Source organism: Bos javanicus, chromosome 8, assembly GCF_032452875.1.
Source record: "Bos javanicus breed banteng chromosome 8, ARS-OSU_banteng_1.0, whole genome shotgun sequence".
Classification (NCBI taxonomy): domain Eukaryota; kingdom Metazoa; phylum Chordata; class Mammalia; order Artiodactyla; family Bovidae; genus Bos; species Bos javanicus.
In genome coordinates, this window is record NC_083875.1 from 90,888,178 (window position 1) to 91,012,305 (window position 124,128).

The 124,128-nt window shown below is 40.2% G+C and overlaps 2 protein-coding genes and 1 pseudogene across 4 annotated transcripts; 2 read left to right on the top strand and 1 right to left on the bottom strand.

Annotated features, from left to right (window-relative positions):
• The first annotated feature begins 6,863 nt into the window (after nucleotides 1-6,863).
• On the top strand, nucleotides 6,864-103,797 carry TMEFF1 (transmembrane protein with EGF like and two follistatin like domains 1). Of its 3 annotated transcripts, none has more exons than XM_061426338.1 (10): nucleotides 6,864-7,058; nucleotides 35,994-36,103; nucleotides 45,074-45,203; nucleotides 49,851-49,877; nucleotides 52,110-52,209; nucleotides 72,254-72,402; nucleotides 74,195-74,260; nucleotides 88,540-88,663; nucleotides 98,585-98,743; nucleotides 102,684-103,797. In XM_061426338.1, the coding sequence occupies exons 1-10, from the start codon at nucleotides 6,869-6,871 to the stop codon at nucleotides 102,766-102,768; spliced, it is 1,140 nt and encodes a 379-aa protein (XP_061282322.1). In that variant the 5' UTR covers nucleotides 6,864-6,868; the 3' UTR covers nucleotides 102,769-103,797. The 3 variants fall into 3 exon arrangements, with proteins under 3 accessions (XP_061282322.1, XP_061282323.1, XP_061282324.1); XM_061426339.1 differs by having other exon boundaries at nucleotides 52,113-52,209; XM_061426340.1 differs by lacking the exon at nucleotides 98,585-98,743.
• On the bottom strand, nucleotides 50,335-50,440 carry LOC133253562 (U2 spliceosomal RNA; annotated as a pseudogene).
• Nucleotides 103,036-115,489, top strand: CAVIN4 (caveolae associated protein 4). The gene is made up of 3 exons (XM_061426341.1): nucleotides 103,036-103,123; nucleotides 104,266-104,715; nucleotides 113,908-115,489. The coding sequence occupies exons 2-3, from the start codon at nucleotides 104,308-104,310 to the stop codon at nucleotides 114,583-114,585; spliced, it is 1,086 nt and encodes a 361-aa protein (XP_061282325.1). The 5' UTR covers nucleotides 103,036-103,123; nucleotides 104,266-104,307; the 3' UTR covers nucleotides 114,586-115,489.
• Nucleotides 115,490-124,128: the final 8,639 nt, after the last annotated feature.

Sequence of the window (124,128 nt, forward strand, 5' to 3'; positions counted from 1 at the left end):
GTCCATCCTAAAGGAGATCAGTCCTGGGTGTTCATTGGAAAGACTGATGCTGAAGCTGAAACTCCAGTACTTTGGCCACCTCATGCGAAGAGTTGACTCATTGGAGAAGACCCTGATGCTGGGAGGGATTGTGGGCAGGAGGAGAAGGGGACGACAGAGGATGAGATGGCTGGATGGCATCACTGACTCAATTGACATGAGTCTGGGTAAACTCTCGGAGTTGGTGATGGACAGGGAGGCCTGGCATGCTGCGATTCATGGGGTCGCAAAGAGTCGAACACAACTGAGTGACTGAACTGAACTGAACTCTTACTACAATTTATGGGTGATTGTCCAAGAAGCTATTTTTTTGGTACAATCCTTTTATGAGTTAAACCTTTGGAGAAATTTTTGAATTGCAGCTGAACATTTCCATTTGCCGAAAGATGGAGAAAATCTGCATTCTGTATTTAGAGCAATCCTGAGCAACTGAATGACAAGAAGACCTTCAGGAAAAACCCAGAGGTGGCTCTTCAGTCTCTTTACCCACCCACAGGGACTGTTTGGGTGAGGAGCCTTTCAAATATACACAATTACAGTGGTGAAGCCTGTTCTCAAGGCAGAGTGATGCTATCTCTGTGGATTCCCACAGCACTTTTTGTTCAAATATCTGTAACCCTGGCCTCCTTGGCTTCTGCCCATCTACAGAATTGAGGGCCATTAAGGCCAAGCTCAACATTCAGAAAGATCATGGCATCTGGTCCCATCACTTCATGGGAAATAGATGGGGAAACAGTGGAAACAGTGTCAGACTTTATTTTTTTGGGCTCCAAAATCACTACAGATGGTGACTGCAGCCATGAAATTAAAAGATGCTTACTCCTTGGAAGAAAAGTTATGATCAATCTAGATAGCATTTTGAAAAGCAGGGACATTACTTTGCCAACAAAGGTCTGTCTAGTCAAGGCTATGGTTTTTCCAGTGGTCATGTAGGGATGTGAGAGTTGGACTGTGAAGAAAGCTGAGCTCTGAAGAATTGATGCTTTTGAACTGTGGTGTTGGAGAAGACTCTTGAGAGTCCCTTGGACTGCAAGGAGATCCAACCAGTCCATTCTGAAGGAGATCAGCCCTGGGATTTCTTTGGAAGGACTGATGCTAAAGCTGGAACTCCAGTACTTTGGCCACCTCATGTGAAGAGTTGACTCATTGGAAAAGACTCTGATGCTGGGAGGGATTGGGGGCAGGAGGAGAAGGGGACGACAGAGGATGAGATGGCTGGATGGCATCACTGACTCGATGGACGTGAGTCTGAGTGAACTCCGGGAGCTGCGATTCATGGTGTCGCAAAGAGTTGGACACGACTGAGCGACTGAACTGAACTGAACTGAAGGCCATGTGGGTAACAAGAATGGTACCTTCAACTGGAGTTGTAATTACGAGCAATGTAATCACAATAATCGCTGTTTATGATGACAAGAAGCCCCAACAAAAGTCTCCTGATGCCTGGCTGGGGGCCTAGGATGGCTTGTGCATACCTTTGTACACCCTGCAGTATTAGTGGTGCCAATCTTTGCACCATCTTTTTATCAGGTGATGGATGATGCTTCTCCACCTGTTCATGCTTGTGATGTGATGGGGCTTTGGAGTCAGAGGAGCCAGGTGACTCCAATGTCCTAGCTTTGTGGTTTAGGTAGGTTACTTAACCTCACGAGCCTCGGTTTCCTCATCTATAAAATGGAACTAATACCTACCAACAGGGTAGATGGGAAAATTAGTGACAAGTAATAGGAAGTGCCTGGCAGTACCTGGGATGTAGCAGGTCTTCAGAGAATTATAGTTACTATTGTTATGGCTCAACCCACCAATGATATTATGGGGTCTCTGCACTAGACTATAAGTTCCATGAGAAGCAGTGACTTCGTTTCGTTCACTACTATTTCTCAGCATCTAGAACAGTGTGTAGTTTTTAGTAGGTGGTCAGTAAATATTTGTTGAAGTTTACAACCAGTTGATCTTGTTCTCCGTCCCCACTATGCTGGCTGGCATTCAGACGAATTCACAGGCCCTTGCTCTGATTTTTCTTCTGCCTGGAACACTCCCCTCTTCACCTAGTTAACTCATCCTCCTGATCTAAGCACAAGTACAATTCTTTCAGAGAAACCTCTGACTTTCTCTTCCATAGCCTTTGTTAATACTGTTGCAATTTTACTTTTATTTGTATAACTGATTAATATTTGATTGTAAACTTCATAAGGAGAGGGACCTTATCGGTTGTACTCATCACTGTAAATTTTCAGGGACCAGGGGTAGACCTTCAGTATAAATTTGCTGAATGAATGAATGACTTCCATTATTGTTATTTTTGACTGTACCATTAAGCTTGTGGGTTTTCAGTTCCCCCAACAGAGATTGAACCTGGTCCACGGCAGTGATAGCCCGAAATTCTAACCACTAGGCCACTAGGGAACTCCCTACTCTTTTCATTTTTTAAAAAATATCCCTCTGTCCAGGAAGTGGTGTCCAATTTCTCGAGTTGGGTCAGAGGTCAATCCCAGGTTTGCATCGGTACTGAGCCATAAGTCATTCCAGTGTTTTTGAACTGAACTCAAGTACTATGATTCTCTCCTACCAAGGCCAATTTGTCAGTCCCGGAGTTTTCATTACCGCTTATCAGGGCTTTATTATGCTGCTAGACCCTCTAGCATGAGGTCTAGAAAAGTCCGAATTTTGGCTGGGTTGGGAGTGTGAAGTAGGATTTGCCATTTATTCCTCCTTCCCCCACCCCCCTCTATTTCTATCTAGTGTTTATCATACTGGGTTGTAATTATTAATTTTTTAGATGTATCACCCCCTCATCCCTTAGCATGGCAGGACTAGCTCTTGGTCCCAGAGGACTGAAAGAATGCAATGAGATTTGTTGAAGGAATGCAATGTTTTCCATGAATGAAGTTTTACTGAGGAAAAAAATCAGCTCAAAGGAGAGGGCACTACCTGTTTTTTTTTTTTTTTAAACCTGAGTCAGTAAGTCTCTTTTTGTTTAAGTTAATTTGGGTTCTGTTTTCTGTGACTTGGAACTGAAAACATTCTGATAGAGCATAATCCATGGTGTTCAGATATAGAATCTGACAGATCATTGTTAAAAAATGTTTATTCCATAGTAACTCCTTCTTACCTCTCTAAGAACAGACTTCTCTACCTCTGTCTCTGGGCTCAGCTATGAGACTTGCTTTAGCCAGTGGCATCATAGCAGACACGTACAAAGAGGGGTGTGAAAAGTGCTTACACAGTTGGTTATGCCCCTTGTACCTCTGCCACCTCCATAAAAACTGGTTCCCTCAGGTTCTGCCCCTTCAGCTGGGGCCCCAAAGTGCATACGCCTGAAGAAGATCAGAACTCAACCTGCACATAGGAGCCAAGCCCAGTTGAACCTGCGGTTTGGAGCCCAGCCACTCACCCAAGCCTACGGTCAACCCCCAGACCTATGAGAAATGAATGTTTACTGCTGGTTGCTGTAAACAAATGACAGGTTGCTGCCATGTTGTAGTTGTTATGGAGCAATCACTGATAGGCTAGGGGTTTCCAAACTGGCAGTGTATGTGAATTACTTAGACAACTTTAAAGTAAATAAGGGATACTTGAGCTTCCCCCAGAATTCCTGGAGTCGTATTCAGAAATCTATATTCTTTTAAAACTGACTGGGTGATTTAAAAAAAAATATATGCATCTTTGGCTGCTTTGGGTCTTAGTTGTGGCATGCAGTGAGCAGGCTGAGTTGCTCTGCAGCATATGGGATCCCAGTTCCAAGACCAGGGATTGAATCTGCACCCTCCTCCCGCACCTCCCCCGACCCCAACTTCTGCTGGAAGGTGGATTTCTAACCACTGAACCACCAGGGAAGTTTCCTCTGGATGGTTTTCATGTAGTGAGTTCCCCACTCTTTTGCTGGCTGAGTGGGTCACCAAAGTTAAGGCATGTGATGGGGATTCTATTAGATGACCACTAAGATTTTTTTTAACTTTAAAAATTTATTGGGGTATAGTTGATTTACGTGTTAGTTTCAAGTATATAACAGAGATTCAAAATTTTTATAGATTTCATTTAAAGTTATTATAAAATGTTGGCTATATTCCCTGTGCCGTTCAATATATCCTTGTAGCTTATTTATTTTATGCATGGAAGTTTGTACTTCTTAAGATCTTTTTTCCTCTCTGAGACCGAATGATTGAAGTCAGAGGACTCCTGTTTCTGAAGTACAATCCTTTTCAATTTGAAAACTTCTGAGAAATCTGTGTTAAATTTTTCTTACCTGATTTGGAGAAAGATGCAGAAATAAATGATCTGTGATTTATGGCCATAGGGTTTTTGGTTTTATTTAAGGATTGTCTCCTCAAAGTATTTCTTCCTGGACTATGGTTAGCAGTCAAATGAAAATTAAAAGCAGAAGACTGGGGTTTGGAGAGCCAAACACATGGCAGGAAAAAATCACTGGGGAGGTCATGTTTAATGGAGAAGCTGTTGAAGGAATGGTCTGAGAAGGAGCCTTTAGCTGTGGCTTGGCAGTCAGGAACTCGAGATCACACCTAATGCAGAAGCTAGCTGCATTTCAGCTGTAATAACTGCCATGCCACAGCCCAGTTTAGAGGTTTGAGGCAATCTTAATAAAATGTTTCAAATGTGAATTTATATAAAAAGCATGATGAACATATACTTTAAATTTTCATTGAAAAAAATTCAAAAAACACAGACAAGTATAAAGGACAGGAGTCTTATTCATCAGCTCACTTTTTAGAGATAACCACTGCTAATATATCACTATATTCTTCTGAACTTTTTTTCCCTATATACACACATGTCTATTTAATAAAAATAAGATTTTCTTACACATACTCACTGGTATCCTTTTTTCCTTGTCAGTAAACACTGATCTAATCTACTCCATTGCAAAAAGAGGTACCATACTTTAGTTCCCACAGATGGACATTTAGTTGATATTTACTATTATAAAAAGGCTGTGATGGATATTCATATAGACATTTTGTGCTCTTGTCCAATTATTTCTTTAGGATAAATTCCAATTCTTGGAATTGCTAGATTAAAGGATAAATGTTTTAAAGGTTTCTGATACATAGTTGAATTGCTCACCTCAAACATAAATTAATAAAGCAAGGTTTTGTCATTTCTTTTGGGCTTCCCCTGTGGGTCAGCTGGGTAAAGAATCCGCCTGCAATTCTTGAGACCAGAATTCGATCCCTGGGTTGGGAAGATCCCCTAGAGAAGGGACGGGTGATCCACTCCAGTATTCTGGCCTGGAGAATTCCATGGACTGTATGGTCCATGGGGTAGCAAAGAGACACGACTGAGCGGCTTTAACTTTGTCATTTATCTCTTTTAGTCATCATCAGGACAAGAAAGCTTGTCGGCTTAATCTGCCTTTTACTACTACTGGGTTTAAATATCTTTTTATATATTTATCGTCTGTATTTAATCTGAATAAGACATTAGCGCCCCATTTGTTTTTTTTACCTCTATCAACCTTTTATTCCTGATTCATATTGTTGTCTCCTATTTACAGTGAAGATATTATCCCTAGTGTGGTTTTGCCTGTGGCAGCTTTCCACACATTAAAAAATTTTATGAGTCAAATTCATCAGTTTTTCAACGAGATTTATAAATTCCTTTTTAGGTGAGAGGCAGCATAAAAGAATGAAAAAAGTAGAGGAATTTCAAACAGTTCAGTCCATCATCTTATTGCTGTGGCTGGGTCTCACTCATTTCGCACAATGTGGTAGGAAGAGCACTGGGTTGGGAGTCGGATCACCTTTCTCTGGCTCTCAACTTCCTCCTCTGTAGAAGAGGGATGAGAGTGAAAACTCCTTTGTAGGGCCGTAAGAAAGAACTGGAGGGAATGTGAGTCCTATCTAAATATTAGCTATTCTTAGTGGGAGAGGGCAATACAGAATTTTAAAAACTATTTTAAATTCAGTTGGTGTTTGTGGGAATAGGGTAAGGGTGAGGAACCCAGTAATTCAGCCATTTACCCCCATCTCTAAGAACGACAAAGCTGGAGTCAGAACGTGAGTTCTAATTCTGGGGTCCTGCCCGTTTTCCTCGTAGGTGACCTTGGACAAGTCACCTTCACTTCTCCCCGGCTCAGTTTCTTCACCTAGGGAATAGCTATATAATAGCCCACCTGCCCTTTTCCCCGCCAAACTGCTGGGCCAAGGAAACGCTTCAAAAACGCTCACAAAAGGGCGGCAAAAACGTCTGTCAGGGTAACGCCTTCGGAGCCTGCTCGGCGCCCGCCGGCCCCGGGTGGCTGGACCGAAGGGCGGCCGCGCCCCCCAACCCCCGCCAGTGCTCCCGCCCCGCCGCAGGAACAATAGCTCCCCCGGAGGCGGCGCCGGCCGCGGGCGGGGGCGGAGCTGCGGGCGCGGGCGCTAGGGGTGTGCGCGGGGCGGGGTCGCAGCCACCCCTCCCGCCGGCGGCTCTGTCACGCGCCCCGCACCGGGCGGGCCGGGGTCTTTGTGACGCGGCGGCGACAGCCGCGGACACAAAGGGAAGGCGAGGAGTCGAGCGAGGGGCTGGGCCTGACCCTGCCCCGCGACCCCCGCCCGCCGCGCGCGCGCGCCCGCTCGTTCCCCGGCATCGGTCTCCCCGCGCGGGCTCGCACGCTCGTGCGCACTCGCCCCGACCCTCCGACTCCGTCCCGAGCGCGGCTGGCCCGGGCCTGGCGGGCGCTGCGGGTGGGGCGGGGATGCTGAGGGGCAGCTCCTCGGCGCAGCGGCGCGGCTGCTAGGAGGCGCCGAGGCAGCGCCGGGGCTCCCGGCGCGCGGCTGGATGCCCCGGGCCTGCGGCTCCCTGCGCTTCCCGCCGTCCAGGGGCGCCAGCCATGGGCGCCGTGGCCGCTGAGGCGCCGCTCCGGCTGCCGGCCGCGCCCCCGCTCGCCTTCTGCTGCTACACGTCGGTGCTTGTGCTCTTCGCCTTCTCTCTGCCCGGGAGCCGCGCGTCCAACCAGCCCCCGGGTGGCGGCGGCGGCGGGGACTGTCCGGGCGGCAAAGGCAAGAGCATCAACTGCTCAGGTAGGACCGGCCGGAGCGCGCCTCTGCGGCCCCTCCTTCCTTCCGCCCCCGCGCCTCCTCCCGCCAGGTCCCCGCGACGCGGCCCGGCCAGGCCGGGGCGTGGGGGTCCCGGGAGCCAGGCCGAGGGCGAGCGAGGGCGCCGGGCGGGGCGCGAGCGCGCGATGCGGGCTTGGGGACCCGCGTGGGGCCGGGGAGTGGCCGTGCGTGCGTCCGTGTGTGCCAAGTGGCTGGGCGCGGGCGGCCGGGCTTGTGGGGAGGGGATGAGGCCGGGTCGGCAAGTGGGAGGCAGGAGGCTGGGGCTCCGGTGTGGTCGTGGGTGTGCACGCGGGAGCGCATGTTTGTGTTGTGAAGGCTCAGGGGAGGGAGGGGGGCGGCCCCAGGCAGGGCTTTTCTGTGTGCTTGTATGACGATGAGGGGCCAGGGGAGTGACCGTGCGCTGGGGAGGTTCTTTCTTGGGGGGCCCTGGGTTCTCTAAGGGGTCGTGTGGGAAAGGGGAGCGGCTGGTCCAGAGGTCGCAGATCGGCCATGGAGCGTGACTGTGTGTGTCTTTTGGGTTGAGAGGTGGGCGCTCCGGGCTCGGAGTGATCCCGGGTCTGTGGATATGAGCAGGGAAAGTCCTGGGGCCATGGAAGTGACCCTCTGTTGTATGCGTTGTGCTGGGTGAAGCCAGGGGCTCAGGGATGTGCCGGGGTACACATTGAGGAGGAAGGAAGGGGGTCCTGGAGTAAACCCCGTGTGTGTGGATTCAGAGGGACGTTAGCTAGGGAATCATCATGCTGTGTAGGATGTGGGTAACAGAAGGAGGTAATTAGGTCTCCGGGAGTGCCTCTGTGTAGAAAGGTGTGCCCCGGGTTAAGCCGGTGTGTGAAGAGGGAACCGGTTCCGAGGGAATGGTCCTGTGCGTGCGTTGGGCTGTTGTAGGAGGGCTTGGAGATTGGCAGCCACGGGAGCAAGGGAGTGACCTCTCCCCTCTCTCCAAGGCCGTCTGCCCCCCCACAGCTGGTGCAAACAAAGAGCTTGCTGGGGCTGTAATGGACGAGACTGGGGAGGAGGGGATCCTGGCAGTAAAGTTCCCTCTTCCTTTCACGACGGGTCCCAGAGGAGCCCTGGGGCAAGGAGAGGCTTCCAGGTCTCATTTAGGGGTGCGTAGGTCCTCCTGGAGCTGGCCTGGCAGATGCTGGTGATCATAAGCCACAGCCTGGCTAACTTGCCTTCTATCAGTTCTCATTTTCCAGTAGTGTTCTTTAAATCAAGTGTGGGAGCAGAGGCTTGGAGGTCGGGGGTGGGGCTGAAGAGAGATTGGACTTCGGGTCACAGAGAATCCTTTGGTTAGCCTGCCAGACAACCTTTGTACCCAGAGGGCTCTTGAAAGGGGCATTGTTTCTAGGGGAGTGAGGGAGCAAGTGGGGCTCAGCACAGATGTTTTTGCTACCCTAAATCAAGAAAACCTTTGGCCTGCTGTTTAGGTTTGAAGGTCTGAAATCTTTTAGTAATTTTCATAATGGCATATTTTATGATGGGGGAGGGGTTATGAGCACACTAAACAATAGCATGTCCATTAAAAGCTTTTCCATCCATGTAATAACTTTTACTTTATTTTTCTAATGTTAAGTGGAATAGGGGATAATGCTTTAATATATAATCACACTTTAATGGTTAAGAATAAAAGTCATTAGTATGTTAGCATGCACTTTTGCAACAAATATTGGCTACCAAACTTCTAAGTGATCACACCATGTCAAAATATTTTATGGGATAATGTGCTGTGGTTATTTGTTCTTGCTGAGCTAATTTGTCCTTAGCAAAATAAAGTGTGTATTGATGGATGTATTTGGGTATGCTTGCTAACTCTGGTGGATAATACAAATTTTTAAAAAAGACATAGAGGGCTGAAAACCCACATGGTGTGGAAAAAAGGAAAGATTTGGGGATTGTGGCCCTTGCTAGGCAACTGTATGATTTGGAGCAAGTTACCTAATTTTCTTAATTTACTCTTTTGTTAAAGGGATTTGGATTTAATAATATCTGAGCATTATTTAAAGGGTATATTGATATTTTGATATGTATACCAATAAATTAAGCTTATTACATAAAATGTTTCTAATGCTAAGATATACTTGAATAACTCTGGGTCTAAAACTAAGGGCTCTAACTAAATGGTATTTGTAGATTCTTGTAGTAATTGTTCCTAGGATGAAGATCTGGGAGTAATTCATATGGAAAATAAATTTTTTTAGAGTTGATTAATTAGAGAGCTGTAGTACTGCAGTTTGGACATTTGTTGTTGTTGCCATTTAGTTGCTAAGTCTTGTCTGACTCTTTTGTGACCCCATGGACTATAGCCTGCCAGGCTCCTCAGTCCATGGGATTTCCCAGGCAAGAATACTGGAGTGGGTTGCTATTTCCTTCTCTATGGGATCTTCCTGACCCAGGGATCAAACCCGTGTCTCCTTCATTGGCAGGCGGGTTTTTTTTACCACTGAACCACCAGAGAAGTCCAGTTTAGACATACAGTTCAGTTCAGTCGCTCAGTCGTGTCTGACTCTTTGCAACTCTGGACTGCAGCACACCAGATGTCCCTGTCCATCACTAACTCCCAGAGTTTACTCAAACTCATTTCCATTGAGTTGGTGATGCCATAAAACCATCTCATCCTCTGTCGTCCTCTTCTCCTCCAGTCTTCAATCTTTCCCAGCATCAGAGTCTTTTCAAATGAGTCAGTTCCTTGCATCAGGTGGCCAAAGTATTGGAGTTTCAGCTTCAGCATCAGTCCTTCCGATATTTAGGACCAATTTCCTTTAGGATGGACTGGTTGGATCTCCTTGCAGTCCAAGGGACTCTCAAGACTCTTCTCCAACACCACAATTCAAAAGCGTCAATTCTTTGGCACTCAGCTTTCTTTATAATCCAACTTTCACATCCATACATGACTACTGACAAAACCATAGCTTTGACTAGATGGACCTTTGTTGGCAAAGTAATGTCTGCTTTTTAGAATGCTGTCTAGATTGATCATAACTTTTCTTCCAAGGAGCAAGTATCTTTTAATTTCATGGCTCCAGTCACCTCTGCAGTGATTTTGGAGCCCCCAAAATAAAGTCTGTCACTGTTTCCACTCAAACTATGCACAGTTGCACTCATCTCACACACTAGTAAAGTAATGCTCAAAATTCTCCAAGCCAGGCATCAATAGTATGTGAACCCTGAACTTCAGATGTTCAAGCTGGATTTAGAAAAGGCAGAGGAATCAGAGACCAAATTGCCAATATTGGTTGGATCATCGAAAAAGCAAGAGAGTTCCAGAAAAACATCTACATCTGCTTTATTGACTATGCCAAAGCCTTCCACTGTGTGGATCACAACAAACTGTGGAAAATTCTGAAAGAGATGGGAATACCAGACCACCTGACCTGCCTCCTGAGAAATCTGTACGCAGGTCAAGAAACAACAGTTAGAACTGGACATGGAGCAACAGACTGGTTCCAAATGGGGAAAGGAGTACGTCAAGGCTGTATATTGTCACCCTGCTTCTTTAACTTACATGCAGAGTACATCATGAGAAATGCTGGACTGGATGAAGCACAAGCTGGAATCAAGATTGCCGGGAAAAATATCAATAACCTCAGGTATCAGATGACACCACCCTTATAGCAAAAAGTGAAGAAGAACTAAAGAGCCTCTTGATGAAAGTGAAAGAGGAGAGTGGAAAAGTTGGCTTAAAGCTCAACATTCAGAAAACTAAGATCATGGCATCTGGTCCCATCACTTCATGGCAAATAGATGGGGAAACAGTGAAAACAGACTTTATTCTTTGGGGGGGCTCCAAAATCACTGCAGATGGTGACTGCAATCATGAAATTAACAGACGCTTGCTCCTTGGAAGAAAAGTTATGACCAACTTTGACAGCATGCTAAAAACTGGAGACGTTACTTTGCCAACAAAGGTTTGTCTAGTCAAAGCTATGGTTTTTCCAGTAATCATGTATGATGTGAGAGTTGGACTATAAAGAAAGCTGAGTGCTGAAAGATTGAAGCTTTTGAATTGTGGTGTTGGAGAAGACTCTTGAGAGTCCCTTGGACAACAAGGAGATCCAACCAGTCCATTCTAGAGAAAATCAGTCCTGAATATTCATTGAAGGCCTGATGCTGAAGCTGAAACTCCAATACTTTGGCCACCTGATGCGAAGAAGGGACTCATTTGAAAAGACCCTGATGCTGGGAAAGATTGAAGGTGGGAGAAGAAGGGGACAACAGAGGATGAGATGGTTTTATGGCATCACTGACTCAATGGACATGAGTTTGAGTAAACTCCGGGAGTTGGTGATGGACAGGGAGGCCTCTCATGCTGCAGTCCATGGGGTTGCAAAGAGCTGGACACGACTGAGCGACTGAACTGTTTCCACTGTTTCCACATGAGTGCAGCATTTCTCATGATGTATGCATCTATTAATGCAGCTTGAGATTGTGCCTTGTTTTTTTTTTTTTTTTTAAGTAGCTTTATTACCCAGGCATTTCCCACATAAACTGGTTTACTTCTCTACATGTTTGAATTTTAAAATCTAAATACTGGCCTTGACTACCTGTTAATTTTCATTTGGGGTTTTTGACCATTGTTTTAACCTATTCTGACCTTTCTGAAAACTGATTCTGTCAGGCTGTGTGAGTTGGCTCACAGCCCTGTGGCCCTTGTAAATGTGAGGAGAAAGTCTGCGGCTTCATTAAATTAATAGAAGTTGTTTAGATCATGGAAAAGTATGATATTTTACTGTAGACTTCTTTCCAAATTGGTTGATGTTGATACATTAATCAGCCGGATGTTCAACCAGCTATGTATCTTCCTAGTTGTATATAACAGATTTTTTAGCTTCTGCTGTTAACATTTTCCCAATTTGCTCACCAGTCTATCATTTAGAAGATTCTGTCAGATTGTCTTGTAGAATGAGTATATATATATATATATATATATCTGTATCATCCCTTTTCCATTCTTAGTAGTCATATCAAAAAGCAAATGTCTATAGTCTGCCTTAGTTGAGAGCCCATGGTGGCTTTTTCTTTTCATTGTGTTAAAAAACTTACTGACCCATTCTAGAGTTTTTCAGTGGATATGTGGCAGCTTTACCTATGGATGTTTTTTCTGGGTTTGTTTTTTCTTTTTTGAAAATTGAGAGTGCATTCTTTCCTTTCTGGTCTTCTGGCATCTTGTCAAGATAGCTTAGATAATCAGTAGTCAGATCTTAAAAGTTTTTTTCAGCATTATGGAATGTGATTTGTTTGGATCAGAAGCAGATTCCTTTGAACTAGCTCTGTATTCCATTAATGTCCGCTTTCCATGTCGCTTCCCTTAGATGGTAGCTCCCTTTTTTCAGGGTCTGCCTTCCCAGTTTTTGAAGGTCCTATTCTTTGGTGAAGATTACTAAAGCAGAGAAGAAACTGAAAGGGTCTGCATGTCCCTGTCGAATCTTGATGTTACAATATCTTTGCTAAGCAATGAGCCTTTTGTTTATCTCTTCTTGTTCAAAACAAGCCCTTTAAAAAAAAAAAAAAGTTGTTCTCTTGTCTAAGTTTTCTACTCGTTCTAGACTTTATACTTATTGATCATTATCTTGTTGTTTGTGCTTGCTATTTTTTAATAATTTTATGGATTGTTTTGTTTTTGGCAGCACTGTGTCTTGGTTGCTGCGCAGGCTTTCCTCTAGGTGCGGTGAGCTGTGGCTCCTCTCCATTTGTGTGCACGGGCTTCTTGTGGCGCCTTCTCTTGTTGCAGAGCACAGGCTCTAAGGTGCAGCTCCCTGGCTCCAGCACAGATTTCAGTAGTTGTGGTGCACGGCTTACTTGCTCCTCAGCGTTTGGGATCTTCCTGGATCAGGGATTGAACCTGTGTTTCCTGTGTTAGCAGGCAGATTCTTTACCACTGAGCCTCCAGGGAAGCCCTGTACTTAATATTTTAAAAAATCTACCTTACCAGAGAGGTTTCATGTTCATCCAAAGAGAAAACTGTTTGGAAATACATGATTTATGTGAAGAACAATTAACCTTGAGCCCAGGAGACCAGGTGACCTTAGCCATGCTGCTTTTTTTTTTCATTTGTAATGTGAAGATAATGATAACAGTCCTTTTTGGCTCTAGGGTGTTAGAGAAGAACAAATGAGCTAAACATATGAGACAATGCTATTTTAGGGATTGGGGTTAAAGAGAAAGAAAAACGTTTTAAGAGACCAGCAAGCTGCATTGGTGAGAGTTGTAAGGTGGAGAATTTGAAGTAGGTTTTTAAAGTGTCACAGAAATCCAGATCCTCTGATTGTGGTGTGGTTAAGAATGATATAAATGGTTGATATAAACTTCGTATTAAGAGAAGTTTCTCATTGAGAAATTAAGGAAACAATCCCATTTACCGTCACATCAAAAAGAATAAAAATACCTAGGAATAAATCTACCTAAGGAGACAAAAGATCTGTATTCTAAAAACTCTAAGATGCTAATGAAAGAAATTGAAGACGGCACAAACAGAGGGAAAGATAGACGGTGTTCTTGGATTGGAAGAATCAATATTGTTAAAATGACCATACTACCCAAGGCAATCTGCTGTCAAATTACCAATGCTATTTTTCACAGAAATGGAACAAAAATTTTAAAAATCTGTATGGAAGGACTTCCCTCGTGGTCCAGTGGTTGGGAATCTGCCTGCCAATGAATGCGACACATGTTTGATCCCTGGTCTGTGAACTAAAATCCCACATGTCTCAGGGCAGCTGAGCCCCTTACACCTTAGACCCCGTCCGCCACAACAGGACAAGCGACTGCAGTGAGCAGCTTGTGCTCGCCCCAACTAGAGCAAGCCTGTGCACAGCAGTTGAGAGCCTGGGTGTTACAAGGACGACCCGGCCCAGCCAAAAGTAAGTAAATAAATAAATGTTTAGAAGAATCTGTATGGAAACAAAAAACTCCCAATAGCCAAAACGACGTTGAGAAACAACGGGATGGGGGGACGGGGAGAGAAAACCAGCTCCCTGACTTCAGACTGTACTACAAAGCTACAGTAATCAAAAGTGTATGCTACTGGCACAAAAACAGACATATTAGATCCGTGGAATAGGATAGAAAGCCCAGAAATAAACCCACACACTCACGGTCAAATAATCTAGGACAAAGGAGGCGAGAATATACAGTGGAGAAAAGACAGTCATCTTCACTAAGTGGTGCTGGGAAAACTGGACAGCCACACGTAAAAGAATGAAGTTAGAGGGAATTTCCTGGTTTGTCTAGTGGTTAGGACTTGGCGCTTTAACTGCCAGGTCCTGGGTTTGATCCCAAGTCAGGGAACTAAGATCCTGCAAGCTGCACAGCGCTGCAAAAAAATAAAGAATGAAATGAGAACATTCTCTAATAACCGTATACAAAAATAAAAGTGGATTAAAGACCTAAATATAAGAGCAGATACTTTGATGTTTATAGAGGAAAACATTGGCAGAACACTCTTTGAGATAAATTGCAGCAGTATTTTTTTGGATCCATCTCCTAGAGTAATGGAAATAAAAGCAAAAATAAACAAATAGGAAGTAAGTGCCTTGTTAGTGGCAATTCAGGATTTTGGGGGATAAAAAGTGAATTTTTTGTAATTGGTACAATATTTTGATCAGGACATCTCTAAATCCCTGGTGTGTAATATGTGAGTGTTGAACCTTGATTGAGTACCTGCAGTTCAGTCAGTTCAGTTCAGTTGTTCAGTTGTGTCCGACTCTTTGCGACCCCATGAATTGCAGCATGCCAGGCCTCCCTGTCCATCACCAACTCCCGGAGTTCACCCAAACTCACATGCATCGAGTCGGTGATGCCATCCAGCCATCTCATCCTCTGTTGTCCCCTTCTCCTCCTGCCCCCAATCCCTCCCAGCATCAGGGTCTTTTCCAGTGAGTCAACTCTTCACATGAGGTGGCCAAAGTATTGGAGTTTCAGCTTTAGCATCAGTCCTTCCAATGAACACCCAGGACTGATCTCCTTTAGGATGGACTGGTTGGATCTCCTTGCAGTCCAAGGGACTCTCAAGGGTTTTCTCCAACACCACAGTTCAAAAGCATCAATTCTTCGGCGCTCAGTGTTCTTCACAGTCCAATTCTCACATCCATACATGACCACTGATAAAACCATAGCCTTGACTAGACGAACCTTTGTTGGCAAAGTAATGTCTCTGCTTTTGAATATGCTGTCTAGGTTGGTCATAACTTTCCTTCCAAGGAGTAAGTGTCTTTTAATTTCATGGCTGCAGTCACCATCTGCAGTGATTTTGGAGCCCAGAAAAATAAAATCAGCCATTGTTTCCACTGTTTCCCCATCTATTTGCCATGAAGTGATGGGAGTGGATGCCATGATCTTAGTTTTCTGAATGTTGAGCTTTAAGCCAACTTTTTCACTCTCCTCTTTCACTTTCATCAAAAGGCTTTTTAGTTCTTCTTCACTTTCTGCCATAAGGGTGGTGTCATCTGCATATCTGAGGTTACTGATATTTCTCCTGGCAATCCTGATTCCATCTTGTGCTTCTTCCAGTCCAGTGTTTCTCATGATGTACTCTACATATAAGTTAAATAAGCAGGGTGACAATATACAGCCTTGATGTACTCCTTTTCCTATTTGGAACCAGTCTGTTCCATGTCCAGTTCTAACTGTTGCTTCCTGACCTGCCTACAGATTTCTCAAGAGGCAGATCAGGTGGTCTGGTATTCCCTTCTTTCAGAATTTTCCACAGTTTGTTGTGATCCACACAGTGGAAGGCTTTGTCATAGTCAGTAAAGCAGAAGTAGATGTTTTTCTGGAACTCTCTCACTTTTTCCATGATCCAGCGGATGTTGGCAATTTGATCTCTGGTTCTTCTGCCTTTTCTAAAACCAGCTTGAACATCAGGAAGTTCACGGTTCACGTATTGCTGAAGCCTGGCTTGGAGAATTTTGAGCATTACTTTACTAGTATGTGAGATGAGTGCAATTGTGCGGTAGTTTGAACATTCTTTGGCATTGCCTTTCTATGTTCTAATATACTAGATAGTAAGGGAAATATATTAGAGGTCATCCCTGCCTTCAGAGGCCTTATATTCCAACAGAAGTGGTTGGTTAACCTCTTAAAAATACATGCAGGAAATTTGTTTAGTACATCTGGGCTTTCTCCCCTTTTCCCCCACTCCCTCAATAATAAGCATTTATTGACCACTGACAGCAGCAGCAGCAGCAATGGAGTTTTTAAACGGTGTACAGTTAAAGTGATTTTAGTATAATTATAAAGTCATACAACCATCACCACTATCTTAATTCCAGAACATTTCACTCCCCCCAAATCCTGTACTTACTAACAGCGATTCCATATTCCTCTTCACCCTGCCCCTCCCCCCTTCCCCCAAGCCCTTAACAACTACTAATCTTTTTCCTGACCTTATGGATCTGCCTATTTTGAACATTGAATATAAAGGGCATCATGTAGTATGTGGCCTTTTGTGATTGACTTCTTTCACATTTTTTCAGGGGTCATCATCCATGTTATAGCATGTATCAGAACTTTATTCCTTTTTATGGCTGAGTAATACTCTGTAGTATGGATATACGTGGCACCTTTTTGCTTTTCCATCAGCTAATGGACAGTGGGCTGTTTTCACATTTTGGCTGTTATGAATAATGCTGCTATGAACATATATGTACAAGTTTTTTTGTGGACCTGTGTTTTCAATTCTCGTTTAACGTTTTGAGAAACTGGCAAACTGGTTCCCAAAGCAGCTGCAACCATTTTAGATTTTTGTCAACAATGTACAAGGGTTCCAATTTCTCCACATCCTCTCCAACACTTGTTACTACCTTTTTGATTATAGTTGTTCTAGTTGGAGTCCTAATTGAAGTTGTGGATCAGTGAGGTTTTGATTTGTGTTTCTGTAATGACATTGAGCACATTGTGCTTAAAGGCTATTTATATATTTTGTTTGGAGGAATTTCTCTTCAGATCCTTTGCTGAGCTTGATTTTAACCTTCTGTATTAAACATTCCCTTAGTGAACCATATTATCCAAATCCTACAGCTTACAGATGCTCCAGTGGTAGGTTTGCTCTGGTTTGTCTGTGTGTTGTTTGATTTCTCTGCTTACCAAGAATCAGTTGTGTTTGTTCTCAAGTTTATTTATACCAGTGGTATAATAAATATTACTCAATTAATAGGCACAGATGAACAGCAGTGAAGAAAACAAATAAGTATTAATAAATATTACTCAAATAGATGAAATGTGAATGCAAAAAGCAGCTGTTTTTCTGAATTGCTTTGGAAAGACTTGATAAAGGCATGAAGCTGCGAGAATTGCCTTTCAGTGAATTAAACTGTGGTCAGTTCAACCAAAACAGATTGGGGAAACCTTACAAATCTGGGAGGATTCTAATCCTAGAAAACTTCGCAGATAGTTAAAAGTCTTGTTCTACTGTGAAAGGGAGGAAAATGGACATTGTAGATTATGGATTATGATTGTGGTTTATCCAAGGAAGTAGAGAGCTGCGTTTGGCAGACCCATACTCAAAGAAGAGGTCTTGATGCTATAATATATGGGGAAGTGAATGTCCATTTGTACGTTTGAAGTTTAAAATGGTTGTAATATGTATGTGTCATTTAAAAAATGATTCCTTGCTCTACCTGACTTTTATGATTAATTGATCAGTGACGGTTTCCACTATATGAGGTGTGCCCTAAGGAAGATCCTGATACAGTGTTAAGGGAATTAATAATTCCTATTTCTGGGAATCAAAAAATAATTCCTATTTTCCTGAATAAGTGGCTGTCGAACTGGGCTTTATGGGCAGAGTAGAATGTCAGCCCAAAACACCAGCCATGCTTTTGCCTGAGGCCTTTGTTGTTGACCTTCCTTTTGCTTGGAACCTTCTTGTCCCAGTTATTTATCCCTTAGCTCTTTCTCATCTTCAACTTCACTTTCAAAATGATGCCTTAAAATTGCAACCTTTTCTGCCTCCCACCCCTTCTTCCCTTCTCATACCCGAATCCTCCTTTGTGTTTTTTTTTTCTGTCTCCAAAGCACCTTTTTCTCTGTGACCTAATATGAAAAGTTGTGTTGGTCGCTCAGTTGTGTCCCACTCATTGTGCGACCCCGTGGATTGTAGCCCACCAGGCTCCTCTTCATGGAATTCTCCAGGCAAGAATACTGGAATGGGTAGCCATTCCCTTCTCCAGGGGATCTTCCCAACCCAGGGATAGAAGCCAGGTCTCCTGCATTGCAGGCAGATTCTTTACACTCTGAGCCATGAGGGAAGCCTGTGACCTATTACACATGTTATTCTCTGACGACTCTGTGTAGATCCATGAGGGCAGGGATTTTTGTCTTTTTTTTGTTCACTGCTGTATCATCTGTGCCTAGAACTGTATCTGACACAAAATTAGGTGCCCATCCTATATTTATTTGTGGAGTTAATGACTGAAAGAACGTAGAAACTGAGGAGAGTTGGAAAGAGTGTTCTCTAGGCTGTTGGAACGGCGCTGGAATCCAGCTACAAAGATGGGGAAGCGAGGGGACTATTTGGGGATACTGGGCTGTGGGGATGAAGGCAGGAGATGAGTCTAACACAATTGCCACTGTATTAGAGGAAGGCCTTGAAGGCTGAACTGAAGGTTTGACACTTGCTCTGAAGAGAAAGGAAAGCTTTTAAAGCTTTGAGTGACATTGTGGTTTTAGAAAACCTGGAATTGAAAGGGAGAGGAGATGAGACTGGGGGCATGGTGAAAGATGACAGTGGAAATGAGAACTCAGAGGATTTGTTTGGCTGCACTTTATGTTTAGAAATTGAATTGGTTGTTAACCATTTGAAAATCTTGAGGTGTCACTTGAAAATCTTGAGGTGTCACTTAAAAATCTGCATTTTGGTCTGCCTTTTCTAAACTTCCCTAGTGGCTCAGTTGGTAAAGAATCAACCTGGAATGCAGGAGATCCTGGTTTGATTCCTGGGTTGGCAAGCTCCGCTGGAGAGGGATAGGCTACCCACTCCAGTATTCTTGGGCTTCCCTTGTGGCTCAACTGGTAAAGAATCTGTGTGCAATGCAGGAGACCTGGGTTTGATCCCTGGATTGGGACGATCCCCCGGAGAAGGGAAAGGCTACCCACTCCAGTGTTCTGGCCTGGAGAGTTCCATGAACTGTGTATAGTCCATGGGGTTGCAATGATTCTCCCTACACAACTGAGCGGCTTTCACTTTCACTTTTTGAATTTGCAGGTATTGATAGCTTTAGGCTCTTTCCACATGACAGAAATTCTCCAGAGCTGTCTAATGGGGCATCAGCTCTTCAGCTTGTTAGGCCCTACCCAGCCATCCTTTCACTGACCGTTTTCTCCCTTAGCTTCTGGATCACCTCCTATAGGTGGCAGGATGAATTATGATGTTCTTGATATGGGGTGGAGAACCTGTTTGGAGGAGAGTCAAATTGGTGTGTAATCCTTCCTTCATTGCTGTTACTCACAACCACCAAGTTGAATGTAAATCCTTTTTTCTGCAGTTTCCGGCCCTTCCCATCTGAGCACCTCTCCTGCCCGTACTCCTTGCAACTTCTGCTTTATTCTGTCCTTTCCCTTCTCAAATCTTGCCTTGAACTCTCCTCCTACCTCTTCCTATTTGAAAGCTATCCTGCTATCATCTCTGACTGTATACCAATTTCCTTGAAATGTTTTCTGATGATATTTTTATCATATTTAGTTTTCCTTCATCAGTTTTATATTTTAGTTTTAGTACTTCCCCTTTTTTCAGATCAGATCAGATCAGTCGCTCAGTCGTGTCCGACTCTTTGCGACCCCATGAATTGCAGCACGCCAGGCCTCCCTGTCCATCACCAACTCCCGGAGTTCACTGAGACTCACGTCCATCGAGTCAGTGATGCCATCCAGCCATCTCATCCTCTGTCGTCCCCTTCTCCTCCTGCCCCCAATCCCTCCCAGCATCAGAGTCTTTTCCAGTGAGTCAACTCTTCACATGAGGTGGCCAAAGTATTGGAGTTTCAGCTTTAGCATCAGTCCTTCCAAAGAAATCCCAGGGCTGATCTCCTTCAGAATGGACTGGTTGGATCTCCTTGCAGTCCAAGAGACTCTCAAGAGTCTTCTCCAACACCACAGTTCAAAAGCATCAATTCTTCAGCACTCAGCCTTCTTCACAGTCCAACTCTCACATCCATACATGACCACTGGAAAAACCATAGCCTTGACTAGACAGACCTTTGTTGGCAAAGTAATGTCTCTGCTTTTGAATATGCTATCTAGGTTGGTCATAACTTTCCTTCCAAGGAGTAAGTGTCTTTTAATTTCATGGCTGCAGTCACCATCTGCAGTGATTTTGGAGCCCAGAAAAATAAAGTCTGACACTGTTTCCACTGTTTTCCCATCTATTTGCCATGAAGTGATGGGACTGGATGCCATGATCTTCGTTTTCTGAATGTTGAGCTTTAAGCCAACTTTTTCACTCTCCACTTTCACTTTCATCAAGAGGTTTTTGAGATCCTCTTCACTTTCTGCCATAAGGGTTGTGTCATCTGCATATCTGAGATTATTGATATTTCTCCTGGCAATCTTGATTCCAGTTTGTGTTTCTTCCAGTCCAGCGTTTCTCATGATGTACTCTGCATATAAGTTAAATAAACAGGGTGACAATATACAGCCTTGACAAACTCCTTTTCCTATTTGGAACCAGTCTGTTGTTCCATGTCCAGTTCGAACTGTTGCTTCCTGACCTGCATACAGATTTCTCAAGAGGCAGATCAGGTGGTCTCGTATTCCCATCTGTTTCAGAATTTTCCACAGTTTATTGTGATCCACACAGTCAAAGGCTTTGGCATAGTCAATAAAGCAGAAATAGATGTTTTTCTGGAACTCTCTTGCTTTTTCCATGATCCAGCGGATGTTGGCAATTTGATCTCTGGTTCCTCTGCCTTTTCTAAAACCAGCTTGAACATCAGGAAGTTCACGGTTCACATATTGCTGAAGCCTGGCTTGGAGAATTTTGAGCATTTCTTTACTAGCGTGTGAGATGAGTGCAATTGTGCGGTAGTTTGAGCATTCTTTGGCATTGCCTTTCTTTGGGATTGGAATGAAAACTGACCTTTTCCAGTCCTGTGGCCACTGCTGAGTTTTCCAAATTTGCTGGCATATTGAGTGCAGCACTTTCACAGCATCATCTTTCAGGATTTGGAATAGCTCAACTGGAATTTCATCACCTCCACTAGCTTTGTTTGTAGTGATGCTTTCTAAGGCCCACCTGACTTCACATTCCAGGATGTCTGGCTCTAGGTCAGTGATCACACCATTGTGATTATCTGGGTCGTGAAGATCTTTTTTATACAGTTCTTCTGTGTATTCTTGCCATCTCTTCTTAATATCTTCTGCTTCTGTTAGGTCCATACCATTTCTGTCCTTTATCGAGCTCATCTTTGCATGAAATGTTCCTTTGGTATCTCTGATTTTCTTGAAAAGATCCCTAGTCTTTCCCATTCTCTTGTTTTCCTCTGTTTCTTTGCATTGATCACTGAAGAAGGCTTTCTTATCTCTTCTTGCTATTCTTTGGAACTCTGCATTCAGATGTTTATATCTTTCCTTTTCTCCTTTGCTTTTTGCTTCTCTTCTTTTCACAGCTATTTGTAAGGCCTCCCCAGACAGCCATTTTGCTTTTTTGCATTTCTTTTCTATGGGAATGGTCTTGATTCCTGTCTCCTGTACAATGTCACGAACCTCATTCCATAGTTCATCAGGCACTCTATCTATCAGATCTAGGCCCTTAAATCTATTTCTCACTTCCACTGTCTTTCCCTTTTTTTCTCTTTCTAAAGTCTTGAGGAAGAAACAGAACTTTGTTTCTATTTCCTTAAGACCACAGGCATTTATGATAAATTTCCTCTCCTTGTTGTATAGCTTAGGAATTTAGATGTTACTGATAGATTGTTTTATGGTTTTGCATTATGGTCTAAGAGTGTGTTTATATAATTCTAGGTTTTCATATAAGAACTAGGTGGGGAATTCCCTGGTGGTCCAGTGGTTAGGAGTCCATGCTTTCAGTGCTGAGAGCATGGTGTCAGTCCCTGAGAGCAAGGTCAGAGAGCAAGGTCTCACAAGCAGCACAGCGAGGCCAAAAAAACCAACCAACCAAACAAACTAGAAATTAGGTGTGTCTCTGCATTCTAGTATGAGAGCACGTTTTGTGAAAGATACTTATACCTCAGAAAAGAAAGTGTTATTTCCTTAGCTTCTTAGTCCCCTATTATGTAACTATTAATTTTACTTAAAGTTTAAAACATTTTCTGAATTTCAAACTTAGAAATAAATTGTAGTAGTATACCCAGATTTTCCAATTAAGGTTTCACCCCATTTGCGGTATCATAGTCTCTTTATATATATAAATCTGTCTATATCTATATATTTCTACCTACTTACATCTGTATCTATATTTTATCTGTGCTGTGTGTGTTGTGCTTAGACGCTCAGTCATGTCCAACTCTTTGCACCCCATGGACTGTGGCCCGCCAGGCTCCTCTGTCCAAGGGGGTGCTTCAGACAAGAATACTGAAGTGGGTTGTCATGTCCTCTTCCAGGGGATCTTCTCAACCCAGGGATCGAACCCAGGTCTCCCTCATTGTAGGCGGATTCTTTGCCATCTGAGCCACAAAGGAAGCCTGATATTTTATCTGCTGCTACTGCTGCTAAGTCACTTCAGTCGTGTCCGACTCTGTGCCACCCCATAGACGGCAGCCCACCAGGCTTCCCCGTCCCTGGGATTCTCCAGGCAAGAACACTGGAGTGGGTTTGCCATTTCCTTCTCCCATGCATGAAAGTGAAAAGTGAAAGTGAAGTTTTATCTATATCTATCTAAATCTTTCTTTTCTGAACCTGACTCTGCCAAGTTGGCCCCTACCAAAGGAAATGGTTTAATTTATGCTTTATATCAGTTTTATTCTTTTAATACTTTGTGTTGTCATCTATTGTGAATGAAACATTGAAGCCTTCAATTATAATAGAAGTTTATTTTTGTATCATTTTTATATATTTTTGTTCTATTTGGGACACATACATTGAATAGTTTTTGTTTCATTTTTTTGTTGTAATTTTTATTTTTGTGTAAGGTAGATCTAAAGAATCTCCTGAAGTCATAATATTGCCTATTCGGTTTTGGATTTGTGTGTGTCTTTTAAGTGTTGGGATTCGTTTCACAGTGTAGATACAGACCATTCTGCTTTCATAGCCCATTTACATTAAGTGAAGTAATTATGGTATTTCTGATAACCCTCTATTAACATGATTATCTTTTAAGATGTAAAATCCAGTTGTTTTTAGTATAGCTGCAAAGTTGTACAACTGTCGCCATGATCAATTTTGGAACATTTTTGTCCTTTCTAAAGAAACCTCATATTCTGTAGCAATCACTCCCCAAACCCCACTCCCACAGCCCTAGGAAACCACTAATCTATCTTTTGCTGTAGATTTAACAGTTTGGGACATTGCATATAAGTGGAATCATACAATATGTGGTGTTTGTGATTGGCTTCTTTCACTTAGCATACTGTTTTCAAGATTCATCCATGTTGTAGCATGGGTCAGAATGTCATTGTTTTTTATGAGCAAATACTGTTCCATTGTATGGATAATACCATGTTTTGTTTATCCATTCATCAGCTGATGGACATTTGACTTGTTTCCACTTTCTAGCTATTATGAATAATGCTGCTGTAAACATTCATGTACAAGTTTTCCTGTGGACATATGTTTTCAGTTTTCTTGGGAATATACCTAGGAGTATTAATAGCATTACTGGGTCACATGGTAAGTCTGTGTTTAATATTTTGAGGAACTGCCAAGCTGTTTTCCAAAGTGCTGCATCATTTTACATTTTCAGCAGCAATGTCTGAGGATTCAAATTTCTCCACATTCTGGCCAACACTTGTTTTTGTCTTTATTATAACCAACCATTTTAAAGTTCGTATATATTATCCCTCATTTCCTTATGCATGTGATTTCTTTCAGTTCAGTTCAGTCCCTGAGTTGTGTCCAGCTCTCTGTGACCCCATGGACTGCAGTACGCCAGGCCTCCCCATCCATTGCCAATTCCTGGAGTTTACTCAAACTTATGTCCGTTGAGTTGGTGATGCCATCCAACCATCTCATCCTCTATCGTCCCCTTCTCCTCCTGCCTTCAATCTTTCTCAGCATCAGGGTCTTTTCAAATGAGTCAGTTCTTTGCATCAGGTGGCCAAAGTATTGGAGTTTCAGCCTCAGCATCAGTCCTTCCAAAGAATATTCAGGACTTATTTCCTTCAGGATAGACTGATTGGATCTCTTTGCAGTCCAGGGGACTCTAAAGAGTCTTTTCCAACACCACAGTTCAAAAGCATCAATTCTTCGGCACTCAGCTGTCTTTATAGTCCAACTCTCGCATCCATACATGACTACTGGAAAAACCATAGCTTTGACTAGACGGACCTTTGTTGGCAAAGTAATGTCTCTGCTTTTTACTATGCTGTCTAGGTTGGTCATAACTTTTCTTCCAAGGAGCAAGCGTCTGTTAATTTCATGGCTGCAGTCACCATCTGCTGTGATTTTGGACCCGACCCCCCCCCCCCCCCCCACAAAATAAAGTCTGGCACTGTTTCCACTGTTTCCCTATCTATTTGCCATGAAATGATGGGACCAGATGCCATGATCTTAGTTTTCTGAATGTTGAGTTTTAAGCCAACTTTTTCACTCTTCTCTTTCACTTTCAAGAGGCTCTTTAGTTCCTCTTCACTTTTTGCCATAAGGGTGGTATCATCTGCATATCTGAGGTGATTGATATTTCTCCCAGCAGTCTTGATTCCAGCTTGTGCTTCATCCAGCCCAGCATTTCTCATGATGTACTCTGCATATAAATTAAATAAGCAGGGTGACAATATACAGCCTTGACGTACTCCTTTTCCTATTTGGAACCAGTCAGTTGTTCCATGTCCAGTTCTAACTGTTGCTTCTTGACCTGCATACAGATTTCTCAGGAGGCAGGTCAGGTGGTCTGGTATTCCCATCTCTTTCAGAATTTTCCACAGTTTATTGTGATTCACACAGTCAAAGGCTTTGGCATAGTCAGTAAAGCAGAAGTAGATGTTTTTCTGGAATTCTCTTGCTTTTTTATGATCCAACGGATGCTGGCAGATATCTGGTTCTTCTGCCTTTTCTAAAACCAGCTTGAACATCTGGAAGTTCATGGTTCACATACTGTTGAAGCCTGGCTTGGAGAATTTTAAGCGTTACTTTGCTAGCGTGTGAGGTGAATGCAATTGTGCAGTAGTTTGAACATTCTTTGGCATTGTCTTTCTTTGGGATTGGAATGAAAACTGACCTTTTCCAGTCCTGTGACTACTGCTGAGTTTTCCAAATTTGCTGGCGTATTGAGTGCAGCACTTTCACAGCATCATCTTTAAGATTTGAAATAGCTTATCTGGAATTCCATCACGTCTACTAGCTTTGTTCGTAGTGATGCTTCCTAAGGCCCACTTGACTTCACATTCCAGGATGTCTGGCTCTAGGTCAGTGATCACACCACTGTGATTATCTGGGTGTGAAGATCTTTTTGTACAGTTCTTCTGTGTATTCTTGCCACCTCTTCTTAATATCTTCTGCTTCTGTTAGGTCCATACCATTTCTGTCCTTTATCAAGCCCATCTTTGCATGAAATGTTCCCTTGGTATCTCTAATTTTCTTGAAGAGATCTCTAGACTTTCTTTGCTGCTGCTAAGTCGCTTCAGTCGTGTCCGACTCTGTGCGACCCCATAGACGGCAGCCCACCAGGCTCCCCCGTCCCTGGGATTCTCCAGGCAAGAACACTGGAGTGGGTTGCCATTTCCTTATAAAAAGACTTTCTTTAGTAGTATGTAAATTTCAGTTTTTATAAAAGCCGGTTTGGGAGATAATGTCAACCCATTTACCTTGTCCTGCTCACCCTCCCCTTTTTTTGCATTGTTAGAAACATTGTTTTAACAGAACTGTTTTCATTATTCCTACTATTAGTTCCGTTATTAGCTTCTCTCACTGGAGAACTGAAACATTTAGCAGTTGACATACTACTTTTCTTGTACACTGTGAAATTCTATTTAAATTTAAATCTTTAAACTCTATTTGCTTTTACTTTTAAATGATTTACTGTTAATCTTTTGTTACAGTTTGAATCTATTCCTTTTTTATAAGTGTCATGTATTTTTCATGGCTCAGTAGTTTCATCATTTTTTGAAAAGTCATTTCAGGTTCTAAAGTTCTTAGCGTATTCTTCTGCCTTCAGAAACTTTGGCAGGTATTACATTTTCAACCATGGCTCCATTCCTCCTATTTTTTGTGCAAATATTCTCTGAGTCTTTTCCATGGTTAAAAAAAAGGAAAAGGAACAAACTCCACACCTTTTTTCTTTATTATAAAAGTAGTATTTGTTTGATGTAAGAAATTTGAGGAATATGAAAAATTGTACAGAGACATCTGTGATAATTGCCATTCTCCTCTTAATGTATGTTATAATGTTTGTGCTGAAATTATTTCATTTATACCAAAACAGTTTAAACTTTTTTCTTTTTTTAAAAAGTATTTATTTTTATTTGGCTGCATAGAGTCTTAGTTGTGGCACGTAGGGTCTAGTTCCCTGACCAGGGATTGAACTCAGGCCTCCTGTATTGGGAGTGCAGTCTTAGCCACTGGACCACCGGGGAATTCCCTGAACTTTTTTCTTGATGTTAATGTTTGCTTTGGCGTGTTCTGTTTATTTAACCTGGAGCCACTACTGTTCACAGATCAGATCTTTTGGAATTTTAAGTTCAGCTTATTTTTTTGTCAGCTTTTGTATAATATTATTTTACAAGTGAATCTAAACTGCTGATATTTCTGTTTCAGTTCTGTTGTTCATAGCCTTGTTGTATATTTAGATTCTCTATTGTTCACATGTCAGCTCAGTCTTTACTATTTTTCTTCATAGATTTTTTTCCTCTATAAAGTGGTTTGAGATGTTTCTTAGGTTGTGCAATTATATTTACTATTGTTTGCTTCAAGTTCAGACCATAAGTGCTTCCTGAGTGAGTGAAAGTCGCTCAGCCATGTCCGACTCTTTCCGACCCCATGGACTGTACAGTCCATGGAATTCTCCAGGCCTAAATACTGGAGTGGGTAGCTTTTCCCTTCTCCAGGGGATCTTCCCAACCCACGGATCAAACTCAGGTCTCTCACATAGCAGGTGGATTCTTTTACCAGCTGAGCCACAAGGGAAGCCCAAGAATACTGGAGTGGGTAGCCTATCCCTTCTCCAGTGGATCTTCCTAACCCAAGAATTGAACTGGGGTCTCCTGCATTGCAGGCAGATTCTTTACCAACTGAGCTATGAGGGAAGCAAGTGCTTCCTAATTACCATTTAATTAAACTTAGTTTTTTAAAAAAGATTATTCCTTGTTTTACAAAATGGGGTTTAAGGTTGGGGTTGTGTCAAAGTTTTGGTTTTGATGGTTTCACCCAATGGGGAGAAGTATCCTTGATAGTTTCCGTTGGTATTTTGTAAAGATGTCTTTTAATCTTTTTTATCTCATGAGGGATTATTATACCCATTTTTACTCTAGGGAACTGGGGTTTCTCAGATTTAGTGCTTGGCCAGTTTCATGTAGTTACTTAATCAAATAGTTAAAACTCCAAATCTGGAACTCTTTCTATTAATAATAATGCCCCAGAGTTTGTGAAGTCCTTTTAAAATAGTTAACATCGGGCTCTTTAGTGATAACTTGCAGGTTCTTTTGTAGATTTTTGTCTCTGTGGGTGACATCTGGGTTCTGACTACCTCCCATTCCATTTGGTATTGCAGACACTAAGGAATAATGGTTAGAAATAGAACTAGAAATGGGAATTACCTGGTGGTCCAGTAGTTAATACTCAGTGCTTTCACTGCTTTGGGCCCAGGTTTGATCTCTTGTAGTGAAACTAAAATCCCACAAGCTATGCGGAGTAACAACAACAACAAAAAAGAAATAGAAATAGAAGGGTGTTTTCTTGTGTTTAGATTTATTTGTTGATATTTCAAAATTTTTGATGTAGGAACTATACTGAATGTACTTTCAAAAGTTAAAAATACATAAACATGTATATGTTGCAAAATATAAATTACATTATAACTCTATGGTTTTATTTTTTAATTTTAGTTATTTTAAATTATGAAAGCATGATAACACATTTATAGCAGACTTGGAAAATACAGAACAAGGTTACATGTAGTTCTGCTATTAATTATATAGTTTTATAACCTGCTTTTTGCACTACACAATGGATCTCGGTCCTTCCATAGATATGTATTTCTGTCACATACTTTCATGGCTGCATAGTATTTCATCAATAATTTATGTAATTAATTCCCAACAGGTGGACACTTAGGTTGTTTTCTGCTTTGCTATTATATAAAAAAGCTGATGTTATCAGTCTTGCAGGTACACTTTTGTATGTTTTGTCTTCTATCCCTATCATAATTTCCTAGTAATAGAGTTGTGGGGTTAAGACATAGAGACAGTTTAGATTTCCATATATACTGACACATTTTCCTATGAGAGGTTCTGCCAGTTTATACGCTTAAAGTTGGTTTGAATGCTCATTTTCCCCATCTTCTCCAGAGCTGGTATTAATAATAAAAAAACAACCAGCAGACATTTAACATTGCACTTCTGATGTGTCATGCACTGCTGAGTGCTTTCCCTATCTGTATTTAATCCTTCATCAGCATTATGAGATGGATGCTATTATTGTCCCCATTTTACAGATGAGGGAATGGAGGCTCAGAGTGGTAAATTCCTAAGGTGTTATATACTTGATAAGTGACAGAGGCAGCAGAGGCAGGATGCTGATCTAGGAAGTCTGATTCTAGAGTCTGCCTGATAAACAGCAAATTATATTCCTTGTTCATCTTTTTCAAAATTTAGGTGACATGATTATTTTCTCCGATTTTTGAAGTTTTTTATTCTTTATTGAGATATAATCCACATAACATAAAGGTCACCATTTTAAAGTGTACAACTCAGTGGTTTTTAAATATATTTAGTGTATTATGCAACCATCACTGCTACTTACAATATAATTGCGAAGCACTTCCATCTCTCCTAAAAGAATTTCCATACCTGTTAGCAGCCCCAATACTCCTCTGTCCTTGTCTCCTGGCAGCTGTATAGAGGCTTCAGTTTGTGGATCTGTGAGAGGGAAGCACCCAGGTTTGCCAAGCTAGTCAAAAAATAGGAGTAAGGGAGAAAGTGTCCAAATTTTGAGATCTTTGGTAGGGCTAGAAAGACCCTGGGTACCATTAATACCCAGCTTGAAATCTAGGTATTTCTTTCTTATCATGGAATAGGTTGTCCTCCCCATCACCTTGCCTGAAGCATCCTGACATTCAGGCGTTTAGAACTGAAATAGGCAGCAGGGAATGACTGTAGGTGTTTGATTGGAGGACTGACATGATCAGAATGGTGTGTAACAAAGGGTGGTTTGGCAGTAGTGTGCAGAATGGGATGAAAAACATTGGAGTCAGATAGATTGTGTGGCACATGTGAATTTCTTTCATTTTACATAGCTTAGAGATCTTTTAGTCATCTCTTCTGTGAATGCTATTTAATATTAATGTAAACTGCTTTTGGTTTTATATCATGAAATATTGAGCACAGTTTATTTCCCCCCAATATCTTTATAGCAGAAAATAACTCATGTAATATTGTTAATTTAGTAAGCAAGTTGAACAGAATTTAATTCCTAGTTCATCTCACTTGCTGAGACTGAAGTCAACATTTACTAGATAGATCTGTTGTTTCAGTTTTCAATGACTTGTGTCATTACAGGTATCTGCAAGATTGGTCTGGGAAAGGAAAGGAAGTGAATCTTTGTTGTATACCTTCTTGTTCTAGGCACTGTTGCTTTTTAATATGTTATCTCATCTAATCATTACAACATCTAGGGAAGGTGCTGCTACTCTAAAATGTGAAGAACTAGCCTGTGAACCTGGCCTGTATTGGCCCTCAAACTCATGCTTTGTCCGTTGTATGGCAAACTGTGTCTGGGGTTGTTTGAAATAACATTCACTTTTTGCTCCAGTGCTCAGTTGTGTCCAGCTCTTTGCCACTGCATGGACTGTAGCCAGCCAGGCTCCTATGTGCATGGAACTTTCTAGGCAAGAATACTGGAGTGGGTTGCCATTTCGTTTTCCAGGGAATCTTCCTGACCCAGGGATTGAACCTACATCTCTGGCATCTCCTGCATTGGCAGGTGGATTCTTTACTAGTTGAGCCACCAGGGAAGCTCCCCCTTTAAATATAACTGGTATAAAAACTTGAAAAGGGAGAAAAAAAAAATCCATGTTCCACTGGTGCAAACATACTTGGATTTTCCTATATATGTTTTTTATACATTATATTGGTGTATGTATAGCTTTGTCTTCTACCTTACTTAACATTCATCAGCATATTTCCATATTGTTATATAATACACACAACCTTTTAAACAGCTGTGTAATATTCCATGGCTGTGTCACACTATTTCCTGGTGTGGGATATTTTAAATGTTTAAATATTCTTAATATTTTCACTGTTTTCAGTGTAGAGATTGTGGAACTGTCATGTAGGCAGTTGGACACAGTGTCATGAACAAACAGGGCATCTTTTGGGAGTGAAACCATCCAGCAGGGGTCATGTCAGGTTGGATTGGTGTGTAGGTTTTCCCAAATACTATTAACATCTAGGCAATGAGAATAAACCCACTGAAATTTTCTTAAGAACGTGTTACAAAGTTTGAATATGTCCTGAAAGAGAATCAATAAGGAATCACCTAGAGATAAACTGAATATTTCCACATGTTGTAAAGTACTTAAAGAATACTTATCATTAAATCCTATTTAAGTATTAATTTATAGGACTTTGCTCACCAGTGCTTTGAAGACTGGAAATAGCACTGGCAAAAGCAGATGAGAATGGCTTTAATAAGGTTGGGGAAAACCAACTCTGAAGACTTGAGTCGTGGGAGTGGAAGAGAGTGCTGAGAGAAGAAGTACGATGAGATATTACAGTGGGATGGCTGAGGACAGAATATTTTTATACATAGTAGGAGCCCTCTTGTCTCAGTGCCGTAAGATTCTGATAGTTGGTTAATCAAGAAAGTTTTTAAAGTGAGGAGTCACAAAATGGTTTGTAAATGTATGTAGCATTTTAACTTAAAAATATATGTTTATTAAACAATATTTTGAAAGAGAGCCCAGAGTTTTCTTTGAGAATAACTGGAGTTTTCCCTTTCTTGAATAAACCACCTTCATAATGCATTGAGTACACATTCCAGTTTTAATGTCTTTAAAAAAGAATTTAAAGACTTGGAGATACAAAAACCTAGATTTTTATCTTGCCTCCACCTAAGGCAACAGCTATTTTTAAAAAGGAACTCGTCCTAAGTCTTTCTGTAGCATCCAATTTTATTTTCATAGAAAATTTATTTTCTTGCTTGTGAAGAGTTGAAACCACATAATTACAGTAATGAATACAGTTGGTATACACAGACTGTATAACATACATAACTGACTCTTGAAGCACAAGAGCAGCTCTTCTGATTGGAGCTCAAGTACTCATGAATGTTGTAGAGAGTGACCTAGTAGCCTTGAGGATTCACTGAGCCATGGGCATTGGTTGGCATGTTTTACAGACAAAAGCACACTTTGGTTAATCTAGAGTGTTGATTAAGTTGGGGATAAATTCTAAGAGTGACGTGGATTGAGCAGTAGTAGAAGGAAAAAGGGGAGTGACTGAGAAGTGGTCAGAGAGTTAGTTGGGGGAATAATTAAGATTACCAGGTTGGAATGGGGGAGGCCAGGTATGTCAGCTCCAGTAGACAGGTCAAGAAAAGAGCTGGAAGACTTAAGAAGAAAGGTGTGGGATCTTTAGAATAGAGTGATTTTGACCTTTGATAGAATTTTGATATGAAAGGGGAAAGAAGCCAGGCTGATGAGAGGTTAAGACATTCTTGAAGGAGGACACCCACTCTGAGCCTCTTGTTGCAATGAAAAATAACTGCAGTACTGTACAGAGATTTTGCAGATTTCTGCTGTTTGACTCATTTTCTTTATAATGATTGTGTTGGAGAATTAAATATATAAAGCCTTTTATTTCATCTTTTACAGTAAGTGGGTCTTGTCTGGTGGTGAGTTTGTTCCCTAAGGGGATGTTTTGTAGTGTTGAGACATTTTTGGTTGTTACAGCTGGTCCTGCCGACTTCTAGTGGGTGGAAGTCAGGGATGTTGCTGAGCATCCTGCAGTGAACAGGGTAGCCCCCTCCAACAAAGAACTATCTTACCCAAAATGTCAGTAGTGCTGAGATGGAGAAACCCTCAATCCTGTCATAACATCTTGCAAAGTTAATTCACTTTTTGGCTCCCATAATCACTAGCTAACTCATAAGATCCCCCAGTTACCTTCTGTTTAATTGGAATGGTGGTAGGAAAGTCGCATCATTATGGAATGCTAATGGGTCTCATTTTGAACTGCAGCCTGAACCTAGTTAGTGGTGCCAAAAGTTGGGGATTCTGGCAGTTCACATTCACAGTAAATAGGATTTCTTCCCTTATGGTATATTGTTCCCCAGCCTTCGAAAGTTGATGAAAATTGAGACAAGTTTTACATTTAGAGAATTATATAATGGGCATTTTTGCAACTAGAACTAAATATTTCTGTTTTGAATCCACTCTTCTGAGTGATTCTGTGTGTAAAATATTTCTGTTTGGAGAACTGATTTTTGGCCTTAGAAATGACTCATCCTTTCTGCTGAATTCCCATTTGGGGCTCAGGAAGGCAGGTGTGTTATCATCGTTACCATTGATAGGTAGTAGAGTGCCCTCCTGATGCCTGGTACTGAACAGAAGATGACTCCAATTCAGAATTCCTTCTGTACTGTTTTTGCACTAAGGCCATAGTTCTCAAATTTGTGAGGAGTCAGGGCACTGGAAAGTCATGATACTCTTGATAAACTAATTTTTATCAAACTATGATGTAGCACCCAATTATTTAAGACTTTGCCTGGACTCCTCCTGTCCAACCAAGACTTTGTTTATCTGGCTGAGCTTTTCTGTTTTACCTTGTGGTTTAGTTGCTAAGTCATGTCCGACTCTTGTGACCCCATGGACTGTAGCCTGCCAGGCTGCTGTCAATGGATTCTCCATTGACAATTCTCCATTGGCAAGAATACTGGAGTGGGTTGCCATTTCCTTCTCCAGGGGATCTTCCCAACCCAGGAATTGAACCCAGGTCTCCTGCACTGTAGGTGTATTCTTTACCAACTGAGATACCAGGGAAGCTTCACCTTAGTATGAATGATTATTCTCCCAAGGTGTTCTTTGGTCTGTCATGCAAACAGGTGCGTGTGAAAATCTTTGTGGCAGGGAGGGTTTAGGCTCTTGATTGCAGTTCCATTGTGCTTTTAAAATACGACAGATGAAGTATTACAAGTCAAAAAATCTGAAGCCAACATAGCAAGTTTTAAAGCGTGATCTTGACCCATGGACAAAATAAAAATTTTATTTATTGTTGTTTGATATGTCTGATCTCTTTGGAACCCAGTGTGAATCTTGAAGCTACAAAGAAAAGAAGTAAGAGAAATAGACTAAAATTTATTTCTCAAATCATGCAATTCTTTTTATTTCTATGGTCCCTAAAATGGATTAAGTCTGTGGTTGAGCAGAGATGTCATGCTTTCTTATCTTCTTTTCTAGAGCAGTTCTTTATGAATATTTAGTTATGTTCCTTGGGTTTTAATGTGTACATAAGACAGTAACTGGAACCTGGAGACCTTGTGCGAGTTCCCTGCAGGAATATAGGTAGACAGAAAAAAGCAACCCTCCCCCCCAACACACACTTAGTATTGAGCTTCAGGAGCTAGTGTGAGTGTTTAAGGGGGGAAAGGGAAGAATAAGCGAAAATTGGAAGATGAGGAAAACCAAGAACATAAAGCTTCCAGAGCCAAGGTGAAAGGAATCGAAGGATGGTCGCCTCTGCCCTGAATACTGTGTGAAACATTGAGAGCGACAAAACAACTGCATTAGCTTCCTATAGTTTTTGTTTCTGCTGATCTAAAAAAATTTTTTTACACATATGGTTGAACTTTAGAGCAATCCAATTCTGTGCACCTGAGATCCATTTAAGGAAAAGAAAAAAAATTTTTTTTGTAACCTATAGTTACATAGACATGCTTACTTTAGTGCAATGCTTGGTTCAGGGTGGTTATTCAAATAAGTACCCTGACTGTCCACTCCTTGGGTGTTCAGGTACTAGACTATCAGTTCCTCAGAGGGTCAGCTGGGAGTAGGAGACCTGAGACAAATGGCAGAGATATTGCAGAGCACTGAGGACAAGTGGGGCCGAGAGCGGCAGTGATGGTCAACCAGGACGTGTGTCACTAGATAGAGAAATGGAACCTCCTCAAGGCAGTCCACTGAGGCCTGCTTCGAAATCTAGGAGTAGAAAACAACCAGGGATGAGGGACTGCAGGAGAAATGCTTGCCAAGACCTCATTTCCATCTAGAGCTGCAGGAAGGAGGTCTTGTGCTCTTCCCAGAGTGTCTCAGCTGTTGAGCCACAGAGTCAGGAGTAACTTGGGCTTCTCTGCTTCCAGACTCGTGAATTTACCTCCTCACTGGGATGAGTTGCCTTTTTATTTTTTAACAACATTGTTTATTTATTTTTGGCTTTGTTGGATCTTTGTTGCTGCGTGGGCTTTTCTCTAGTGGTGGTGAACCAGGGCTGCGGTCTAGTTGTGGTATGTAGGCTTCTCATTGCTCCTGTTGGGGAGCACAGGCTCTAGGGGGTGCAAGCTTCAGCAGTTGCCGCGCGCAGACTCAGTAGTTGTGGTTCTCGGGCTCTGGAGCACAGGCTCAGTAGTTGTGGCACACGGGCTTAGTTGCTCTGCCGCACGTGGGATCTTCTTGGATCAGGGATCGAACCTGTGTCTCCTGCATTGGCAGGCAGATTCTTCATCACTGAGCCATCAGGGAGGCCCTGGGATGAGTTTTTAAACAACCATTTGTTGATTGTTTATAAAAGTGCATTTGTTGTTGTAGCTCTCATTCCCAGTAGGGAGGATATGAAAATTGGCTTTGTAGTGGTTTTCAACAGTTCCATGTGATTGGCAGCTTTTCTCTAACCTGGAAGCAATTTATTAGGTTTCCTAGAGAGATTATTTTGATCGTTCCAGAATAAGACTGACAGTCTTGGAACAAGCACAGAATGACTGCAGAGTACTTGTATTGTTGATAGGCTCTGCTTCATGTGGTAGTAAAATTATATCAATCATTTAAAAATCTTAAATCTACGAAGATTTTGAACCTCTTTCTTTGCACATAAATGCCCCATATATACTTATGGTGTGAACTACCGTATATATCTATTGTGTGAAATTCAAGCTTACTTTATCATTCTTTTGTAATTGAAACTGTTTATCTGTCTAGAGTGAATAATGATCACCCAAAACTTATTCTGGGTGCCAAAAAATTCAAGATTTTTTTTCAGTTATTCTTATTGGCTGCCCTTAAAAGTAACTCAGTCACTAGAAAAATAATGTAAATTATTAAGATAATAATAGTAAGAAGACCGTCTTAAGCTCTTGGCAGGCAAAATAAAAAAATTCTGTGGATTTCCCTTTTGAGAATTATGTGAAATCCTGAAATTTTGAGCTTTATTTTGCTTTGCTTTATGTGATTTAAGGCACATTACTATGCACAACTTTCTTTGGGGAATCTTGAACATTTTGTGACCCATAGAACTTAATTTTTGTATGTTGTGACTTATTATACTTGTCGATGAGATATAAGGATTTTTTTTCTTTTATTTATATATGCATATTTGGATAAAAAGGAGACACACACACATATATGAAACAATTTTTCCTCTTTTACAGAATTAAATGTGAGGGAATCTGATCTAAGAGTTTGTGATGAATCATCATGTAAATATGGAGGCGTCTGTAAAGAAGATGGAGATGGTTTGAAATGTGCATGTCAGTTTCAGGTAAGGAAATCAGACCTTTTCTCAAAAGTTTTAACGTTTGTCATATTTTGTAATTCTACATTTTTTTAAATTAAAAAGCTTATTAAAACACCTTGAACCCTACAAGAAATTTGGGTTCACAGCCCACTGATTCTTGTCAAATGAAACACTACTGTTTGTACCTTCCATTCTTTTCTTGAATGATAAGGACAGATTGGCTCTCATAGAAGGTGAAAATGCCTTGAAAAAAAAATTAAAAGTTTTATTCAAATGTATAATTGTCACTGAAAGGAAGTAAGGTACAGATTGCAGTAGAGTCACTTATTTAAAATGTTGGTCTTTTTATCCTCTTTCCTTGTCTTTCTTGTCTTTCTCTTTCCCTTTTTTGCTTATTTCCCTTATTTCCCCCTTATTTGCTGCTGTCTCATCTTTTTTCGGCCAGAGGACATGACTGCCTCAGGGTAGATCCGAGTTAGAGATGGATTAGAAAGGGGGAATCTCAAACTAAGAGTGCGAATATCTTTATTTTTCAGATGCTGTTTTAGTTGTGAGTTTGTTGTCTTAAAAAAAAAAACAAAAAGAATGGAAGTGAAATCTGCTCCATTTTTTTTTTTTCCTTTTGATTGTGTCGCACAGCTTGCGGGATCTTAGTTCCCCCGACCAGGGACCATTGTTCACAAAGTGGTCCCTTATTCAGAATTTGTGATGAAACAAAAAAGGAACTAGAAATTTTAAAATTCATGATCTTATTCTAATTGTGCCTACCATTTTGGATTTTAAAGGGAATAAAGGGAACAGAGATTAGGAATAAAAGCATAGGATAGTCAGTATTTCTAAAACCCTGTACAGCTTCAGGCATAATTCTGTATGATCCATCTGAAAATAGATAGCATATTTCCCACCCTTTCTTAGGGTATTGTCATGAGAATCAGAATCAGAAAGAGACCTTGAATATGAAGCCTTTTTGAAAACTGTTAGCTATCAAGTTTATTTTCATTAAAAGAAGTAGAAAGTTTAAGTAAAGGAGGAAGGGGTGGGAAGTATACTGATGACCAGCCAAAAATGTTCCTCTTGGTCAAAAGGGACTTTACAATCCACTGTTTATTGACAGTAGCCACCTTTGAAGTGGCTTAGCTAACCTTGTGCCCACCCCTTCATGGTTCCTCATGTAACAGTAGTCAGGCCAGTGTAACTACTGTATATAAAATAAATAACCAACATGGACCCACTGTATAGCACAGGGAAGCCTATTCAGTATTCTGTAATAACTTACATGGGAAAAGAATCTTACAAAGAATGGATATATGCATATATAACTGAATCACTTTGTTGTACACCTGAATTAACACAGCATTGTAAATCAACTATAATATAAAATAAAAATGAAATTAAAAAAATAGGCAGTGTTATGTCTGCCTGCCCTCTTGCTCCCTAAACCTTCTTAAGAAGGACAGTAACTAAAGTGGGCTTCTTTCCTTAAAAGAAGGTGTTGATTACATGGTATGTACCAAGCCCTCATGTGCTTTTACTTCTTTTTGTTCTTCATGTTAGATAAATTTTAGTTACCTACATCAAGGTTCACTGATCCTTTTTTCTGTCATCACCATTCTGCCATTCAGTGAGTCTTTACTTTCAGATACTTTATTTTTAGAATTTATAGTTTCTGTTTGAGATTTCTTGTCTTTTCATTCCTTACAAGCTTATTTTCCTTGAGCATAGATATTGATGCTTTAAAAATCTTTGCCAGTTTCAACATCTGGGACATCTCAGGGATCATTTCTATTGATTGCCTTTTCGTTTGAGAATGGATTGTGTTTTCTTTTTTTTCCTATTTATTCTGACTGTATCCTACACCTTGTGAATGATGTGTTTTCTAGTGTTTGGATTACATTCCTCTGAGTATTGTCATTTTTGAAACAGTTGAATTGACTGAAAAACAGCAGACTTTGTCCTTCCTGTTTGAGTAGCAACACAAATACCATTTATTTCAGTCTTGGCTGGTCTACTTGGAGTGTGCCCCATAAGTGCTTGGTTCAAAAGTCAGCCACGGAATCTGGGGCTCCCTGGTTTCTCTCTCCTTTCGGGGACTTTCTCGCTCACTTCCCAGTGGCTTTGGTCGCTCTGAATTCTATCCTGTGGGTCTTCATGCAACAAAGATTGAAGGTTTTTTGGTGGGTATTTTAGCTATCCTGGGTGGGGAAAACTGGGGCTATTCCCCTCTTCCAACTGTTTTTTATTTCCTTAGGTTAAAGTCCTTGATGTGGAGTTGTCGGGCCAATGGAATGCTTATGTACAGATTAGCATTCTCACCAAGAGCAGTGTTACCAGGCTGCTTGTTTGCTTTCAGCCTCTTGGTAGTGAATTTTGTCAGTCCTTTTAAATTATATAAATCTGAAAGGTAAAGAAACTTTTTGCATTTGATTACTGGAGAAATTGGAAATGTGCCATAGATTTATTTACCATCTTTTTGAATTAATATTTCATATTCTTTCTATTTTGGGGAGTATTTTCTTTTTCCCTGTGTTGATCTGTAAAGATACATGTGTATACTGTGTTAATAAAATATAATGTACTGTTTGTGTTGTTCTTATAATATTGCTGACTGTGCTGAGCATTTTATATCTATTAACTCCTAAATATTTTATATATATTTATATATAAAAATTAACATAACAAACTCTTATGAAAACCTATGATGTAGGTATCATTTTCATACATTTTTTAAAAGTGTGGTATTTGCCTTAGTAAACAACTTGAACATTATATAAGGAAAAAATGTCTTCCTTCCACTCCAGACTACCAGTTGCTCTTCTCAGAGGCAACATCTGTTAATTCTTACATTTCCTTTTAAAAATATTCTGTTTTACTAATACATAAGTGTTTTAATTTCTTTTAAGTACTAAGTCACTTATGCATGCATGCTAAGTCACTTCAGTCTTTTCTGACTCTGCAGTCCTATGGACTGTATCCCACCAGGCTCCTCTGTCTATGGGATTCTCCAGGCAAGAATACTGGAGTGGGTTGCCATGCCCTCCTCCAGGGGATCTTCCCGACCCAGGGCTCAAACCCACATCTCTTATGTCTCCTGCATTGGCAGGTGGGTTCTTTATCGCTAGAGCCACATGGGATATATGTAATCCATATAAACTAAAGTATCTTAGAGATGGTTACTTTTTAGTTTATATGGATTACAAAGAAAGCTTTATATATTTTAAAGAAGTTATCCTAGTATTATTTTCATTTTATGTTTTTTTATATAAAGTTTTACATTTTCATTTTATATTTATCTTTGTCTTCATGATTCTGCTTTTTATTCTCAGAGTCTTTCCTTGCAACTCTACGGTTATAAAGCCTTTTGACCTTTTTAACTTACTTGAACAGCTAGAGAACCTTCTCATGATCTATCTGAATCCCTGTATTCTTACCTTGTGGCAAAGCAAGAAAGGAAAAGAAAAGTTAGGGGTTTAGATCACTAGACATTTACCCAGAGCTTACTTAGTGGTAGGTGCTGGGGATATAAAGATGTTTAAAGACAAATTACTTACCTTGCAGGAGCAAACTGCCTAAGGGCTTACAGCGTGACTTGATCCTGCTGCTGAGCGAAACTTTGACTCCTCTTCTTTATATGCTTTTACGTCTCTTCAACTTAGACTTCCGTTCTTGCTGGTTTAAGAACAATGACCTCATGTGCCCATTAAACACTTTTCTGTGGATGCTTTAGCAGTATCTTTCAATTCATTTAAAAACCTTGCTTATGATTCATCATGCTTTCAGTGTCAAGCTTTTGGAGGGGCATAATTGAAACACATTTTAACAGATAATAATAGGATTTTAAATTCTAAAATTGTTTTGTTTAGCCTGTTAATAGGAGCTATTACATCTTGCCACATACATAAACAAAATTGCTTTTATTAATTTTGAACAAAGAAAAATGATCAGTATTGCATCTTTTCATTGCAACCTGAATAATATATAAAGAGAAATGCCTGTGGCTTTTCCTGTTTTCTTTCTTCCCCTTTGTTCTTCTGACTGGAGTTCTCAGGCTGATACCTTTTTTTCCCTGAGTTTCATAGTATTTGCTCTAGCTAAGTACTCTGTCCTCTTATTAGACTTTTGTATTAGTCAGGATTCTCCTGAGAAACAGAGCCAACAAGGTATATAGAGAGAGAAGAGAGAAAGAAATTACAAGGAATGGGCTCACTCAGTTATGGACATGAAGTCCCATGATCTGTAGCCTGCAGGTTGGGGGCCCATAAAGGCTGGTAATGTGGTTCCAGTGTGGGTCTGAAGGCCAGAGGAGCAGAGGAGCTGATATGTAACTCTCAGTCTGAGTCCATAGGTCTGAGAACCAGGAGAAAACCAAGGTCCCAGCTCACCAAGGTCAGGAGCTTATTCTCCCTTCATTTGCCTTTTTCTATTCAGGCCCTCAGTGGGTTGGATGATCCCACCCACATTGGAGGGGGTATTTATTCAGTTCACCAGTTTAAATGCCAGTGTCATTGAGAAATACCCTTGACAGATACATCCAGAAATGTTTAATCTAGGCACCCTGGAGCCCAGTCAAGTTGATACTTAAAATTAACCATCACAACCTTGTTAATATTATTGTATTCAGCACAGTTCCTGACACACAGTAGGTACATAATAAATGCTTGAATGGACGTGGCTGCAGAGTTGTACACTGCTGCATCTTTGTAAACTGCTTCAAATCACTCTTCCAGGTAAAGAGTAGGTATAGGGGAGAGTTCTTTCCCCCAGCAAGAGTGACAGTAAAGAGGAGGCAAACCTTAAGATAGAGTCATGCCTGAGTCAGAAGTTGCGTGTTGTTAAAATTGCCCAAATCATATAATTTTTGTATAGCATAATAAGAAGCTCCTAAAAGCAACTCCTGGAAACTGACCGAGGAACTGCAGGTCTGCTTTTCCCATCATGCTCACTCCTTGGTATGTGCTTGTTAGGTTGTATTTCAAGGACATTGCCTATCTGTTTTAAGCTCCTTGCTCACTACCACCAAGTGAGATCCTGCTGAAAAACTGGAGCATGTAGTGGTTAGTGTTAGAAATTGGCTATGACCCTAGACAATTACTTAGAACTCAGAAATGATAATATCTATAGCAGAACCAGTGAATGTTTGTTGAAAATTTACTATGGCCAGATATAAATGCTAAAGATGGATTTCTCTTATTTAATACTCATAACAGTTTTGTTAGGTAGATACTATTATAATTACCATTGTACAGATAGGGGAAAAAAAATGGCATTGGTGCTAACCCGTAGTCACATGAATATTTGACCCAAGATTTGAACTCAGCATTTGACTTCAGAACTCTGGCTCTAAGCACTAAGTAGAGTACTGGAGTGGGTTGCCATTTCCTTCTCCACATGTGCTTTGCAGGACTGTTACATTTAAGTTAGTTTAGGACATTAAAGTTGCAGCCAATATTTACTAGATAGAAACTCTGCATTAAATGTTAGCTATTACCGTATAGATTCGCAGCCCTATCAGACTTAATAACCCTTTTTTATAACCAATAATTTGTATTCCATTTCTTTTCTAAAGTGAAATTTGTAGATAATGTAGCTTACATAAACATGTAATTAAAGAAATCAATATAATGTATAATTGAAATGTAAAGGAGAAATAAAAGTAATTTATAATAAAATAAGTATTTCAAAATGTAAATGCTGGGACATGATTATACTAGAAGACAATGTAGGGGTCCATTGCTTATATCTACTTAAATGAATATTTGGATTTTTAAAAAGATCATCATCAGCACTTGCATACCAGTAGTACTTGAAAACGAAAAGTAGAAGTATGGTGAATGCTAGAATAAAAACTATTAGGAGAAGCTGCTGCTGCTGCTAAGTCGCTTCAGTCATGTACGACTCTGTGCGACCCCAGAGACGGCAGCTCACCAGGCTCCCCGTCCCTGGGATTCTCCAGGCAAGAACCCTGGAGAAGCTAGAGCAGTCTTATTTGTTTATGATCTTACCGTAGTTCCTGCATGAATGGCTAGAGATGCATTCAGAAATTGTATGGTGTACAAAAAAAAAAAAAGAAATTGTATGGTATATATAAAAAAAGTTGTTGTATGGTATATAAACAAAAAGAAATTGTATGATATGTATGTTGTATGGAACTGCCCTTTCCTTTGTGGTACTTTGAGCACTCTTAGAATCCATCTGCTAAATGACAGTAATGTCCTCTTGTCATCAGTTCAGTTCAGTCCACTAATTTGTGTCCAATTCTTTGCGACCCCATGGACTGCAGCACGCCAGGCCTCCCTGTCCATTGCCAACTCCCGGAGCTTACCCAAAAACTTATGTTCACTGAGTCGGTGATGCCATCCAACCATCTCATTCTTTGTCATCCCCTTCTCCTCTGCCTTCAATCTTCCCCAGCATCAGTGTCTTTTCAAATTAGTCAGTTCTTCTTATCAGGTGGCCAAAGTATGAGTTTCAGCTTCAGCATCAGTCCTTCCAATGAATATTCAGGACTGATTTCCTTTAGGATGGACTGATTGGATCTCCTTGCAGTCCAAAGGACTCTCAAAAATCTTCTCCAACACCACAGTTCAAAAGCATCAATTCTTCGGCGCTCAGCTTTCTTTACAGTCCAACTCTCACGTCCATACATGACCACTGGAAAAACCATAGCCTTGACTAGACGGACCTTTGTCGGCAAAGTAATGTCTCTGCTTTTTAATATGCTGTCTTGGTTGGTCATAACTTTTCTTCTAAGGAGAAAGTGTCTTTTAATTTCATGGCTGTAATCACCATCTAAAGTGATTTTGGAGCCCCCAAAATAAAGTGTCTCATTGTTTCCATTATTTCCCCATCTATTTGCCATAAACCAATGGGACTAGATGCCATGATCTTAGTTTTCTGAATGTTGAGTTTTAAGCCAACTTTTTCACTCTCCTCTTTCACTTTCATTTGTCATGGTGACAACCAAAAATGCCTCCATGGGGCACCCAGACCTAAGGGGCATGAGCACCTTTGTGAGCACTGTATTAGAAAGTTGTTAAGCGTTGCTGAGTGAAGAGTTAGTTGGCTTGAAAAATCCATAGACTTGTATTTGACATCTTGGAGCTTATGGTCTTTTTTTGTTGTGTTGTTGCTAATTATACATTGTATAATTACAGAGTAACATTGACTCCTGCAGACATCATATAGTTTTATTGTGTACATGTTAGGGGAAGAGAATAAAGGAATGTGATCCTTAGAAGAACTGGAGGAATATAGGAAGGCATCCTAAAGTAAAATTTGAGTTTTAACTAAAGTTGATGTAGGAGTCTGGTGATAGTGTATAGCAAGTCAACTTGGTTATAAAATATTTTATTAAAAATTGTTTTTACCAGTGCTACCTGAGGTAGCATGCCAAAGTTATGGTTCATAAAGTAAGTTGACCACTTGTTAAAAAGTAAATGAATGATGAAAGTAAGCCTTGCTCATTGCAGAAAAATTGAGAAAAACAGAAAATCCTAAATATGGAAATAAAAAAATATGGTGACAAGTAATGTGAAAAATTTATTGATGTTTTCTTCCAGGATTTACTCTGAATATTTATTTTTCTAAATAACTCAGATATATATATATAATTTATCTTCTTTCTACATTTTTATTTTATATTATCATATTATTTAAGAAATTTTCATTCAGTTTTATGGACTAGATAATGCATTTAAAAATGGCACAAAATTCTCAGAAGTTATATACATGGTATTATTACCTGCTTTTCACCTAACATCATCTTTTTATGTCACACAGTATTCTTATAAAGTTCAATAACTCTTTGAACATATATAGCGTGCTTTAAAATAAACATTACCTTATTGGATACTTAGATTTTTTCTTGTATGTTTTTGATATGAATACATTTCTATTTGAAATGACTGTAATAAATTTTCATCTATCGTAGTTTCCTTCAGATAGATCCTTAAATGTGTAATTCTAGATCAAAAGCCTCATTGCTTTTTTAGAACTCTTAAAATGTGTTATTAAATTGTATTCTTTAAAGATTGAGCCAGTTTAAATTACAGCAGGGCTATTGGTATGCAACTAAATTGAATTTTTTGTTTGTCTAGTAGCCAGTTTTATAAGGTTAAAGTAGCATCTTATTTTCATGTACAACTCTGATTATTAGTAAAGGTCAGCATTTTTAATATATTAATTGACCATTTGTTATCTTTCTGTAAATTTGTCTTTTGTCCATTTTGTATTAATTGGTACTGTCTCTGTTTTAGTGATGATAACTTGTATCATGTTATACTATTTTCTCCCAGATTTTAAAACTTTAGTCATGTATATTTTTGAAATACAGAAGTTTTAAAGTCTTTTAAACATCTCAATTCAGTGTCATTTCTCACACCTGTATCATCTTTTTTCTTTTCATCTACTAATTCTTCAAGGTCCAGTTCATGTTTCACTTTCTCTGAGGAGGCTTTCTTAAATACCTTATATCTTACAGTAATAGGTGTTAGATATAATACTTATTATCTGTACTTTTGATTTAGTACATGATCATATATATACCCACACATATATATTTCATATTTATATGGCTCTCTAATAAGATTGTAAAGTCTCAGAGAACAGAGCTCATGTGTCTTCTATAGCATTTACCTTGAAACCTTTTATACTAGAGGTGCTGAATAAGTGAATTTTGATAGTTTACATCATTAGTGCTTATTCCAAACATTGGAAAGAATCTCCTCTTATATTATCTCCTTGGATTGCTAGCAAATGATGTAGACAGGATAGAGATTTTCATTCTCATTTTTATGGATAGTTGATAGTTAAAATATTTTCATTATAAATGTGAAAAAAAGGTATGAGAAAGTAGCACAGCTCTTCTTTTTAAAAACCAAAGAGCAAACTTCTGTCGTAGAAGTGTGTTACAGTCCTATGGCATTACATTTGTGAATATGAAATGAACTATTAACATTCACATGTCACTCTGAGAATTTATTTTTGTTTCTTTTGCAGTGCCATACGAATTACATTCCTGTCTGTGGATCAAATGGGGACACGTACCAAAATGAATGCTTTCTCAGAAGGGCTGCTTGTAAGCACCAGAAAGAGATAACAGTAGTAGCGAGAGGACCGTGCTACTCTGGTATGTGTGATGCTCTCCTAAAGAAACGTTAGAAGTGGTTCTGCTGTACTAAGGTGAAGTTTCCAGTCAGAGGTTCATTCCCAACGCTGCTGTGCGGATTGGGATGATTATGTGGGAAAGTGGGCGGGGGCTCTTTTTGCCCCCATCTCATGTTGCTTTTTAACCCCAGGTGGTCTCTCTTATTACCTCTTCTGTGGCACTTCTTAGGACGTTTTTAATGTTTAATACTATTTTTGGTGGGGACTTTGCATATCAGTTTTGCCTTATGGTTTGAACATTAGGCAGAATAAGATTTGGGAGGGTAAATGCTATGAGATCCGTTTTGTTAATTTTTATTTTGGTGCGAGGTGGAGTGGGGAATATGTAGAAACTCATTAGTGGCATCCCAGAAAGTGTTTGTCCAAGCTCTTCTCTTTGTATCTTTTCTGTTTGCCAACCTTTGTTACCAACTTCCTCCCAGTTTTTGTATATACTTCTCTTTTCCTTCCTGAATTATTTGTTGTTGTTGTTACTAAGTTGTGTCTGACTCTTTTGTGATGCCAAGAACTGCTGCATGCCAGGCTTCCCTGTGCTTCACTATCTCCTGGAGTTTGCTCAAATTCATGTCCATTGAGTCAGTAATGCTATGTAACCATCTCATCCTCTGTCATCCCTTTCTCCTGCTTTCAATCTTTCCAGCATCAGGGTCTTTTCTAAAGAGTTAGCTCTTCGCATCAGGTGGCCAAAGTATTGGAGCTTCAGCTTCAGCATCAGTCCTTCCTATAAATATTCAGGGTTGATTTTGTTTAGATTGACTGGTTATATCTCCTTTCTTTCAAGGGATTCTCAAGAGTCTTCTATAGCATCACAATTCAAAAGTATCAATTCTTCAATGCTCAGCCTTCTTTATGTCTTCCTAAATTGGTAGTGGTTAATTTTGGAAGGCATTACTATAAGAAACCAACAGTAATGCCTTGGTTTCTTACTTGTGTTTGTATTTGGGAGCAGGGATGCTGGTGAGATATTATAATAGAATTATTGTATGAAGGTTAGCAGTAAATGTGGAGGCTGTTCTTTATATGATTACTCCATTTCCTTTCTTTTCCTGTATACTACAGTGCCTGTGTTCAGAGTTTTTATTGGGGCTCCATTACATAAGCATGACTAATTGCTTGTCCGTGTGGTTGATCTCAAATTTGGTCTACTAACACCACATGATTCAAAGCCTCCACTCTGAACTATGTGGTTGGTCTTTCTGGTGTGAGCTAGCCCCTACCCTAAGAATATTGAGTGTGGCCAGCCCCACCCTCATATCTGATGTGGTCAGCTTCCTTCCTAAACATCAGTTGCCTTCTAGAAGCTGTGGGCCAAGGCCAGATCTCTCTTTGGGAAAGGCCAAATTCTTTTCCATACACTAAATAATTAGGTTCTCTTAGGCCAGTAGACTGTGATTTGTATGGTTCTCACATACTTTCTAGGTACATTATATTTCACAGACTTGATTTAGAAACTAAAAAGGAATATGGAGTTCTTTATAATCCCAAATTAATTATGCATCATTTATGAGGAGTTAAGATGCCAACTGCTTTGATAAACAGTGAATGTTAAACATGGGGAGGCAGAGTGTTAGGCTGGAAAGAGCACTGCACTAGGCTTAGAAAGTCTAACTTAAATTAACTCCAGCTCTGATTTGCTGAATGACCTTGCACAAGTCACTTAGCTGCTCTGAGCCCCAGTTACATACCTACATGGTTAGATGGTTATCGTCTCCTGTGGTTAAGTGAGGGTCGAATGAGCTAAGCTATAAGGTGCTACTTTGATCTTGTTATCTGCTAGGTGGGCTCTGTGTTCTGTCATTTAGTCTGGTGTAGGTCCTGTTTGCTGTGCTAGAAATAACATTCTCCTTTGCTTATTTGAGAACTCCTTTTTTTAATGCTTTAATATTGAGCTTAAGTCTTTTCTCCTCTCTGAAATCTTTCTTCTTTGGCATCTCCTGGCAGAGTTTGTTCATGCTTTGTGCATATGTCTGTGTATATATCATACTTCATTTCATTTATCCAACACAGATGAATGTGTTTATCCTTTAGCCAGATCCTGTTTCTGAACAGGAAAGTACTATGTCTTGCCTAGAGAGGATGTCTTAATTCCAGGGTTGGAGTTGGGGAAAGCGTGTGTCTAGTGAAAATCTAATCTACAGAAAGAGCTCAACCTCATTATCAAAGTAGTCACAATATATTTATTTCAAAATTTTAAATGACTCTTATGGGAGGTGGTGAGATATAATATTTATTAAAATTGGACATTGGTTGAAAAAAAGGTTGGTAGTGAGTATCTCCTGGACTGGGTCTGTCTTATTTATCAGTTTGTACCTATTCCTTTTACTATGTTGTCTAACACATAATATGTACCTAGTCAATGTATATGGAATAGAAGGGAAAAAGAGAGTTTTCCTAAGAAAAATTTGGTAATAAAAATAAGTCAAGTTCCCTTCTTGTCTTTTTTTCTGCTCTTTCATCCTTTTCCTCTACTTGGAAACGATATTTTTCATGGTTGATCGGTCAGTGAATACTCTATAAGACTTTGTATAAAATCGCATGAAGTGTTGAAGTTCAGTTCAATTCAGTCGCTCAGTTGTGTCCGACTCTTTGCAACCCCATGAACTGCAGCACCTCAGGCCTCCCTGTCCATCACCAACTCCTGGAGTTTACCCAGACTTATGTCCATTGAGTCAGTGATGCCATCCAGCCATCTCATCCTTTGTCATCCCCTTCTCCTCCTGCCCCCAATCCCTCCCAGCATCAGAGTCTTTTCAAATGAGTCAGCTCTTTGCATCAGGTGGCCAAAGTATTGGAGTTTCAGCTTCAACATCAGTCCTTCCAATGAACACTCAGGACTGATCTCCCTTAGGATGGACTTTTTGGATCTCCTTGCAGTCCAAGGGACTCTCAAGAGTCTTCTTCAATCTCACAGTTCAAAAGCATCAATTCTTCGGAGCTCAGCCTTCTTTATAGTCCAACTCTCACATCCATACATGACCACTGGTAAAACCATAGCCTTGACTAGACGGACCTTTGTTGGCAAAGTAACGTCTCTGCTTTTTAATATGCTATCTAGGTTGGTCATAACTTTCCTTCCAAGGAGTAAGCGTCTTTTAATTTCATGGCTGCAGTGACCATCTGCAGTGATTTTTGAGCCCCCAAAATAAAGTCAGCCACTGTTTCCCCATTTATTTGCCATGAAGTAATGAGACCAGATGCCATGATCTTAGTTTTCTGAACGTTGAGCTTTAAGCCAACTTTTTCACTCTACTCTTTGACTTTCATCAAGAGGCTCTTTAGTTCCTCTTTCTGCCATAAGGGTGGTGTCATCTGCATATCTGAGGTTTTACTGATATTTCTGTCGGCAATCTTGATTCCAGCTTGTGCTTCTTCCAGCCCAGCGTTTCTCATGATGTACTCTGCATATAACTTAAATAAGTAGGGTGACAATATACAGCCTTGACGTACTCCTTTTCCTATTTGGAACCAGTCTGTTTTTTTATGTCCAGTTCTAAGTGTTGCTTCCTGACCTGCATACACATTTCTCAAGAGGCAGATCAGGTGGTCTGGTATTCCCATCTCTTTCAGAATTTTCCACAGTTTATTGTGATCCACACAGTCAAAGGCTTGGCATAGTTAATAAAGCAGAAATAGTGTTGAAGTGGCTGATACCTAAAATGTGTATTTTTTCCAATCCCTCTTGTTTCTACCATGATTGGGACTTTGATTATTGTCTTCGGGAAATTGAGGGTGAGGGGGGAAGGGAGCGATATTGTGAAGGATGTCCCCTGTTCTTGAGAGCTATCTGACAGACTGGAATGCATTTTCTGGTAAATTCTCCCTAGAAAGTGCTGGATAGAGTGTCAAGTTCATCACTTGCCATCTTGGCTCCAGGCTGATGATGCTACAGTCTTGCCCTCTTTAATATGTTTTGTGCCATATGTTGGTTCTTTCAGGATTATAAAATATATATTTTAAATTAATTACCTTTTACACTGGTTTCTTGCTGGTAACTTTGAGGGAGGCTCTTTAATTTGATTAGTAACAAGTTTTTCAGACACCTTGGTGAGATTCCTTCTGTAAGGTTTCCTGGAGGAAGTTAATTTCATCAGTATTAAGAAAGCCTCAACCCTGAGGTTCTTTCCTTCTAAACCTTAGGTTTATTCATATCTTTTGGCCTTTATCCACAGATTTAATTAAGAAGATTTTTGGAGCAAGACCCAAAGCTTTTCCTCCCTTTTTATTAAAAGCAGTTTATTTATTATTCCTTTAAAGCTTTAGCAAAGTTAAACATTTTTTCTCCCTTAAAGTGAGTTCATTAAAATTATTTTTATTTAGCCATTTACTTTATAATATTTATTGATTTTTCACTTTGTACAAAGCACCTGTGTATTTTCTGAATGAGCTACAAAGATTATGAGGTATATAGATTATGTATCCAAGGAATTTATATTTGGAGAAAGGTACAAAATAAGTATATAAGAATAAATTGTTGGATGTCGAAAAAAATGAGAAAAGGGACTATCTGAGAATGGATATCACAGTTTGATTTTTGATAAGAAATTTTACTATTTGGTAAGATGAGATTCTGGGAAAAGTGTTGATAGCCATTCTTTATTTTTCTTCTCAGATAATGGCTCTGGATCTGGAGAAGGAGGTAAGTTTCAAATACCCTTAAAAGGCATTTTCTTCTTTTGCATTTTAAAAATGGCTTTACTGAGATAAAATTCACATCCCATACAATTTGCCCATCGAAAGTGTATAATTCAGTGGCTGTTAGTGTATTAACAGAGTTGTGCGTTAATCACCACAGCCAACTTTAGAACATTTTCATTGCCCCAGAAAGAAACCCTGTACCCCTCAGCCATCATCCCAACCCCTCAGTTTCCCTTAGCCCTATGCATTCCTTTTTTTTCCTGCATTTATTTTTCATTTTAGATTTGTTGTCAGACTAAGGGGAAACATTGCTCCAGTTAAATTGAAGTTATACCAAAGGGCCCTCTCTGTAGGATCAGACCCCAGGTGATTTTAGCTCGAATCAGAGTATTTGTGACTCTTTCGTCGTTTGCTTACACATTTTTTGCTCATAGGGAATTTTCAAGGCACAAAACTTAAAAAACTAATATTTGGTAATAGCATATAACAGAGTTTACTCTGAATTATTAGAATTGATTAGAACAGATACTGTACTTGATCTCAGCCATAAAGCCGAGAAATGATGAATTATTAGAATTGAGAATGACTAAACTATCTCATAATCTAATGAGACTGTAATTCTTAATGAGTATCCACTGAATGCAAAATAGTGTTTCAGGTGCTCTGTGGATGCACTAAAAGAAAAAACATCTATGGTAAAATTCACATGTATGCACATGAAAACCGCAGTTATGATCCTTCCAGCACTATCTGAAACCTTACTCCATCCCCCTACATTTCATAGAACCCTAAAATTGTAGAGTTGGAAGGGACTTTAAAGGTCACCTAGAGAGTAGAAGAACTGTCCTGAGGAAGAAGTTCAGGGATGATGGTTTTAGCTTTAAAAAAGAAAAGATTAAAAGCTGTCTAAAAATAGAATTTGAGTGGACATGTTCAAGCAGAGACTTCGTGATCACATGTGAAGGATGAGATCATAAATTCTAGATCTTAGAACTGGAAAGGACTTTAAAGGACCATGTAGTCTAGCCCCTGTGGTCAGATATTCAGTTAGGAAATTGTCATTGTTACTATATGAAAGAAATGGAAGTTGGTCTACATATTTGCTTTTATGGTACAAATATTGGATGTCTTTCCCTGAGAATGTTGGTTGTTGGTAATTTTTTTTTTTTTTTAGGGAGTTTGAGTTAGAAAGGCCAAGTGGTTTGCTCAGATTAATACACAAATTCTAGTGAGCTCATGGTGGCTGTGTGAGTTTTAGATCTCATGGTATTTCTGAGGCTTAGAAGTACTTAAGATTATGCTCCCTGGAACTGTTTGGGAGTATGCATGAGAATTTGGGTAAAGTGTAGGTAGGATCCAAAATGCCAAGTTTAGAGATAGTACCAAACAGGCACTTAGGTCTGTGTGCTTGCCTTATAACACCTTCTCTGCTGATAGGCACCCCCGCAGTAAGGTATGCTTTCCCACACCAGACTGGGACATCCTCTAAGTAAACCATAATCCCTAAATTGGCTTCAGAACTCATCTTCCTGCCCAGTTTGAGATTCTCTTAATAGGATCCACTGTAGCTGAGACCCACAGAAACGAGGTTCCCTAACTGCGAAATATGAGCTGATTTGGGGGCTGGTGGTATGCACTGATCTTGTGCTGGATCATAGGAGACCCATACACTTCAGCATTCTTGGTATTATTGGCAGGGCTAGGTGGCAAAGTAGAAAAGGGTAAGTACTTTGTAAATAGACTCCTTTTCTTTTTAAAATTGGGAGACAGTTTTTAAGGCAGGTGTGAAACTGCTGTGAAGACAAGGCAGTGGTTAGACTCGGCTGTGTTGAGTAACTTGTTTGTTGAATCACTTACTGCTAATAGGATTGCACAGGCTGTTTCAGTAGGGTAATCGCTGGACTGAATATATTGCTCATGTTTATTTCCCCTCTTATTTCATGTTATGGTAATTCTTTTTAAGAATTAATGAGACCTAGCTTATTGTTCCATGGTACTTAGGCTAAGGGATTATTTTTCTGGCCCCAATACTTGTTTTTTTTCCACAGTATATGTTAATACTCTGTATTGACAGCATTTTTGGACTCAAGCATCAACAGCTTTTTGGAACTGATTGTTTTCAAGAGCCTTGCATACATTTTCCCCAGAAATAAGGATAATGGCTGCTGAAAACATGAAGCAGGTTTGGAAAGGATCCCAGCTTTTGGTTGAAAATTTAATTTTTCTTTTTAAGCAGAAGAAGAAGGGTCAGGGGCAGAAGTTCACAGAAAACACTCCAAGTGTGGACCCTGCAAGTATAAAGCTGAATGTGATGAAGATGCAGAAAATGTTGGGTGAGTTGATTGAGGGAAAGGGATAAACTTATTTGGAGGTCAGTTGTCAGCATTATTATGTTATAGAAAGCTTATCTTTTAACCTGCTTTGGTGTATATTGTGTGTGCCTTCTTTATTTTTTGTTTACTGTTAATCTATTGACTTTTAAGTTGATATGATACTATAGCTATCTAAGTCAGTTTAAGTGTTTTAGAGTGGAAATCCATTTGTAACTTTTTTTTTTTCATTTTACCACTCCCTTTCTTCACTGATAGTTTTATACTGTTATAAAACTGATACATTTTATACCAAGTGCTAATTTTATTCATCGGAATTACTCTTATTTGAATTACCTTAGTTTTATATCTTCAGCTAGAGTCATGATAAACAGTTTTTCTTGCATTTTTATACACAAACTTTTAATGCATTAAGAAAAATCCAAAACTTTCAAAATTTTAAAGATAGTAAGTAAATATAATAAGTAAAAATTATTTCTGGAAATCTCAGCTGGATAGACTGACATTCTGTTTTGTTTTCTCACTCACGTTCTGCTTTCACCAAGGTAGGCTTTGTAGCTGACCTGTGTTGTCCATCCAGTTTCCCGTGCACTCCCCATGAAAAGGGTGCAGAGTAGTAGCAATATAGACCTCACCAACACAGCCAGCTTTGTTCCTTTCATCAGGCTCCTGTTTGTTTATCCCCAGGCTCAACCTTCCTTCATTTCCCTGTAGTGCTTGCTTTCTGCATAGTTGATTCTAAAAACTTTAATACTGTCTTTAGGGCCTTATGTAGCACAATGGATCCTCTTCACTTCCTCAATTTCCCCTTAGTGTGTATTTTGAAACACTTATAGAAATTTGCACTTTCTTTCTTACTCATATGTATTTTCACTGTGCATTTCTATGTTTTATTCAGTCCATAAATGCATATTTGAGCCTTTTACTGATCAATGGTAATATGGTTTAGTTAGCATTTATGCCTGGAGTGACTTTTACAAATCAGGGTCACTGTGTTTTCAGTATTTTGATATATAATCAGCTATTTGTCTGGCACTTGGTAAAATTAAATGTCTGATAATTTACTTGATATATATTTCAAAGTAGGTAAGAACTGGCAAAAGACAAATTCAATAAAAAGTCGAACACTGCAGCAAACCCTGTGTTTGCTCTGTTTCTGCATACGAGTCGCTTGTTGACATGTCCATCTGTTTCAGTCAGAGTGGATTGATTTGTGAGATGATGTTTCCCAAAGTAGATTTTGGCCTGTAGAACATGAGAGAAATGATAGCAATGTGGACTTACAGAGAGGACAGGTAATAGATGCTGTGTTCTTTTTCTCTTTTTGTACTGAAGATACGGTATGATGCAACACCTGTGTGTATATGTGTGCATATGTGTGTATTTTTGCAGATATTTAGTTCTTTTCTCTGCTTTTCCTCAGAACTGTTCTAAAATCGTGTTCAGAGTCAGAATAGCTGTCAGTGATTGATCGACGTGGTCTGTTGAGCTTTTGTTTCTCCGTTGACAGTGCCTCTCTTCAGTCTTCTTTTACACATTTCTCTGCTATCATTTTTCATCTCTTAATTGAAAGAGAGAGAGATCTTTTGCTTGGAAGTAGAACAGATTCTGTGTAATCTCAGAGGTAGCCTTAAGTATGACATCTGTATAAAATACACCTGTATACACATCTGTATAAAAAAATCATTCTTATATATACCTCCTCTTGATATGATATGTAGTCTGTCCTCAGTCAGAGCATGTCTGTTGTATAGAAGCGCACTAAATTCATTATGTGTGTGTCTATTTGAGAACTTGTAACTGCTGTCCTTGCAGGTACACGCTCTAAGCAAAAGAAAGTGAGTAGAGACAAGGGAAGGGCTTACCAATAAAAGGAGCAGGCAGGCTGAGGAGCCTCCTCAGGAGCCCATGGATAGATTGGGACAGGCAGCCAAGACCAGGCCAGGAAATTGATGCAATAATAGAAGAACATTAAGAACATTAACATTAACATTTGTGCCTTTACCTAGAAAGCAAGTGCATATATACATAGTAATAACAGATATTAAGTAAAACAAAATCCTATCATACTTAACCTTTACTAAAAATACTGTACTCTAATATTTCCTATAGTGATTATGACTTAGAGTTGAAAAAATATTGCTCTATAATGTAACTATAATAGATACTTTATTTCATGTTACATTTTTAGGTATGGGTATTCATTTAAAAAATATTTTGAGGGCTTCCCTGGTGACTCAGTGGTAAGGAGTCTGCCTGCCAATGCAGAAGACATGGGTTTGATCCCTGATCTGGGAGGATCCCACGTGCTTGGGAGAAACTAAACTCGTTCACCCCAACTATTGGGCCTGTAGAGCCAAAACTGCTGAGCCTACGTGCCACAATTCCTGAAGCCCTCGAGCCCATGCTCTGCAACCAGAGAAGCCACTGCAGTGAGAAGCCTGCACACCACAGCTGGAGAGCTGCCCCTGCTCTCCGCAGTTGGAGAAAAGCCCATGCAGCAGTGAAGACCCAGCACAGCCAAAAATAAAAAATAGATTAAAAATTATTTTTAAAATAAATAAAAGTATTTTTTAATCTTCTGTCATTGTGAAATATCTTTCCTGTCAAATGAAATGCTGTATATCAATATAATCTATCTGGTTTCCAGAGGGCAGCTAATCTTTTTTTTTTTTTCTCTTTTGTACTTGGCTAATTTATTCTTGTTTTTAAAATTTCTTTTTTGTTGAAGTATGGTTGATTTACAGTGTTGTGTTAGTTTCAGGTGTATAGCGAAGTGATTCAGTTATACATAATATATATTCTTTTTCAGATACTAAAACCTTTCTCTTGCTTTAAAAGCTCTTTTTTCCTTTGCTAATAGGGAAAGAAACTTGACCATTTGTGGGAGGGGATAAATGGTTAAGTTAAGTTAATGTTAAGTTAATTTTCTGCTGTTAAGAGAGGTGCTAGTGTTTTATTTAGCCATTTAAATGGAAATTGATTTAAACAGATTGTCTTCTTAAACAGACTATACAGAACATATTCTAACTATTCTTAAAGTCATATATTGTATAGTGCGTTACAGTTTTCAAACATTGTTACCTAAACTATTTTTTTCACCTCTTTATGGCAGTATGTCTGGTTGGTAGGGCGAGGATTTATTACTCTGATTTTACAGGTGGAGGTGAGCGCAGAAGAGGCTGAGTGGCTTGTGATTAAGAACAGAACCAGAACACAGTCTCATGACAAGGGATTTATCTATCGTGTTGTGTATGCACATGTGTAACACCATGGTGTTCTCAGAGGCCCCTGATGTGCTTAATGCCAGTAGTTCCACCCCTACTTAAGGGTCCGTTCTGCCTTGTTTTTGGGGTTCTACATCTGTTTATAAAAATGACTTTTCTTCTCCCATATCAGGTTGTTCCCTTGCTTCTGGGTGCTGTCAGTATGCCTAGTCAGTGATTCTGATTGTGGGTGACTCCAACTTATTAGTTGCTTCTCTGCTTCCCCAAAATAGGAAATCATGTGCTTATAGGAACGGTATCTAATAAAATCAGAGTAAATAGGTTCTTAGTGAGGTGCATGAACTTCTTATATTGTATGACTGTTTTCTCTCTTATCTGCTCAGTGGCTATTTTAATTATAATTGAAATTAGCTTTGCTTGTGAGAGGCTTTTTTCTTCTTTCTTCCTGAAGCACAGTGTGACTCTCTAATGGCATTGGGGACTTTTGCATGGGTTTGTGAATCACTGCAGATGGTGATTGCAGCCATGAAATTAAAAGACACTTACTCCTTGGAAGGAAAGTTATGACCAAACTAGATAGCATATTGAAAAGCAGAGACATTACTTTGCCAACAAAGGTCCGTCTAGTCAAGGCCAAGGTTTTTCCAGCGGTCATGTATGGATGTGAGAGTTGGACTGTGAAGAAAGCTGAGCACCAAAGAATTGATGCTTTTGAACTGTGGTGTTGGAGAAGACTCTTGAGAGTCCTTTGGACTACAGGGAGATCCAACCAGTCCATTCTGAAGGAGATCATTCCTGGGTGTTCATTGGAAGGACTGATGCTAAAGCTGAAACTCCAGTACTTTGGCCACCTCATGCGAAGAGTTGACTCATTGGAAAAGACTCTGATGCTGGGAGGGATTGGGGGCAGGAGGAGAAGGGGACGACAGAGGATGAGATGGCTGGATGGCATCACCGACTCAATGGACGTGAGTTTGGGTGAACTCCGGGTGTTGGTGATGGACAGGGAGGCCTGGCGTGCTGCAGTTCATGGGGTCGCAAAGAGTCGGACACGACTGAGCGAGTGAACTGAACTGTGATGTCTGTCTGCATTGATGTTTGCCCTTTGAATTTATACCTAGAGCTAGATAGTTGAGGTTCCAAGAAATTTGATGCCCACATGGAGAGGTTTCAGTATTTCATTGTGACTGTTTTGAAATATAGTGGCTAGATTTTCTTAGTCTTAAAACTTGGGAACAGTATCTGCTTTACAGAAAATTAGATTTCTCCATACTCTTACCAACTGTATCCCTCTTCATCTAAACAGTATCTCTTAAAAAAAAAACATCCCAGTATCTCTCATCTGTCCAAGGCTGATGTTATTGCTCTAAGATAGTTCTCAACTATTTGTCTGTACAGTGGGACCAAATAGTCATAGAACTCCTTCAGCCAGGTAGACCTTTTATATACCTGACTTAAATGCCTGCCATGAACGATTTGAGGAGTTTGTAGAATCATCTGGCATAATGTCAATACAGGTGAGCTGTAAGAATCCTGCAGTTACTCCTTTGAACTTTGTCTGTCATGTGCTTTATGGAAATTGTCCCTGCTCTTCTGCCTTTTTGATGTCAGTCACTTTGGAGATGGTGTTTTCCTTTTCCCCTGAGGGACATAAGCTCTCAGAGTTGCTCAGAGAAAGAATCTTGTAGGTGTGCAGTGTGACAGACAGTTTGAGAAGCATGCATTAGTAATTCACCTGATAGACATCTTTGTCGTTATACCATCATTTTCTGTTTGGAGAGTTGTTGGCCATTGTCACAAGCTGATGAGTCTCTTCCTCAGAATGTGCAATGAAGTCTTTTCCCTCACTGAAACACAAAGAATAATGCTCTATATCTGTGTTCTCCATCAGTCCTCCTTTCTAGAAACTGCACATAGTTTTTTTTTTTTCTTTTTTAAAAAAGCAACCAAAGAAGTATTTTCCTACTGTTACCTTCTCCTCACCTCTGATTTCCTCCTAATCAGAGATGACAGTAATTTATTTACTAATGTCATTTATTTATGTATGTATGTCTGCATTCATGCCTTTGAAATTCAGTGTTAGAAATTCAAAAGCTTTACAGGGCTTTACAGGTAGACTTTTAAAGCTGTTTAGGTTTAGTAAATTTCTACCATGGTCCCTTACACTAAAATGGAAAAATAATTGTATGTTGTCTGTTTTCCTCTGGTAATGGGAAATAAACACTATTAAACATTATTCTGTACTGAATATAACTCAGATGTTAGCAATGACAGGCTTCTTTATCCAGAAATATCTTCCTGTATTTCTGTACAGCTGCCAATAATGGTTTCTTTTGAGAGGTTAGATTTTAAAATGTAGAACACAGTATTCTCCGTGGCCTCCTGCAGTTTTCTGAATGCTCTGTTGCTCTTTGATAATTTGCCTCTGTTATTCTCTCTGCCTAAAGTCCCACCCCTGTATGTCTATTTGTTTAATTCCTGCTCTTCCTTTCAGCTTGGATATAAGCATGACTTTAGCACCTCTTCCTAGCAGCATGCCTTGCTCTTTCTGCAGTCCCTATGAGAGAGATGACTAACGCTTGTGTTCAAACAACCTCCACATAGCACTTAAATTGATGGGACTGCTAACAGATTGTGGATTCCCTGAGGACAGGGACTTTGTCTTGCTGGTTTCTACAATGGATGAACTTGCCATGAGGTTGGGTATCTTAGGTTCCCTCCGTAGGTCTTATGAACTGGCAGTTCACACAGGGCTTTCTTATTCACTTGGAGCTGCACAAGGGGTCATAGTGATGGTTTAACATGTGTGAGAAGGATTAGTAATATTGTGAGGAACTTGGAGCAGGTGAATTTGTTGCAGGCTTTGTTAGGTGTTTGTGAAATCTACATAACTTCACGTGATTTAGTTTAAAATGCCAGTGATCATAAAAATTAACCATATCTCAAAGGAATGACACTTTCTATGTACAGTAAGTAGAAAGAAAGAGACAGGATAGATATTTTTCAATAATACCTTTCAGATGTACATAGAATTTGATGATTTCAAAGGGCTTTTTACAAAAGCTTATTTGATTCTGTCACCAGCGTTTGAGATATTATCCCTATTATTAAAGACTCAGAGTTGTGATTTGCCAAAATCCTCAAGCTAAATCAGAGAAGTAATTGAATGTATTCATTTATTTATGTATGTATGCCTGCATTCATGCCTTTGAAATTCAGTGTTAGAAATTCAAAAGCTTTATAAGGCTTTACAGATACAGGTCTGTTTTCCACCCCAGTCCTCAGCTACCCAATTGTCTTCACTAGAGGCAGTCACTGTGATCAGTTTCTTAATCTCCCAGAGGTATTTTCCCCATGTACAAAAAGTATGCACACATATTCTTTCTTTCCTTTTTATAAAGTAATGGCAGCCCACTACACGTATTGCTCTTCAGTTCAGTTCAGCCGCTCAGTCATGTCTGACTCTTTGCCACCCTGTGGACTGCAGCATGCCAGGCCTCCCTGGAGTTGGTCTATCACCAACTCCCAGATTTTACCCAGACTCATGTCCATTGAGTTGGTGATGGCATCCAACCATCTCATCCTCTATCATCACCTTCTCCTCCTGTCCTTAATCTTTCCCAGCATCACGGTCTTTTCATATGAGTCAGTTCTTCGCATAAGGTGGCCAAAGTATTGGAGTTTCAGCTTTAGCGTCTGTCCTTCCAATGAATATCCAGGACTGATTTCCTTTAGGATGGACTGGTTGGCTCTCCTTGCAGTCCAAGGGACTCTTAAGAGTCTTCTCCAACACCACAGTTCAAAAACATCAGTTCTTGGTGCTCAGCTTTCTTTACAGTCCAACTCTCACATCCATAAATGACTACTGGAAAAACCAAAGGTTTGACTAGACAGACCATTGTTGGCAAAGTAATGTCTCTGCTTTTGAATATGCTGTCTAGGTTGGTCATAACTTTTCTTCCAAGGAGCAAGCATGTTTTAACTTCGTGGCTGCAGTCACCATCTGCAGTGATTTTGGAGGCCCCCAAAGTAAAGTCAGCCACTGTTTCCACTGTTTCTCCATCCATTTGCCATGAAGTGATGGGACCAGATGCCATGATCTTAGTTTTCTGAATGTTGAGCTTTAAGTCAACTTTTTCACTCTCCTCTTTCACTTTCATCAAGAGGCTCTTTAGTTCTTCTTCCCTTTCTGCCATAAGGGTGGTTATGATATTTGAGGTTATTGATATTTCTCCCAGCAATCTTGATTCCAGCTTGTGCTTCTTCCAGCCCAGCGTTTCTCATGATGTACTCTGCATATAAGTTAAATAAGCAGGGTGACAATATACAACGTTGACGTACTCCTTTTCCTATTTGGAACCAGTCTGTCGTTCCATGTCCAGTTCTAACTGTTGCTTCCTGACCTGCATACAGATTTCTCAAGAGGCAGGTCAGGTGATCTAGTATTCCCATCTCTTTCAGAATTTTCCACAGTTTGTTGTGGTCCACACAGTCAAAGGTTTCGACGTAGTCAATAAAGCAGAAATAGATGTTTTTCTGGAACTCTCTTGTTTTTTTGATGATTCAGCAGATGTTGGCAATTTAATCTCTGGTTCCTCTGCCTTTTCTAAAACTAGCTTGAACTTCTGGAAGTTCATTGTTCATGTACTGTTGAAGCCTGGCTTGGAAAATTTTGAGCGTTATTTTACTGGTGTGTGAGATGAGTGCAATTGTGCAGTAGTTGGAGCACTCTTTGGCATTGTCTTTCTTTGGGATTGGAATGAAAACTGACCTTTTCCAGTCCTGTGGCCACTGCTGAGTTTTCCAAATTTGCTGGCATATGGAGTGCAGCACTTTCACAGCGTCATCTTCCAGGATTTGAAATAGCTCAACTGGAATTCCATCACCTCCACTAGCTTTGTTCGTAGTGATGCTTCCTAAGGCCCACTTGACTTCACATTCCAGGATGTCTGGCTCTAGGTGAGTGATCACACCATCGTGATTATCTGGGTCATGAAGATCTTTTTTGTATAGTTCTTCTGTGCATTCTTGCTACCTCTTCTCAATATCTTCTGCTTCTTTTAGGACAGAACTATCTTCTATTTCTGTCCTTAATTGATCCCATCTTTGCATGAAATGTTCCTTTGGTATCTCTAATTTTCTTGAAGAGATCTCTAGACTTTCCCATTCTATTTTTTTCCTTTATTTTTTTGCACTAATCACTGAGGAAGGCTTTCTTATCTCTCCTTGCTATTCTTTGAAACTCTGCATTCAGATCTTATATCTTTCCTTTTCTCCTTTGTTTTTCGCTTCTCTTCTTTTCACAGCTATTTGTAAGGCCTCCTCAGAGAGCCATTTTGCTTTTTTGCATTTCTTTTTCTTGAAGATGGTCTTGATCCCTGTCTCCTATACAATGTCATAAACCTCCATCAGTAGTTCATCAGGCACTCTGTCTATCAGATCTAGTCTCTTAAATCTATTTCTCACTTTCCACTGTATAGTCATAAGGGATTTGATTTAGGTCATACTTGAATGGTCTAGTGGTTTTCTCCACTTTCTTCAATTTCAGTCTGAATTTGGCAGTAAGGAGTTCATGATCTGAGCCACAGTCAGCTCCCCGTCTTGTTTTGCTGACTGTATAGAGCTTCTCTGTCTTTGGCTGCAAAGAATAGAATCAATCTGATTTTGGTGTCAACCATCAGGTGATGTCCATGTATAGAGTCTTCTCTTGTATTGTTGGAAGAGGGTGTTTGCTATGATCAGTGCATTCTCTTGGCAAAACTCTATTAGCCTTTGCCCTGCTTCATTCTGTACTCTAAGGCCAAATTTGCGTGTTACTCCAGGTGTTTCTTGACTTCTTTTGCATTGTAGTCACCTATAATGAAAAGGACATCTTTTTTGGGTGTTAGTTCTAGAAGGGCTTGTAGGTCTTCATAGAACTGTTCAACTTCAGCTTCTTCAGCATTGCTGGTTGGGGCATAGACTTGGATTACTGTGATACTGAATGGTTTGCCTTGGAAACGAACAGAGATCATTTTGTAATTTTTGAGATTGCATCCAAGTACTGCATTTCAGACTCTTTTGTTGAGTATGATGGCTACTCCATTTCTTTTGAGGGATTCCTGCCCACAATAGTAGATATAATGGTCATCCGAGTTAAATTCACCCATTCCAGTCCATTTTAGTTCGCTGATTTTTAGAATGTCAATGTTCATTGTTGCCAACTCCTGGTTGACCACTTCCAATTTGCCTTGATTCATGGACCTCACATTCCAGATTCCTATGCAATATTGCTCTTTACAGCATCCGACCCTGCTTCCATCAACAGTCCCATTCACAACTGGGTGTTGTTTTTGCTTTGTCTCCATCCCTTCATTCTTTCTGGAGTTATTTCTTCACTGATCTCCAGTAGCATACTGGGTACCTACTGACCTGGGGAGTTCATCTTTCAGTGTCCTATCTTTTTGCCTTTTCATACTGTTCATGGGGCTCTCAAGGCAAGAATATTGAAATGGTTTGCCATTCCCTTTTCCAGTGGACCACATTCTGTCATTCAATAAACAGATATTTCTATTCTTACACAAAATCATCCAGAGAACAGAAAGAACATTCTCTAATTCATTTTATAAGGCCATATAACTGCAAAAAATAAAAGATTAAAACTCGCCGAATAAAAATGAATAAAAGAAAATCTCACTCTACAGCAGACAGAATCCCAATAATAAACAGGCACAAAAAGGTATTATAGTCATAAAACAAAAACAGAATGCTATAAATTTTTTTTAGAAGGAGCACCATAAAAAGTATATAAGAAATGACAAACTCAAAAAAGGACTGAAAAATAAAAGTTCAAGAAATCTCTCAGAAAGGACAGGAAAAAATAAAAAAATTTTAACAGACACTAAGAGGGACAAGAAAATTAAAGGACTAGTCCAGAATGCCCAACATCCAAATGACAGAACTACCAAAATTAGAAAAGAGAGGAAAGAAAGTCATCAAGGAACTAATTGAAGAAAATTTCTCAAATCGGAAGTCAGTAAGTTTCTGGGAACTGTGAAATTTCATTATACTGAGGACCAAAAGGAGATTCTACATGCTTTGAGAGAGAAAACAAACAGTGTAGAAAGGACCAGAAATCAGAGTGGCTTCAGACTTCAGCTGGAAGCTAGAACACAATATAGCAATGCTTTCACAATTCTGAGTGAAAATTATCTCAACACTTGGAAGTATGCACTCACTGAGTTATAAGTCAAATATTAGGTGTAGGATAAATACACCTGAAACATAAGTTCTCAGACTTCGCTGGTGGTACAGTGGATAAGAATCCGCCTGCCAGTGGAGGGGACATGGGTTGATTCCTGGTCCGGGAAGGTTCCACATGCCGCAGAGCAACTAAGCCAGTACACTGTAACTCCTGAGACTGTGCGACTGTGTGCTGTGCACTGTGCACTGTGCGACTGTGCGACAGAGTGTGCGACTGCTGGAGCCTATGCCCCAGGAGCCTGCGCTCCACAACGAGAGAAGCCACCACGGTGAGAAGCCCATGCACCACAAGTAGAGTAGACCACCATCACCACGACTAGGGAGTCCACACACAGCAGCAAAGACCAGTGCAACCAAAAGCGAATAAAATAAATTACCAAAAATAAAAAGTAAGGTCTCACTTTGTACCCTTTCACAAGAAGCTATTGAAAGGTATACTGAAATGGGAGAAGGTAAAATAAAAAAAAAAAAACATGCCACGGAGGAGAGAGGTAAAGGAATTTCTGGGATGATGCGTATAGTTTAACAAAAAATATTATTAGGTCTGTTTCTGGCAGAGCTCCTAAACCCTTGTAACTTTGAGAGACAACTGTCTTTTGTGTGCTAATGAGATGACTCAGCTCCTTTCTTAATTCTAAGTCATTTTAGCAAACTATGGAACCTTAAAGGAGGTGGTAGGAACATCCAGATTAGTAGTATCCTGGGTAGAAGTGCAAAGAACCTACCTCGTTTGCAGCCGGTGTCCTAAAAGGGGGGCAATTTGCAGATCAAAGACCTGTGGGGTTTGTGCTCACTCCAAGTAAGAGAATAAGAGAACTGAAAAGAAAAAGAGAACTGAACTGTAAGACACTCAGCTAGTGCAGAAAGACTGGAGAATTGACTGTGGTAGGAAAAGGTGCAACATTGAAGGGAGATTGCAAGATAATGGCTATATTAAGAGGGCAACCAGTTCACGCTGAAACAGTTCCACTCTGTGGACAGTCGTATTGCTGGCTGCCATTACCAGGATGCCTACTGCCCTCTTTTCAGCCAGAGGACAGAATGCCCAGAATGCCCTGGCTCAGATTCTTATCTGTACTTGCCGTGATGAAGTTCCTGCAACTGCCTGAAGCAAACAAGCACGCTCATTTAATTGACATACTCCTGAGAACTGCAGGTCAGCTACAGTGAGACTGGAAGTAGAAAACACAGAGCCGCCCGCTGAGACGACATTTCTGCCAGTCATCCATACTTGGTGACGCTAGGATCCTGCCAGACGTCTCAACTACGAGTCCTATGACATTCCTGATGACTTTCTCAGGGTCTTGCCCACCAACTTCCCCAGAAGGGAATCTTATAAACCAGGAAGCCAAAAGCCAGACTCTGACAGAGACTGTTCAACATGTCTTTTTTGGTAAGCCTTCATCTAACAGTGCCAGCTAGGTCAATGCCCAGTACTATGAATTAGGCAATAGTCTATTTTGGACCCAAGGTGTTAGGTACGTACGTGAAGTATTCTCTAAACTGCATGTTTATATTTTAAACACATCTGTATGCAAAATGTACTTTTCACCAAAAAAAAGTTTTAACTAAAAAGTAGAGCAGTATGTTTCATTATAGGGGACTGTAATGCAAAAGTAGGAAGTCAAGAAACACCTGGAGTAACAGGCCAATTTGGCCTTGGAGTACAGAATGAAGCAGGGCAAAGGCTAATAGAGTTCTGCCAAGAGAATGCACTGATCATAGCAAACATCCTCTTCCAACAATACAAGAGAAGACTCTACACATGGACATCACCAGATGGTCAACACCAAAATCAGATTGATTCTATTCTTTGCAGCCAAAGATGGAGAAGCTCTATACAGTCAGCAAAACAAGACCGGGAGCTGACTCGGATCATGAACTCCTTATTGCCAAATTCAGACTGAAATTGAAGAAAGTGGAGAAAACCACTAGACTATTCAGGTTAGACCTAAATCAGATCCCTTATGACTATACAATGGAAGTGAGAAATATATTTAAGAGACTAGATTTGATAGAGTGCCTGATGAACTATGGATGGAGGTTCATGACATTGTATAGGAGACAGAAATCAAGACCATCCCCAAGAAAAAGAAATGCAAAAAAGCAAAATGGCTCTCTGAGGAGGCCTTACAAATAGCTGTGAAAAGAAGAGAAGCGAAAAGCAAAGGAGAAAAGAAAAGATACACCCATTTGAATGTAGAGTTTCAAAGAATAGCAAGGAGAGATAAGAAAGACTTCCCTCAGTGATCAGTGCAAAAAAATAGAGGAAAATAATAGACTGGGAAAGACTAGAGATCTCTTCAAGAAAATTAGAGATACCAAGGGAACATTTCATGCAAAAATGGGCTCAATAAAGGACAGAAATGGTATGGACCTAACAGAAGCAGAAGATATTAAGAAGAGGTGGCAAGAATACACAGAAGAACTATACAAAAAAGATCTTCATGACCCAGATAATCACGATGGTGTGACCATTCACCTAGAGCCAGACATCTTGGAATGTGAAGCCAAGTGGGCCTTAGAAAGCATCACTACGAACAAAGCTAGTGAAGGTGATGGAATTCCAGTTGAGCTATTTCAAATTCTGGAAGATAATGCTGTGAAAGTGCTGCACTCAGTATGCCAGCAAATTTGGAAAACTCAGCAGTGGCCACAGGACTGGAGAAGTTCAGTTTCATTCCAATCCCAAAGAAAGGCAATGCCAAAGAATGCTCAAACTACTGTATAATTGCACTCATCTTACACGCCAGTAAAGTATTGCTTAAAATTCTCTAAGCCAGACTTCAGCAATACATGAACCGTGAACTTCCAGATGTTCAAGCTGATTTTAGAAAAGGCAGAGGAACCAGAGATTAAATTGCCAACACCTGCTGAATCATCGATAAAGCAAGAGAGTTCCGGAGAAACATCTATTTCTGCTTTTTTGACTATGCTAAAGCCTTTGACTGTGTGGATCACAATAAACTCTGGAAAATTCTGAAAGAGATGGGAATACCAGACCACCTGACCTGCCTCTTGAGAAACCTGTATGCAGGTTAGGAAACAACAGTTAGAACTGGACATGGAACGACAGACTGGTTCCAAATAGGAAAAGGAGTACGTCAACGTTGTATATTGTCACCCTGCTTATTTAACTTATATGCAGAGTACATCATGAGAAACGCTGGGCTGGGGGAAGCACAAGCTGGAATCAAGATTGCTGGGAGAAATACCAGTAACCTCAGATATGCAGATGATACCACCCTTATGGCAGAAAGTGAAGAAGAGCTAAAGAGCTTCTTGATGAAAGTGAAAGAGGAGAGTGAAAAAGTTGGCTTAAAGCTCAACATTCAGAAAATGAAGATCATGGCATCTGGTCCCATCATTTCATGGCAAATAAATGGGGAAACAGTGGAAACAGTGGTTGACACTATTTTGGGGGGCTCCAAAATCACTGCAGATGGTGATTGCAGCCATGAAATTAAAATTGGAAAATTATGACCAACCTAGACAGCATATTAAAAAGCAGAGATGTTACTTTGCCAACAAAGGTCCATCTAGTCAAACCTTTGGTTTTTCCAGTAGTCATGTATGGATGTAAGAGTTGGACTATAAAGAAAGCTGAGTGCCAAAGAATTGATGCTTTTGAACTGTGGTGTTAGAGAAGACTCTTGGACTGCAAGGAGATCCAAGCAGTCCATCCTAAAGGAGATCAGTCCTGGATGTTCATTGGAAGGACTGATGCTGAAGCTGAAACTCCAATACTTTGGCCACCTGATGCGAAGAGCTGACTCATTTGAAATGACCCTGATGCTGGGAAAGATTGAGGGCAGGAGGAGGAGGGGACGATAGAGGTTGAGATCGTTGGATGGCATCATGGACTTGATGGACATGGTATGGGTAGACTCAGGAAGTTGGTGATGGACAGGGAGGCCTGGCGTGCTGTGGCTTTTGGGGTTGCAAAGAGTTGGATAGACTGAGCGACTGAACTGAACTGAACTGAATGATTGGAATGAACGTGTTCATGAATCCTTTTTAAAAAATTACCTGGATCTGATACTGTCTTGGAGGATATATTTAAAACTGATTTTATTTCTTCAGTGAATGTAGTACCATTCAGCTTCTATTTCTTTTTTGATCAGATTTTAATAGTTAATTTTTTGTTATTCATTTAACTTAAGTTTTCAAATTTGCTGACATATAAAGTTCAAAATATAATTCTCTTATTTTTTAAATCACAATCTGTAGTCTTTTTTAGTTTAGATACTTTTTTAAAAAATTTTTTCTCATCCTGCTTTGTTGATTTGAAAGTTAATTGTTGATTCTTTCTTTTTCCTTTTTTTTGTCTTTGTTTTTTGGTCACACCACGTAGCTTCTGGGATCAGAGTTTGAACTCAGGCCCTCAGCAGTGAAGGCATGGAGTTCTAATCTCTGGACGACCAAGGAATTCCCTAAAGGTCTTTTCAGAGGACCAACTTTTAGCTGTATTTCTCCGTTGTAATTTTGTTTTCTATTTCTGCTGAGATGTATCTATAAATCTAATATTAATATCCATGTCCTCCATATTTTCCCCTTTTTTTTGTTTTCACTGGGTTTATTCATTGCTCTTTTTCTAATTTCTTAAATGGATGTTTAGTAATTTAACTTTCTACTGTTCCTTCAAGATTTGAGATAAAACTTGAAAACGGTGAGGGATTAAACTAAGTGGTTGTTTGAGGGAAAAGTGTTTCAGGAAGAGGGGAAGCCCTGAGGCAGGGGTGTCCCTGGAGAGTTTGAGAGAAAAGCAGGGCCAATTTAGTGAAAAGATTTTTCATGATATAAATGTGGAAAATAACTACTTAACTCCTTTCATCTGTCACTTTGCCTGCTGAGATGTCTGTTTCATGTGACAGCTGTGATGAGTGGAGAGAACACCCTCTCAGTCACTCATTAGGTTTGTGCTCTTAGGCTTTTTAACTTCTTTCCTATTCAACTTCCTTGTTCATAATTTGCTGTCATGATTAAAGAGGCAGATACGACTGTCCCCACACAGTAGGTGCAGAATGAATGGTTAAGTGTCTTGAGTTTGGCATGTTTGCTGAAGCAGTTTCTTTCCACATTAGTGCACTCCTGTGCTTGGCATCCTCCTGCCCTCTGCCGCCATTGCCAGCCTGCAGACCCCAGGAACCCACTCCAGTCAATAGTGTTAGTGGCCGCTAGGGTCTAATGCTGTTCTCTTCTGCTCATTGTTTCACTGAGCTGGACATTCCTTAAGATGGGGATTTCATTTTCTTTCCTCACGTGCTGCTGAAAATAGTAGCGGCGGTTGTTGTCACAGCTCTTGGTCTTTTATGCCGTGTTACTGTCCCACTGTGGAGTGGACCTTTCCTGCATGAGATCAGGGCAGTTCCTGCTGGGCTTCCCTGGTGGCTCTGTGGTAAAGAACCCCCTTGCAGTGCAGACATGTGTGTTCGATCCCTGGGTTGGGAAGATCCCCTGGAGAAGGAAGTGGCAACCCACTCTGTGTTCTAGCCTGGGAAGTCCCATGGACAGAGGATCGTGAATGGGCTACAGTCCATGGGGTTGCAAAGAGTCAGGTACAACTTAGTGACTGAACACAAGCCTCGGCTGAGTCCCTTGTTTCTCCTCACTTGATCGGTATGGTATTCTGCCTTTGTTGCTGAGCCTTTTCTCATCCCTGAAACTGTTCTATAATTCTTTCTTTTTTGGCCACTGTTTCTGTTTAATTGCCATCCCAGTTTTGCCTACTTTTATTCCTTAAACCTGGAGTTGGCAGTGTTTTTCTGTAAAGGACTAAATGGTAAATATTTTATATTTTGAGGGCCACATACTGTCTCTGTCACATATTCTCTGTCCCCATCCCTTTAAAAATTGTAAGAGCCATTTTTGACTTGTTAGTAAATATTCAAAGTTTTTTTTAAATTGTGAAACAGAGCATATATTGAAAAACTTATGAAAACTTAAACATTTAGTTTAACATACAAAAATGAAGCAAACTGTGACTCCTACATCCCAAGCCAGGAAATACAGGGTATTGTCAGTACTTTAGAACTGCTTCCCGTGATCCTCCCCCATTGCATGTTTCTTTGTTCTGTCTGCTCTGCTGCATTTTGTGGAAATCATTCCTTTTATTTTTTTCTATAGTTCTATCACATGATAACCCTCCTAACAATAAATTGGATTGGCCAGAAAGTTTCTGTAAGATGTTACAGAAAAACTCGAATGAACTTTTTGGTCAACCCAATATTATTTGGCTTTTGTTTGATTTTGAATCTTGTATAAGTGGAATCATACTGTGTGTACCTTCTTTTGGAGAAGGCAGTGGCACCCCCTCCAGTACTCTTGCCTCTAGAATCCCAGGGACGGGGGAGCCTGGTGGGCTGCAGTCCATGGGGTCACGAAGAGTCGGACACGACTGAGTGACTTCACTTTCAATTTTCACTTTCATGCGTTGGAGAAAGAAATGGCAACCCACTCCAGTGTTCTTGCCTGGAGAATCCCAGGGACGGCGGAGCCTGGTGGGCTGCCGTGTATGGGGTGGCACAGAGTCAGACACGACTGAGGCGACTCAGCAGCAGCAGCACCTTCTTTTGCTCAGAATTATGTTTTTGAGATTTGTTTGTGTTGATGCTCGTAGCTGCTTAATTGAATTCAGTTGCTTGACTGTTCCACATCCTTTTATAGTCCATTTTAATGTTAATGGACATTTGGATTGTTTCCAGTCTTCTGTTCTCATGAATAATGCTCTGTGACCATTCTTATGCATATCTTCTGGTGCACATATGTAAGAGACTTACAAGGGCCTCACTCAGTAGTGGGATTATTGGGCATGTGCAAGTCTAGCTTTCCCGGTAATGCTTGTTTTCCAAAGTGGTTATATCAGTAAGTTTTCCCTCCAGCAGAAGGTAAGAATTCCCTTTGGTTCTCATCCTTGTCAACACTTTGTATTCTCTTAATTTTTGCTGTTTAGTGAATGTGATGGTGTCTTGTGGTTTTCATTTACATTTTCTTGATTATTGAACAATTTGAACACTTTTTTACATATATTCTTCCAAGTCCTATATCTTTTTTCAAGTTAATTTTTATATATATTTTGCATATAAGTTTAACATGTATATTCAATTTATCACAGTCTGAAGTTCATCAATATTTCTGTTCTTAAAACACTGTAATTTCAGTCCCTTGCAATTTGTATGCTATCATTAATATTTTAATTTACTGTTTTTTTTTTAATTAGCACAGAGCTTTGATGTCATTGTTTTATATTGTCAGTATTTTGTTAACATTGCTTATGTATTTATACTTTTGTTCTTCATTTCTGTTTTCATATGAGGTCTTTCTTGTAGGATTATTTTTCTACTGCCTTTATAATTCCTTTACTGACAGTCAGCAGGTGACAAACTCTAAATTTTTACTTCTTCCAGATTACTTTTATTTTACATTTAATCATGAACGATATTTCTTTTTATATAAACTGTTTTATCTCAGCACATTGCAGGTATTATTTCACTGTCTTTTGGCTATAAATAAATAATTTGGCTTCAGCACTACTTTTGAAGACACCTGTCTCTCTTCCTGATTCTTTGAAGGTAGTCATTTCTTTTTGGCTGCTTTTAAAATATTATTTTGTTGCCATGTTACAAAAATTCCATGGTGATATTTCACTATCTAGATTATTTTTTAATAATCTTGTTTAGAATTTATTAGGCTTCTTGGATATTTAGATTAGTATATTTCTTTAGTTTTAGAAAGTTTGAGAAACTGAGAATATTATTCCTGCCTTATTCTTTTAACTCATCTGAAACTCCAATCAGATTTTTATTAGCTGTTGTGACTGTCTTCCATGTCTCTTAATCTTTTTTTAAATATATTCTGTCTCTTCGACTCTGCCGTGGTCTGGGCATTTTCTTCTGACCTGTCTTCCAGTTCATGGATTCACCTTTCGTTTATCTAATCTCCTTTTAAATCTGCCCAGTGAGTTTTTTATTTCTATAATACATTCTTTATTTATTAGAAGCTTTTTTTGGTTCATTTCCACATCAGCTTGCTCTGCCCATGTGTTTTATTTCCTTGTCTGTGTGGGTGTGGGAGTGAGTGAGCGTGTGTGTGATCTACTTGTTCTTCTCAGGACTGTATCTTGGAAAATATTTGAAGTCTAGGATAGTAAAGTTGGGTTTCTCCAGAGAGGATTGCTTTTACTTTTGTTAGTTGCTTAGGGCCCATTCCAGTCATTGACTCTTAAATTCTGGGCTTGATTTTTTTTCAGATCATCCAAGTAGTATTTTAAGTTGTAATTACTCATGTGGGACTGGCTTGTAGTTCTCAGGGAGATGTTTTTTACCCTGTCTTCAGTACTGCGGCTCAGGGAAAGATTTTTTTTCCCCTACTTTAAACAGTTGGCTTGGAATATGGCAGCTCTTTTCTCCTCTGCCCTCATGCCTTTTTTCCAGGGTCTTCAGATTCTCCACCTTAGGTAGGTCAGTATTCTTTGTCTTCTGTTCTCAGAGGCTTGCAAAGTCAAAAAGTTGATGATTGAATTTTCCTAGTTTGGCAAATGCCTTCAAGGTGAAAATCAGCTTTGGCAAACTTAATTGATCTTTTTCTATTCTTGTCTTCATTTAACTTTTGTCTTGAATATTCCTTGTTTCTTGACATCTTATAGGTGCATTTGAGAATGTTTTAAAATATTTGTTATTTTCATTAGAAGGATTAGTACAGGTTCTGAGTCCACCATATTGCTGGAAAACAGAGAGTCTCTATGGTTTTCAGTTTCATATTCCCTGTTAGATTTTACTGTTCTTGAGAGGAGTGACCATGCCTTGTACTTTCTTGGCCTTCTTAGAAGGCAGTGAGTGTTCAGTGGACACGCAGATATACAGGTGGATGTGTAACTCAGAAACACTTTTGAAGGACTTCTATTTTACATGTTTTATATCTATTTTTAATCTTCCCCATTATTTGGTAAGGTTAGGTGTATTATTACTACTTCTGGATCAGTAAACAGACTTAAGAGAGAATATGGACACAAATCTCGTTATTTGTTGGACTAAAATTTAGATTCATGACTTTTGACTCATAATTCTGTGTTCTTTCTGCTATACCATGTTGCTTTTTAACTAATATTATTGACATTTGATATTTCTTGATTATTATCTCTAGATATGAAAATTCTAAAGAAGTGACTCCATTAGTAATAATCTGGATGAAATTATCTCTGGATTCTCACCTGAAAGAAATTGTTGGCTGAGCATTCACTTTGCTTAAACTTTTATCAGTGACTTAAAATAATGTATTGACTTGTGTTACAGAAAGCAGAAAAAAAGAATTCCTTACAAACTACTATATAAAATAAATAAGCTGTAAGGATATATTGTACAGCACAGAGAATATAGCCAATATTATATAATAACTTGAAATGAAGTGTAATAAAAGTATTAAATCACTGCATTGTACACCTGAAACTAATATAATCTTGTAAATCAACTGTACTTCAATAAATATATTAAAAAGTTAAAAAAAATTGCTCAGTTTTGCTGTTGAAGCATTGTGAAATACTTTTGTTGTAAAACATAAATAGTTTTTGTTTTTTCCACCAGGTGTGTATGTAATATAGATTGCAGTGGATACAGTTTTAATCCTGTGTGTGCTTCTGATGGGAGTTCCTATAACAATCCCTGTTTTGTTCGAGAAGCATCTTGTATAAAACAAGAACAAATTGATATAAGGCATCTTGGTCATTGCACAGGTAAAATTCATTCTAGAGGTCTGTCTTTAATATCACACGTCTACAGTCTTATTTGTATATTTTGGTAGTGTTCTGAATTTGTAAAATGAAAAATCTTTGATGCTTTATTTTTTATTACTATGTATTTTAGAACTTCTTTGTTCTGTTACTAACTTAGCTTTTTAAAAATTTGCTTTCACTGTCTTAAGACACAAACAATGCTTCTTGATTGTTTATTTAGTTATTAAGCTGATCCTAACGTGAACTTATAGCTATATTTATACTTCTTAAAAATTGTCTCAAATTGGTAACGATTATAGTTGTTTAGAAATGAGCTTATTTTAATTATAGTAAAACTGTAAATATCACCATTTTTTCATCTTTTTTTCTAGAGCATTATAGTTTACTTTATTTTCATGTTTTCTCTAGTTTTTGCCCCTACATGTTTTATACTGTTAGGGATTTTGGTGTGAAGTTATAGCATGTAGGGAAAAATTATTACTTTCAGTTTAAAATTCTTTCCCCCTTCTTGATTTTTGCCGTAGTTTAGGAACCATGATACTAACTAAGAATAAGTTTTTGTCTTCTATTCCTTCTAGAAGTACCTGGTCACAGAGTTAGAGGTTTTCAATCTTTTTTCCTAGCAAGACACATATAGACTAGCATAATGTGTGATTTCCTAGTAGCAAACAAGGTCCAGACACTTCCTGATGGCCTAGGGTTATGCATCTTTCCTGCTACTAGGTCTAACTGCCCTCCCTTCTGGCTACCCGCCCCCCCCCCCACCCCCGCCCGCCTTTTTTTGCATTTATTAAAGGGCTGTGTTTTCATAAGCTTAGGGAGAACATAGCTAAGGGGAAAAAGTTGCAAGCCAGAGTTTGCTGGTTTATACTGATAACAAGCTATTTGTGAAATACTGAACAACTGATTGAAATGTCTGTGGTCTAAGCTACTGAAGAATGCCCAAGAAACTATTCAGAGGATATCTAGGTGAGAGTCAGGTGTGTGCGTGGCAGAGGAAACTGTTTACTGACAGAGACCCCTTATATATGGAAGTACTAGTGTGGTTTGCTTTTCTTTCTTGGGGTGGCATTTGTAGCGTAGGTTAAAGTGTATTCTTGAGAAAGCATATCTTTTCTGAGGAACTGGTTTGTCGTTGAATGGTACTACCTGGAATTTCAAATTCAGAAGAGTTGGTCAAGCTTGAGGATTTTGTTAATTGAAATTCATGCTTTTAGAATCCTGTGGAGTGGTTTATCTTGCTCCGCATTTACACCTGACTGTGCCTTCCCTTGCCCCCACTGTGCACTGGGAAACCGAAGCTTATGCTTCCCAGCAGGTGTTTATGGTCCATGTAGTCTTCCTGTCCTAACATAATTCACCAGGAGGGTCATGTTTATAATAAATTTTGTCTGATAACACAGTTGATATTCCACATTTATATTAATCTGATACTTTTCCAAGGAAACAGTGGTGTGAGAAGGTAAATCTTGAAACCATTGTCCCTTGGAGAACCGGCTAATCCTTTCTCTTCAAGGTCTATGTGATTTCAGTTTCACAGGGAAGACTTTTTAAGGAGATGATGAGATGATATTTTAGCTGAAGTTTCAGTGAAGTTAGACTGTTCATCATGCAGAACGCATTTACATCTGAGGCCTGAGATAGAAGTGTTACAATAGATCAAGTGAGTGGTAGAGCAGGAAAAATGGACAGAGAATTGGAAAGGACCTGGAGGATTTGGAATATTTAGGAATTTCATGGTATGACTTAAACATCATATGTATCTTAATTTTCAAATCATTTTCTCTTACAGACACAGATGACACTAGTTTGTTGGGAAAGAAGGATGATGGACTACAGTATCGACCAGATGTGAAAGGTACTGAATAACAATTTCCTAAATTTTGGCCATGTGTTGAAACATGGTCACTAGCTGTCCTTAGTAGTTCTTGTTCCATTATAATGACCTTTCCAGCTTTGCTCTATGGCAATATACATTATGCAGTTAAATTTTAGTAATAATATTGACTGAGTGCTTCTCAGTTTACAGAGTACTCTCACATCTGTGTTTTTTTAATTGAAATTTTTATTGTGAGAATTTAGATTCACATGCTTTTGTAAGAAATTATATAGAAAGATCTCTCATCTTTGCTTTTAAAATCCTCTTTGCCTCTCTAGAATCTACTGTTAACACTTAACCTCTGTGCATGGGTCTTTGAACCTAGTTCCCTTTGCCTGGAACTCTTCTTTGCCTAGGAGTCATCGTTTCGGTCACCTTAGAAGTTATTTCCGTTTGGGAACTATCCCTTGACTCTTAAACCTAGATTGCATGCCTCTCTTACATACTCTGATGACCAAGCCCTTAACCTGCTCTAAGTGTGATTGTCGGCTCTACTCATCTGCATCCCTCTTCAGACTGAATTCTGCCATGTTCACTTTGGGATTCCTAACACTTAGCAGAACGTCTGGCACTTACCTACGGGCTCCATGCTTGTCAGAAGAATGGATATAGCTCAAAGAAACTGTAGGATTTATTTGTACAAAGACTTTTATTTTAAGGTCAGATCAGAGATTGGATTCTAGTTCCCTTGACTGCAAGTCCAGTGTGCTTTCATTTCTCATTTTCATATTTATTATTTCATTTGGTTTTTGCAACTACTCTGAGGGATGAGGACCAGTGAAAATATTGAGGCTCATTGAGGTTATGGTTAGTGAACCAAAGCAGGTCCCAATCTTAGGATCCTAGACCAGGGTTTCTGTATATTTGCTTTTACATGTATCTTCTATGCTATTTATTTTGATTATACTAATGGGCAGTTTTTTAAAAAGATGTGTGATCTACCTTTTAGGCCTAATTTCTAAAAAATACATAAAATGAAAATAACAGGCCATATCCCTTAGAGTGTCATAAAGGTTAAATGAGATAATGCATGTCAAGTGCTTTGAATAGTATCTGACATACTCGTAAGTGTGTAAGAAGTGGTAGCTGTTATTATCATTGAATAATTTGTATTTCTGTCACTTGAATCATATTAAACCTGAATCAGTTATATCCCATGAGCCCCTGAAATATCAGTTTCCTCTGTTGATACAAAGTGCTGTGTTTAAAATAGGAAATCTTTGTATTCCCATAGGAGATATAATAGATCAATGCTAGTTTTATTCTTTATACTGATAGTACATGACCAGAATAGGAAAGTTCTTTTTTAGTAGGTAGAAGCTCCTGCTTAAGGCAATTTGGGGAATTGTATATACCCAAAGTACTTGTCTGTCTTCGATAATTTTACAGGGATAATTTAGTGCCTAAGCCATTTTTGAGATACTGAACATTCTTTCCACATAAGAATTTATCTATAATGCAAATGAAATTATCATAATCAGTAGATGTAATTTATTAAGTGTCAATTTTATACTGGTTGTTTTACTAGAAACTGTTGGTGGATAGAAAGATATGTAATACATGACATTCATCTTTAAAGAACTTGTGACACAATAAGAAATGAACATAACCTACTTCTAACAAAGGGAAAGTTGGTTATTGTCATAAATGTAGTGCTTTGAAAAAGTTAGGATGAGAACTCAGAAAAAAAGAAATTACTGTATGGTGGGGACTGGTGATGCAGGTGGAGGTGCAGGTTTGATCCCTGGGTCAAGAAGATCCCCTTGAATAGGAAATAGCAACCCATTCCAGTATTCTTGCCTGGAAAATTCCATGGACAGAGGAGCCTGACAGGCTATAGTCCATGGAGTTGGAAAGAGTTGGACATGACTGAGCATGCATGTAGGAGAGTGGGGAGAATGGTGAAGATCTAAGAAACAAGAGATCTTATTTGAGCTGAACCTTGAAGGGTGGTTAGGATTTGAAGAGGTCAAAGGATATTTAAGGAGGATAGAAGAGCATCAGCAGAAGTATAAATGCAAAAAAAAAAAAAAAAAAGAATGTATTGGAGAACGATGAGGAATCCTTTTTGGCTGGAGAGAAGGGGTTTAAAAGGCAGAAATGGAAGGCAAGTATGGAAAGGTAGCTTGGGGCCAGATTGTATACAGTCCTTTTTTTTTTTTTTGTCTGAGTCTTTACCACTGGACTGCCAGAGAATTCCCATGTGTACAATCTTGAATGCTCTGTTATCCTAGGGCATTTAAACTTCATTTGTAGGCAGTGGGGAAATCATAATATATTTGAAAAGGAAAGGCTACAGTATTAACCAGCTGAATGCATTATACTAGGCAGGACTTCTGCTTATTATATACTTTGGGCTAGAGACAGAGAGATCAGTTAATTAGGCTCAAAAGGAATAGATTCCTACTTAAGATATGGAGAATAAAAGAGTTAAAACTAGGATGACTTAGATGATGGATTCTGTTTATTGAACTAAGAATATTGGGAAGGGAAAGGTGTTTGGGGCAAGTAAGAAAGGAGTTGATGGTGGAGATGATTAATTTTACTTTGGGGTTTGAGTTGCTTGTGGAACTCACCTGGATGACTTTGTTTTTTAGCATAAATTTACGAGTTAGTCCTTGGATATCTAGGTGGTAACTGAAGTGATGAGAATGAGTGAGAGAGATTATAGAGCTGCATTGTCTAGTAGAGTAGCCACTGGCTACATGTGGCTATTTAAATTTAAATTGGATAAAATGAAATAAAGTTTTTTGTTTCTCAGTTATACTAGCCGTATTTTAAATCCTCGGTAGTCCCATGTGACCCATGGTTACCATATTGGACAGCACAGATATAGAACATATCAAGAGCTGCAGAAAGTTCTGTTGGACAGCACTCTTATTTTTAAAGGAGAGGAGGCTAGGATGAAGCAGAAAGAAGATCCAGAGGAAAAACATCATGAAGAGTACAGTGGCACAGAAGTTGAAATAGAAAGACTGACTGTTAGTTTAAAATGCTGCATGAAAGAATTAGAGGACAAGCCTCAAGTTTGAAGATGTCAGAAATGTAAAGTTGAACTCTTGGAAAAGTGTGCTTTCAAGATGGAGCATTTGAATGTCCAGCATGGTGGTGAGTTAGTGCTTTTCTCAGGCTATTGGAAAACCTGTGGTAAATGTTGAAATTGCAGTGTAGGAAGCTTTGTTGTAGATGTAAGTCATAAAGGATATAGTGGCTGAGCATGAGGTGTATGGGCTTCCCTAGTAGCTTAGCTGGTAAAGCGTCCACCTGCAATGCATTGATCCAAGTTCTATTCCTGGATCGGGAAGATCCCCTGGAGAAGGGATAGGCTACCTACTCCAGTCTTCAGCTTCCCTGGTGGTATAGAGTCCACCTGCAATGTGGGAGACCTGGGTTTGATTCCTGGGTTAGCAAGATCCCCTGGAGGAGGGCATGGCAACCCACTGCAGTATTCTTGTCTGGAGAATCCCCATGGACAGGGGAGCCTGGCGGGCTGCAGTCCATGGGGTAGCAAAGAGTCAGACATGACTGAGTGACTAAGTGTGCGTGTGTGTGCTCACATGCGCGCACACACACACACACGCACACAAGGTGTGTGGGAGCTGGGTATGTGACATTTTAAAAACGTGGTTGCAGAAAATTTTAAACACAAACGAACAGGATAGTATAATGAACCCTTATATACTCAACCACTGTCAACAGTGAACAGCATTCTGTCATCCTTGTTTTGTCTGTATACCTTTACCTGGTGGGTTATCATTATTCTTATTTTACAGATTTTTTTGAACTGTAATTTACATACATGGAAATGCACAAATGTTAGCTGTCAGTTTTGACAAATGGATAGACCCCATCTGTACTAGACCTTATCACAGACTTTGTAACATTTCCATCTACCCAGAAAGTTTCGTTGTGGCAAATGACATTTTAATGTGGCCATTTTTATCCAAGGATATTTTCATATAGCCTGAAATCCACTGTAACACCTTTTAATTGCCAGCACATTCTCACTCCATTCCTGAGCATCACCTCACCCCAATCCTTACCCCACCTTCGAGTTCATCCTCTCAGCCTCTCCTCCTGCTGATCAAGGATACCAGACACACCAAGATATCAATATTGTTGGTTCCATTATTTGGTGATTAATGTTTATGTATTTTAATACAGCTCATTTGATATGCCCTTTTAAAAATGGTCTTGACAAATTTGCCTTATCAAAAGGTAAGCCTGAGCCAGTTGCTGCAGTCACTGAAGGAGGGGGAGAGCCTATGTTGTGAAGTGTGGAGGAGAATCACAGTGAAGATGGTGAGAAGGCTGTGTAGGTGGGTGGCACAGAACCCTACGGGGAGGAAGGTCGTTGAGAGATGAGAGTGGGATGCTGATCTAGAGGTGACAGGTGGTGAGCACAGCAGGGGAAGGGACGGGGGAAGGGGTGTAGGAGTAATGTGATTTTGTTCCATCAGGGAGATGAAAGGAGTGCTTCCTAAGGGAACCACGGAGGAGGTGGATGAGTTTACGTGCATTAGAAAAGGTGATTCACTGGGCAGAGTGGAAAGACTAGGAGAGAAAGAAGCAGGGTTAAGGTTGGTCATATCTACTCCCTAGACATGAGAGGGTGGGGGTGTTGGGGAGTAGACGAGAGTTTCTGCCTAGGTAAATGGTTCTCTGTTGGGGTCTGAGGAGACTTGGGTTAAAGAAGGATGTGTTAGTGATGAAGCTTGGAGTGAAGGTTGGTATAGGGGAAGCAGGAAAGTATATTGAATTTTTGAATTCAGTATATTGGCTCTGTGAAAATAAAGAGCCCTCGAGTTACTAATGCAGTATTGATGTTGTGGCTTCAGTAGCCTCTTCTAGGTGCATGTCCTGGTTGTTAACAGCAATTCCTGGTGCTTTATTTGGGTGGAACATGGATGGACCAAGACAGAGTCAGTGAGACTTGGCTTTGCAGATAAGCCATCTGGAGTCTTACCACATCGTCACTTAGAACCATACTCTCCTTTGTATTTGAAAACAATGCCACTGGTGGCAAATTGGTTTCTGAATGCCTCTGTAGGGTGGAAGGCACTGCTGGGTGTCTGAGCTTTTTATATTGTGTGTGTGCTCGTGCACACATACGCACACATTGTTCAGAGACTCGCAGTTGCAGCTGTTATTCATGGAGCCCGTCACCACTTGCCTGAAGGCATTGTTTGTACGGGGCCATGCCCAGTTCTTGCTGTGCAAGGCTACATCTCTGCCGTGGTTTCTGAGACTGTGCTTCATTACGTCTGTAAAGCCTTTTAATCTTTCCATTTTGAAGTTACCTAATTTACGTGGCCTGGAGAGCAAGTGCTTGAACATTACGCTTTTGTCTGTTCCCCACCTACCTCCCAGGGTAGCTTGGTGAAGTCTTGAGGTGGTTAAGAGCTTGTGCTCTGAAGTCAGACTTGGTCCATGCTGTGGATCAAATCAGGCAGTGTGGCCTGATTCTTCTGAGCCTCAGTGATCACATCGGTGAAGCAGGGGCAGTAATACCTACTGCCTAGGATTACTTTGAGCATTAAATGCTGTCACTGAATTCCTTATCGATGTTATTATGGTGTTTTTTCCTAATTTCATCGTTAGTAGCCTGGCTGTGCTAAAGGTTCTTACCATTGGTAAGTCTGCCTGTCCACTGTGTTTAATGTGGCTCATGAGTGACAGTAGGCTGGTCATCCTTCCAACAGTTTTTAATCAAGTACGCTACTGTGTGCCAGTTGCTTGCACGTATTTAATCCTTATCACAGTCATGTTACCACCATTTTGCAGATGAAGAAGCTGAAACTGTGGCTCATGTAGAATGGCAGAGCAGCGACCAGAATTCAGCCTTTCTGACACTAAGCCCTGGTGCTCTTTCTTTTTCATGACAACTATTCCAGAATTCTGTTCTCATGCATGCTCTCTTCAATTTTCTTCAGAATAGTTAATCTACTCTCAGCTACCACCTTGGTGAACACTTATACTCTAGCTTTACTCTTTCTCTAAGAACTAGTTTCATATATTCAGCTACCTGTGGGTCTTTACACCTACATTTAGCTTGTACTGCTTTGCCTGAACTTCCAGGAACTACTGTCTTGCCTGGGACATGATAGGTGCTTAATAAATACCTTTTGGAGGACTGGAGATCTCAATTTGAACTCAGTTTACTACATTCTTTGTACTGAGCCTCCTGTCATTAGGCTCATACAGAGTTTTTCTTTTAGTTTGTAAAGTTGTGAAATATATGTAACTATACCATGTGCTGTCTTAACCATTTTTTAAGTGTATGGGGCTGGTGGTATTCAATAAATTCATGATGTTATGCCACCATCACAGCATCCATCTCTCGAAATGATTTCATCCTGTGAAACTGAAACTATAGCCATTAAGCAATAACTCATTTCCCCCTCCCCTCTGCCCTTAAAACCACCATTCTGCTGATAGTTGCTATAATTTTGACTATTCTACATAACTCATATAAGTGGAAATTATGCAGTATTTGTCTTTTTGTCACTGGCTAGAAAATCCCCTGAGCAGAGGAGCCTGGTAGGCTGCATGCAGTCCATGGGGTCGCTAAGAGTCGGACATGACCGAGCAACTTCACTTTCACTTTTCACTTTCATGCATTGGAGAAGGAAATGGCAACCCACTCCAGTACTCTTGCCTGGAGAATCCCAGGGACGGGGGAGCCTGGTGGGCTGCAGTCTATGGGGTCACTAAGAGTCGGGCACGACTGAGCAACTTCACTTTCACTTTCAGTTAACATAATGTCCTCAAGGTTTGTTTGTGACATAGCATATGTCGGAATTAATTTCCTTTTTAAGGCTGAATATTTCCTAGGGTGTGTAGAATATCTCTACAACTCAGCTATCTTGTTTATCCATTAATGGACACTTGGGTTGCTTCCATGTTTTAGCTATTTTAAGTAATGCTACCATGAATATAGGTATATAGCTGTCTCTTGGAGACCTTGCTTTCCATTTTTTTGGGGGAGAGTATATATCCAGATGGATCATATGGTATATCTACTTTTAATTTTTTGAGGAAGCACCCTACAGTTTTCCCTAGTGGCTGTACTGTTACATATTCTCACCAGCCATGCCCAAGGATTACCGTTGCCAATACTTGTTATTTTCTGGTTTGGGGATAGTAGTCATCCTTTTGGGTATAAGGTGCTATCTTGTTTTCATTCGTATTTCCCTAGTGATTAATGGCTTCCCAGGTGGCGCAGTGGTAAAGAATCCACCTATGAATGCAGGAGACACAAGAGATGTGGGTTCGATCCCTGGGTTGGGAAGATCCCCTGGAGAAGGAAATGGCAACCCACTCCAGTATTCTTGCCTGCAAAATCCCATAGATAGAGGGTCCTGGCAGGCTACAGTCCTGGGGTTGCAAAGAGTCCAACACGACTGAGTACGGATGCATGATGCAGTGATTAATGATGTTGAACATATTTTGATGTGTTTATTGATGTTTTGTTGATTCTTTTTGAAGTAAAATTGTTTTACACAATTCTGTATTGAGCCATCTTTAGCAAAGGGGACAATTCTGTTGTATTAAACACTTAAATGTTAGTGGGTTGGTTGTTGCAAACTATATAAAGGGTAAAACTAGGGAAGTTTGACATTAAGAAAAAAATTGGTGGGCAGTGAGGTAGGTGGTGAATAGACATGGGGAAATCCACTCAAAGATAATGAAAGAGAGATTTCATTCAATATAAGGAAAACTTGATAATATTGGAATTAACTGTATTATATTGAAGAATATAAAGAATATCAAGGAGAGACAAGAAAGCCGTCCTCAGTGATCAATGCAAAGAAATAGAGGAAAACAATAGAATGGGAAAGTCTAGAGATCTCTTCAAGAAAATTAGAGGTGCCAAGGGAACATTTCTTGCAAAGATGGGCACAATAAAGGACAGAAATGATATGGACCTAATAAAAGCAGAAGATATCAAGAAGAGATGGCAAGAATACACAGAAGAACTATACAAAAAAGATCTTCATGACCCAGATAATCATGATGGTGTGATCACCAACCTAGAACCAGACATCCTGGAATGTGAAGTCAAGTGGGCCTTAGGAAGCATCACTACAAACGAAGCTAGTGGAAGTGATGGAATTCCAGTTGAGCTATTTCAGTCCTAAAAGATGATGCTGTGAAAGTGCTGCACTCAGTATGCCAGCAAATTTGAAAAACTCAGCAGTGCCCACAGGACTGGAAAAGGTCAGTTTTCATTCCAGTCCCAAAGAAAGGCAATGCCAAGTCGTGTCTGACTCTTTGCGACCCCATGGACTGTAGCCTACCAGGCTCCTCTGTCCATGGGATTTTCCAGGCGATAGTATTAGAGTGGATTGCCATTTTCTTCTCCAGGGGATCTTCCCAACCTAGGGATTGAACCCAGGTCTCCCTCATTGTAGACAGACACTTTACTGTCTGAGCCACCAGGGAAGTCACAAAGAGTGCTTAAACTACCGTACAGTTGCACTCATCTCACACGCTAGTAAAGTAATGCTCAAAATTTTCCAAGCCAGGCTTCAACAGTATGTGAACTGTGAACTTCCAGATGTTCAAGGTGGGTTTAGAAAAGACAGAGGAACCAGAGATCAAATTGCCAACATCCGCTGGATCATCGAAAAAGCAAGAGAGTTCCAGAAAAACATCTGCTGCTGCTCTATTGACTGTGCCAAAGAAAGCCTTTGACTGTGTGGATCACAATAAACTGTGGAAAATTCTGAAAGAGATGAGAATACCCGACCACCTGACCTGCCTCCTGAGAAACCTATATGCAGGTCAGGAAGCAACAGTTAGAACTGGACATGGAAAAACAGACTGGTTCCAAATAGGGAAAGGAGTACTTCAAAGCTGTATATTGTCACTCTGCTTCTTTAACTTCTATGCAGAGTACATCATGAGAAACGCTGGGCTGGAAGAAGCACAAGCTGTAATCAAGATTGCCAGGAGAAATATCAGTAACCTCAGATATGCAGATGACACCACCCTTATGGCAGAAAGTGAAGAGGAACTAAAGAGCCTCTTGATGAAAGTGAAAAAGAAGAGTGAAAAAGTTGGCTTAAAACTCAACATTCAGAAAACGAAGATCATGGCATCTGGTCCCATCACTTCATGGCACATAGATGGGGAAACAGTGGAAACAGTGTGAGACTATTTTTCTAGGCTCCAAAATCACTGCAGATGGTGATTGCAGCCATGAAGTTAAAAGATGCTTGCTCCTTGGAAGGAAAGTTATGACCAACCTAGACAGCATATTAAAAAGCAGAGACATTACTTTGCCAACAAAGGTCCGTCTAGTCAAGGCTATGATTTTTCTAGTAGTCATGTATGGATGTGAGAGTTGGACTATAACGAAAGCTGAGCGCTGAAGGATTGAACTGTGTTTCAAAAGGATTGCTTTTGAACTGTGGTGTTGGAGAAGACTCTTGAGAGTCCCTTGGACAGCAAGGAGATCCAACAGGTCCACCCTAAATGAAATCAGTCCTGAATATTCATTGGAAGAACTGATGCTGAAGCTCCAATACTTTGGCCACCTGATGTGAAGAACAGACTCATGAAAAGACCCTGGGCAAGATTGAAGGCAGGAGGAGAACGGGATGACAGAAGATGAGATGGTTGGATGGCGTCACCAACTCAGTGGACATGAGTTTGAGCAAACTCTGAGAGTTGGTGATGGACAGGGAGGCCTGCCATGCTGCAGTCCATGGGGTCGCAAAGAGTGGGACATGACTGAGTGACTGAACTGGACTGAACCGATATTATGAGTTCCTTATCTCTGAACATGTTTAAGTAGAAACAGGATCATGGGGTTATAACTAAAGAAATTCCTTCATTAGATCAAATGACCTCCAAAGACCCTTACACATCTGAGTTTCTGGTTTCATTTACTTTCCAAAGCATCTTGACACTATTTTTCTTCTATGTTTCTATTATCTGTTCCTACTGCTGAGCTCGAACTTTTCAGTGCCAGAGTTTGGATTGTGTAGTAACCTCTTAATTGGTCATCCTGTCTTTCTTTTGTCTTCCAATTAATTTTAACAGCTTTTTGAGATACAGTTTACATACCATTAAGTTCACCTGTTTAAATAGTGTAATTCACTGGGTTTTTTTTTTCTTTTAGTATATTTACAGGATTGTACTAGCATTACATGTACTAGTATCATAATCTAATCTTAGATCATTTTCATCACCCTCAAAATAAACCTCACACCCGTGTCACACTCTTCATTCTCCCCTAACCATCAACTCTAGCCCTAGGTAACCACTCTCAGTTAACTTCTTATGTAAAATATGGCTTCGCTTGTGTTGCCCTCCAACTGGGTCCTTCTTGTCCATATGATTAAGAAAACGTTTCTCATCTGAGGTTTAAATTTTTCCATGCTCTGACTTCAGCTTATTTTTCCAACTTTGACTTAAACCCTTGCACAGTCTGAATGTATAGTTCTTGCTAGGTCCACTTACCTCTCGTTCTTGAGAGTGAGAACAGGTACCTTATACCTGTTTTTTGGTTTCCATCATTCAACTATCTGAATCTGTCTATGCTTTGAGACCTAACTTGAGTGTTACCTTCTCTATGAGTCCTTCCCTGGGTTATTCTGCCTAAAATGAAGTTCTCCTTCGAACGTGAACTTTCATAGCACTTAGTATTATAAAGCCTTCTTTTGGTGTTTTATTGTATGCTATCGTGTGGGACCTCTTCTCTTGTGTTGTTCAGCTCTTTGTGTGTGTATGTTGATGATAAACTTCTTGAGGGCAGGGACTGTGACCATTTTTCCCTTAACCCCTCTGTAGCTTAGCTGAACATATGAATGTGCACAGAAATAGTATGTAAGTGTAATGGAATGAATAGTGTTGGCATTGAGCAGAATGCTGAATTTGGACTCTGTGACAGAGATTTCAAAGTCTTAATAGATATGTCCACTTTTTTTTTAAATTTTATTTTATTTTTAAACTTTACATAATTGTATTAGTTTTGTCCACTTTTATATGGCTTTGCTTTGTCTAGAGCTTGATACCACATTCTTTCATTAATCATTCAGTGAATGCTATTGGTGTACTCTTTATTCATTTCTCATAACCCATTCTTAATTTTCTTACTGCTATCATGCATCTGAATTCTCTGATCACTTTCAGCTCTGCATTATTTTGCTGTTTTTAGGACTTTCTTATGGTAGGTTAGTACATTACCACAGCTTTTGGGGACCAGTGTGGTCTGTTTGTTATATACTTTATGCAACTTTATTTCTATAGGCTGGTACTTAACCTCAGTCTCTATAGTCCCATTATTATATACTTCATGGTATATCACAGCCTGAAAATATCATGTTTTGAGAAGTTGCAGGATGATAAGCACTGTGGGAGACAGTTGCATTCCTCAAGTCACTTCATGGCTTGATTGCAAAGGTCGAATACTACTCTTGGTTTGAAACCATAGCAAGAACATTACTATGGTCTAAGTGTCAGGAGTTATACAGAAATGGATAATACAGGCATCTATATCCTCAGGGAGTTCATGGTCTCATGGTAGAGACCAATTTAAATACCTAAATAATTATGACAGTGTTTTGAGTATTGTAGCACAGAAGTGGGTGCTCAGGATTGTAGCAGCCCAGAGGAAGGCTTGATTTCTTTGTCACCACACGTAATTATGGTTTAGGAACTGGAAGAGCCCCTGTAAGCCCTTTGAGGACAGGATACATCTTAACTGCTTTTTTTATCCCAGCACCTAGCAGAGTCCCTGGCATATGGAGGGTGATGAATAAATGATAAATGAGTAAGCCACCTGTTCTGTGCTGTCTACCCTCGTGGCTACTAGCCACATGTGACTGTTGAGTATTTGGAATGTGACCAATTGGAATTGAGGTGTCCTGTAAGTGTGAAGTGCTCCCCAGATTTTGTAGACCTATTTAAGAAAAAGGAATATAAACTATCATAATTTATCTGAATATATGTTGAAATGCTATTTATTTGATATATTAGGTTAAATAAAATATATGATTAAAATTATCTTGTCTACTTTTAAAAAATATGAAATAAAATAAAAAATAAAATTTTTCTTTTTAAAAATAGAAAAAAATTTTGTTACTAGAAAATAAAAGATTATGTATATGTCTTATACATCTTTTTTAATTATCAACATTTTATTTGGTTTATTTTAAAAATTTATTTTATCCATCTATTTTTGGCTACGCTGGTTTTCATTGCTCCTCATGGGCTTTCTCTAGTTATGGTGGGCTGGCTTCTCACTGCAGTGGCTTCTCTTGTTTTGGAGCACTGGCTCTAGGGTGCGCAGGCGTCAGAGTTGTGGTACGTGGGTCAGTTGCCCCACAGCACGTGGAATATTCCTGGACCAGGGATTGAACACATGCATTGGCAAGCGGATTCTTAACACTGGACCACCAGGGAAGTCCACTGTATTATACTACTGATAGACTTTTCTGATCTCATTCAGCTCTCTTAGAAGAAATTATTTGATTAAGGTTACACAAAATAGCAGAGATACCCTTAAAATTGAGATCTTCTGTGTTGGATTTCCCCTTAGTTTAATTCTCTTTTCTATGCATAAATTTGCACAAGGTAAATACATAAAATTTGAGGTAAAATGGCATGAATTTGGTCTTGTTAAGTCTTATCTTTGAACTTAATAATCATTAAGATTAATAGTCAAAAAAATTCTCCTTTCATATGTAAAGTTTGATCTCCAGAAAAACCTGCATTTTCAGTTCTCAGTTTTTTCACACTTGGTACACCTATTCCCAGTTCTTCCTTGCTTTTTGATATCTATATATACACATAGTCTCTTATTTCATTCCTTCTTAATTTGTTTCTATTAATAATTCTTCAGATTATATTAACACTTTGTGTGTATTTGGGGGAGATAAGTCTTGGCTGGTGCATGATGTGTTACATAGAGAGCTGGTGGGTTTAGTGGCCTGTACATGCATTAATTATCTCACATAATACAGTTGTGAGATCTCAGGCTTCGAGAGGGTGGTATGCTCAAGGTCACATGAGATTATTATTGTGAGATTATTATTAGTAAGAATCTGTAATTCACAGAATAATACACAGAATCTGTAAGCTGGAATTTTATAAAATGGCGGGAGGCTTGGGAGTTTTTCCTACACATGGACAGACCTGTAAACATTGGGGAACTCTGGGTTCATAGAGCTGAGGACTAATATATTAGGTAAATGCCAGAAAAAAAGTAAAAAAAAAATTGATTCTAGGTTGTGTGAATATGTAGATAAGTATGCATATGTAAGTATATGGAGATGATGAAGGACAGGGAAGCCTGACATGCTGCAGTTCATGGGGCCACAAAGAGTCTAACATGACTTAGCGACTAAACAACAAGTATACGGGGAAAAGAGACATGGGAATAGAGAATGAATTAATGAAACAATATCGTTGATTTTGAAGACTGGATCCCCATGCCTTCTTCTTTCCTGCCCTTTTCTATCTTTGCTTCCTGACCCTTCCCATTTTTGGTAGTGGAATTACTTACCACCCTTCTGTTTTCGTCAGTTCAACCCAATTCAGTTCAAGTCAGTATACCTAAGTCCAAACGCATATTCATTAATATGTTTACAATGGTTCTCTTTGGATAGAGAGATTTGGGGTGGTTTTAAATTTGTTTTTTATTTGTTCTCGGTATCATTTGAATTTTTTTTTTTTTTTACAGAAACATATACTAAGAAAAACAATTTAAAAAGAACAGAAAACTATTTTCACTTGGGAAAAAATCAATATGCTTGATAGTTTTCATTCCAAAGTAAACCTTTCACCCTAAACTTTCAGAATCTCATACTTGTTCTCTGCCTTACCAGTGTCCTTTCGCCTCAATTTCATAGCCTCAAGGTGAATGGCTAGAGTAAGTCAATTCCCCAAAAGCCACTGCTACATACCCCATCTCTCTGTCACAGAGGTGAGATTTCTTCTGGAAGTAATGTTTATTTTTATAGCAAAGATGTTGAGTGTTTTTATTTTTTCTGATTGTTTTTAAATAGCAGTCGCTCACAGTGGTCACATCCTGCAAATATTTTTAAATGCTTTGAATCTAAACAGTCTACCTGCTGTGTTTGTGGCATAATGAGACCTTGGTTCTTGTCCAGCTTCCTATCTGATAAATTTCCTTCCCAAATTACCCAGCAAGGGGCGAATTTATTTGTTGTCCTAGAACCTTTGAAAAGTCCATGTTTTTCAATTTGCTTTTCATTATTTATTGACCTGGTTTATGTTCTTTTAAGATGCTAGTGATCAAAGGGAAGATGTTTATATTGGAAACCACATGCCTTGCCCTGAAAACCTCAATGGTTACTGCATCCATGGAAAATGTGAATTCATTTATTCTACTCAGAAGGCTTCTTGTAGGTAAGTCAGAGTACCTCCAGATCAGAGGTCAGACCTTTTTTCCGTCTTTGGTCACTGCTCTGTAGCAGGCAATGAAATGTGGACTAAAAATATCACTAAAAGGTAGTATTTATTTGCAGTTGAGTTAAAAAAAAAAATACATTAGCAGCATCATTTGGAAAAAGCTGGCAAGTAATATGCAAAAAAAAAAAAAAAAAAAAACCAGGTGTTTATTAGGGTTTTGAGATAGGCTTAACCTTTTTAATATTATGCTGTGTATTTTTTAATATAGAACTATACCATAGACCAACATTATTTTGATTTTTAGGCAGTCTGTCACAGAGTGAGTGTGTTAAGAACTGAGAATGTTCTTAAACTTTATGGTCAAGTTTCAAATAAAGGTTTTAATGTATTTCTCAAAATAAAGGGATGGGGATTAGAATCAGGTGTAATGTGAGGGATGGAGACAGAAAGGGTGTGAATCTTCAACTCTGTGATTCCAGAGGGGTTGTGTAAATAGAGCTGAGACAAAACTAGATCTCGAATTTCCTGATACTCACCCTCATGGCCTTAGTGCTTTTGCTATTCCTTGTCTGTATCTGATAACACTTCTTGCTGCTGCTTCTGGGAACTTGTCTTCCACCTCTGGTTGGTCTAGTTGTCAAGGCAGTGTTTGCAAACACAGGGTGATTGGTCTTATTCTTCTCACTCCTGCCCCCTGCAGTTTGACTAGTGAATCTTTCTCTCAAGAAGTACAAGAAAGCTTGTGAAATCAAGTCTTCTGGTTTCTCTGTTTCTTTAACTCCATTCCCCTGACTTCTCCCCAACCCTGCTCCCTCCCATTCTCCTCCTACTTAAAAAAATAAAACAAAACACTGTAAATTGTTTTAATGGTTATTAAGAGTTCTTTGTTAAGCTTTCAGCTTCCTTCTAATTGAATGGTTTCCTTGTCTTTGAAGAAGCTAACACCAGCCTCACCCCCCACCCTACCCCTTTGCTTGTACATTAAAAAAAAAAAAAAATACAGCCATGCAAGGGAGAACAAAATAAAATCATACAGTGGATTCCTTACGCTTGTCTCATAGTGACATACATACTGCAATAGAAGTTCAGATCATGTTGACCTCTGAGCGTGGGGTGTCTTTTAAGATACCTAAAAGGGAGGGAAGGAGAGGTTGATGTCTAAGCCTCATGAACCTATTTGCAGGGCAGTGGAGATGCGGACATAGAGAACAGGCCTGTGGACACAGTGGGGGAGGTGAGGACAGGATGAATTGAGAGAGCAGCATGGTAACGCATATATTACCATATGTAAAACAGATAGCAAGTGGAAATTTGCTGGGTGACATGGGGAGCACAACCCAGTGCTCTGTGACAACCTAGACGGGTGCGCTGGAAAGGGAGATGGGAGGAGGGGTGGAGGGGTAGAGGGGTTCAGGAAGCAGGGGACATACGTATACCTGTGGCTGATTCATGTTGATGTATGGCAGAGGCCAACACAATATTGTAAAGTAATTATCCTCCACTTAAAAAAAATGATAATGGTACTTATTTCCTAGTGTTGTTAATATATGCAAAATACTTATCACAATGCGTGTTATGCAACCTGTATTTAATAAATAGCAATGGATGTTGATATTGACAATATTGATATTACTAGGCTATTCGAACTGTTAGGTTAGGGACTCTGTTTTGCTAACCATTGTCTCCCCAGTGCCTAGCATACGGCCTCTCCCAGTAGCTACTCAGTGAATATTTTTTGAATGACATGTGATGGTGGCCAACTCTTGCATCTTCTTCAGACCAGAGGTGTTTCTTAAATGCTAAAGAATCTCTTTTCTGCATATTGTAACTCCAAAAAGCAGTTGATCTTTGTCTTTTGTCTAAGCATCTACAGTGTCCACAAGAACCAGGCCTTGGCATCACATGGATTTCTACTGGTAGGTGTATTTGTTTAGTAGCAGTAAACAGGCAGGGATGAACACCCTTTAGCCACAGTCCTGTTATTAGGTTAAATCTTTTAGCATTACATCACCATTAATTTGTTTCTTTATTGCTTTTGTTGTTGTTCAGTCACTACTCCGTGTCTGACTCTTTGCCTACTTTGTACCAAATCCTACATGGCCCTGGGGTCTCAAGTTCAAATATAACAGAGATCCAGCCTTCAGAAAAACTTAGTCTGGTGGCAGCAACTGACAAATAGTAATTTAAATGTAATATTATATGAAAAATGCTATCATACATAGATATACATGAGATGATTTGAGACTTCAAGAAAGCTCTTCAACCTTAAGTGGGAGGAGGGGCAGGTCTTATGGGGACATTTGTGCCATACCAGGAGATTGTCCTTTAATTAATTAATTAATCTGGCCACACTGCATGGCTTGTGAGATCTTAGTTCCCCAACCAGAGATGGAACCCAAGCCCATACAGAAAGCAGAGTCCTAACCACTGGACCTCCAGGGAATTCCCATGTCCTTTATTTTAAAGACAGAAACCATTTAAAGATTTAAATAAGAAAGATACGGGCAGATCTGAAAGCCATCTGGGTAGCTAGGTGAAAAATGGATTAGAAGACTGAAGGTTAGGAGCCTGTCTTTTAGTGAGGAGTGAGAGCCTGAACCAAATAAAGACTTACAGAGGGACTGAGATGAGGACATGAGTTGTAGAGAGAAAACAGGTGGTGACTCCAGAGGTTTTGGTGGCTGGTTGGGTATGAGGATGGGAATGTGGGAGTTGGTGGAGGGTCATGGGAGGAAAGAGTCAAGAGAGTCTCCTGGGTTTCTAGCTGATGCAAAATTGAGGAGGGAAAGGAAATAGAGGGAGGAGAATGGAGGTTTGGGGGGACATGATGCACTGAGCTTAATAATGCTTGATCTCAAGTGTCTGTGGGGCATCCACTTATCTAGTAGGCTCCTGGGTATCTGTGGTTTTGGAACTCATGAGACAGGTGCACATTGAAGATGTGTCTGAGAATCATTCCATCTTTAGCATTGTTGTTCAGTCGCTTAGTTGTGTCTGACTCTTTGCGACCCCGTGGACTGCAGCACGCCAGGCTTCGCTGTCCTTCACCATCTCCCAGAGCTTGCTGAAACTCTCGTGTCCATTGAGTTGGTGATGCCATCTAACCGTCTCATCCTCTGTCATCCCCTTCTCCTCCTGGCTTCAATCCTCCCCAGCATCAGGGTCTTTTCTAGTGAGTCAGCTCTTCTCATCAGGTGGCCAAAGTATTGGAATTTCAGCTTCAGCATCAGTCCTTCCAATGAACACCCAGGACTGATCTCCTTTAGAATGGACTGGTTGGATCTCCTTGCAGTCCAAGGGAATCTCAAGAGTCTTCTCCAACACCACAGTTCAGAAGCATCAATTCTTTGGCACTCAACCTTCTTTATGGTCCAACTCTCATTCGTACATGACTACTGGAAGAAACCATAACTTGGACTATATGGGCCTTTGTTGGCAGAGGTCTTTAGCGTATCCCATCTAATTCCTACAGCAGTCCTTCCACCCACAGGGCCTCCAGGTGATTAATCTCTCACCTTTTCAGTGCATATCCTCATTGCCTCCTTACTCAGCTTAATTCCGTGGTCAATCCTTGTAGTCCCTCCCTTGCTTCATCATGCACTCACTTGACAAAACTATCATCCTGGTTTGTTCCAGCTTCCCGCCTGCTGCATACCTACACCCACCAGGCTTTAACTGGTCTTATGCACCTTTATACTCAGCGGGCCCTGCATGCTGCCGGCAGTCACTCTATAACTGCGGTCCTTCATCCTCCTCTCCTAGATAAAATGACTGCTTTTACCATCCACCCTCTCTTCAGACTGTCAACACCTCCTCTCATCCTCACTCTCAGGTAATGATCTTGTTTCCAAGTTCAATGAGAAAACTGAAGGAGTATGATGAAAGCATTCACAGGCTTTTTACTATCACTGCCAGCAGTGTTCCCCATTTTTCTTCTTACCATATATTGTTTTGTTCATATATTTTTATACATTTATAAGCTACTTTTTATTTCTTTTATCTTGAAAGGTATTTCTCATTGTCACTTCTATCAGCTACGATCCCATTTCTGTCCTTTCCTTTGTAGAAGAACTGGAAATAGTTGTCTGTAGTCTGTCTCCAGTTTCTCACTTCCTATCTCATGAATTCACCCCAATGAGCTTTTGCTCCCCAGCACTTCACTGAGACTGTTCTTGTTGCTAAATTCATCAGTCAGTTTCTCAGTCTCAAATGGCTTTTGAATGATCAGTGGCGTCCAACCTCCTGCATGATAGACATTCTTCGCTTGGTTAAGGGATTATGCTCTCCTTCCTCCTTTCTCCTTCCTCACTGGCTGCTTTTCTTTCAGCCTTCTTGCCTGGGTCCTCTTTTGCTTCCTGGTCTCTCAGTGTTGGCGTGCTGCCAGGGCCCAGCCCTGGTTCTCTTCCTTAGTGACTCCATCCAGCATCAGGGCTTTACATGATGTACGCTGATGACCCCCAGGCCACTCTCTCAACCTGGGACTCTCCCTCTCTGCCCCTTTTTCACATGAGCATCTGACACCTTAAGCTCAATAGAACCTAAGCTAATCTCTGGATCTGCCCTCCCTCTCCTAAACCTGTTCTACCTCTAACTTCTCCATCTCGGTTGATGCTGACTCCATCTTTTCTTTGGTTTACACAAAACACCTTTGACTTGTCTCTCTGTCATACTCCACGTTTAGTCATTTCAGGTGTCCTTTTAGCTCCGTTTCAGAATATATCCAGCATCTGATGACTTCTCATCATCACTACTACTCCTAGTCCAGGCACCATTTTTCCCCTCTGGCATTATGCGTTAGCCTTCCTGATTGTATCCTAAATAGTCCATATTCAACACAGCAGCCAGAGTGTGGCTTTAAAATAAAAGTCAGCTCTTGGCTTTCCTTTGCTAATGCCCTTCCAGCGGCTCCTTCACCTCCCGAGTGAGGAGCCCTTCGCAGGTGGGCCCCTTCACCTCTCTGTGTTGGTCCTCTCCTTCCCTTTGGCCGGCCCATTCCAGCCACACTTGCTTGGACACACCATGCACTCATGCACCCACCTCAGGGCCTTTGCACTGATTCTTCTTTTGCCTGTTATGCTCTCCTCACACTTGTCCACACAGCAAACTCCCCGACCCCCTTCACATCTTTACTCACATGTCTCTTCCTGAAGCTTGCCTTGACCATCTTCCTTAAAGTTGCAGGGCTCCCTTCCTGGCCTATACCCGGCACTCATGATACCCCTTAATTCTTTCTCTTTGTTCTCTTTTAATTCTGCCTTCTAACATAACCGTTTAATTTGCTTATTGTGTTTATTGACCCTCCCTCCCCTACTGGAGGATGAACAAGCCAGGGATCTTTGTTCCCTGATGTATCCCACATGCCCACCTCAGTACTTGGCACATGTCGGGTGCTCAGTAAATAGGTTGAATATTCGAGTGAATGAGTCAGCCCATGAGGCTGTGGGCATGATGAGATTACCATGGAGGGTGTGGACATGAAAGAACAGGCAAGAGAGAACCAGATCCCTGGATCTGCCTTTAATCAGCAACAGAGGAAGTAGTGCTAACCTGGAATTTAATACTCCAGGTATTGGAGAGTATAATCCAATAGTCAGGTGCAGGAATGATGTCCAGGGGGACCTGCATGAGTGAAACATGGTCTGTACATTCTTTCTGATACTCTGACCTTTAATTTTTGAATTAAGCTTAATTGTCAACTGCGTATCTAGGACATTGTTATAGCTCCCTGTGGAACTATTTTTATTTCACTGAGCTTTGACTTTCGGCTGTTAGCCTGCCATGAAATATATTCTTTGAGAAAATCCTATGAGACTTCATTATATTGTTGAATTTATTATAGCTGTATTGTTGAGGATGATGCTCTCTGGATGAGAAAGTACCCTTTCTGGGGCTGGGGGGCCAGGCTGTGTCGCTTGTGGGGATCTTAGTTTCCCGACCAGGGGTTGAACTCATGCCAGTGAAAGCCCTGAGTCTTAACTACTGGCTTGCAAGGAAATTCCCGGAAAGTACCCTCTTTATATGAGGACTTATGAGATCAAGTTCCCTTAAATTTAATAAAAATAGCAACTGATTTGTTTTTTAAAAACAAATAGTTGGTTTGCAGTATTAGTTTCAAGTATACAGCATAGTGATTCAGTATTTTTATAGATTATACTCCATTAAAAGTTGTTACAAAATAATGGCTATAATTCTCTGTGCTGTACAGTATACTTGTGGCGTATCTATTTATATATAGTAGTTTGTCTCTCTTAATCCTGTACCCCTGTCTTGCTCTTCTTCCCTTCTGCCTCCCCACTGGTAACAACTATTTGTTTCCTACATTCGTGAGTTTGTTTCTTTTTTCTATATGCATTCTTTGTTTTAATTTTTAGATTTCACAAAATAACTGGTATAATCAGTATTTGTCTGACATTTCGCTAAGCGTAGTATTCTCTAGGTCCATCTGTGTTGGTGCAGATGGCAGAATTCCATTATTTTTATGGCTGAGGAATAGTCCATTGTGTGTATGTGCGTTTATCCATTTGTCTGTTATGGACACTTGGGTTTCTTTAGTATCTCGGCTATTGTAAATAATGCTGCCCTGAACATTGGGATGTATGTATCTTTTCAAGTTCGTGTTTTTGTTTTTTTCTGAATATATGCCTATGAGTGGAATTTCTGGGTCATTAGGTAGATCTGTTTTCAGTTTTTTGAGGAATCTTACTGGTTTCTGTAGTGACTGCACCAGTTTACATTCCAACAATAGTAGTATGTACAAGGGTTCCCTTTTGTGCACATTCTTGCCAACATTTGTGATTTGTGGACTTTTTGATGATAACCATTCTGACAGCTCTGAGATGATATCTTAATAAAATGTTGAGCATCTTTTCATTTAGCCATCTCTGTATGTCTTCTTTGAAAAAAAAAAGTCTATTTAGGTCTTCTGCCTATTTTTTGATTGGGTGGTTTTTATGATAGTTATATGAGCTGTTTATATATTTTGGATATTGACTGCTTATCGGTAATATCATTTGCAAATATTTTCTTCCATTCAGTAGGTTGTCTTTTTGTTTTGTCTATGGTTTCCTTTGCTGTGCAAAAGATTTTAAGTTTAATTAGATCCCATTTGTTTAGTTCTGCTTTTATTTTTTTGCCTTGGGAGACAAATTAAAAAAATATTGCTACTATTTATGTCAAAGCGTGTTCTACCTGTGTTCTCTTCTAGGTGTTTTGTGATTTTCAAGTCTTACATTTAGTTTTGATCTATTTTAAGTTTATTTTTCTGTATGGCGTGAAGAAATACTCTAGTCTCATTCTGTTACATGTATTTGTCCAGATACTGTTATTCTTTTGAACAACTGGCTTGATTTCCTTTTGTGGAGATTGTATTTTATATCCGTGATTTTATCTCTTTCCCTGTTCCCCCTCACCTCTCAGCTCCCGTCCCACTTCTTTCCTTTATCCAGTGGTTTTTAGTATATTCATGGAGTTGTGCAGTCACTGCAGTCAGTTTACATTTCATCACCCTGAGGAAACTATGCCCTTTACCCCCAAATCTCCCCATCCTCCTGGGCCTTAGCCAGCCACCAATACACTTTGTCTCTGTAGATTTATCTATTCTGGACATTTCATTTCAATAGATTGTATTCATGCAGTGTGTGGTCTGTGTCTGTCTGTCTTTGACTTAGCATACCGTTACACAATTTATTCACGTTGTGATGTGTATCAATATTTTGTTCCTTTTTGTGGCTGAACAGTATTTCATTAGATGGGTAATACCACATTTTTTAATCCACTTACCAGTTGAAAAATAATTAGATTGTTTCCACTTTTGGCTATTACGGATCATGCTCCCTTGAATAATTGCTTGCAAGTTTTTGTGTGGACATGTGTTTTCATTTCCACTGGGTAAATGCCTAGGAGTTGCTGGGCCAAATGCTAACTCTGTATTTAACTTTTTGAGGAACTGCCAGAATGTTTTTAAAAGTGGCTGCATCATTTTTATGTTCCCTGCAGAATCCTTGCCAACACTTGTCATTTTCTGGCTTTTTGATTCCTGGTGGGTATGCTAGACATCTTATTGTGGTTTTGATTTGCATTTCCATGATGACTAATGATATTAGTGCTTATTTGTCATTTATCCATCATTTTTGGAGAAATGTCTGTTCAGATCTTTTGTCTATTTTGTACCTTTTCCCTCTTTTTGTTAATGAGTTTTAATAGTTTTTATATACTTTAGATACAAATCTCTTGTCAGATTCATACTTTGCAGAAATTTTCTCCCGTGGCTTATCTTTTCAGTTTCTTTCTTGATAGTGTCCTTATGTACAAAAGATTTAATTTTGATTTAGCCTAGTTTAACTTTGTTATTGTTTGTGCTTTTGATGGTGTATGAAGAAATCATACCTCATCTAAGGTCATGAATATTTACTTTCTTCCCCCCGCCAAGAGTTTTAAAGTTTTAGTTCTTGCATTTAGATCTGTGATCCATTTGAGTTAATTTTTGTGTATGCTATGAGGAAGAGGTCCAACTCTTATTCTTTTGTATGTGGATGTCTAGTTGTCCCAGCACCATTTGTTGAAAAGACTGTTTTGCATCAAATTATCTTAGCTCCCTTTCCAGATATCAGTTGACCATAGATGTAAAGGTGTATTTCTGTGCTCTCAGTTATGCTTGTGATCTATGTATCTGCCAAACTGCCATTTTTGTCTGCTAGGAAGCTTAGAACCAGTATGGAACCTCTGGCAGGTGTCTGGGCCCCCAAGGGTAGGATGTGTGGACTCAGGTTCCTCGGGCTTCCTGTTCCTGTGCTTTCGGGTTTCTTTCTTCCTATGCGTATGTGTGTGTTAGTTGCTCAATCGTGTCAGACTCTTTGCGGTCCTATGGACTATAGCCCACCAGGTTCTTCTGTCCATGGGATTCTCCAGGCAAGAATACTGGAGTGGGTTGCTGTTTCCTTCTCCAGGGGATCTTCCCAACCCAGGGATTGAACACGGGTCTCCTGCATAGCAGGTGGATTCTTTTTTTTTTTTTTTTTCACTCTCTGAGCCACCAGGAGAGCCCCTTGCTCTGTGTGTTTTTATTAAAAATTATTTTTCTGTAATGAAATGTGGGACATTAATAAATATTCTATCCTTAGACTTCTAATGTTTTATTAATCAGTTTTAACTGAAGGCTGGCGAATTTACACATTTCACTTCTGTCCTTCTGTCAACTAAAAAATGTGAGTTTTCTATTAAGTATTTTAAATGTTTCTCCCTGTCAAATTATCATCAGCTGATGTTGTTGCCTTTTTATTTACTCTTAATTGGAATTCAGATAATTTCTCAGATTTGTACCTACTTGACTGCTTAGCTCTGTTTCTGTCATTAACAACTTATTTTCATCTCTTCCCCTTGTTCTTTAAATGATTATATTATGTACACTGAGAAGCGTCTTGAATATAATTTGGTGTTACGTTCAGAGAACTGTAAATGTCTATAAAACTATTTATTCAGTAATCCCACTTGAAGTATCTAGCGTAAGGGATAACGCTAAATATAGAATGCACAGTCATCATAATATCCACCACACCTAACTCATAATTCTGAAAAATGGAAAATAGCCAATATGTCTAAAAGCAAGGAATAGGAATTGCTGTATTTTAGCCACTGAATGGGATATTGTGAATCCATTTTTAAATGGCAGTAACAAAGACTGCTTAGCAGCTTTTAAATTAAAGTGATATGATGATGAGTGCAAGAAGCACTTTGTAAACTAGTCGTATCCAAAAGAGTGTAAGGAAATACAGTAATGGCAGTGTTTTTTCAGATGGTGGGAGAGTGCCTGATTTGCTGTTTCTGTTTATCATTCTTTTGTACGTTTTCGTTTTAAAACCTGGAATTACTGAAATTTATAAATCTCACAGGAGTCCTTTTTTTCTTTTTCCCCCTTTTCAGATGTGAATCTGGTTACACTGGACAGCACTGTGAAAAGACAGACTTTAGTATTCTCTATGTAGTGCCAAGTAGGCAAAAGCTCACTCATGTTCTTATAGCAGCAATTATTGGAGCTGTACAGATTGCCATTATAGTAGCAATTGTCATGTGCATAACCAGGTAGGTAATGGCCTACAAAATACCAACTTTCAATTAGAGGTGGGTGGCTATTAAAGAATCCTGAAGCACTCAAAATAATGGGGACTTGACATCTACCAGTCTATTAGGAAGAAATCCTAGAATTAATTCTCTTAAGGTTTCCATGTAGGTCTGACCTCTCTCCATCGTGCTGCTTTAGAATTTGGTCAAGAACTCATTCCCAGGGTTACAGGCAGATCTAGGCTCAGGCAGAGAAAGCCTGAGGGTACTCAGTGGCATAAAGGAATTTTGAGATCTTAGAACTGTGTGTCCGCTTTAAGCATCACCTTCAGGGACAGTGATGGTAGCAGGATGGTCTGCACATGCGTTGAAGAGCCAGGCAGGAACTTTCTAAGTCCTGCAGAATTGACTGGGTCTTGTGCCCTAAGAATATACTTTATCTATAGTAAATACAAGAAGGGAAGAAATCAGAGGTTAAAGAAAACTGCTTTTTAAATATGTTGTCTTAGCATTACTTCATTTTCTAGAATACAGTTATAAGTAGTAAACTTTAAAATACTCTATCATAACTAAAACCATTGGGAGTTTATCATAACTGAACCCCAAAGGACATAATTGGAGTGCAGTTGGCCTAAAAAGAGGTGTTTTCCAGGCTGAGTGGAAATATGTAAGTCAGACTGAACTGGACCTTGGAGAACTCAAAGAAAATTAAGTTTTCATCTTGTTCATCTTTATGCTTCTGAGTCCAAGGTCTTTTCTTCTTGCTTACCTCTTCCTACCTCCTTTCAGTTTGGTTTAGACTCCCATAAACATTATCTCTATACATTTCTGTCTTATTCTGGGCTGAGGGTTGGGCTATATCAAGTGTAGATATTGGCAGGCCATAATGGATTTATGGCTCTTCTGTCTGAAGTCTGGGGAGAAGCCAGACCCTCTGTGGTCTCAGCCATCTGGAGCTAAAATGATAAATCTAGCAATGATGAAAAACTCTTCTCTGAATAACATATTTTTCATAAAATACAAGTGCTGAAAGCCAGTGGACTTTATTCTATAGAACAGATGATCTGCCCTTAGGCAAGACTACTGAATATGAAATTGGGCAGTAGATTAAAGTAGGGACATAATGTTATAAAAAATAATGACAGCAGAAAGAGAATATAGAAAAAATAAACCCACCATGTAACAGCAGGGCTGCCTGTGGCTGTTTAACATGGGCTCAGAGGTGAAGCAGTTTGCCTGTGGTCCTCCAGCTAGTAAGTGAAAGGGTCTGGATTTGGATTCGGTGCTGCCTGATTGCTAAACCATTCCTCTTGCTATGGAACCACCAAAAAGAGGGGGGTCCATGTTAAGTCATCTTGGGAAATACATTTGCTAAGTATGATCCTCCTGTGGGAGTGCGATTCAGACTTGATTTTATAGCAGTTCAGGGTTTTGCAACAGGGGAGGGACTTGGTGTGAATCATTTTCCCAGGGCATTAGTTCTGTGTGTCATCTGAAAAATTTATTGGAGAGAAAATGTGAGGTTTTGGAAGACCATTTAGGACGTTATTAGAGTAAAGCAGAAGTGGAATAACAGATGATTTGGAAGGTGAATGAAAGAAATAGGGTAATAAGGTAAAGGTAAGGAAAGATTTTGAGGCCCAGTGATTTTTAGTTCCTTAAAGATCTTAAAGATCAAAGGACGTTAGAGTCAGCAAAGAAGTTACTTTGTATTCAACCCCTTCATTCTAGAGAAGTGAGGAAACTGGTGCCCTAGGTTGGGAAAACTTCACCCAAGAGCAGAGAGATAGTTAAGCCCTTTTGTTAATCCTATCCAGCCTTTTGTCTAGCTCTTTGCCTCAATTCTCACTGTGCCATAATCCTCAGCTACTAAATTACAGTTACCTTGCAGGTAGTTTTTAAATTAGTGGTGGTTGTGGTTTAGTCGCTGAGTTGTGTCTGTTTGCGACCCCATGGACTGTAGCCTGCCAGGCTCCTCTGTCCATGGGATTCTCCAGGCAAAAATACTGGAGTGCGGCATTTCTCTCCAGGGGATCTTCCCGACCCAGGGGTTAAACCTGGTCTCCTGCCTTGTAGGCAGATTCTTTACCAACTAAGCTACCAAGGAATTCAAGTTAGTAACCTCTAGTGTATATCCCATCACTCGAGTACTCTTGCCTGGAAAATCCCATGGACGGAGGAGCCTGGTAGGCTGCATGCGGTCCATGGGGTCACTAAGAGTCGGACACGACTGAGCGACTTCATGTTCACTTTTCACTTTAATGCATTGGAGAAGGAAATGGCAACCCACTCCAGTGTTCTTTCCTGGAGAATCCCAGGGACGGGGGAGCCTGATAGGCTGCCGTCTATGGGATCACCCAGAGTTGGACATGACTGAAGCGACTTAGCAGCAGCAGTTTATATCCCAAGTCCATTTGCTGCCTTCACAGACACATAGGCGTTGCCTTATATTTAACTGTTACAGTGTATTCACTACCCTCTGTCTCTATGTCTGAAGGGTCATCTCATTGAATTTATCATAGATCTCTTCCTGAGGCCTTTTTATTATGGCATTTTCACCCCTAGAATGTCTTGCTCCCTTGGATTGAGGATATTATAATTATGCACTTGGACTGACCTGCACTGCATTTTTAAGGAGTGTCTCTCCCACACAGTCCATTGCGACAGCTGTTCACTTATCCTGTGGTGACTGTCACATGTGAGGAATCTTCCTTTAAAGGGATGTTCCCACTGACACATTTATCAAGACTGCAGGAGTGAAATTTTCTTCTCTTAGGCTTGGCATCTTCTTTCATGTTGAATATCACCTTGGCCGAACCCCCTTATTGTGTAGATGGAAAAAACCCGTGGTCTCAGGAACTTGTCCAGTGTCACGGTGAGTTGTGACAGTTGAGGAAGATTGCCGTCCCTCTCAATCGGTGTTCCCATGTGTGAAATGGAGTTGATTCCAGCCCTGTCTACCTCCAAGTGTTTTTATGAGGATAAGGCAAAATTTGTGAAAAACAGTATGTAAACTGGAAGTGTTACCATCAAGCTTTTACATCAAGACAAAGTAGTGCTCTTGGAAAATGAGTAAAAACCTGGAACTTTAGGGTAGAAGTTCTTGTCTCAAGACTTTCTTACTGTTAGATTATAAAGTTCTTGCTGGAAGAGATTTTAGAGGTTAGTCCAACTCTTAATATTTTGCTTATAGAAAAAGGGTGTTGCACAGCTAGTTTCTAGCAGAGCCTCAACTCAGAATTACTGGAGCTCATCCAGCTTCCTTTATTCCATGTTGTGTAGTGTATAGCACTTTGTGCACAGTGAGATCTGATTGCGTTTACATTCTAGTGGGCGGGCACATGGCACGACAGGCTTTAAACCACCGCAGAGAAACATGCACAGAGCCGTGAGAGCAGACTGAGAAGTATCTCTTATCCCCCAAGTTCTGTCCTGGGTTTTGTGGTTTGTCCCAGCAGGGTGTCGAATGACTTCTTCTGAATTACCATCTAAAATAACTAGGCATTTCCTGTATTTTCTGATTTGAGGTTAATAAGCACATTTCTTCCTGATTTCTCCTTCATCTAAGCTGTCCTTGTCATTTTGAGGGTGTTGTCATGCTCAGGGAAAGTACATAAGCAAGGATCCTTTCTACTGTCACAAGTTTCCATGTTACCAGTCACTGTGGTTTGGTAATTGCCAGGCCAGAAGAAGGGTGGCGATTCCTCTTGGGGATGCACATGCAGTGGGAGACCCTGGGAGTGAGTTTCATTTGTGTTTACACCTGCATTGCATGTCTAACCCTCTCACCTCCCTGCTTTGTAGGAAGGACGGCAGTCTGACATGATAGTCTGTCATCAAATAGCGTCTGTTTCCCTTTCATGTGATCATATGCAATATGGCTTTCTGTGTGGAATGTGTATTAACCTGGAAACATTTGAAATATCCTAAACAAAATGACATTTTCCTTTTTTCTTGACAGAAAATGCCCTAAAAATAATAGAGGACGACGACAGAAGCAAAACCTAGGTCATTTTACTTCAGATACGTCATCCAGAATGGTTTGAACTGGTGACTTTTATATGTACACTGACCATGTGATGTACATTTATTATGTCTTTTTTTAAAGAATGGAAATATTTATTTCAGAGGCCTTATTTTTGGACATTTTTAGTGTAGTACTGTTGGCTCGTATTTAGAATATTCAGCTACAACAGTTTTGGACTGTTTAGTAGTCTTTGTTTTATGTTTTTAAATACAGAAATTGATTTCACAAATTTGTACCACATGGTAATTCTAAGACTTGTTCTTTACCCATGGAATGTAATATTTTTGCAAAGATGGACCACTTCACAAATGGTTACAAAGTCATACCCACTTCTTCCACAATGACCACAGCAAATGACCAAGCATGAACTAAAGGTAAAGATGTTTACAGATTACTTTTCTTACAAAAAAAATCTAGAAGACACTGTGTTTAGACATTTCAATGTTTTTGAGATTTATTAACTGATTTTTTAGACACTGCCTATCGCATGAACTATAAAGTTGTGTGTGTTAGATGTAAAATATTTATAAGATGTATGGACTGGAATTTGATCATTTCTCTCTTTGAAAAAATAATTCTGAATTAATTTTTAAAAGTATATGGTAGCAGTGATGAAACGGATCACTGAAAAGTAGACTTAGATGTTGTGAAAATAGTCTGTTTAACAAACGGATTGGAATAAAGCCTACTCTGTCATTTAAACTACTTTAATACACATTCATTTTTAAAGAGAGTATTTGTTTTGAGATAAATAAACCAATGGTATCAGTGTTTGTGAATAAAATGCAAAAATGATGTTAACAATTGGTGCTCTTTGTGTGAGCTTAAAAATCATCTCAGACCTCTATCCAAATTTGTTCTGTTATAATAGCTATACTAATAGGTTGTTGATGTTTAAAGATCTGAAGTGTGAGTAGAATGTGTTCAGGTGTTTAACATGTAGTTTAGGTATTCAGAAGTATGCATGTAGAATTTAAGAATATGTTCAAAATATTAATTTTAATATTCGGTTTGGAAAAGCATGTTATAATATAATGTTTTCACTATATGGCCTCTGTTTTGGTGTGTTTATTTATTGCATTCTTTGATATTGATATATCAGTGCATTTAATGTGAGATTAATGGAAAAAACAGATTTCTGTTCAAAATTCCCATTTGCTTTTTATAAATAATGCTTGAAATTGTCTAAAGGCAAAAGGCTTCACCCATCACTTAAAGTTTGCTTATTTAGTTATTTGGCTTCTAGGCTTAATATTAGTAACACGGTGGCTTTAGGGAACTTTTCTTTTTAAAAAGCTTCCCTCTTCTACCCACACAGTCTTATTTGAGCCCCTTAGTCAGTCAGTAAGCATGTTTGGAACAGCATCCAGTGCTTTGCGAGGGTTCATATTGCAGAACAGTCATGTATGGGTATTTGTAGTTACAAATACTTGACCAGCCTCCAGGGGTGGGGCTTCCAACCCTTTAAGCAACCCTGTTGCCTGTTATCAAGCTAACTTTTTGCTCTCGGTGCCAGAATTGATTGTGGTAAGACATCTTTCACTGAGAAATAATTAAAATGGAGCATAATGGGTCGGCTTCAAATGCTGATAAAATCCACCAGAATCGCCTGTCGAATGTGACAGAAGATGAAGACCAAGATGCCGCTCTCACCATTGTGACTGTGCTGGACAAAGTCGCTGCCATCGTGGACAGTGTGCAGGCCAGCCAGAAGAGGATAGAGGAGAGACACAGGGTGATGGAGAATGCCATCAAGTCCGTCCAGATTGACCTGCTCAAGTTTTCACAGTCACACAGCAACACAGGCTATGTCATTAACAAGTTGTTTGAGAAAACCCGAAAGGTCAGTGCTCACATTAAAGACGTGAAGGCCCGGGTGGAGAAGCAACAAACTCACGTTAAAAAAGTTGAAGCTAAGCAAGAAGAAATAATGAAGAAAAACAAATTCCGTGTGGTCATATTCCAGGTAAGCTGTGTGTTTAACTCAACGACTGCAGTCTTTTGCAGCCTTTAATGGCCAGCATGTCCTATCCAAGTCCAGTGTCACGTGGTGACTGTTGTATACATGTGTGTGGTGGAGTTCTGTATCAGCAGGGATCTCAGGATAAAGCCATTTCTCTGTTAACTGGTATACTATCATGTCAGTGTTTTGAGCTTCTCAACCATTCCATGTAATATGAACTGTGGATCATAGCTGAGTCTATTTCTTGCCTTTGAAACTTAATATTGGTAATCCGCTTTTGGGATATTAGCCATATTAGCATGGTGCCCTCTCATAGCCTTTTAGAAGGTTAGAACTAGAAGATAGCTAAGAAGCCTCCAGTTTAAAATACCTCTTTGTTGTATGGAAGAAAAAAAAAAAAAAGAAACTGAGGACCTGTAGCCCCATAGTGTGGTTCTTTCCCTTGCTATGGAGAGCCTGGAAAGCCCTAAACAGTAAAATGTAAACTTTGCAGAAATTAATTTGTCTATTTTTTGTATTATAATAATGTGTAAGTCACAGTTATAAGCAAAACAGTATTTCTTGATGAACAATCAGACAGTTCTGTTTTTTCTTATAGTTATATAAGTGTAGGAGTCACTTAAGTAATTCCTTATATTTGATTATAATGTCTCTTAGCTGATTTTATATGGTAGTTTCTATGTGGCATTGTGTATTGAGCTAGTAAGTTCCTATCTTCCTGTCTTATCTGCACTTGACCCTCATGTTTTTTGAAATAGGAATGCATCCATGGCAAATGCCTAAAACCTATTATATGTTTTAAAACTGTTACAGATCAAAAGGGAAAAGCTTGAACTCCGATGGTAGAAAAATTGGAAAGTCATTATCAGTCAGTTCACAGAGGACCAAATAAATGAGCAAAATTCCACTTTCACCTACTTAAATATTTACAGTTACTGAAACATATTCTGAGTTTAAGAATAGGAAATAACAAGCACTTTCATTTTCTGCTAGTAGAATATTAATTGGTACATTTCTGGAGGGTGGTTTTGGTAGTATGTGTTAAGAACCTTAAAAATTCACAAACCTTTTGGCTTCAAAATTTCACATCAACATGCTTATTGTATGCATAAAATCAGGAATGTGTGTGGGGATGTTCACTGGTGCATATATGTAGTGTTATCATGCTGTATTTTTTAAATGGATGGATGCCCATATGCATAGGGGAAAAGCCTAGAAGAATGAAACAAATTGAAATAGGAACACAGTTGGATTATGTAGGCGGGTATTTGTAAGATACCAGGAATGTGGGCCATTAATGCCCCAGGGGATTCTTTACACTTTAGTCAGTTCTTTGTAGCCCACTGTTGACTGATAAGGTTACACTGGAATAGTAAGTGGTATTTTGGATTTGTTGTGAAGAGCCTGTTGGTTATTTAGGAGAAAGAATGAAAAGAGAAGGTTGCTGATTTCAGAGGTAGGCAGGTTGGACTATGCCATCTGAAGGGCTTTGCCATTTCTTCCCCTGCCACCGCCCCTGCCCCAAGTCCCTGAAAGTCCTTCTCCAGACATTTTTTGGGAAAACACACACACACACCTGTTATCTTACTGTCGGAAGCCTTTGTCAGTGTATGCAATGGGTGTAGATTTAGTACGAGAATATAGTCTTCATTCTTGAATTCATTTTTCCAAGGGCATTAACAGTCATGAGTATATCTCACTTGCCTGGGGCATGCCAGGAAACATTCTTGGTATCCACAATTTCTTCTGAGAACCTTTCTGTGAAGAGTAGACCAGGTAACAATCAAGGTTTCAGTTCAGTTTAGTTGCTCAGTCGTGTCCGACTCGTTGCAACCCCATGAATTGTAGCACACCAGGCCTCCCTGTCTATCACCAACTCCCGGAGTTCACCCAAACTCATGTCCATCGAGTAAGTGATGCCATCCAGCCATCTCATCCTCTGTCGGCCCCTTCTCCTCCTGCCCCCAATCCCTCCCAGCATCGGAGTCTTTTCCAGTGAGTCAACTCTTCTCATGAGGTGGCCAAAGTATTGGAGTTTCAGCTTTAGCATCAGTCCTTCCAATGAACACCCAGGGCTGATATCCTTTAGGATGGACTGGTTGGATCTCCTTGCAGTCCAAGGGACTCTCAAGAGTCTTCTCCAACACCACAGTTCAAAAGCATCAATTCTTCGGTGCTCAGCTTTCTTCACAGTCCAACTCTCACATCTATACATGACCGCTGGAAAAACCATAGCCTTGACTAGATAGATGGACCTTTGTTGGCAAAATAATGTCTCTGCTTTTGAATATGCTATCTAGGTTGGTCATAACTTTCCTTCCAAGAAGTAAGTGTCTTTTAATTTCATGGCTACAGTCACCATCTGCAGTGATTTTGGAGCCTAGAAAAATAAAGTCTGACACTGTTTCCACTGTTTCTGCATCTATTTCCCATGAAGTAATGGGATCAGATGCCATGATCTTAGTTTTCTGAATGTTGAGCTTTAAACCAACTTTTTCACTCTCCTCTTTCACTTTCATCAAGAGGCTTTTTAGTTCCTCTTCACTTTCTTCCATAAGGGTGGTGTCATCTGCATATCTGAGGTTATTGATATTTCTCCCGGCAATCTTGATTCCAGCTTGTGCTTCTTCCAGTCCAGTGTTTCTCATGATGTTTCTCATATAAGTTAAATAATCAGGGTGACAATATACAGCCTTGACGAACTCCTTTTCCTATTTGGAACCAGTCTGTTGTTCCATGTCCAGTTCTAACTGTTGCTGACCTGCATATACATTTCTCAAGAGACCGGTCAGGTGGTCTGGTATTCCCGTCTCTTTCAGAACGTTCCACAGTTTATTGTGATCCAGAAAGTCAAAGGCTTTGGCATAGTCAATAAAGCAGAAATAGATGTTTTTCTGGAACTCTTTCCCTTTTTCCACGATCCAGCAAATGTTGGCAATTTGATCTCTGGTTCCTCTGCCTTTTCTAAAACCAGCTTGAACATCTGGAAGGTTCATGTATTGCTGAAGCCTGGCTTGGAGAATTTTGAGCATTACTTTACTAGCGTGTGAGATGAGTGCACTTGTGTGGTAGTTTGAGCATTCTTTGGCATTGCCTTTCTTTGGGATTGGAATGAAAACTGACCTTTTCCAGTCCTGTGGCCCCTGCTGAGTTTTCCAAATTTGCTGGCATATTGAGTGCAGCACTTTCACAGCATCATCCTTTAGGATTTGAAATAGCTCAACTGGAATTCCATCACCTCCACTAGCTTTGTTCATGGTGATGCTTCCTAAGGCCCACTTGACTTCACGTTCCAGGATGTCTGGCTCTAGGTGAGTGATCACACCATCATGATTTTCTGGGTCGTGAAGCTCTTTTTTGTACAGTTCTTCTGTGTATTCTTGCCACCTCTTCTTAATATCTTCTGCTTCTGTTATGTCCATACCATTTCTGTCCTTTATTGAGCCCATCTTTGCATGAAATGTTCCCTTGGTATCTAATTTTCTTGAAGTGTTCTCTAGTCTTTCCCATTCTGTTGTTTTCTTCTATTTCTTTGCATTGATCGCTGAGGAAGGCTTTCTTATCTCTCCTTGCTATTCTTTGGAACTCTGCATTCAGATGCTTATATCTTTCCTTTTCTCCTTTGCTTTTCACTTGTCTTCTTTTCACAGCTATTTGTAAGGCCTCCCCAGACAGCCATTTTGCTTTTTTGCGTTTCTTTTCCATGGGGATGGTCTGATCCCTGTCTCCTGTACATTGTCACGAACCTCCGTCCATAGTTCATCAGGCACTCTATCTATCAGATCTAGTCCCTTAAATCTATTTCTCACTCCCACTGTATAATCATAAGCAATTTGATATAGGTCCTACCTGAATGGTCTAGTGGTTTTCCCTACTTTCTTCACTTTAAGTCTGAATTTGGCAATAAGGAGTTCAGTGGCTTAATAAAACAGGAGTTTCTGAAAAGTCCTAATTGTCTCTTGTGTGTCTGTTGATATACAATTCTTCTTTTAAAAAGTTGTTTCTATAACCTGTTTATTCCCTGAAACTTGCTATTTTTTTTTCTTTTCTTTGAGCCCCAGTAGTTATTAGAATGAATAAAGGATGGTATGAAAAAGCAACTAAGAGGCATAATGTTGTGAAGAGTCTATGAAATTAAGTTGTGCAGAGTAAGCAGCCCTTTGTCAATAAGCAGTGGCTATCTCATGCAGTTGGGAGTGCTTGTAAAGAAAAGATACAGGCAACTACCAGTGGATATGGGGATTCTTAGATGTTGAAATAAAGAATACAGCATTCACATGGTTCTTCGTAGCAGTTAAAATTCTTATAATTTTTTTTGGCTGCTCCACTTGTGGGATCTCAGTTCCCTGACCAGGCACTGAATCTGTGCCATGGCAGTGAAAGAGCCAAATCTTAACCACTAGAGCACCAGAGAATTCCCAAAATTCTTAAAATGTATTCTCATAGTTAATATATGTATATATATGTGTATATATATACATGTATACACACATACACGGCTTTATCGAGACTGTGCCTTCTACTAAAATTAACTTGAAGCTGAATAATTTAGCTGTAACAGGCTTACCTTTCCATTTGAGTTTTTCCTCAAAAAGATATCCCTGGATATATCTTTTGGTGGCAGACTTTATTGGTACTTTATCTCCCACAGTTGTGTACAGTGGAGCTTTTACCTAATCCTGGACATTGGCTTTGGAAAAAAGTATCTGTTCTGTATCATACAATTATGATTTCTTTTTGAACATGCTTTCACCTTGGTGACCTCACCATGAAGGCGAGGAAGGAGGATTATCATACCTTCTAACAATTTTGCTTACTAACCACATGCCTTTGCTTCCCAAATGAGGTATTAGGCCTTTCCCTAATGATAAGTTCCAGACTTGTAAATATTCAGACTTCTCCTACCTATATTACTTTGATAATCATGGCCACTATACTCTGATTTATAGTACTTGTTTTGTTACAAAACTCATCTTCTTACCTAGAATTTCACATGAAAAGATGCATAATAATTATACTTGGAAATCAACTATAATTCAACCCTAATTGTTTTCAATTATTATTTTAGTGAATTCACCACTAACTCATGATTATCTCTGAAGCATAGGCATTACAACAAATAGATTCACTTAACAGGTTCTTTCTCTGATTCACCTCTGTTTTGTTTTGTTGTTAAGCTTGATTTTGTAGAGTTTGTTGTGCACTTGAAGGAGGGTTTGTGATTCCTGAGCCAGATCTGATGCCTTTACAGCAGGATTGTGAAGGTTTTTCTCACCGAACAGTAATGATTCTTCAGCTCCGTTTCTAATACCTCCTCAGTCTACACCCACACACGCAGGGCTGCTGAAGCTGCTCCCTGTAGCAGGTGGTCAGGAAGAGAGAGGAATAAAGTTGCAGCTTCTAACTGATTCATCAGAGAGCTGTCAGTTATCCACCCTGACTTTTTTTTTAAGCTCCTAGACTGTCCAATCCTATAGCCAAATAATTAAATTTTAAGTAAGTATCCAAAGAAATAAAGTTCCAGGGATACCTCCTTGACTATCAGGCTGATAGGTCTTGGAATGTATATGAATATATTTCTTACATAGTAAATTTTTTTGGTTGAACATATTTAATCTGGATCTCAAAGTAAGGGCACATTTATTTTGTTTGTTTGTTTTAGATATATTCATTTTTTGTCTGTGGTAGGTCTTTGTTGCTGCACAGGGCTTTCTTGAGTTGTGGCGAGCGGGGGCTAATCTGTAGTTGTATTACGCTACAAGGTGGCTTTTCCTGTTGCGGAGCACAGGCTCTAGTGTTTGTGGGCTTCAGTAGTTGTCACACACGGGCTTGGTATTCGCAACTGTGGGCTCTGGAGCGTGGGCTGAGTAGTTGTGATGCGTGGACTTAGTTGTGGACCAGGAGTCAAACTAACCACATGCCTTTGCTTCCCAAAGGCATGTGTCCCCTGCGTTACACGGTGGATTCTTAACCACTGGACCCCCAGGGAAGCCTGGGAGCATAGTTTCTTTTAAAAAAATTCATGGGTTCAGTTAGAAATCTCATGATCTTTAAAGTTTTTCTGGTTTAGTTTTAAAAATAACCAGTAAATAGTGAATTGAGGTCCTTTAGCAGCTGTGTTTTTGGGCTCATTCTCAAGGTTACTAGTGTCTGCCAGTTCAATCCAGTTCTTATCCTTACCCTTTGACACATTGACATAGTTATTCCCTCCCTCTCTTCTCTTTTGCACATTTGTACTCTCTGTTTCTTCTTAAAGCTTCTTTCCCCTGGGCTTCTGGGGGCGTCCCTCTCTCTTGGTTTTCCTCCTGCCTCACTGGCTGCTATTTTTCCATTTTGATTCTTTCTCATCTCTTCCTTCTTATCTTTAGGTCTAAAATCCATTTATCTGTCTATAACACCAAAATTCAAAAATTTCTAAAAATAAATTTTTTGTAACTTATTTGGCAGCAAGGCCTAACTTGACCTGAACTCATTTGAAGGCAAAACCCAACCTCAAGTAGCATGAGGCTATTTGTATTCTTTATGCCACCCTGGAGTGAATGTTCATATTTTTTTTTCTTTGCAAGATCTCACTGGGAATGTTATATATTATTTTCCCAAATCTGAAATATTCTGATTTTTAAAAGGTACTTTGGTTTCAGGGAGTTTTGAGTAATGAAGTATAGACCCACTCAATCTCTTGGTTGTCTGTTTGAACTGGTCATGATTTTTAGTTTCATCTTTATGTTAATGACTCCTAGAGAGATAAATCTCTAGTCCAGACCTCTCCTGGATTCCAGACTTATATATTCAACTGCCTACTCGTCATCTCTGCGTGGATGTGCAGTGGGCATCTCAAAGTCGGCATTCTCAGCACCTTAGTCAGTATCCTTCCCCTCCAGTCTCTGCCTCCCACTGTCTTCCCAATCTTAGTGAAATGCAAATATGTCCTTCATTTGCTCAGGCCCTGGACTTGAGAATCATCACCCTTGACGTCTCCACAGCTCAGTCTAGCAGTGGATCCCATTGACTCCTACCTTCACAGTGGATCTGGAATCAGACCACTTCTCACCACCGCCTCTGCCAGCACCTTGACCGCCTCTCACCTGATTGAGCTCAGTGGTCTCTACCTGCTCTCCCTGCTTCTCATTACCCTCGACTGCCTCATTTCAACAGGGTGACCCTTTTACAGCATGAGTCAAATCATGTTACTGTTTTCCCCAGAACTAGAAGGCTTCCTATCATATCCGGAATAAGAGCCACAATCATTATTGGCTACAGAGCCTTACGTGCACTGGCCCTCTCGCTCCCTCTCTTACCTTCTCTCCTTCTCTTGACCCTTGATCATTCTGCTTGAGTCACGATGCCTTCTTTGCTTTCTGCTTTCCTCCCTGGGATATGCATTACCTTCAGGTCTAGGCTTGGATGTCACCTTCTTAGTGAGACCTTTCCGAGCATCCTCCCCTTTTAAAAGAGCATTTAAAGTATGTATCCCCACTCCCCATTTTATTTTTCACCTTAACATTTATTACCACCCAACATACTATATAGATAACTTGTTTATTTCTCTTTCTGAGAGTACAGGTTCTTTTACTGTTTGACTCACAGGAGGTTCTCAGTGCCTAGAATATTGACTGGTACATTGTGGGTGCTTAGTAACAATTGTTGAATGAAGGCAAGTGTCTCTCTGTTCCAGTAGTCATTTGTTGAGCATACCTTCCATGTGCAAGGCACTCTGATAGATGTGGAGCATAAATCATAAATAAGATACAGCTTGGCTTTCATGGAGCCTATTATTTAGTGAAGGCCCCAGGGAGACATACACAAATGAGTAGAGCTCCAGTTCAATTCAGACTGTGAAAAATATTGTAAGTAGAAGATGGTTGGATGGCATCACTGACTTAATGCACATGAATCTGAGCAAACTCTGAGAGATAGTGAAGTACAGGGAATCCTGGCGTGCTGCAGTCCATGGGGTCACAAAGAGTCGGACACGACTTATTGAGTGAACAACAACAAGTACTTTTGTGTCATTTGGGTATAAATTGGAGACAGAATTGGTCTCTTGGGGAGGTTGGGCATGTTTGACTCAAAGATTTTGTTCACCAAGTTGAAAAGAGCATTTAAAGGTATTTAATTAAGGTAGCAAAAACCACGTATAGGAAGGCGTGGAGGGATGAGAACAGCATGTGCTGGAGGCGCTCAGGGTGTTTGTATGGCTGCACTGGACTGGAGGACCGGGAAAGCAGGCGTAGTTCAAACCAAAGAGCCATCTAATTATACTACAGAATTTGAACTCTCTGTCCTTTGAGTATTGATGAGCTCCCAAATGTTTTAAAGTAGAGGAAGGATGTGATCAGATGTATGTTTTAGGACCATTTCACAGGAAATACTTGGGTGATATTGTGGTGAAGGTTTTTCATAAGTTCAGGGCTGAGATTACAGCACCTGAATTAAGACATTGGTAGAGGCAAGGAGGAAGGAGGAGGGAACAGAGGAATTATTAGTCGGTAAGCAGTGTTACCGACAGCGCTTGGTGACCTGTCAGATGAGAGCAGGGAATATTTGGGATGGTGATTCTGAGGTTTCTCTCTGGGTGACACCTGGAGGTATTAGTGCTGAGAGGTCCAGGAAAGGGTGATGGCTGAGCCTTGATTTTTGGATAAGTTAAGTTAGAGGTGCCTGTGTTACATCTAGGGGAAGAAGTCTGCCTGCCAGTTAGAAATAAATGAGTCTTCATCTTAGGGGAAGGGGAGAGGTGAAGGGAAGATTTGTTGAGTCTGCTTGCCATTGGATTTGAAGGTAGAGCAGTGGATAAAGTTGCTCAGGGTGAGCTTGGAAGATGAAGAAAAAGAAACCTTGAGAAACACCAGCATTTAAGGAGCAGGTGGAGGATAAACAACCTGTGAAAGTGAAGTCACTCAGTCATGTCCGACTCTTCGTGACCCCATGGACTACAGCCCACCAGGCCCTCCGTCCATGGGATTTTCCAGGCAAGAGTACTGGAGTGGGGTGCCATTGCCTTCTCCGTTAACAGCGGCTAGGCATATTATATTTACTTGGAGCTGGTATACTTGGTTACAGCCTTAGTGCCCTCAGACATTGCATGCTTGGCCAGCTCCCCAGGTAGCAGCAAGCGCACTGTGGAGGAGATTAAAAAGGTGTGGGAAGGTCCAAGAACCCATGGCTAACAAGCTTGCTTTCTCTCTCCTTCAGGAGGAGGTTCAGTGTCCGACGTCCCTGTCTGTCGTGAAAGACAGAAGCTTGACTGAGAGTCCAGAGGAGGTGGACGAAATCTTTGATACCCCAGTTGATCTGTCTTCGGATGAAGAATATTTTGTTGAAGAGAGCAGGTCTGCCAGGCTAAAAAAGTCAGGCAAGGAGCGCATTGATAACATCAAAAAGGCATTTTCCAAAGAAAACATGCAGAAGACGCGGCAGAATTTTGACAAGAAAGTGAACAGAATTAGGACTAGAATAGTGACCCCAGAGAGGAGAGAGCGGCTGAGGCAGTCAGGGGAGAGATTGAGACAGTCAGGGGAGAGACTGAAGCAGTCAGGGGAGAGGTTTAAGAAATCTATTTCCAATGCAGCTCCCTCAAGGGAAGCTTTTAAGATGCGTAGCCTTCGGAAAACCAAAGACCGAGCAGTGGCTGAGGGTCCAGAAGAGGTCAGGGAGATGGGGGTGGACATCATTGCCAGGGGCGAGGCTCTAGGCCCCATCAGTGAGCTCTACCCCGAGGCACTCAGTGAAACAGACCCTGAGGAGGCCAGTGCCACGCATCCTCCCCAAGAAGGTGGGGAGGTCTCGACCCCTGAGCCTCTAAAAGTTACTTTTAAACCCCAGGTGAAAGTAGAGGATGATGAATCTCTTTTGCTAGATTTAAAGCAGTAATTATAAAGAGGAATTAAGTATATTATAATTGTAAGTCTCCTTAATCATACAATCTTAGTTTAATTAGTATAGTCATTTACATGTACATGCCATATAGGAAAACATAAATGATATGCTTGTTTCATTTTTAGGTTTAAAATATTCAAGATAATAAGTTATTAATATATATTTCCTTGTAACTTCCTGGGGAATTCTTTTTTTTTTTCCCTCCCCCGGAGAACTTTTTTTTTCTCTCCTCCCCCAGGGCTTATTTGATTCTATCAGCTTTCTCTCTTAGGTCACTCTCACGGCAGCTGTGGATTTTTGAGTTCATTTCTCTTGCCCATCAAAAAAAATAGTTTCCTAGTGAGGGCCAATTAGGTGTTTGTCTAGTCTACAACAAATGAAGGGCAAATTTGTGGCCATGATTTGCAAGTCAACTCTTGATTTTGGTCTAGATTAATACAAGGGGAATAACTCATGTGTGGATTTTATCTGTTCAAATCAATAGATTTGTTAGTAAATTAGCAGTCACACCCCTTTTTGATGCCTTTGCATAAAAACATGGAAGTGCTGGACTCGAGCACTTGGTTCTGGCATCAGAGCCTTGCTTGTAGCAAGCCACTCGGCAAGTCATCTGCTAATCGTCTGGTCACTGAAATGAAGAGAGTTCACCTGTCCTGCCCACCCCAGAGGACTGCTGTGAAGATTAATGAAATATTACACATTCTGGGGGGAGCAAGAACCATTTCCAGAGAAAAGAAACCCCACTGGTTCCTCAAAAACAGAATCGAAATACTTACATCTTCTGAAAAAGCCCTGAGCTTCAAGCAGTAAGGACCTAGGTGGGACAGACACTAAAGTTGGTTTTTCTTTTCACAGAATCAGGAATGAAAAATAAAGGTTTGGGTGACATCTTTTTCATCAGAGACTAAACCCAGATCTTGGGTTTGAGTTGGGTCTTAAAACATTTCCTGGAAAATTCTTCTCTGATTATCTTCTGCACAGATCTCTGGTGGACTAGAACAGCATGTTTGAGCATCATGAACTCTGCAACTGTGGCTGTACCTTCAAGAGGCCTCTCTAAAGCCAGACCTTGTACAGTGTTTTTAAAAGACCTCAAATGTTTCTGATTTCCGGAGTGAACCCCTCAAAGTCCACCTGTCTAAAACAGTGTTCAGGGAGTTCATCACAGCTGCTTTGGGAGGAAGCCAGATTCTACCTGTCAGTTAGCTGTAAATCTAACTGACCAGCTAAGTAGCTGATCCAGAAGTAGATATTATTGTTAAAGAGAAAAATGATCATACTGGTTCTTCAATTATGTATGTTTAAATCTTTTGATTTGAGAAAGGGAAGAAATGGAATTATGGGATTTGAGAATTTGAAGAGTTTTGGACAACAGTTAGCTTTCAGATCAGTTTTAGATGCTCTGGTAGTAACTAAAAATTGTACACGCACACACACAAATCAGCTTTAAAATATTTAACTGAGTTATCCAGCTGTTTGGGTTTGGGAGTTTGATTCAGTATCATTTCCTCTTCACTGTGCGTGAGTACATAAAATAGTGAATTGTTCCTCTCATTATCTTTTTATAAAGTGTATACAGCTTTGAACAATACTTCAAAAGGAATAATTTTTAAAATGTTATGGTTTAGCAAAAGCTTGGATGCCTAATCAAATATTTCCTTAAAGCCATAATAAATTTGAATTAAAAAAGATAATACAAAGTTTGATGTCATTGTCCTATTTGTAAATATTTTTGCTGATAATGAAAGCAAACAATATGGCATGAATTTGATATAGTAACCCTGCTTATGATAGATATGTTTTTAGGTTAAGCAGAATGTAAAGAACTTATAGGCTGTTTTTTCTGGCACCATCCAGAGTAATGGAGAAGGAAGTGGCAACCCACTCCAGTATTCGTGCCTGGAAAATTCCATGGACAGAGAAGCCTGGTGGGCTGTAGTCCATGGGGTTGCAGAGAGTTGGCCATGACTGAGCACATCAGTACAGTATGCAGAGTAAATATCAATTGAACTAACTTTTTTTTTTTTTGCAGATACCACTGTTAAGTAATTTCTGTCAAGTCCTTTTGCTTACTGACTCACTATATAACCAGGCTTTACATGTTAATGGAATGTTGCCCACATAGGTCCGTCTGAATGTTGACGTAGAAGACATTGTAGCCTGGTCAGCTCTTCATCATGGTGGACTTTGAACAATTTCCATGTTCCCAGAGGTTCATTGTAACTTTTTACATTTATTTTAGGCTGTGCTAGGTCCTCCTTGATCTACCAGCTTTCTCTGGTTGTGCCAAGTGGGGGCTACTACTCTCTAGCTGTGGTGTGCAGTCTTCTCATTGTGTGGCTTCTCCTGCTGCAGAGCACGGGCTTCAGGCACATGGGCTCAGTAGTTGTGCACAGGCTTAGTCGCTCCATGGCATGTACGATCTTCCCAGACCAGGAATCAAACCCGTGTCCCCTGCATCGGCAGGCAGATTCCTAACCACTGGACCACCAGGGAAGTCTGATTCATCGTACTTTACACTGCTTGTTTGGTAGTAGGACTTTCCCCTCTGTGTTCCTTCTGTCTCTGAACTTCTCCTCCTTTAGAGCATTAGAGCATTCCTCAATTCCATATTCATCATTTTTTCTTTTACCGTGTTCTCTTGACACAAAGAATGTCTGTTTATTATATAGACTGCAAAATCAAATATCTTCATTTAATGCAAGGAATAATTATCAGCATTTTCTCTTCTTAAAGTTTCAGACAACACAGAACAGATTTTGTGCTTATTGTACTCTTCTGTGTTTTTGAAATTTTTGTTAGATTTTGAACCGTTTATTGTGATTGCAGCCATGAAATTAAAAGATGCTTACTCCTTGGAAGGAAAGTTATGACCAACGTAGACAGCATACTAAAAAGTAGAGACATTACTTTGTCCATAAAAGTCCGTCTGGTCAAGGCTATGGTTTTTCCAGTAGTCATGTATGGATGTGAGAGTTGGACTATAAGGAAAGCTGAGAGTCAAACAATTGATGCTTTTGAGCTGTGGTGTTGGAGAAGACTCTTGAGAGTCCCTTGGACTGCAAGGAGATCCAACCAGTCCATCCTAAAGGAGATCAGTCCTGGGTGTTCATTGGAAGGACTGATGTTGAAGCTGAAACTCCAATACTTTGGCCACTTGATGAGAATAGTGGACTCATTTGAAAAGACCCTGATGCTGGGAAAGATTGGGGGCAGGAGGAGAAGGGGATGACAGAGGATGAGATAGTTGGATGGCATCACCGACTCGATGGACATGAGTTTGAGTGAACTCCGGGAGTTGGTGATGGACAGGGAGGCCTGGCCTGCTGCGGTTCATGGGGTTGCAAAGAGTCGGACACGACTGAGCGACTGAACTGAACTGAACTGATTGAAATAAAATCATTGGCAGGATGTATCCCCTTTTCTTTCTGTGGGGAAGAACAATGCATCATCCACAGATACTCGGGGCCTGGAGCCCTCTCTCAGGCTTTTCTACAGAACAGACGGAAGAGAGGAGGGGAGTGCAGCTCTGTCTCCTGCATGAGATGGATCCAGAGGCTTTTGTCTCAGGGTCTGCATGGCCTGGGTCTAGCTTAGAGTTTAGTAGAAAAGGCCCAGTGAGAAAAAGCGGTAAGAGGAGCATGATAATTCAGCCTGCTGAGCGTGTATGTGTGGTGTGTGTAAGCTCCCTTGAGCAAGTTTTCCATAAATTTAAAATACAAACTAAACTACAGTATTTTCATTTTGACTTTATTCTTTGCCTTCCATGTACATAAAAGGGTTTGGTTCAGAGCAGTCAAATTCATTGTGATTCAGCTGGAGAGCAGGCCATGTTATGTAAAATATTTCACAGAATCACTGTGAACTTTGTAATTCCCCTTGCATGAAATTACTGGGGCTGTTTTTCTTATGAGACATGTTTTCTACAGCTTTTATTGAACCCTACTAACGGCATCACTGACTCGATGGACGTGAGTTTGAGTGAACTCCGGGAGTTGGTGATGGACAGGGAGGCCTGGCGTGCTGTGATTCATGGGGTCGCAAAGAGTCGGACACGACTCAGCGACTGAACTGAACTGAAAAATGTTTTAAGTTCCAATCCCCAGATAGTTTCTCTGCCCTATCTGAGTCAAGACCAGGGGAAATGACCACTGTGGTCTCATCTTGAGTTCTATTGAAATTGGGGGCATGCTAGTTAATCTGGTCTGTAGTGAATGAAAAATGAAGAAGCCTGAGTGCTGAGTTTTGTGTGTCATTCTTGTGGCCACTTCTGAGTGTTGTGATTTCTGAGGATTTACAGCTGTCCTTAGCAAGTCTGAGTCCTTCAGTGAATTTCACAGGTGGATAGGAGATGGAGGCTAGCTAGCTCTTTGGGCGCATCTCTTAGGATGGCCGAGGATCCCCGAGAGGACAGAAGAGTGTCAGAATATCCTCAGGCTTTGAATTTACTTTGGGTATCTTCTCTAAATTAACTGTGCTAGTCAAGGGCTCTCCCAGACTGCCCTGCCTCTTGATGCCTTTGCTCATGCTGTTCATTTCCCTTTCGGCCTGGAAGATGAGTTTCAGGTTCAGTGATAATGTCCATCCATGTCCTACTTGTAGCTTTTCATGGTTACCTCCCATCCCTTAGGAAGGCAATGATTATTTACTCCATATATCCAATATACATAGCACCTTTGATCTGCCAGATTCTGTGTGAGGCACAGAGGATTCAAAGGTGAATAGAACACAGTCCTTAACCCCTCTGCTCCCCCACCCCTCCCCTTTCTCAGCCCTTTTCTCAGCCTCACTGTTTCTACGAGACTGTTAAATAAAAACAACTTATCGTTGTATTTGAGTTCATTTGTGTGACTGTGCTAGCCATCATTGTTGTTCAGTTGCTAAGTTGTGTCCAGTTCTTTGGGACTCCAAGGACTGCAGCACACCAGTCTCCCCTGTCTTTCACCATTTCCCTGAGTTTGGTCAGACTCATGTCCATTGCGGAGAAGGAAACGGCAGCCCACTCCACTGTTCTTGCCTAGAGAATCCTATGGACAGGGGAGCCTGGTGGGCTGCCATCTATGGGGTCGCACAGAGTCGGACACAGCCAAAGTGACTTAGCATGCATGCGTGCATTGGAGAAGGAAATGGCAACCCACTCCAGTAATTCTTGGCTGGAGAATCCCAGGGACGGAGGAGCCTGGTGGGCTGCTGTCCATGGGGTCGCACAGAGTTGGACACGACTGAAGCAACTTAGCAGTAGCAGCAGCATGTCCATTGAGTCAGTGATGCCATCCAACCATCTCATCCTCTGTCATCCCCTTCTGCCTTCAGTGTTTCCCAGCATGAGGGTCTTTTCCAGTGAGTCAGCTCTTCACATCAGGTAGCCAAAGTGTTACAGCTTCAGCTTCAGCCATCAGTCCTTCCAATGAATATTCAGGGTTGATTTCCTTTAGGATTGACTGGTTTGGTCTCCTTGCTGTCCAAGGGACTCTTTCAGAATCTTCTTTCAACAGTTTGAAAGCATCAGTTTTTCAGTGCTCAGCATTCTTTATGGTCCTACTTCTTCATCTGTACATGACTGCTGGAAAAACCATAGCTTTGACTATATGAACTTTTGTTGGCAAAGTGATGTCTCTGCTTTTTCATACACTGTCTAGGTTTGTCATAGCTTTTTTCCCAAGGAACAAGCGTCTTTTTAATTTCATGGCTGCAGTCATTTGGTATCATGAATCCAGAGATGGACTCCCTGTACCTCAGGAGCTTTTTCCTGGTGAAGAAGATAGACATGGAATCCAGCATCATTGTTGTGTGATTGGAGCCTCAGATTTAAAAAAGAATGATGGGAGCATAGAGGAAGCTCACAGGCTGGGGAGGACATTTCAGGGAAAGCTGGAGAAAATGGTGCATCACTTGGCATTCGAAGACCAGTCGCGATTCAGCTAAATAACAGAATTCAAGGCAAGATGCTGCTAGAGAGGTGGTATGAAGGTGTTTTGGGTTTTACGTCAGAGGCCATAGAAAGCCAGTGAGATTTTAAGCCATGGTAGTGCCAAGACTGATGCTTGTGGAAGGATATTCTGTTAACATACCAGGGGCAGGGAGACCAGTTACTGGGGCCCTTGCATTTTTTTCAGGTGAGAGTAGCACCTGCCCTGAAGCATTAACAGAGGTCTGAATGGGATACACTTAGATGTGGGTTGTGATGGGGAGCCAGGTTTTTGACTCGGGTGAGTGGTCCTGCCATTCCCTGAGGTGGGAAATACTGATTCCATCTGGGGAGCTCTGAGATAGGCAGTCCCGTGATGCCCCTGTTACTCTCTGCTCTGACAGCCTTTGTTGCTCATCCCTGGCATAGCCTGTGAAAGACGAGCCGTGTGTATAATCCAGAAGCTCCCACCCTGGAGGTCTGTCTGGCTTAGCCATTGTGTGTCTCACTCATGCTTGAAGAAGGCCTAATTTGGAATGATCCTTTCCTTGTTCTTGCAACTGCTTGCCCTCTCCACCAGGACTGAAAAGTCTTTGGGAAGCAACATTGCCTTTCAGATCTAAGGCCATCGTGAGAGCTCTGTCATCAACATCTTTGATCAGGGCCAGGGCCAGATTTTTGCCTGCTCATTGTGTGGTCCAAAGAAAAGCTACCCTTGATCTTAAAATGGTTGTTTTTGGTTTGTTTCTCTTCTTTCTAATTTCAGTTGTTGTTTGGCACCCAAGAATTCTAGCTAAAGTTGTGCTTGGTATTGTTAAGTAAACGCTGCTAGGACCTGGTACCTTGGTCAAGGCCAGTTGCTCAAGTTCATGTAGCTATTCGGCTGCCATGGTTTGCAGTAAGAGTCTCAATCTCACCCTGCATGCTTTGGTTTCATATCTCATCCCTTGGTGTCTTACACATTTTATCTGAGTCATGGCATCACAAATGTATTAGGGGTTCAACATGGGCTTTGATGCAACGCATTTTTCTTCTCTTCCAAGGTTTTGACTGATGGAAAAGTTCATATAAGGATCACCAGTAAAATGGAGCAAGGTGTCACCCTGTTGCTGGGTGGGTGGATTCCAATACATCCCCTGAATGTAGAGCATCTGGTAAACTCTGTTGGAGAATGTGGCTTAGACCTGAGACAGGAGAGAGATCCTTCTGTGTCCCCGAGGACATGCATACTCTGTGTGGCAGTAAGGAGAGCAAGGTTTGTGGTGCGGAAGCAGGGTCTGTTTTATCAGCTAGCAGTGAAGTCCATAGGCCAGCCTCACATACTCAGCAAAGGCGAGCAGGGGATGGGGAGCCTTTTGGCCCCCACCCTGAGTCACCGGGCTCAGGTGGGCAGGTTGTTAGGAGATGGGAGGCAGAGACTTTTGGCCCAGAAAACCCACCACACCAGCACAAAGGGTCCACTTTGAAGCTGTAGCCTGGTTTGTGCTATTGAGGCCCAATGTGCAGAGTTAAACCTATCCCAGGGGAGGTAGCTACTGCTTCTGAAGTGCTGATGCTCAGTGAAGACCACATGGAGGCCAGGCAAGTAGGAGATTACAGATCCCAGCCCAGAGGAGAGGGCTAGAGAAACACACTTAGATGAAGCACAGGTAAATGAAATTGTGGGTTTTCATGAGAAAACTCTGGCAGTTTGACTTTGAAAGAAACAGTGGATAAAAATCATTCAAGAAAGAAAGGGGTGCAGAAGTTACCTAAAATGTAAGTTAAGCCATTCTTCTAAACAGTTCTTCGTGTGTTCTCATTTCAAGAATAAGTTTCTCCTGATCACTCTATTATTAATATCTTTGTCAATTCAGTTCAGTTCGTTCACTCAGTTGTGTCTGACTTTGAGGCCCCATGGACTGCAGCACACCAGGCCTCCCTGTCCATCACCAACTCCTGCGGTTTACTCAAACTCATGTCCATTGAGTCGGTGATGCTATCCAACCATCTCACCCTCTGTCGTCCCCTTCTCTCGCCTTCAGTCTTTCCCAGTGTCAGGGTCTTTTCCAGTGAGTCAGTTCTTCACATCACGTGGCCAAAGTATTGGAGCTTCAGCTTGAGCACCAGTCCTTCCAATGAATATTCAGGACTGATTTCCTTTAGGATGGACTGGTTTGATCTCCTTGCAGCCCAAGGGACTCTCAAGAGTCTTCTCCAACACCACAGTTCAAAAGCATCAATTCTTTGGTGCTCAGCTTTCTTTATAGTCCATCTCTCACATCCTTACATGACTAGTGGAAAAACCAAAGCTTTGACTAGACGGACCTTTGTTGACAAAGTTATGTCTGTGCTTTTAAAATATGCTGTCTAGGTTGGTCATAACTTTTCTCCCAAGGAGCAAGTGTCTTTTAATTTCATGGCTGCAGTCACCATCTGCAGTGATTTTGGAGCCCCCAAAATAAAGTCCCTTACCGTTTCCCCATCTATTTTCCATGAAGAGATGGGACTGGATGCCATGATCTTAGTTTTCTGAATGTTGAGTTTTAAGCCAACTTTTTCACTCTCCTCTTTCACTTTCATCAAAAGGCTCTTTGGTTCTTCACTTTCTTCCATAAGGGTGGTGTCATCTGCATATCTGAGGTTATTGATGTTTCTCCTGGCAATCTTGATTCCAGCTTGTGCTTCCTCCAGCCCAGCATTTCTCATGATGTCCTCTGCATATAAGTTAAATATCTTTGTAGGGGCAAGAATCCTCTTTTCAAACAGTGGTTTCCAAACCTCCCTGATACAATTCACTTTAAGAGAAACACTAAATACTGTTCTTAGCTTAATCGAACTATAATGAGCACTGCAGTCTGGAGGGTTTGGTTCAGTTTCTTGCAGTTAGTCTATTAAGGTTATTACTTAATGGCTAAAGTTTGCCTACAACAGAATATTGTAAAGCAGCCAGGTTATCCTTAAAATCTCATGCTGCTGCTAAGTCACTTCAGTCGTGTCCGACTCTTAGCGACCCCATGGACTACAGCCTACCAGGCTCCTCCGTCCATGGGATTTGCCAGGCAAAAGTACTGGAGTGGGGTGCCATTGCCTTCTCCATAGGCTAATATAAATTATCAAGGTCTCATTACATTTTTTATCTGAATAAACTTTAAATTCTCAAACTGGTTATGTAGGTATGTTTCAGGGTAAAATAAAATCTATTGAAATGAGTCTTTCACTTTAATTGTATTAGTACCTTTCAGTTATATTAGTACATTTATTTGGAAAGTTCCTGTAAGGAGAAGAAATAAATTAGCAGAATTAGGCATGGAATGTGCTTGGCTGTAGTTCAAAGCAGTGGAGGAGATTTCAGAGGGAAACATTCATACGCTTGTCAGTTGTTAAGAAATAGAATTAAATTTTCTTCAAGAAGAGAGAAAACATTCAATGAGACCATAGGTTGTAGATGCACAGGGAGACTGCACCCAAATAGTCTCTGCCTGAAGCTCATACATCTTTCTCATGTAAAAAAATCAGCAACATTACTGGCAGACCTGTGTTGGAGAGTTAAATCACTTAAGATTTACAAGTTACTCTCCTATATTCTTAAATAATCATCTTCCAGTGATAATCTGCTTAAATCTGTCTTTTATCTTTCCTTTCCAGAG

What these genes read in the sequence shown, in the direction of transcription:
- TMEFF1 (XM_061426338.1), top strand. Translation starts at nt 6,869, where the DNA reads ATGGGCGCCGTGGCCGCTGAGGCGCCGCTCCGGCTGCCGGCCGCGCCC. An exon ending in GTATCGACCAGATGTGAAAG is followed by an intron (nt 74,261 to 88,539) that starts GTACTGAATAAC and finishes TGTTCTTTTAAG; the next exon opens with ATGCTAGTGATCAAAGGGAA. An exon ending in ATTGTCATGTGCATAACCAG is followed by an intron (nt 98,744 to 102,683) that starts GTAGGTAATGGC and finishes TTTTCTTGACAG; the next exon opens with AAAATGCCCTAAAAATAATA.
- CAVIN4 (XM_061426341.1), top strand. Translation starts at nt 104,308, where the DNA reads ATGGAGCATAATGGGTCGGCTTCAAATGCTGATAAAATCCACCAGAAT. An exon ending in TCCGTGTGGTCATATTCCAG is followed by an intron (nt 104,716 to 113,907) that starts GTAAGCTGTGTG and finishes TCTCTCCTTCAG; the next exon opens with GAGGAGGTTCAGTGTCCGAC.